Here is a 141,123-nt window from a genome sequence, read left to right on the forward strand (position 1 = left end):
TAATGACTGAGAGGCAGGGAGCAAGAGGGGGGAGCCCGGGAGGTGTGGGGGATGGACTGGCTCCCCGTCTTCTGGAAGGATGGGTTGCCTGGCCACAGCACAGTGAGAACAGGTAGGATCTTCAAGCCCCCCAGCTTGAAGCCCTGATGTCTGGAAACCCTGCCAGCCTGCTTTCCGGGTTACTCTACACGAATGGGGAGAAACTTGGAAGTTACTGATGGTGCCCACAATTTCTGTCCCTGGGAGACCACCAAAGGGGCCAGGAGACCCTGTGCATGGGGTGGGGGGAGCTAGGTGGGTTGGCTTTCGGGAGCTTGGCATCCCATCTACTGTTCATTTCCATGGCTGGGTGAGCCAAGCCCTGGGGCCCCTCACCGTGGCACAGCTGAGGCCTTCCACCATCAGACAGGAGGCAGGAGGAAGCAGCTAGGATTGGGAAGAAGCTAGCTTGGCACTGGACCTGATGGGGGAAAGGGACAGGCAGAACTTTTTGTCCTGCAATTTTTTTTTTTTTTTTTTTTTTTTGCGGTATGCGGGCTTCTCACTGTCGTGGCCTCTCCCATTGTGGAGCACAGGCTCCGGACGCGCAGGCTCAGTGGCCGTGGCTCCCGGGCCCAGCCGCTCCGCGGCATGTGGGATCTTCCTGGACCGGGGCACGAACCCGTGTCCCCTGTATCGGCAGGCAGACTCTCAACCACTGAGCCACCAGGGAAGCCCTGTCCTGCAATTTTAAGTGCAATCTTGAGAGGACCTCCTGGAGGCTCTGGGACAGCCCTGGTGGGGGTGTGCTGCTTCTCAGCTCCAGCCCTGGAGTGTGAAAGCCGCTGTGGACAGTACATAAACCGAGGGGTGTGGCCGTGTGCCAATAAAACTTTATTTATAAAAATAGGCGAGGGGCCGCGGGTCATCGTTTGCTGACCCCTGCCTTAGAGCAACACAAGAGGTGCCTGGCCCCGGGTGAGCCGCTAGAACAGGGTTCCTCCCTGGACGGCCGACCAGCTCTGGCTCCTGTGGGCGAGACATCAGGTCTGTACGGTTTGATCACTCTTTACTGGACTGAAGCAGTCACATCAGTCTCCTCGCACAAGCACTGCCGGGGGTTGTCTTTGAGGCCACGGCAGCTGCTGTCCCCATCCCCCCTCACCAGCCAGGGAGAGCCTAGCTCCGCTCCGTTTAGATGGAGGTGGTCACCGGGGCAGCCCCGCCCAAGGACGGAGAGGTCAGGAGCTCGGAGCTCACAGGGGGCTATTGCTGCCTGGGGGATGGACGGGAGCTTCAGCACATGCACGGAGGTGGCCACTGGCGGCTCGACAGGAATACCGTAGAAAAGGCACGTGATTCAGGTCTGGAGTTGGCGGTCAGCTGACGCGCTCAGGCAGAGCCGCCAGCTGCGGGGGGTCCGCGCTGCTGGAGGGGGAGAGGTCCCCATGTCCCCATGTCCCCAGGGCCCGCCGGCAGCTGAGAATAGGTCCCCCCCCCGAGGGGATGCGGGCACGGCCAGGGCCCTCTGGGTTCCAGTGGTGGGCTGAGTGGGAGGGGCCCCACGCCTGCCCCAGGTCCTCGGGGTCTGCGCTGGGGCGGGGGCACAGGGTGAGCCTGGGGGTCAGTGCCGCCCTGGCTTGATCCAGTTTCTGATGGTCCACTTCTGCCCTGAGCACCTCTGCACCACCAGCCGGAGCCCAAAGTTGGCGTCCTTGGACATCTCCACCTCCAGGCACCGGCCTGTGTCTCTGCTCACGATGGGACCGCCCTGCACGGGAGGGAGACCCAGTCAGCCCGGGGGTCCCATCGCAAGAGCTTCCAAGGAGTGGGGGTGATACCAAGGCCAAGCGGGTCACTGCACGGCCACCTGAGACTCGGGGTCCTGACTCTCCCAGTCCCTCTGTCCCCCATCCCTCGGTCCCTCCTGACCCCCTATCCCCCATCCCTCTGTCCCCCAATCCCTCTGTCCTCTCGCCCCCGCCCCCGTCAGCCATCTCCCTTCTCCTGGAGTCCCAGGAGTGATCAAGACAGTGGACCCCAGGGCCGCTGAGACGGGCTTCTCCCCCAGAATTGTCCCCCTGACCCCTGGCATGTCTGATTTGCCCATCGGTCACCTCTGCAGGCCCTCTGGTCCCCCAGACATCAAGGGCCCTGGCCCAAACCCAAGGACCCCCAAGCTCATGTCCTGTACGTCCTCTATCCTTCTCCAGACAGGTCCCTCCCATGCACGCTGGCCCTCAGCGTCCTGGCTCCAAACGCGGCCTCCTGGGGACCCGCTGGTCTTGTTGGGTCCACTTGAGACAGTGACAGCTCATCCCTGCAGCCTCTCCTGTAACCGGGAGCCCCCAGACAGGACCGTGCACGCATCTGTCCCAGGGTCTCCTGCGTGGGAGGAGTTGGGTCGATTTCAACAAATCTCTGGGGAGTCCAGTCTGGCCCCACTTGGCCAGCAGCTGGGGCGGGGCTTCCGGGGCAGTCAGACCCCATCCCTTCTTCCTAAAGCCCCTCCCCAGGAGGCCAGAAGAGGCAGCCACGGGGCTGCGAACAGCCCGGCCCTTCCCTGGCAGGTCCCCTAACGTCCGTGAGGGGGTCACGTGGGAGCAGCTGGTCCAGCCCCTGAGCCCTGCAGCCCCCGCTGCCCTCGGCTTCCCCACAGGCTGGTCCGGCGGCCCGGGGTCCCAGCAGCCCGCTGACCTGCGTGAAGTCCCACAGCCGCTGCGCTGGCCGGGCCACGTCCTCACACTTCCTCAGGGTGGGCGTGCGGCCCCTGCCGTCATCCACCAGGCACTTGGAGTCGGGCAGGAAGGCGGTGGAGCCCAGGGGGCCCAGCTGCAGCAGGCCCTCGGCGCTGTACCGCACCAGCTGGGGAGAGGCGGAGCGGGCGGTGGGCCGGGGCTGGCCTCACAGGGGCCACCCGAGGCCCTGGAGGGAATAGGTGGGGCATCGCGGGCGGGCCCAGCCCGGTCAGGGGCCAGCCTTGCTGGGGAGGGGCCGGGCCCCAAGGAGCCCCCTCGGCCCCAGGGCGCCTGAGAGGCCGAGGGCGGGGAGCCCACAGGGGATGCCTTCCGGTGGCCCTGCGGCCCCAGCCCCCTTTCTTCCACAAATTCCCCCAGCGGGATGCTCTCGGACTCCTTCCCCAGAGCTTTGCTCGGACCCCTCCCTCCATGGGGCCCAGAGCCTCGGCCTCAGACGAGGAGGAATTCACACATGCCCCGGGCCGCCCGTCTGCCCTCGAACCGGAGGCCGCCCCAAGTTCATGGTTCCAGGTCACGTCATTTGCCAAACACCAGCTCAGTAACGCCTGTGCACCCACGAGGAAACCAGTGCTCTAGGTTCCTCCGCTCCCCGGCTGTGTGGCTTTGGGCGAGTCACGCCACCTCTCTGTGCCTCGGTTTCCTCATCTGTGAGCGGGAGATGATGACAGTGCCGGCCGGGCAGGGCCACCGTGGGGAACCCACAGGCGTGTGGAGTGCAGGCTGAGCACAGCAGGTGCCGGGGTCGGTCAAGTGCTTCTCTCCTCTCCTTTCTCGCGTTTTCTCTCCCAGAAGAGTGGGCGCTCGCGCGCCCTCTGCTGTGTTTCCAGTACAACCTGGTGGCGCAGCACCTCCCCTGCACGTTCGCGCGGCCCTGCGACTCTGCCACCCCCACTTAGCATGGGGCCCACGTTCTCTCCTGCGTCCTCCTGGGGGCGGGGCGTAAACGCGCGTGGCACCTCCCACGTCTCCAGGGTGAGGAGGCCCGAGCAGCAGGGGGGGGCCGTGTGCGGAGGGGCCGAGGCCCCGGAGCGGCAGCTCACGGTGGCTCAGACGTGGCCTCACCAGCCTGCCGGGTGGCCTGGGCAGTGCCGTGCAGAGCGGGTCCTGCTGCAGATCTGTGAGTAAAATAAAGACTGTGGTCCTGGCGGGCCATTCTGCCTGGGGACAGGTGGTCACAGATATGCTCGTGTCCCTTCTCTGTAAACTTTCTGAAGCCACGGAGATTTGAATATGGGGTCCGCAGCCCCTGAAATGTCCAGCACAAGCTCCCAGCCGGAGCCCCTGCCACCTGTAGCTTCAGCCTTGGAGGTAAGCCCTGGCGGAGCTCGGAAGCGGGAGCCTCAGTGCCGGGAGCCGGCACGGCCCGTGCTCAGGGAGGTCTGTCCCAGACGCCGAGCGGGGCAGCGAGCCGGGCTGGGAAGGGCTTCGGTGACCACAGGCGTTGCCGCTGGCTTGTGGGGAAGCCGTGTGCTTTTAGAGATGCGTTCTGAAATACTCTGAGGTGAAAGGACCTGACGCCTGCAACGTGCTTTAAAATGACTCAGAAAAAAATAAATGATGCAAATACGGCCCGATCTGAACACCACTGTATCAGGATCGGGTGGAGACCCGTGTCTGTGAGGGGCAGGGACAAGCACGTGTGCTTCACGGTTACTGCTGCACGTGTTTTCCCTTCTTTTCCCTCCATAAACCTGTAAAAAGGTAAAAACTTTCCTTTGGCCGGCGGGCTGCTCTTTGCCGACCCCATGAGTGTGTGGTTGGTCATCTGAAGACTTTTCTACTTTTCTGGAAGCTTGAAAGTGGTCAGAATAAAACCTGACAGGTTAAAGGAAGGGCCTCCTAACGACCCCCAGGCTATGTCGAGTCCAGCCCAGGAGGGGTCCCATGCCCACACGGGGGTGGACGCGCCTGCCCCGTGTCCCTCTCACTCACACTGGTCAGGCCAGCGCAGTGACCAGAGGACAGAGGGCTGGGCCCCATCGTGAGGGGTCCATGCACTGGTCTGTGTCTGCTCCCTGAAGACTGTTTACTAACCATCTGTACGTGTGCAGATTTTGGTCCGAGACTGGCTTTCTTTATGTTGTAGGCTGAACTGCTTCCCCCCAGAAGTCATGTTGAAGTCCTAACTGGCACCTGTGAATGTGACCTTATCTGGAAATAGGATCGTTGCAGAAGTGCTCAAGGTAAGATGAGGTCATACTGGGTCAGGGCGGCCCTAATCCAACATGACTGGTATCCTGATAAGCAGAGAAAACAGAGACACAAGGAGAAGGCAGGGTGAAGACTCAGCCACAGGCCCGCCCAGGCCACGCGATGACGGAGGCAGAGCCTGGAGGGATGCGGCCACCAGACAAGAACTGTGGGACCACCGGGGCGGGAAGGGTGGGCCTAGAGCCTCAGGAGGGAGCACAGCCCTGCCCAGGCCGTGATTTCAGATTTCTGGTCTCCAGAGCTGAGAGGATAAACACCTGTCATTTAAACCAGTTCCCAGTTGGCCCCAGGACACTAACACAGCCGGGGATCGGGGTTTGGGGATGTAGCTTGTCCCCATGAACACCTCAGCAGCCTCCACTGAGACCAAACCGACTGAAGTCATTTGCAAAGGAGACACCACCACGGGCGTGTCCGGCCTGGTGGGCACATGGGTCCAACCGACCTCTCCGTGGGGCACGGTCCTGTGGACTGGCCTCCCCGTCCACCTGTGTCCACATCCACCCTGGTTCCAGCAGCGAGGCCGCTTCTGCCGGCCGCCCCAGGGTCCACTCGCAGGTGGAGGGGGGCGCTCCCCCAGGCGTCACGCGGCGTCCTTGGAACACCCACACCTCACTCAGCCACGCGATTCGCTGCCCCAGACACCTCCGCGGCTGGCCCCACACTGCTCGCTCCACAGCAGGGCTTGCTGGGAAAGGACCACCGTCTACCCAGCCACCTGGAGTCGAAGAGGAGCAGGGCATGTTCGGCGACGCCCCACAGACGTGGCCTCTCACCTCAGGCCTGTACCGGCCAGAGGATTCCCCTCCTGCAGCTGAGGGCCCAGCAAACTGGATTTCTCCCGGGAGCCCACGTTTGCACCTCGACGGGTGATTCCGCTTCGCTCTCTTAAGGCAAGGCCACGTGCCAGCAGGGGTCCTGTGAAGAGGCTGCAGGGGTGCCAGGGGAGCACGGTCTTCTCCGCCGCCACAGGCTTGGCACCCCCCACCCGCGATGGACCCCTGCGCAGCTGTGTGGATGTCCCCGAGCGGGAGCAGGTTCAGAGAGCTTCAAGGGGGCCGAGTGTCATTTCGGGGGTTAATTTAAATCCCACCCACTGAGAATAAGCATTGTCACTGCAAGCAGAAGGCGGGTCCTCTTGGGATTGGAAACATCAGGCTGCGTCGGGGTCCAGCACACCAGCCCCGTCACCTCTGGAAACACACCTGCCTGGGGTCTGGACACCCGAGTGGCTGGCTTTAAAGCCCTCCAGGTGATAAGAACTGGTGGCTAATGTGATACTTCCTGGGTTACGTCTACACTGTGGCTACCATTTACCCTCGTTTTCCACTTCAGTCCACACGGCAGCCCTGAGAAATAGGTACCGTGATCATCCCCTCGATGAATAGGGAAACTGAGGCACGGGTGTCAGGTGATTCGCCCAAAGCAAAGCCGTTGCTCTTAATTTACCCAGGGCCTGAGCTCACAGCCAGCGGCATCAGAATGCCCCGGCAGGCCTGCCTCTGCCCCCCGGGACCCACCTCCACCTGTGCTCTGGGCTGTGTCCCTCAGGAACGTCACCGCCACCCCTACCTGGGAGGACATCCCGTGGCAGGGGTACAGGATGGCACGGTCATCATCTTCTGCCCCCTGGTCCAAGCAGTAGCCGCTGGCTTTGCTGTTTCTCACCTACGACCAGAAATCAAAGCAGAGGCCCCGTCACAAGGGTGCTAAGTGCAGAGGCAGGCTAGAGGGAGCTTTACCGACCTGTCCCCTGCCCAGGACCCGTGGTCGCAGGAAGGGGTGGCCCTCCTGGGGTAAGAGGAGGGACGGGGGGAGGGGGGAGGAAAGGAAGTGGGAGGGCGAGAAGGGGAGGGGGAGGGGGGAGAGGAGGGGAAAGGGGGGAGGGGGAGGAGGGAGGGGGAGGGCGAGAAGAGGGAGGGGGGAGGAGGCCGAGGAGGGGAAAGGTGGGGGGGGAGGAGGGAGGGGACAGTGCCCTGGCCGGTGGGCTGGCTGCGGAGGGACTGGCTGGGCTCCTCGGAAGGGATGACCGGGCCTGGCTCTGGGGGCGATGTGGACTGATGTGCCGCGCGTGCGTGCGTGTGTGGACCCGGCCACCCTCCCCAGGTGAAGCTCACCACAGAAGCGGTAGCCTCGGAAAACAGCGAGGAGGGCCTGGCTGGCTCCCGGGAACAGCCTCCCCACACTCACGCCTTTTGCCGCGTGACTGCGGCTCGTCCCCTCACCGGGGGTCGGGGGGCTACTCCCACAGCCCCCGAGTCTGGTCTGGCCTGGAGGCTTGCTCAGCCAATAGACGCAACGGAGATGGCTGTGTGCAGCTCTGAGCCGCAGGACACCTGCAGCCCCCGCTCTGCCTTGACCCCTGACTCTACCCTGAGAACAAGCCAGCTGCCCGCTGGGGGTGACAGACATGTCACCTGCGCCCCAGTGCCCTGTTGACAGCCAGGCACCGTCCAGGTGTGCGGGTGAGCCTGTCCCCAGAGACCTGATGTCAGACTGGCCGAGGTCAGGGCTGCCCGGATGACCCCTAGACTTGCGAGCAGGCACAGGGGCGCTGCCCGAACCCTCTGTGTTCTGGGGATGTTTGTTTGGCAGCACTAACTAGCTGACACAGCACTCCCACCCCAACCTTGTCAGCTGGCGAAGTCCCTAACGTTACGGCTTCTGTGGGCGGGCGATGCATGAATTTCACTCATCATGGTCAGGAGCCGCAGGGCAGCCTGGGAGGGGCTGGGAGGACAGTGGCCTCCCGCCCACGCTGCTGATGTGCACCCGTGGAGCTCCCTGTCACGTGGGAAACCCCTGTGTCCAGAGGAGCGGGAATCTGGCTTGGGGGTGTACCAGGAGCTCCAGGAACAGACGGGCCTCCTGGGATTATCCCCCGCCCCCAGTATCACTTCTGCTTGGCCCACCTAAGTTCATGCATTCCTTCACCTTGGGGAGCCTGGGTCCCCGTGGAGGAGCTGAGGCCTGGGGTAGGGGGAGGCCTGTCCCCCAGCACAGACCAGGACGAGTGGGCAGGAACGCAGTGCCCTCCCCCGGCTTTAAGGAGAGGTGTGCGTGGCTGTGCACGTGGGGGCCAGTGCAGACACGTGGGTCTTCCACAGCTGGTGCCTGTACGGGTGTGAGTCTGTGTGTCCTGTCGTGCACTCGCATGCAGGCATTGTGGCACACAGACACGCTGTGTGTGTGAACGCATCCGTGTGCCGGGCTCTGCGCATATGTGCTTATGTGTTCACGTGCCATTTTGTCTCAGTAACAAGTATTTGCACCGTGCAGGGCAGGCAGCTTGGGTGGGGTCTGCATACACAGGTGAAGATGTACAGGTAGCTTTCTGTGTGTCTGTGAGCAGAACAGTGTGCAAATGTACACTTCTGTGTCTGTGTGCACTTACACCCATATGCATGTGCATGAGGGCATGTATAAACACACGTGTGCGACACAGATACGTATGCACACACGTGTCTCTGAATCTGCTTTGTGTACCTCGGTATGCAGGCACGAGTGTGTGTCCCTGCGGCTCTTACACTGGTGTGAGTGTGCCCGTGCGCTCTGCTGGCTGCTGTCCGTGCGCGTGCGCCCGGGGACAGGCCAGGATGCCGGGAGGCGGGGCGCGGCGCGGGTGCAGGGCGCAGCCATGCCGCGGAGGCGGTACCTCTCCGTACGTGAGCGTGTCGTTGTAGGTCCTCATCTCCGGGTACACGTTGTCCAGGTACCACTTGAAGCTGCGGCACTTCAGCCTCCGGCGCAGGGCCAGCCGCTCGGACACGTCCCCAAAGTCCACGCCGGGGTTCTGCGAAGCCGGAAGCGAGGCGGGATGGGCGCTGCGGTGTGCAGAGCCCGCACCAGCCAGGCCTCTGCCCGGGGGGTTGGGGAGCCCCAGGCCCCCCATCACAGGAGCGTGCCCGCGCTCAGGGCTTCCCAGCCCCGAGCCTCATCTGGGGGCCTTCTGCCCTCCCAGGCTCCTGGAAGGTCCAGGGCGGCGGGGCCGATGGGAAAGGCCAGGCATCTCCGGCCTGTTTGCAGCAGGACCAGCTGGAGAGCGGCCGGCCTGGACAGACAGCCACCGGCGGTGTGTGTGGGCCGGCTCGTAACACCCTGCACCCGCCGAAGGAAAGACCTGCCCGCAGCCAGCTCCCGGGAGGTGACTTCAAACACCCCGAGTATTGTTTACGGGGGCCGGGCCAGGTCGTCTGTGCTCCAGGGTGATCTCCGGGGGTCGCCGTGGGGCATCAGCTTGACCTCTGCAGGGGCCAGAGGCCAATGCCGGGCACGTGAGCCCCGGTAAATTCTGGAGGCCGAGGCTCGGGTGCGCTTCCCGGGTTGGTGATACGCTGTACATGTTGTCACACATCGCAGCTGGGAGAATTAAGCGCGATTTCTGTGACTCCCCGGGAGTCATATCCTTTCATTATAATAAACCACAGCCCCCACGTAACAGCTTTTCTGAGTTCTGAGTCCTTGTCGCCAAACACTGAACCTGAGGGTGGTCCTGGGGGCCCTGACACTCTGTGACAGGTGGGGGACGTGGGTGGGTTTGAGAAAGCCCCTCCCCAAGCCCAGGTCCCCGAGGCTCTGATACCAGCTAAGGAAGGACCGTGGGCCTGGTGTGAAGGGCAGACCCTGGGCTGGACGTGGGAGCAAATGACCTTGGGAGCCCCCCACCTACAAGGCGGCATCACCCAGACATGGGGCCGTGAATCCGACTCAGTTCAGGAGGTTGCAGTGAAGATGTTTAAAATACCAGGACGCTTTGCACGTAATGAAGATAATGTCTCTTAACTTTTTTGTTATATACACGCAGCTCTATCTGCTGACAGCTAGAAACCCATGCACACGCGTGCCTGTGTGTGTGTGCCCTAATAAAAGGTCAAGCCCCATGCACACGCGTGCCTGTGTGTGTGTGTCCTAATAAAAGGTCAAGCTCCATGCACACGCGTGCCTATGTGTGTGTGTCCTAATCCATGCACACGCGTGCCTGTGTGTGTCCTAATAAAAGGTCAAGCTCCTCCTGCGGGTGGGTGCTCCCAGGATGAGTCTACCCCAGAGACGCGAATCCTCCCGTGTCCAGGGGAGCAGAAGTGCGTGGGGCTGGGCCTGCCGCCAGTGGGGGTGAGCGGAATGGGCAGCCTGTCCTCAGCACTCCCATGCACACAGTGCACACACACGTGTATGCCCAAGCCCCTTCTCCGGGCTGCCCCGCCCCCCAGGCCCTGGTTAGGACCCTCTGGCTCACACCCAGATCCTTTTTCCCGCCGGCCACAGGCAGACCCCTCGAACAGACCCCTCCTGCCCCCGCTCCCTGCAGGGCAGGCAGATCTGGCTGCAGACATCACACGTGGGAGAAGCCGCCACCCCCACAGCAGGCGGGCCCTGAGAGCCTCGTGACAGGGTCCCGCGGGGGACCGAGTTACATTCCGGCTCTGCCTCTTTTCAGCTGCGCACCCTCGTGTGCCTCAGTTTCCCAATCTGCCGTGTGGAAGTGATGGGGTCATCATTACGGTCATCGTATCACCGTGGTCTCGTGCAGAACTACGGGGAGAGGCTTCTGCGTGGCAAGGGGTATGCTATGAGTCCCAGGAGGGGCTGTGGTCACCCTGGGGCAGCTCTCAGCGCAGCAGCAACTGCGACCCCGCAGTGCCACGTCTGCGGCCGCTCGGGGGCTCACACCATGGAGGGAAGGAGCTCTCGGGGCGGGAGGGAGGCGTGCCAACCAGCGTCGCAGCTGCTGGAAACGGGCTCTGCTTGGTGAAGGTCATGACGTCCCTGAGCCTCACCCTGGCTGAGCTGTCCAGGAGGCCCCACCTCGCGTGGCCGGGCTGTGCCTCGGATGACCACTGAGGCTGTCCCCGGGGGCAGCCCCGCCCCCAGCCCTCCTCCTCACCACCCGGTCCACCAGCTTACGCTCATGGGGATGTTCCAGGCCATGTACACGTGGGACTTGAAGCTGTCCATCCACACCTCGGCCGCCCGCAGGGCGTTGCGCTTTGCGTAGTAGTCAATGTCGTTGTTGTAGGGCTTCTTGGTACGCTCGATGTGGGCCACGCGGGAGCAGGGCAGAACCTCCATGCTGCCGCCGCACTGCCACACCTGTGGGGACCCGGGTCTGGATGGTGGGCCCACCCCTCCCAGCAGCCACCGGGGCCAAGGGCACCCTCCTCCCTCCCCGCATCCCCTGTTCTCAGATCCCCGGGACAGGCCTTCCAGAGGGCAAGGAGGCCCGGCCGCCTGGGCCGTTCCAGCGGAAGATGCCAAAGAGAAGCCGTGGCTTTGGGTTAAGCCCACCGAAGCCTGGGGGCAAGGCTGCCTCCCCTTCTGGATTTCCCACCGAATTGCATTTCTCTTGCACGTCCCACGATCTAAACAATGGAGGGGTTTTTTTCTGATATCCTGACAATTCATTATTATCCCTTTCCTATGGCCCCTGCCACCACTCAGTGTTTGCTCTGGGCCCAGAGCCTGGCCTGAGAGGGGTTACTTCCCACCAGCAGCTGTCCTCCCCCCGCAGCTGGAAGAACCAACCTACAGTCTAATTTTAAAAGAGTAGCTTGCGGGACTTCCCTGGTGGCGCAGTGGATAAGAATCCACCTGCCAACGCAGGGGACACGAGTTCGAGCCCTGGTCCGGGAAGATCCCACATGCCGCGGAGAAACTAAGCCTGTGCACCACAACTACTAAGCCTTCACGCCACAACTACTGAGGCTGTGCTCTAGAGCCCATGAGCCACAACTACTGAGCCTGTGTTCTAGAGTCTGCGCACCACAACTACTGAGCCCGCGTGCCACCACTACTGAAGCTCGTGTGCCTAGAGCCTGTGCTCCACAACAAGAGAAGCCACCGCAATGACAAGCCTGAGCACCGCAATGAAGAGTAGCCCCTGCTCGCTGCAACTAGAGAAGAGAGCCCCTGTGCAGCAATGAAGACCCAATGCAGCCAAAAATAAAATAAATAAATTTATATTTTAAAAAAAGAGCAGCTTGCTATGCAAACAGTGCTTCAAGCACCCCAGACACAGTCTCGGTCTAAAGGAAAAGTCTAAACAAACAGCTGTTTCTTCTGCAAATAAGGCTCCCCGAAGCCCCTAAGCGCTAGGACCCTCACTTGCGATAGAAACGTTGTCGCATCAGGAGCTCCTTTCATGCCTGCTTGCTTCTGCGCTGCCTCACCCGACACAACTCAGCCTCACTAGGCACGGGTCGTGTTCGTCTGTTCTACTCTACCCCAGCCTATGCGAGCCTACCTGTGCCATGAGGCGCCCAGATACTTGGTTCACACGGCTCTGGGTGTGTCCAGCTGAGATGAACACAGGTTGGTGGGCTGAGTAAAGCAGATTGCCCTCCTCAGTGTGGGTGGGCCCCAACCAATCAGTTGAAGGCCTGAACAGAACAGAAAGGCTGAGGGAGGGACAGTTCACTCTTTGCCTGACGGTCATCGAGCTGGGCTGCTGGTCTTCTCCTGCCTTCAGACTTGGTCTGGAACCACACCCTCAGCTCTCCTGGGCCTCCAGCTAGCCAACTGCAGGTCTTGGACTTCTGAGCCTCCGTAACTGTGTGGGCCAATTCCTTATCATCTCTGGATAACCCAGACTAATGTCCTACCCTATCTTATCCCACCCTACCCCATCCCACTGAAAAAATGCGGTGCAACCCACCAGGTCGACTTCACCATGAACAACTCAGTCTGATCAACTTGGCCCAAGCTCTCTTCGGTCAGATTCTTACCCCTAAGCCTCTTCTAATTCAGACATTTTGGAAATGCCAGGCATGTGCTTACTCGCCTCATCTCACTCAACCCACCAGGACCCGGGAAGGACGGGTACCACAGGCAATGTTCTCCTCACTGTACAGAAGAAGATACCGAGGGTCAGAGAGGTTAAGCCAGTCACACGAGCTCACGGGACCTGACCAGGCCTGACTGATCCCACAGCCTCTTAATGTCAATGCTGTGCTGGTCACACCTCCCCCACACGGCCACTGTCTTCTGGAAACTGTTGTATTTTATAGTTGAAACATAACATCAGTTCACAAACATTTGTCCATGCAGCCACACTTGAAAGTTGTCATTTCTTTTTTTTTTTTTTTTTTCTTTTTTTTGCGGTACGCGGGCCTCGCACTGCCGTGGCCTCTCCCGTTGCGGAGCACAGGCTCCGGATGCGCAGGCTCAGCGGCCATGGCTCACGGGCCCAGCTGCTCCGTGGCATGTGGGATCTTCCCGGACTGGGGCACGAACCCGTGTCCCCTGCATTGGCAGGCGGACTCTCAACCACTGCGCCACCAGGGAAGCCCTCTTTTTTTTTTTTAAATAATTTGTATTGCAATATAGTTGATTTACAATGTTGTGGGTTTTTTTTTTTTTTTTTTTTTTGGCTGCGTCGGGTCTTTGTTGCTGCGTGCAGGCTTCTCTCTAGTTGCGGCGAGAGGGGGCTACTCTTCATTGCCGTGCGTGGGCTTCTCATTGCGGTGGCTTCTCTTGTTGCAGAGCACAGGCTCTAGGCCCACAGGCCTCAGTAGTTGTGGCACGCGTGCTCATTAGTCGTGGCTCACGGGCTCTAGAGCGCAGGCTCTGTAGTTGTGGCGCACGGGCTTAGTTGCTCTGCGGTGGAAGGGGTCTTCCCGGACCAGGGATCAAACCCGTGCCCCCTGCATTAGCAGGCGGATTCTTAACCACTGCACCACCAGGGAAGTCCAAAAGTTGTCATTTCTTATCACAGAGAGGATGGGCCTTAATTCACTTCCCCATTGCCCCAGTTATTAGACATTTAGATTTTCCTCCTGTAGTTTCTTCACTATTAAAATCAAGGCTGCACTCCACATCAGAAACACTTGCTTGGGCTAAGTCATCGCGGTAAGCTGGCAGGCACGAGTACTTCCAGCTAAAGTCTTGTTGACAAATACAACTGGGTGTTTCTCAGTCTTGGGCATGGATTTCACTCCGTGGGTCCCTCTGGCCTCTTGTCTAGCCTTCTTCAGCCTAAACGTTCTGCCTTACGCCCAGTTTAAGTGGCGCTGGCTTCATCAAGGCCCATTCCTCCCAGACAGCGACCGCGCAGAGTGGCCTTGATGCCTCGGCGCTCCAGCCTGAATTTGCAGAACCCACTTTGGGGCCCATGAGGAGGGGCTTGAGAAGTGGGGCTGGCTTCACGGGAGGTGTGGAAGGCGGGGCCTGCTAGAGCTCACACCAACTAGAGGCCGCGCTCGTTTCCTGGGGCTGCGTAACGAGGACCGCAGACCAGGTGTAAACAACAGACACATTCTCTCACAGCCCTTGAGGCCCCGCTCCCTCTGGGGCTCCAGGGGAGGGTCCCACCTCCCTCTCCCAGCTTCTGGTGGCCCCAGGTGCCCTTGGCTTGTGGCCCCATCCCTCCTGCCACGCAGCCTCCCCCCCATGGGTCTGTGTCTCAAGTTCCCCTCTCCTCTCTCGGGTAAGGACAGCAGCCATCAGATTTAGGGCCCACCCTAATTCCAGGAGGATCTCATCTTGAGACCCCTCACAGCTTCCAGGCAGAGGTCTCCGGGGCTGCCATTCACCCACCACAGACGCCAAGCCCCCGTCTCGGGGAAGAGCACGGCCCAGCCCTGCCTGCTCCATCGGCCCTACTCTCTGCCCCGGGAAAGCAGAGGAAGACAGGAAAGTCTCACAGCAGGTAACGGGCGGCCCCTCCTGACACCACGCACGGCTGGGATAAGAAATCACCCGAGCGAGGGAGGAGAGGCTGCCCGCTCCTCGTGGCTCACTGAGCGCGTGCCCAGCACACTCTCCCCTGGCCCGGCTCAGGGCCACTCGGGACCACTGCTTGGCACCCTGCAGGCTCAGCAGGCAGCCTCCACGGCCTCCGCCCGATGGTGAGAACCGCGCACGCTCTGTATCAGAGACGCGGTGCATGTTTACGCCCAGGTCCCGAGCTGCAGACGCGGTCTTGCTTCCACGTGGCTTTGCTTCCACGTGGCTGGATGTGGGGCCGCAGGGGGAGGGCTGAGGGCCCTGCCCAACTCCCACCACTTCCGCTCACCACCTCTGTCAAACCCCGGCACGTGGCCCAGCTGCCCAGGAGGCTGGGAGCGCAGGTGGTCACCTGGTGAGCCGGGAACCTTCCAGGAGGCCAAACACTGAAACAAACAGAGGAAGCTCTGCACACCCGCAGGGCAAGCGCCCGGTCCCCCTGCCCATCCTCTGTGGCCACCGTCACCACACGTTCCCTGAGGGGCCTCCCTGCTGTCCGTGCCTGCCTAGTCTCCAGCCGGGGCCGGGGCTGCTGTCCAGCCGTCCAGGCCTCTGAACCTCCCCTCGCCCCTGCTCGTCTCAGCGCCCACCCCACACCCTGCCAGGGCCCCTGTGCCGGCTGCTCCCTCTGGCGGGAACGCCCTCCCCGAGCTCTGCCTGCCTGGCCGCCTCTCCACCTTCAACTGTGCTCGCATGTCACCTCCTCCGGGATTCCCTCCTTACCACCCCATTTAAAGCGCAGCCCCTCAAGCCTCATTCCCCGGCCAGCCCTGTCTACCTCTGTGGCTTTTGTGTCTTTCTAACATGTGACACTATTTACCTGCTGATTCCATGTTGTCTGTCTGCCCCACTAAAATGTAAGCCTCGGTCAGTGGGGTTTTCCATTGCCGCATTCCCAGCTGACAAAGCTGGACCAGGAGGTAGCAGTGGGATGATGATAAACCCCAACAATGCCATGCGGGGGCGAGCTGGGGATTAACCTCGCCCTCGCTGCAGATGAAAATAAGAACTGAGGCTCAGAGACGTTAAGAAACACATCCAGGCTCACAGCTGGTTCGTGGTGGGACAGGGATTCAGAACCCTTGCACGAAGACCCTGAAGTTTCTGCTTCACCCACAGCTGTGAAAGGCGTCACGGGGACGATTCACACGATCTAAGTGTTCCTGTCACACCCACCCTGTGTCTCAACCACTAATTATCTCAATCGACTTGGTTAATTGCCACCCAAACAGAAACAGCAAACACGAGGCAGAGGACCAGGTGTCAGGCCTTCAGGCAGCGGCTTGGAGGGAGGGCGAAGGGCACGGGGGGTGGGGGGGTGGGGGGGCGCCCACCCCGCCCAGAGGGAGCCCCGCCCCTCAGCCAGCAGATCTCAGCTCCCGGAGCCTTGCTGCCGGTTTCTGAGGCTGGGATTCCAGAGCAGCAGCCTTTATACACGAGCCCTTCTTACAAAGCCCGGAAATAACGGTCCGTCAGCAGCAACGCCTGTGAAGGTTTTTAACCCTCCAGCCGCCCGGCAACGCGCGCCCGACAGGGGCCCGACAGGAGCCGAGGGGCGGGGCCAGGACCCGGGGACGGGTCCGCGTGGGGCCTGGGGACGGCAGAGCGGGCGACGGGGCCTGAGCGCCTTCCCTCGAATCGACGCTCTTAGGACGTCCATCGTGAGTCAAGCTGCGTTTCTCGTGGTTTCTTCCCCATCTTCCTCCTGCACCACAATGGTCAACACGACATTTCTGGAGAGCCCTGCTACTAGAAAGCCAGTGCCTCCTGAAACCTGAGAGGAGAAGGAAAATGGTCCCGGCCCCTTGGCGGGAGAGGCCACGTGTCTGTGCATCCTTTGTACGGAGACGCCTCTCTGGACTCCGAGTTCATCCCCTTGGCCGCACAGCCCAGGAGCGTGGCACGCGGCCCCTCGCTGGCCCTGCCTCTCCGTGAGCCTTCCCGTGAGGGCCGAGGGACACAGAGGGGCACTGCCGTGCTGCCAGCGCAGGAGCTCCCAGTCTGCTCTGCGGTAGCATCTCCTGGTGGAGGTTAAAATTCTCACCCCTGCTGACCACATCAGAACTGATGGTCCGATGGTCGGGTCCCTGGGGCCCGAAGCTGCGCTCGGGGGAGGCCGTGCTGTCCCAGGGGCCTCCTGGGGAGGCGGAAGGAGCAAGCCCCGCGGTTCTGTTTGGATATAGCTGAACACGGAGGTCTCTGCTGCTGCAACCAGGGTTTCCAACTGGGTCCCCCAGAGAGGCGACGGGGCCCGCAGCTCAATCCTGCAGTGAGACCCGCAGGGCGGCCAGGTGGGTGGGAAAGGACACACACGTACGCGCATGCACACGCACACTCACACCTGCCGCTGGGGACAGCTCGCCCTGTGGGCGTGCAGCTGTTCTGTGGAGCAGCCCCTGCCCCGTGGGGGGACTTCAGGAGGGACATCCAGGAGCCCCCCGGGGCCTCTGCCGGAGCCCTAGGGCTCAGCGCGCCGGCCACTGGGACAGAAGGCCGCTGACACATCTTGGACCCGAAATAAAGAGCTCCGGGCCCAGAGCAGAGACCCAGCAAATCTCAGGTCCGTTGGAGCTGGCGGCCCAGCAAACAACTGCAGCTGCTTCTCCAGACGCAGCCCTGGTCCCCGAGGGGGATGGAGGAGGAATGGGGGTCGGGCGTCTGCTGCCTCAGGGCTGACCCCGAAGGCCTCAGGGGTCCCAGCGGCGAAGCTGGAGAGCGGCCGGGGCTGCTGCAGCTCCTCTCCCCTCAGAGTGGCCTGGGGGCCGGTCAGCAGTGCGGAAGCTCAGGCCCAGCCCACCCTCCCTGATCACAGCTGAGAGGCGCCTCTGGGAGACCTGGCGGGAGGTGCCCCGGTGGCCGAGCTCCTGGTCACGAATCTAATCCCTCCACAGGTGGGCGCTGGCTGGTGAAACAGTGCCGGATAACAGGTGAACGGGTAAACCACCAGGCTGCGGGGACTCCCTGGCAGCCCAGGGGTTAGGGTTCGGCACGTTCACTGCCACGGCCCAGGGTTCAATCCCTGGCTGGGGAACTAGGGTCCCATAAACCACGCAGCGTGGCCAAAACCACCCCGAAAAACAAAACAAACAAACAAAACAAAACCACGGGGCTGGTCCCTCAGCCTGGAAACGCAGGCAGTCTGAGCCTTGAGCCCCTCCCCAAACACCTGTCCATCCTTCCTGTACTTTCAGAGAACCTGGGCAGCACCGCTGGTGGCCCAGCCTGATGCACGCGGCCACTGCCAGGCTGGGTCAGGGCTGGGGACACCACCTCCTTCAGGATTATTCAGGGGAAGGATCACCCCAAAGGGCATTGGAAAAGAGGGCATTGATTCATGTGCCCAAATGCAAACGTCCATGACCTATAATGCTGGCTCATTACGAGACAGCTGGCCTGGGCTTGCACAGACTCGAGACAGGCCAGAGGGGAGCCACGCAGAGGGGAGAGGAGGGCTGGCCTGTGTAGTAACTGTGTCTTTTTTTTTTTTTTTTTTTTTGGCTCCAAGAGGCCGGTGGGATCTTAGTTCCCCGACCAGGGATCAAACCTGGGCCCTCGGCAGTGAAAGCTCGGAGTCCTAACCACTGGACTGCCAGGGAATTCCCTTAACTGTCTTAAATTTCTTTATTCTGATACTTTGACGTCTGGGGACTCGCTGACCCGGAGGGATGGCCTCTCCCAGGTTCCGGATTCCAGGAGGCTGTAAGCCACTCACCTGAGCGCCCCTGTCACGTGTAACCCAGCCAGCCCGAGCCCTCCCCGGCCCCCCCGCCGTGGGCTCTCACCCCCAGGGCAGGGCCAGCCCCACGCCCCAGAGCCCCGGGAATGGCTCAGCCAGCCACTGCTGGGCCCCCCTGAGGCATCCTTCCCTGGGAAGCCCAGTAAAGGCTCTGAGCCCGGTGCACCCCACCCTCTGCCTCCTGACCTCCCCGTGGCCCGTCCTCCTGGGAGCTGGGAGTAACCCCCTCCCGTCAGTGGACGTGGTCTCCTGATCCGCTGGCCGCTCTATACCTGAATAACAATAAAACAGCTGGCCAGGGCTGGCGGCTACCTGGGGGCTGGGACAGCAGGTGACAGCAGGGCCTTCGACCCCAATTCCCTCTCAGCTTTCATCTCACAGAGCAGGGTGCGCCTGGCCACTCCACAGAGGCCTGTCCCCATTATTATTCTCCAGCTGCCCTGGAGGAAGATTCTAGCTGCTGGGCAAACTCAGAGTGTGCGGCTGGGAGATCTGAGAAGCTGCTGGTTCCCATGTGCAGGCCTGGGAGAAACTTCTGCTGCTGTTGGTGGCCTTGCCAGCGTCCTCGTGACTGCTCTCTGGTCCAGCCTGTTTAAGGCCACTTGGGAGGGAATGATGCCCAGACTCTGGCTCTCAGGGGTGCACACCCCAGTCAGGCACCGTGGGCCCCGCCTGGGCCACTTAGGCATAACAGAAGTCGTCAGTTTCACAGGCAACCTGCTCGGGACCCTCAAGTCTTTCTCACATGATTTGCAGGTGACACAGGGAGGCTTTCAGTAACACAAACCATCCCTGGCACGCATCCTGAGCTGCAGCTGTATCAGCGCTCCCCGTGTGCGCAGAGATGCCTGGTGGCGTCGGAGTCACGGCTGTTCCGCGGACTCTGCTGTGCGTCCAGGCTGGAAGGGTTCTCTGAGCGTGGCCCTCGGTTCCTGGTGACGGCTGTTTCTTGGTAGCTGCCTCGGCTGCCACGTGGACAGGCTCACCCAAGCAGAGATCCTCTCCCACCGTCCGGGGAGCTCACGCCGCTGGGTTCCCTGAGGGCCCAGCCCAGGCCGGCACGTCCCACATCCACCCCGATGGCCCCAGCCTGCCGTTTCGTCTCTGAGCCCTAGACCTGAGGATGGAGAGACGACCCTTTGCGGTATCAGGATAGGCTGATCGCTCTAGTCAGCAACCGGATCTCGCTGCATGCGCGCAGGAGTTCACGCCTGGCTTCCGTCTCAGGCGCTGCAGGCAGCGGGGCACAGGCCGGGCGGCTCCACACGGCCCCTGGGGACCCGGCACTTCGTGGCGGATACGTGCTCTCCCAGCGCCTGTTGGATGGAGGAGCGTGGGCGCGGGCGCCGAGGACAGCGTGGGAGAATGTCCCTGCTCAGGCCTGAGGGTGGAGCTGCCGCCCCCTCCCCGCATTGCCCCATCTGGGAGTGGGGGGCGGGGTGGGAGGCCACACCTAATGGGGCGGGCTGGTGCTGGCCTCCAGGAAAGGGAGGCTTGCGGTCACACAGGGGAGATTTGCTGCAGGGGGAGGGGGAGGGGAGGGGAGGGGAGGGGGAGGGGAGGGGAGGGGAGGGGGAGGGGAGGGGAGGGGAGGGGAGGGGAGGGGAGGGGGAGGGGAGGGGAGGGGAGGGGGAGGGGAGGGGGAGGGGAGGGGGAGGGGAGGGGGAGGGGAGGGGGAGGGGAGGGGGAGGGGAGGGGGAGGGGAGGGAAGCAAAATGGAGGGGGGCGATCCGCCTGCGTGGGAGACCCCGTGGAAGAGAAGGAGCACGTGCTGAGCGAAGGCTGGAGAAGCAAATGAGAGGTCCAGAACGGCCCACCTCCATTCATCCCTTCTAAGGGGCGTCCGTGCCAGAGCTGGGGAGGGGCTGGCGTTTCCGAGGCTTCTCCCATGTGGGCTCATCCGCGTGAGTCAATTCCTTGGTTCCGAACAAGCAGTGTAACAGGGGAAGCAGAGTGGGGAAGCTGGAGGTGGGGTGTGGGAGCCCAGCCTGGCATCTCCTCGCTGCGCCACCCTGCAGCCCTGAAAGGGATTTTCTATGGCAGGAGGCTCATGGCAGATGTCGGTGGGTCCCCAGGCCTGCAGCACCCAATCCTGGCTTCCCGTCGATGTGTCCCTGGCATTCACTGGGCATCTTCCTCCTGAGATCCGTGTGCCCTCACCACCTCTCTGGGAAGGGGCGCCACAGTCTGTGGGGAGTGTGTTTTCTCTTTGGACCGGTGAGCAGGGGACTCACTGGCAGGGCCTGAGAGAGCCACAGGGGCGGAAGCTGACGTCTTTGCTGAGTGCTGTTCTGAGTTTAAAGCTGGCTTTGTCCAGGCTGTGTATTATGAGGAACATCTTCTTGAGTCTCTGGGCTTGTCGTCCTTGGGCTAGCCTGCGTTTGTAAACGGTGAGGACAACTTGGGGATAACTTAGTTCTTAACTCCTAGGTTTACATGTGATGAACACACACGTTTCCTTCTGGGTGTTGGGATCCACTGAACATGATAGAAGCTGGTTTTCACCTTGAAAATACTGAGGATGGGACTTTGCCTGTCAAGCTATGGCCAACATCTACTCAGGTTGGCCTCTCTCTTCTTTACCTTTGTAATAATCCATGGATCTAAAACCGATCAAATGGTCCATCCACCACCCATTCACTCATTGATAAACCCATTCATCCACCCATCTACTCGTCCATCCATCCATCCACCAACCACCAATCTATCCATCCACTCATCTATCCATCCATCCGCCCATCCATCCATCCACCACCTATCCACCAACCACCAATCTATCCATCCACTCATCTATCCATCCATCCGCCCATCCATCCATCCACCACCTATCCACCAACCACCGATCTATCCATCCACTCATCTATCCATCCAACCACCCATCCATCCATCCATCCACCCATTCATCCGCATTAGTGCATACAATCAACATGACTCTAGGCAATGTGCAAAGCTGTATTAAGATCAGGAAATCAAATTGAGCGGCGAAGCAAGCTCAGTGTTCCTAGCCCAGGTCTCAAGGAAAAAGGTCGGATGCACCAGTGGTCCAGGCTGAGGCTGACAGGAACCCAGGCATCCTGCCTCACACCTGGCACATACCCAAGAGGTACCAACCATCATCTTCCTTTTGGCCGTACAGAGTTTCCACCTTTAACAAAAAAACAGGGCTTTATATTCACCCTGAAGAAAACGATGTGCCTCATGTTTAGAGATTTCACATCGGAACCTAATTTTTAAAAAAGATTTACAATCTGCTCAATTGCCCCCTCCCCAGCCCAGGTCCAATTTCAGGAAATAATTCCTACAGGGCAGCCAAGGCTGATGCCTCCCTCTCGTCACACAGACTCCTCGCTCTGCGGGAATGATTCATCTCCAGGGGCAGAATTTGACTGGATTTAGCTTTGGAAAAGCAAGTCCCATCTCCCAGGGCTCAGTTGGGCTCGATTCATAAATTTTTGACAAGAACACATCTCTTCCCGGACTATCTGAGGTTATATATATATACACACACATATGCTATGAAAACTGCTGTTTCAGTGTTCTGTTCTTATGCCAGAAGCTTTCAAGCTGAGCTTTCATTCCAGATTCCTCCCACTTGTTTCACTGAATGCTTTGAACTTCTCAAAAAAAAAGAAAAGAAAAAACCAGTTTCCTTCCTTCTAAACAAGTGGTGCGCAAAGTGTGGTCCTTGGGGAATTCCCTGGCGGTCCAGTGGTTAGGACTTGGTGCTCTCACTGCCAGGGGTCCAGGTTCAATCCCTGGTTGGGGAAGGCGGCCAAAAAAAAAAAAAAAAGTGTGGTCCTTGGACCAGAAGCATCAGCACCCCCCAACACTCCTTAGAAATGCAGATTCTCAGGCTGCACTCCGGCTGCATTCCTGCTGAACCAGAAACTCTGGGAATGTTTTAATAAGGACTTTGGCGGGGGGGGGGGGGGTTCTGATGTTGGCTGCAATTTGAGAACAGCTGTGCTAAATGCTGAGGCTTCTCGTCCCTCCCCCCACCTTCTCATTAGTCCTTTGAGCACTTGGCGTAATCGTCTACTTCAGAAGCTGTGTCCCTTGAACACTACTTGAGGGTGGACCACGTCTTATTGAGTTTTCTGTCCTCAAACAGAAGTGAGGCTATACTTTTTAGGTCATGATTCCCATGGAACCAAGCCCACTGTAGCTGGCTGAAATGACAAAGAAGACATCTAGCTAATATCATGGATGTGAAAATCTCCCCTATCTGCCCCAAACATATAGAAATGAGAGACAAAATGATTTTAAAAGTTAAAAATATATACTAGAAAACAAGATGAAATTCCGCTTAGCTCAGAGAGAGCAGAAACGCGCTGATGTAAGTGTGGCGGAAGCTCTAAGGCAAATGCATGTAACCCTTACGAGGGGCGGGGCTGAACGTGTAGCCAGGATCCTGTGTGAAGCCTGGGGCTGAGACTAGGCTCCCTGTAGAGTAGAAGGCGAAACCAGCTCTGACTGATCCCTGGGGTTCAGCCAGAAATAATCTACCAGGAGAGGAAGCAGACATGTACACAGCACCTGGAATCAATCTGGTTCTCTGCATGAGAAATGAAACTGGAGATCTCAGGGTGAAAACTATCGCTAATCAACTATGGTTCAATAAAAAGAAAAAAAGGAAAAAAAACCCTAAGCCACTAAATTCTGAGCCATGGATCTGGGGACAAGATAACCTGAAACTTCCTCCCAGGAATGAGTGAGTGTGCTGTGAAGATACAGCACACAAGGAAACCGGATTCCAGGAGAGTCACCAACAAATCCAAAGATGGGTGGATTTAAACCCAAGGAAGGAGAGAGAGAAAAAGTGACTAAGCAGGTCTTAAGCAGACTATTAACATTTTCAAAGAGATGAGGAATGAGGGAAAAGCACTCCTCAGTACAGAACAGGAGGTATGAATCACAACAGGCAGTTATAAAAAAGAACAAGCAGATATGGAAAATACCACCGGAAGATCTCATAAATGTAAGATGCATTCATTAAAGTTGAAAGGCAACGCTAAGTAGGTGGCTCAAATAGTCATCTGGACCTGGCTGAAGGTAGAATTTGTTCACTGGAACATGGAGCTGAGGACATTACCCAGAACACATGGCAGGATGAGGAAGATGTGGTAAAGTGGATGAGATCTGAAGAGACCTGGAGGGTCGACGGTACAGCCTCACCAGGCATCCAACAGGATTTCCAGATCAGGTGAGGCCACATAGTAAGAACCCGAGCACTTTCTGGATCCGTAAAACAGAAGCCTCAGGTTGATGACGTACGCCAGCACTCGAGAAGAATACAAGGCAAAGGGTCATAGAACACGAGGGATTCAGGGCCCAGGACTATCTTCCCATCCATTCCTGTGTGACACTCTGTAAACTCAACTGATGTACAGGTGGACAGAGTCTGATAAAATGTTTCTAAGTTCATACAAAAGAGGAAAAGCAAGAGAGCAGCCAGGAAGATTCTAAAATGACAAGGAGGAAGCATTCACTTGCTAGACATTAGCATACTTTATAAAGCAGGAGATAATGGCTAAAAGTAAAAAGTTCAAAACAGACACAAGCGTATCTAGAAGCACTTAGAATATGGTAAAGGCCGCCTTTCTCATCGGGGGAAAGGATGGAATGCTTAGCGGACGGTGTGAAAAGAGATAGTCCATCATTTAAAACGGTATAAAGAAATATCACAACCTAACTTACATAAATAACATATTCCAAGTGGATTAAAGATTTTAATGTAAAAAAGGAACTAGAAAAGTGTCAGAAGGAAATGTGGTCAAATAGTCTTTCAAATAGGCCTTTCTAAGAAGGACAGCAAATACACAAGCCATTTAATAAAAAGTAGGTACTTACATTAAAAAATTCTCTCTATAAAAAGTCAACATCATAAAATTAAGAACAAGGAAAGCACTCGTGTCACACAGGAAAGAGTTAATATCCCTAATGTATGAAGTGCTCTTAAAATCTACTAGAAAATGAGGGACGTCATGAGAAAAAAATTAGCAAAGAAAGAAAAATATATGGTCAACAAATGTACAAAAATATTAACCTCCGGCTTCCCTGGTGGCGCAGCGGTTGAGAGTCCGCCTGCCGATACAGGGGACGCGGGTTCGAGCCCCAGTCCGGGAGGATCCCACGTGCCGCGGAGCGGCTGGGGCCGTGAGCCATGGCCGCTGAGCCTGCGCGTCTGGAGCCTGTGCTCCGCAACGGGAGAGGCCACAACAGTGAGAGGCCCGCGTACCGCAAAAAAAAAAAAAATTAACCTCATTAGTAATTGAAGAAAAGCAAGTTAAACAACAAGACGTTCCCTGTGTGTCTGTCATGTATGAAAAAAGGAAGATTATATTTAATCAGATCACATGTGTTATATGCCTGGGAAACTGCCTCCTCATGTACCATTTGAGAAAACACACACACACCACACACACCACACACACACACCACACACACACCACACACACACACCACACACACACCACATACACAGACACATACCACGTAATCAGACACACACACACCACACACAGACATGTAGACACACAGACACACACACCACACACACACACCAAGCACACACACCGCATACCACATACACAGACACACACACACACCACAGACACACACAGACTTTTGTGGGGGGCAGGGCGGGGGATTTGGCAAATTGTATCAAAAGCTGTAAAATTATGTGTTTCAGCTGATCTAGCAATTCCATTTCTAGAAGCTCATCCTGAGGAAATGCTGAGACATGAAGGAAGATCCAGACATGAGAACACGACTTCAGGGCTGTGCCGTGTGGAGGGGCGGCCGCATTACAGACAGAGACCCACCATCGAGTAACTGTCGGGGTCATGGCTTTCCAGAAATGTACACGTATATAAAACATAAGCGAAAATGGGCGCACATCACGTGCACGTGGAGAGAATCTTAGACACACGCAAGGCACCTCTGAGAGGATGTCCACCCTGGCGAAGACAGAGACAGAATCCTGGGTGACCTAATTTTGTTCCTGTTAGCTGACCTTGTGTTTTTCTAATAAAAGTCACTCTTATAAAGGGAAGAAAAATAGTATTCCAGAAATCCCTGCACAAACAATGAGTGCCGTCACATGCTGGCCACGTTTCATTTAATCCCCAGCCGGCCCCAGGAGTTGCGTCCTATACGCCCCTTGGGGACAGAAGTGGGAACTGAGGCTCAGAAAGGAGGTGGCCCAGGTGGCTGACGGGCAGGACCACCTCCAAAGGCAAGTCTCAAGGGGACATCTGAAGACCCCATGTAGCCACAGGGGCTTTTCCACAGAACACTCAAGTGGATGAGACTTTCCCTCCCCCGCGTTGCAGCTGCTTCCGCTGTCTGGAGGCCTGGGTCATCTGCTTGGGGGAGCGGAGGCTGGCTGGGCAGGCGAGGGGTCCCCCTGTGGGCTACTGGGGAGAGGACGCGCGTCCTCACCTTATCAGGCAGACAGACCCACTTGTGACTAGAACAAGCCCTTCCTGAAGCAGAACCAGATGGGACTTCACAGTCTACTCCCACTACCACCAAGAAAGGTCCAGGACCAGCCTGGGGGACACCCACAGCCCCTCTGGTGTGGCCCGTGGAGCAGCGTGGATTCCTCCACGAGTAACGAGGCCCCTTCCCTGCTCTGGCAGGACAAGAGCCTGTGACGATCGACTCCTGGGGAATAGGGAAAACCTACCACCCGGCCCCCAGATGTCTAGCGCTAAGACAGCCCCTCAGAGGCTCGGGAGTTGAAGGCCCTCCGTGCTGAGAGGTTTGCCTGTAACACCCTGGGAAGGCAGCGAGTCGGAACATTTTAAAATAGAGAAGCGAACGATTTCCAGTTTCTGTGTGGCAGAGCTTTGCCTAACCAGGCGCGTGCCTCTTGATTCTGTCTTGACCTTTATTAAACCTAACGGACGCGACGGATTCATTTCCCCCTAATTGGCTGGAGGACTTTCCTCATTACTGGATGAGCAGTTGGCATTTCGACAATCACAGAAATGTAAATTAGCCCCGAGACCACAGAATTACTCCTCTAATTGGACTGAATCTATCAGAAGGGCTGCGTGGCCATCTGTGTTAACGACGGATCGGATTCAGCGGTGGCTTCAAGGGCCATCTGGGCAGGAGCAGGGGTTCCAGGAAGGCGGGGGAGGAGCACGCGGGCCAGGGCCGCTCACGGGCTCCTGCCACAGGGCCTTTGCACTTGCTGTCCCCTCGCCGGGAACACTTCCCCGTAGCCACACAGCTCACTTCCTCTCCTTCATGCCTGCTCAGATGTCACATCTCTGTATTCCCTTCCCTGGTTACCCCTTTTAAAATGACAACCTCCCCCATCCCAGACACTGCTAGCCTGGGGATGAGGGGACGTGCGTACCCTGCCGAATCCCAGCACCTGGGACGGTGGTCGGCACCCGGACACTCGTTTTCATCAAAAGACACTTCAGCAAATGGACGGCTTGCCTCCCTTTGATGCCCCCCCACCGACCCAGCACTTAGCACAGCACAGAGGCCCCCTCTTTCCCAAATGACCCATCTGTTTATCCTGTAAGTAAACCTAAACGTCGACAGGCAGTCGCACGCAGCAGTGAAGGAGACCCAGCCCTGGGCACAAGGACTCACTCGCATCCCAACTGGTGACGGAGCGGGGAGACAGGCAGGAAAAAGTAAGCAAACCAGTGAGACAGTGATGGGTAGAGCCGCGTCGTGCGAGGAGACACAGCCAGGCTCTGGTGGGCTGTGGCTGGGCAGGGCCAAGACCAAGGGTCAGGAGCAGCCAGGCTGGGCGGGGCTCCTGGGCTGAGGGGCATGGAGCTCGGTTTGGACAAGGGAAGCTGAAGGTCAGGGGCTTGTGCGGGTGGGCGAGAGGGTGGGCACCAGGACACATGGTCAGCAGGATGGCGAGAGGGTCCTGCACACCATGGGAGGGAGTGTGGGATTAATTCTCAGGGTGGGGAAGCCCTAATGAGGTTGCAATAGCCCTCTCTTGGCTTCTACGTAGAGTAGATGAGAAGGCAGAAGGGTGCAGGCCGGAGATGAGCTGAATTCCAGGTGGGATTGACGCCGACCTGGGTTTTTTAAGCAGTAGACGTTGATAAGAGGCCAGGTGAGGAATCCAGGCGAGGCTTTATCAGGGCTGTGCTGAAGCACCAGGGAGTGAGAACTAGTAAGAGGTGGCCTTGCCGGCTCCCGGGGAAGGTGGGCTGGTCCCTTAAATGGGGAGCGGGTAGGGGTGGGTCCAGGGCTCAGGCCGGAGGGGTGCCTTAGGCGGTCTGCCCACCCACTCAGTGATGCTGTGTGCAGGGATCGTGGGCAGGACCCGGTTTTGCTCCCTGCACCTGAATGGCAGTTGGTTTGTGGCCTTTTTGTACCTTATTGTTCAAAATTTGCCCCAACTGAGCATGCGTGCAGTTATTTTTAGTCCCTTATACTTTCTTCGTATTCTGTTGTCCAGCTGCAAGCACTCCAGTAAAGGGTCCCAGGTCCCAGCCTGTCTCAAAACCACACTTTTGGGACTTCCCTGGTGGTGCAGTAGTTAGGAATCTGCCTTCCAATGCAGGGGACACCGGTTCTATCCCTGGTCTGGGAAGATCCCACATGCCACGGAGCAACTAAGCCCGTGCGCCACAACTACTGAGCCTGTGCTCTAGATCCCACGAACCACAACTACTGAGCCCACATGCTGCAGCTACTGAAGCCCGTGCACCTAGAGCCCGTGCTCTGCAACAAGAGAGCAATGAGAAGCCCAGGCACCGCAACGAAGAGTAGCCCCCACTCGCCGCAACTAGAGAAAGCCTGTGCACAGCGACGAAGACCCAACGCAGCCAAAAATAAATGAATTAAATAAATAAATTTTTAAAAAAGAGTCAATATAACTTATAAAACAAAAACAAAAAGTACCAATAAACAAAAGTCCAGGACCAGATGGCTTCACAGGCAAATTCTATTAAACACTTAAAGAGCTAACAGCTATTCTTCTGAAGCTCTTCCAAAAAATTGCAGAGGAAGGAAAACTCCCAAACTCATTCTACGAGGCCACCTGATATCACCCTGATACCAAAACCAGACAAAGATACCACAAAAAAGAAAACTACAGGCCAATATCACTGATGAACATAGATGCAAAAATCCTCAACAAAATACTAGCAAACAGAATCCAACAACACCTTAAAAGGATCACACACCATGATCAAGTGGGGTTTATCCCAGGGATGCAAGGATTCTTCAATATTCACAAATCAATCAACGCGATACACCATATTAACAAACTGAAGGAGAAAAACCATATGATCATCTCAATAGATGCAGAAAAAGCTTTTGACAAAATTCAACACCCATTAATGATAAAAACTCTCCAGAAAGTGGGCATAGAGTGAACCTACCTCAACATAATAAAGTCCATATACGACAAACCCACAGCCAACATCATACTCAACAGTGAAAAGCAAAAAGCATTTCCTCTAAGATCAGGAACGGGACAAGGATGTCCACTCTCGCCACTTTTATTCAACATAGTTTTGGAAGTCCTAGCCACGGCAATCAGAGAAGAAAAAGAAAAAAAAGGAATCCAGCTTGGAAAAGAAGAAGTTGTCACTGTTTGTAGGTGACATGATACTATGTAGAAATTCCTAAAGATGCTACCAGAGCTCATCAATGAATTTGGTAAAGTTGCAGGTTGCAAAATTAATACACAGAGATCTGTTGCATTCCTATACACTAACGACGAAAGATCAGAAAGAGAAATTCAAGGAACAATCCCATCTACCATCGCATCCACCCTCAGCGGGGATTCGCCGTCCAGCCTCCTTCCTGGGCTTTGGGCCCGCGTTCCATTCACTCCCTGTCCCTCTTCGTGTCCTGTGAGATGGAGGCCTTCTACCCAGGCCCCCCTCCTCCAGGGACAGGTGGCTTTTCTGGGAGGACACTGCCCAGGGCTGCGAGGCACCCCCGATCAGAACAGAAACTAATCCGGTCGTTTCAAACAGGGGATGCAACACAGGACTGGTCACCGGTAGGGCGGGCGGTGGGGAGGGCGGGGCTCAGGCAGCCAGCGACAGGCAACAGCCGGGCTGTGAGGGGCACGGGGTGCACAGCGCCCAGGCCTCTCCCTGGAAGCTGCCGGAAGCACCTAGGGACTGTCAGGGCAGGAGCTGGAGCCCCAGGCATGGGGGAGGGATGCCCAGCCCGGCCCCGCCAGAGCCTCTCCAGGACCTGGACGTGCAGCCTGCAGGGGACCCTGCGGGCACAGCCCCGAGGCCGGGAACATGGAGGACAGCGTGGCCCACCCCGCCCCCAGCGGTGGTGTGTGGAACTGCTCCAGTGCCCTGGGTCAGGGACGGCCACGGGGCCACATCGCTGTATGACGTTAAACAACTGTTCCACCGAGAACGACATTTAGGAAAGGTGGCTTAAAATGAATGTCGTCCCTGCTCTAAACGGGGGCGGGGCACACCTGCCCACTCCGACCCCCCCACGGCCCGGGCCTGCTGCCTCGCTCCTCTGCGCTCTGCTGTGGCCCACGGGCTGCTGGCCTTGTAAGGAGACCCTGCCCTGAACTCAGGGACTGAGCCGGAGCCCCCAGCCGGGGGACAGACAGTGGAGCTGCTGCCCTCGGGCCCATGGGTTTCCTGCCACTGGCTGTTAACAGCAGAGGGCAGCCTGCAAAGCACAGGGCGGGCATCACTGAGGCGTCCCGCGGCCTTCCCCACCCCCAGGCCTCTGCGAGAACAGCCTGCTGCCCCGGATGTGGGCCTGCCTTCACCCGACGCCAGAGGGGAGGTCCTGGGCTTCTGATCCCGGCCTCCGGGCTCGCCCGTGGAGGCCCCGCCTGCCTTCCATGTCTCTGTCTGATTTTTCTTTCTTCTTTCTTGCTATTTAGAATTTACTTTATCTTGCTGGGATTTTTCTGTTTCCTGGCAAGCTACCTTAAATCCGGTCAACAATAAAAGTTTATAAAAATAGAGTTGCCCTATGACCCAGCCACCCCCCTCCTGGGCATATTTCCAGACCAAACTCTAATGCAGAGAGATCCAGGCAGCCCCATGTTCACAGCAGCACTGTTCACAATGGCCAAGACACGGGAACAACCTGAATGTCCATCGACAGATGATGGATAAAGAAGATGTGGTGTATATATATATACAATGGAATAGTACTCAGCCATAAAGAGAATGAAATAAGGCCACTTGCAGTAACATGGATGCAACTAGAGATTATCATACTACGTGAAGTAAGTCAGACAAAGACAAACACCGTATGAGACCAATTACATGTGGAGTCTAAAACATGACTCAAATGAACCTATCTATGGAAGAGAATGGACTTGCGGTTGCCAAGGGGGAAAGGGGTGGGGGAGGGATGGAGTGGGAGTTTGGGTCTAGTAGCTGTAACCTATTATATATAGAATGGATAAACAACATGTCCTACTGTAGAGCACAGGGAACTATATTCAATATCCTGGGATAAACCATCATGGAAAAGAGTAGAAAAAAGAATGTATATATATCTATAACTGAAAAAAAAAGTTTAAAAACATATATACATATAGACACACCTCTGTACACTTAATGTACGTAAGTATGTGTGATTCTGTACGTGCATATCTATCTCTACAATCTGTACGGATTCTACACGCCTGTCTATCCATATCTATACCCAGATCTACAGCAACGTCTGTATCTACGCCTCCGTAGCCCCATCCATACCCATTTCCACGCCTCATCCGTATCTACACCTACACCTGCATCACCCCAGTCCGCAAACGTCCCCTGATGTCCCACAGGCAACGCCAACCCCAGACCCCTCCCCGACAGCTAGGGGGACCCTGCCCAGCTCAGAGCCCAGAGCCCCCTTTACAAAGTGGAGACCCAGACCAGGGGTGTTGGGGACCCACCTGTGGTCAAAGCACCAGGGCCAGACGGAGCCTGCTGCCGGGCCTCCTTTTGCTGGACGCCCCTTCTTCAACACCTCGCGGGGTTTCTGTCTTCCTTCCAATCCCTCGTCACTGTGACCACCGGCTAGAACTCACCCAGGGGAGCATCAACCTGGCCCTTCGTCGCTGTCTAATGGCCAAACCCGCAGTCACCGTGCGTTCACAGAGCTCAGGTCTCCCAGCTACAGCTGGGTGCAAGGGAGCTTCCACACCTGGACCCCTCCCTGCCTCACCAGCTGGGACCGGGGGCTTTGCCCAGCTCTGCCCTCCGCCTGCGCCGGTCAGCACCCCGTGACCCCCATGCGGCCTCGGCTGTCCCCCATGTGCACTGGGCACCTACCCCACTTCTGGACGCCCCCTCACTGCGGGCCGCGCACTGTACGTGGTGGGCGTGGGCACTGCTCGTGTTACGTTCGGGTCACCCCCCGCCCCGTCCCCTCTGTCTCCCCGACCACTGCGCAGGGTGCCCTCTCTTCCCAGTGAGGTGTCTCGTGCCCCCAGTTAGTTACCACGGCAACAGGCTCCTGCCTCTCCTTCAGGAGACGCTCCTTCGTGGAGGCTCACCTCCTTCCCCGTTCCCCATGCTGCAAAATCCTCCAGGATATTCCCACCCAGGTGCCACCAGGGGTGGAGACTGGCCCGTCTCTCCATCGCCCTCTCCCAGGCGCCTACGTGGTGACACCCAGGGCAGTGCCTCCCCCACCCCCATACCAAGTTCTCTTTCGCACAGATTGGGGTCTCAGATGGGCCCCGACCCTAACCTTACCCCGTACACAGGCTGCTTCCTGGATGCTGCTGGTGGCGTCCAGCCTCACTTCTCTCTCCCCGCCGGCATGTGGGGCGCGGCTGTCGCCCTCGTCCGGCCCCCCCGACACCTGGTGTCTTCTCACCTCGACCACACACACTGTTTCTCCCTCCCTGCTCGGTTCCCCATGCTGGCTTCTGCCTGGCCCTGCGCTGCCTCCGACTTGAGGCACTGCGAGCCCCTGGGGGTCCCCGCCCTCAAATGCCTCCTCCTGCCCTCACGGCCCACAACCCCTGGCCGGGCCCACCTGGCTGGGTTGGCAAGGCCCGGTCGCCCTTCCAGGCAGGCCCCTTCCTTCCCTCAGGCTCCCAGCTGGGTTTGGTTTGGAAGGAGACAGGGCGCAAGAGGTCTGTCGGGGCGCTTCTCCCCTGCCCCTCCCTGTGTGGGCGCCTTGCGTCTCCAGTGGTGGTTCATCCCCCCCAGGGCGGTCCCTCCACCCAGGCGCATGTCCACTGAGCCCCCTGCTACCCACACCCAGGCCAGGGGTCAGGGGCAGCCCCCAGGGGCTCTGCAGCTTCCTTGGGACTCTGACTGTGGTTCCCGAGCTGACATCCTCTAACACTGGGAAGGATTAGAATCCAGTGTCGAGGTGCAGGAATCAATCAGACACGGAGAGCGGGTACTTTCTGCCAGGTTCAGGAATCATCGGAAAGGATTTGTCTTTAATGACGAAAACAGCTGAGAAAAGTCAGCGTACTGAAGACTCTGCCGGCTAATCCTCTGATTCCATTTTAACGTGTATAACTGAGGATTGATTCTCAATTTGCGATTTAAAATTGGACCTTGTCAGAGAATTTTAAACATTTGCAAACAATACCGAAATGCTTCAGAGAGGTTGAGATTTGGTATAAGTTTAATATACTAGACACTCTAGAGTTTTTAAGCGCTTAGGGGAATTTCTGCCATGATATCAGGCATTCAATGTGCTTAAAGAGAAAAGAAAATATGCCACATTTGTGTCATTTTAAAAGTTCAAGGGAATTGAATTAACTAAAGGCAGAAATGGAACTGATCGTTGTTTAATAGCATCTAATCTGTTAAACTGAGTTAATCAAGCATTAATCAAAGAAAAGGGGAAGCTGAGTGTTCTTACTTTATTTATAACCACAATAATATGGTCTCTAGGTTTAACTGAAAAGCTTAAAGCACACAGGTTTGCAAAGGTGTAAGTTCAATAAACTGTACGTAAGTTAAAAACCAGCCTTAAATAATCTTTTCTGTGACCTAAGTCCCTACAGACAAACAAAAACCTAAATGAAACCCCAGAAAAAACCCACAAAATCCACAAGGACCCCAAACCAATCAGAGTTCAGCCCCACATCGGCAGAGCTCGGCCGCAGTGGACCCCGAGGCCTGGCCCCCGGCCGCTGCCCTTCCGTCCATCCATGGGTATTTACAGAGCGCTCAGTAGTGCTCCAGGCCCCGTGCAGAGCAAGCCTGGCCGGCTTACGGTCCGCAGAGTGGCGGCTGGGCGGAGGCTGGTTCTCAAAGTGGGTTCCCTGGACCAACAGAGTCAGTGGCCCTTGGGAATCTATTGGAAATTAAGATTCCTGGCTGGGCTTCCCTGGTGGCGCAGCGGTTAAGAATCCGCCTGCCAGTGCAGGGGACACAGGTTCGAGCCCTGGCCCGGGAAGATCCCACATGCCGCAGAGCTACTGAGCCCATGTGCCACAACCACTGAGCCTGCGCTCTAGAGCCCGTGAGCCATAACTACCGAGCCCGCGTGCCACAACTACTGAAGCCCGTGCCCCTACAGCCCATGCTCTGCAACAAGAGAAGCCACCGCAATGAGAGGCCCGTGCACCGCAACGAAGAGGGGCCTCCACTGGCTGCAACTAGAGAAAGCCCGCACGCAGCAACGAACACCCATCGCAGCCAAAAATAAACAAATAAATGAATTTTTAAAAAAAGATTCCCGGGCTCCACCCTGCCATACTGAATCCACATCTCTGGGTTGGGGCCCAGTGATCTATTTTAAGGAGACTCTAAGGGATTCTGGTGCAGCTGGAGTCTGAGAACCAGGCCCAGAGACCAGCCTCACCCTTCCGGTAGGTCTCCTGGCCCCTCCTGCTCTGCCTGTGAACGTGCTCTGCTCAGCGCTCTGAGTGGTGGAGCGGCTGTCACAGCACCCTGGGGCCTCAGTGAGACAGGCTGGGACCTGGAACCTGGGCCCCTTTGCGGCAGTGCTTGTACCTGGACACACGTCTCCTCCAGCAATAAATACAAAGAAACTATACGGGACTAATAAACGCACGCATGTGCAGCTGCTGCAAATTCTGGACAAAAGATACAAAAAGACCAAATAAAACCCAGCTGCCGCTTCTGAAGAGCCGGGAGCAAAAGCAGGGCACTGCACAGGCCCCCCGCACTCAGCACCACCTAGGCGCTGGGCAGACCACCTGAGCCACGCCTCCAGCCCGACCCCTGGACACACCCCTACCCTCACCCCGTGTAAGGGACCAGCCCCCTCTCAGGGAGCGGGCAAGCAAGGGAAGCTGTTGTTTGGTCTCCGCACCCCCCCCACCAGCTGCAGCAGGGGCCCCCGTAAAGCCTTGCCTGAATTTCCTGTCTGGCCTCAGGCCAATTTCTATGGACTGGGGAAGGCCAAGAACCCTGGTCGGTACATCAGGACTCAGCACCCCGGCTAACTGTGATTCTTGTCCCATATACTGTCCTAAAAATTGGGAAGTCACTGCACACGCTGGCTTCCTCTTGTTTCACATCCAGAAACAGCTCTGAACCTCAGGCTTGGCTGCTGGTGGCTGGGAGCTCGTGGCCCACCTGCTGCTGCAGGACTTGCTCAGTTCACTGGCCGTCCCCAAACCCTGAGCCTCGGCCTCTCTGAAGAGGGGCCGGAGGCCACGGCAGTGAGGTCAGAGGTGACAGCGTGGGAGTCACATCCCTGGCCTCTGGCTCTAGCTTCCCAGCTGCTGGCAGCCTCGCTCCCACACAGCCAGAGCCCCGTGGGCCACCGTCATTTCCAGGCCGTTGGAGCTGCCCTGCTTCACAGTTTGGACCCATGACCAAGCTCAGTCAGCTTCTCCTGGAGAGAGGACATCACCAACCGGGGCACCAACAGCTGCCTAAGTTACTCTGCCCCCGGATGGGACGCTCTTGGTGCTGGCAATGCTGATAATTAAGAATAATCAGGGGCTTCCCTGGTAGCACAGTGGTTGGGAGTCCGCCTGCCGATGCAGGGGACACGGGTTCGTGCCCCGGTCTGGGAGGATCCCACATGCCGTGGAGCGGCTGGGCCCGTGAGCCGTGGCCGCTGAGCCTGTGCGTCCGGAGCCTGTGCTCCGCAACGGGAGAGGCCACAACAGTGAGAGGCCCGCGTACCGCAAAAAAAAAAAAAAAAAAAAGGTCTAAAAAAAAAGAGAGAGGAAACTTAAAACAGTGTTTTTTAAAAAATAAATAAATAAATAAAGGGGTAATCAGGTTAAAACAAGGTCATTCAGGTGGGTCCTAATCCAGTGTGACTGGTGTCCTTCTAACGGGGAGCACACACAGAGGGAGGGGACGTAAAGACACAGGGAGAAGACGGCCATGTGATTGGAGAGTCGCATCTACAAGCACCAGGGTTAACAGCAAATACCGGGAGCTGGGAGAGGCAGGAAGGACCCTTCCTGGGAGCCCCCAGGGGGTGCAGCCCCGGAGACTTCAGACTCCAGCCTCAGCGCAGTAAGAGGAGGGGGCCGTGGCTTTAGGCCTCCCGGGTGACGGTACTCTGTCAAGGCTAACAGATCCAGTGTCAAAAACTCTTTGATTTGGGGGCTCTGGTGTCGCCACTGGGTAGACAGCTAACCAGCTGGTTAGTTAGGCTTGAGCTAGTGGGGATCTGCGCTCCAGCCCCTGGTACCAATGGCTAAGCTGCTTCCCCATCCTGGGCCTCTGAGCATTCTGTGTGGAGCGGGGTCACAGCACCTCAGAAGGAGCACTTGTGCGTGAAGGGCAAGGAATTGGTGACCTGGTGACCTGGTCGTAACCCACGACCTGGTGCTGAGGGCTCAAACCCGAACTCTCCTGGAAGCAGGGTCCTTTGACACCCCAGGTCCACAGTCCTTGAAAGCCCTGCCCATCCCTCTCTGGATGGGCTGTGTCATGTCACGTTAATCATGCTGTGACCGTCCCGCTGAGCCGTGAGCAGAGCCCAGGATACTAGCCTTTGACTGGGCTCCGAACCCAACCTGATTTTATCCTAAGAATACACTGAACCAAGGAGGTGAAAGGCCTGTACGCTGAAAACTACAAGACATTGATGAAAGAAGTTGAAGAAGACACAAATAAATGGAAAAGTATCCATGCTCATGGATCGGAAAAATGTTGTTAAAATGACCGTACTACCCAAAGCAATCTAAGATTGAGTACATCCCTATCAAAATGCCAATGACATTTTTCCTCAGAAATAGAACAACCAATCCTATAATTTGTGTGGAACCACAAAGACCCCAGAGCAATCTTGAGAAAGAAGAACAAAGCTGGAGGCATCACACTCCCTGATTTCAAACTACCTTGCAAAGCTACAAGAATCAAAACATATGGCATTGGCATAAAAACATTCCACAGATCAATGGAACAGAATACAGAACCCAGAAACAAACCCATGCACACATAGTCAATTAATTTATAACAAAGGAGCCAAGAATATACAACGAGGAAAAGATAGTCTCCTCAAAAAATGGTGCTGGGAAAACCGGACAGCTCCATGCAAAAGAGTAAAGCTGGACCACTATCTTACACCATACAGAAAAATTAACTCAAAATGGACTAAAGCTTTGAGCATAAGGCCTGGAGTCATAAAATTCCTAGAAGAAAACGTCCTCTCTGGAGCCTTCTCTACAAGCTGCCCCCCCAGGAGCAGCCGTGGGGAATTCAGACGCTCACAACCCCCATCTGCACCCTGCTTTACACACATCCACCAAGACAAGCCCACGAAACAGGGTGGGTCTCCTCGTCGCCATCGTGCAAACTCCCCAAGCCGAGGACCAGCCTTTACAATTTCCACCCCCCCACCGGCCCCCACTTTAGTGTAATGCAACGGAACGCGTGGCTTGAGAAAGAAAGTCACATCCAAAACACAACCTCTTGTCACCATATTCATAATGTTTCCCAGTCCCGCTGCCATCGAGGTTTCTTACATTGACCTAAGTTTTGGGGCCTTACGTCCCCCTTACTGGTAACACGCAGCTCACGGACCAGCCAGGCCAACAGGTCTGCTCGGCAGACGGTCCCCTCACGAGGCCTCGGTGGCCAGGCAGTGACGCTTACCCTCATGCCCAGCTCGATGTTCTCCCCACCGTACACCTCCATGCCCGGGTCCAGCAGGCCGATGTCCCCGAAGTACTCCCGGTCCACCACGAAGGAGCAGCCGATCATGGCCGGGGTTCTGCAGGGAAGCAGGCAGTGCATGAGCTGGTTGCTGGTGTGTGGCCCCGGATCTCCACAGCCTGGGTGGGCTCACCATCCTCTTTCCAAGTCCCCACACCTCATCCCTGCACTCCTCGCCTCCGCTTGGTCACTGTGCCCAGGGCTTGGGACACGGGCAGGGCTGCCTAGGACTTGCCTTTGCATCCCTCAGAGATGACAAAAACCAGTATTCAATTCAGGCAACTTAGTGGAAATTTTTAAAAATCTGTTTACCCAATGAGTTGTTTAGTTGCCCTGATCATCAGTCACTTGCCTACCTCCTTCGTTATTTTATCTGTGTATCAGTAGTCAGGGCTGTAATGGGCGGTTGCACAGGCTGTGCACTGCTCAACTCTATGGAAGCTCTTCAATATCAGACTCTCTCTGAATGACACACCTTGAAGTTGTACAGTACACAACCTGTGCAGCTGTCTGCACAAGACTGCCAACTGTACTCTTATTCCTGTAATAATTCTATTTACAGCTACATATTTTTAAAATGTCAGTAAATCTTGCCTTGTCCCAAGCAATTGTATCTGTAAAATCATGTGTCAATGTGCTGGTTATAGTTTTTTCTAAAATGCATTAACAATCTATCAGTGTTGAGACCTCCACTGGTCTCATGGAGCAGCGGTGGTCAAAGCAGGACAGGGTGAGACAGAGTGGCAGAGAAAAGTGGATGGTGTCACTGTGAATAGAATTGCATATTTGCTGACTCATTCATTCATTCATGATACATTCACATCATGAATGCAGGATATACTGATTGCCTATTAGTCGGAGGGGATAAAAAAGAGAAAGGAAAGAGAACGGAAAAATAGCTTGCTAGCAAGAAGTAGACACAGTCTCTGTTTTGTAAGAAAGCAGGACCTTCCAAGCTTTTGAAGGACGTGTTTCCCTCAAAACAAAGACACCTCCCTTGTAGGCTGAGGGCTTAGTTTCTTCCGAGCTCTGAGAGGACTAGTAAAGGCTCCCCGCTGGGGCTTCCCTGGTGGCACAGTGGTTAAGAATCTGCCTGCCAATGCAGGGGACACGGGTTCGAGCCCTGGTCTGGGAAGATCCCACATGCTGCGGAGCAACTAAGCCCGTGCGCCACAACTACCGAGCCTGCTCTCTAGAGCCCGCGAGCCACAACTACTGAAGTCCGCGTGCCTGTGCTCTGCAACAAGAGAAGCCACCGCAGTGAGAAGCCCGCACACCGCAAAGAAGATCCAACGCAGCCAAAAATAAAATAGAACAAATAAATTAAAAAACAAAAAGGCTCCCCACTGTCCCCGAAGGCCCCTGTGGTCCTGGCAAGGCTGAAGGTTAAGGCTGTTTCCTGCTCCGTTCCCCCCCGCTGTCCCGCTGCTCCCACAGGTATGAAGTCATTCATGATAACACCATGATAAATTGTTCTCAATCACAATTTAAAAGAAGCATTTCTTTTAAATGTGACTAGGACATCAGAAGCAAATGCGCATGAGTTGTCCAAGAATAACAGAGGCATTAAAAGGCGATTATCCTTTTATTTGCAAAAAGATCCAATTTGTTCAGTCATGACATTTGAGCCACAAATCTAACAGCAACGAAATTTTAATGTCATCTGTGACGTGTAATAGCAAGCGTTTGACTGGTTAAGTTATGGTTCACCAACCAAGAGAGATATTTCTCTCATTTTCTTAACGACACAAAAACCTCAGGCGATCTCTGGTGAATTTAACTACCAAATCCCTCCCAAGTCTGATGTAGCTAGTAAGAATTTTTTTATTACTGCTCAGAGTTCCAAAATAAACTTAAACTCAGAAGGCGATGGAAGCAGAATCAACTGGCACGGAATTTATCTGCATGAGAAATTCTTGCTGTGTTTACAGAAAACAGCCGGGGCCGAGGGGTTCTCAGGTTCGGCGGGCAGGGGGAGACGTGTCGTCCTGGGGGCATCCTTATATCAGGGCTGATGTGCACATGCCGGGATATAGCAAGCAGCATCTCTGCAAAGGGTCCTCACCCGGGCTCCTGCCTTGTAAAGGCAACAGACATGCGGACACACACAGATGCATGGATGCACACAACACACACGCATGCGTGCACAAATACACACATGCAACAGACGGGTACACGGACACACACGCAACACACCCCCTACAAGGCCAGACACACACCCAACAAACAGATGTACAGATATACAGACACATGTAATACACGTACATGGTCCCACAAACGTACCCACAGATAGAGACCCATACACACAGACGTACACACCCAGATGCACACAGGTAACACCCAGAGAAACACACATGTGCACCCCCGCACACATAAACACAGACCCACACCTGCAGTGAACACACACACAGATACACATACAACACATGCACACACAGAGACACACCCAGACACCCACGCATAGACAATCCACATCCTCGAGTCCATGGAATTCTGGAGTTCTGTATAAATGGTAGCGCATAGAATTAAGGTCACAAACGGGTCCTTCAGCCTTCAGGAGAGTGACAAGGGACAAGAGAGTCATTTGCTCTCGGCGTCTTGAGGAAGAACACGTGCTCGCAGGCAGGGCGTGGCCAGGCAATCGGCACAAGCACAGGGAAGGCGTGTGCAGAATCTTGCAGACTCGCTGCCGAACTGGGTGCAGGGGTCACGTGCACTGGTGGCGAGTTTGTGGAGAAACTGGGGTGGGTTGGCTCAACTGTCTTGGAAAAGTCCAAAGCTATGAATAGAGAGCCAACGATACCTGTGCAGTGATGCAACGACGACCCGGCTCGGTGCGCACCGGCTGTGTGACCTTGGGCAGGTCACTCAGCTTCTCTGTGCTCGCCTTCCCCGCCCATAAGGTGAGAGGCAGGACGGTGCCTCCTCCACAGGCTGCTGTGCAGATGAAAACTGCATAGAGGAGTGTCTGGAGCCTGGGAACCGTTTGCTGTTATTATTTTATCCCCTGATTCCACAGCTGGCATTTATCCTAGGAGACTAATCCAAAAGCTATTCGCACAAAGCTGTGCACTGCAGCGTGAGTTATAGCGGCCAAAGGGAAATCAACTTAGAGTCCATCAGTGTAGATGGTCGAATGAATTTCGAGCCATCCCTTTTATGGACTGTTACCCACCCAGCAGGCGAGGTGCTTACCAAGACCCCCAGCACCACGGGAAGTGACGGCTCAGGAGAGGGTAAGTGACAAGTCAGCAGGAAAATGTCACTATGCTACCACCGTGACCGGAGAAGCAATTATGTGTGAGTGTGCGTGTGCACGCGCGTCTATGTGTGGTCTTGAGCGTACGTGTGTGTGTGTGTGCGTGTGTGTCTGGGTGGGCGGGTCTGTGTGGTTTTGTGTGTGTGAGTGTGTACGTGTGTCTGTGTGCTTGCATTTGTATCTGTGTGTGCACCTCTATGCACGTGTGTGCATCTGTGTGTGATTTTGCGCATGTGTGTGTGAGTGTGCGTGTGTTACTTGGGGCCTCGTTCCACGCTCCCCTGCTTGGTGGGGGGGACTGGGTGCTGGGAGGGGGCCCCTCTGCCACCCCCGGAGCGTCCCCCTTTCCTCCGGGCTCCTCTGGCCCCACTGGTAGCGACTTACACCCGCGATCCCTCCGCGTCCACCAGACACACTGGCCCGGATCTGGACTCCCCTCGGGGGACGGGGTGCAAACCCTCGCACGAGCTCCACGGCCCCTGGAAGATGCGAGCCGCGTGCGCCAAGGGGCTGCACTGCCCTCCCCGAGGCGGGGGTCCGTACGACGCGGCCAAGTCTTTCCGCGCCTGCACCCTGCTGGCAGCTCGGAGCCACGCGGAGACGGGGACGAACACGCCACTGGTCACGGGTCCCGTTTTGACCTCCTTCAGACCCGGGAAATAGCTCCATTTCAGTGACATGGTTTGCGCGTGCGGCCAGCCGCCCCCAGCACGCAGGACCCCTGGGCCCACACCAGGCCTGCGGGCCCCTCACTCCCCTTTCCACGTGCGGGGGGAGCCGTCTTTCTCCTTCTGTCAAGGCTGAGATACTTCCTCCAGCCATCCAAGCCTTCTTCTCACGCCTTTTTCTTCCTTGAGCTTCAAGGATAATGAACGGTAGGGAAATTTCCTAAAGGAAATCTTCACACGCCAGCCTCTCCCGGGCTAATTTCCCACCCGGGCTCCAGGGCGGGTGTTTGAACTGCGTCCTTCAGGAGAAGGGCAGTGGCTCCGCGCCCAGGTCCGAGGGAAACGAGAAATCCCAGAGCGGTTTTCAGGAGAGACCCTTCCAGGCTCGCGCTGTCCCCGGGGATGCAGTTTCCCAGCCTGGGGTCCGGGGGTCGGGGTGTGCAGGGTGAGGGGCTCCATCAGAGGGTGGCCAGGGGCCTTTTCTGCAGGCACTGGGGTGCCAGGGCTTTTCCCACGGGGTCTGCTGTCGCGGGGAGGTTGTGTGAAGACCCTTCCCTGAGAAGGGGGAGAGGAGGGCCATCCTCTGGATAACAACCTTGGAAGGAAAGGACCTCGCGGCTGCCCCTGCGGTCCTGTTTCTCCTGAACCCCCAGCTCGAGGCCCGAGGGGAACAGGCTGCGGGGAGCGCTGGGGACTGTGGTGCTGCCCCTCCCGGGGGACCAGTGGCAGCTCAGCTCCAGTGGACCGTCACCAGGCAGGAATGGGGGCCTGGGTTTTCCAGAATCTTCTACTTTTCAAAGAGTAGATATCAATTTCATGTGAAATCTCTTAAGTGTAAACATTGGTTCCAATTCAAAACATACACGGTACAATCGAGGCAACACGCTGTAACTCAGAGACGGCCTTTTCTAGAACTTGAAGGACGCGGTTACGCCACCCTTGGCTCCCCGGGTGCTGTGCACACTGAGACGGGAGATTCAGAGTGACTTCTCTCCCCAGGAAGAGGGGCCGGGGGTCTGGGGGCAGGGCAGTGAGTCCCGGCACGGAGCCTGCTGAGGGCCAGGCGGGTCTGGGGAGGCTCCGGTCGGCCTCCTCTCTTCCCCGAGGGACACACCACATCTGATTCCCAGGGAGCCTTGGCTGGGCGCGGTCAAAGCCATCAGCCCCGCAGGCAGCCTTGAGAGGCCCTTGTCGGGACTCTGCTTCCCCGCGGGCTGCACTCATGCCCGTCGAGGACGCAGTTCGGGGACTGGCTGTGGTCGTGGCTCCGCGTGGAGCTGAGGAATGCTTGTGACTGTCACACGCAGCACCGGCTCCAGACTGCCACCATGGTCTCGCCTCAGCGTGGCTGTGTGCCGGCTCCATCCCCACGGGGACGCCCTCCTGGCAGATGCCCAGCAAGGCTTAGACCTTCCAGTCTCGGCGCAGGGCTCTGCAGAGGGCCTGTTCTGGACATTGGCCATTTTAGGTTACCCAGCGTGTTCACTTCCCGTGGCTGCGAAAAGAAGTACCATAAACGGGCTTCAGACCAGAGATGTGTGTCCTCTCCCAGCTCCTGACGCCGGAACTCCGAGGTCGAGGTGTCGGACTGGAGATGTGTGTCCTCTCCCAGCTCCTGGCGCTGGAAGTCCGAGGTCAGGTGTGTCGGACTGGAGATGTGTGTCCTCTCCCAGCTCCTGGCGCTGGAAGTCCGAGGTCGAGGTGTCCCAGGGCCGCGCTCTCTCTGGAGGCTCCAGGGGAGGGTCCTTCCTGCCTCTTCCAGCTGCTGGGGGCCCCAGGCGTCCCTTGGCTTCTGGCTGCGTCCCTCCCGTCTCTGACTCCAGAGTGGCGTGGCCTTTCCTCTTCTGTGTGTGTCTCTCCTAAGGACACTCATGACGGCATTCAGGGCCCAGCCTGGTGATCCAAGGTAATCTCCCCGTCACAAGATCCCAATTGCATCTGCAAAGATCCTTTCCCCAATGAGGTCGCCTTCATGGGCTCTGGGGGTCAGGATGTGGACACGCCTGTCTGCTGCGCCCAGCCTTCTTATAAACACCCCAACATCTTTTAGGGAGACAGCCTCTCTCCTTGCACATTCTCCCTGTGGGACGGTGAGTCCCCAGACCTTCCCCTCTGTGAAGGTCAGCGGGTCACTGGAGGACGCCTTCTCCCATCTGCTTCCAGGAAAGGTGGGGGCAGGGGTTTGCGGCCCAAGTTCAGCCACTGCCTCCTCTGTTCCGGGGACTGACTGGGGTGGAGGGACACCCGTCCGCAGTGTCGGGGAGACGTCTGGCTTTCCTGCTGCCTCCTCCCCAGAGCCGCTTCAGCTCACGTTAGCTGGCGCCCTTCTCTGTTGCTGGAATCCTCCTGGTCCCGGCTCAGAGATGCTAATTTAACTGGCATGGTAAGCAGCTTGGGCATTGGAATTATTGCTTTTTTGTATGTTTTGAAATTCATTTTAAAAATCAACTCAACAAAGTTAAATTTACACGCAACAGGACACATCCCTTGAAAGCGTGTTGTCCGAGTGGTCTGACGGAGGGAACGTCGGGTAACCCCGTCCCAGTCCAGACGGAGAATGTGCCCACACAGGGCTCCTCGGTCCTCCACCAGGGGACTGCGTTCTCTGGGCTTCTCTGTGCATCAGATCACACACTGCGCGCTCTCGTGTATCTGGCTCTTTCGCCTCTGTTTCACCATTTTGAGTTTCACCCGCATTGTTACGGGCATAACCGTTTATTCCCTTTTGGTTCTGAGAAGTCTCCCGTTACATAGATAGGTTATGCTTCGTTTATCTAGTCACCTGTTGGTGGACATTTGGGTCCAATTCGGGACTACTGTGAATAAAGCTGCCACCACAAACATTCGCAGGTGTCTTTTGTAGACGTGCGTTTTCATTTCTTTTGGGAAGATACCTGGGGTAGAGCGGCTGGTCATACAGGAAGTGTTTTTACCTCTTTGAGAAACTGCAAGTATTACAAAGTGGTCTTGCCGATGCCTTCTCGCACCGGCCATGCTGAGAGTTCCGACTACTCCGTGTCACCAGCCCCCGCTGCCACTGGTCTGTCTGTCCGTTCTAGCAGGCGTGCAGGGCCCCTCACTGGGACACTGTGTGACTCCGTGGGGGGCGTTTTTCTATGAGTGTGTTAGCACTTTGTCTACCTTCCTGTGTGCAGTATCTGTTCGAGGCCTTTGCCCATTTTTTGTTTGGGTTTTGGGCATCAGGGGTTTCAAATGCTCTCCAGGTAATAGTAATAAGGAGCAAAGTTTGAGACGATGCACAGTCTGTCCAGAGCGTCCCTCCTGCAGCTCGGGGCATCCAGGCTGCTCTGAGACTTAATTTCTCACTGGACGGCTCTTTGCTCATGGAGGGTAGGTGCCCGGAAGCCCCCGTAAGACACTCCTAGGGGAAGAGAGAGCTTTCAGAGGCGCAGTGAGGGATGGTCTTGGTCACTTGCGGGCAGAGCGGCTTGTTTCAGCAGGGACACATCAGTTTGTACAGATGAGGCAGGAGGGTCCCAGCCCGAGGCCCTAAGATCCAAACCTCTACAGGGGGGACCTGGCCAAGGCTGCAAGGGGTCAACAGATCCTGCAGATGCACGTTCACTCCAGGAAAAAAATACCTCCATCCTGCTGGGCCCCCAGGAGAAAGTGGTAGCCCCACTAGATTTTGAAACATAGATTTCCCAGGGGCTCAGCAGACTAGGGAAGTGGAAGGAAGGGCTGCAAACTACAGAAGCTCGGTCGGTGATGGAAACAAACAAAGCAGGCCAGGTGCAAGGAATGACAGCGCAGGTAGGAAGGCAGAGCGTCAGGGAGACAATGGGGAGGGGTGGGGATTTCGGGAACTGGAGACCACCACGCTGTTTAGACAGGGGACTGCTTCTCAGCCCCAGGGACTGCTGCCTTGGGAGAATGCACACCTTCCCATTTTTATAAAGATGCTGGGCTGTGGGTTTTTTTAAAAATTTATTTTATTTATTTATTTGTGGCTGCGTTGGGTCTTCACTGCTGCACACGGGCTTTCTTCTCTAGTTGCGGCGAGCGGGGGCTACTCTTCGTTGTGGTGCGCGGGCTTCTCATTGCGGTGGCTTCTCTTGTTGCTGAGCACAGGCTCTAGGCATACGGGCTTCAGTAGTTGTGGCACACGGGCTTCGTTGCTCTGCAGCATGTGGGATCTTCCCGGACCAGGGCTTGAACCTGTGTCCCCTGCATTGGCAGGTGGATTCCCAACCACTGTGCCACCAGAGAAGCCCTGGGTTGTGTATTCTTTTTTAATATTTTATTTATTTAGTTAGTTATTTGGTTGTGCCAGGTCTTAGTTGCAGCAGGCGGGCTCCTTAGTTGTGGCATGCAAACTCTTAGTTGTGGCATGCATGTGGGATCTAGTTCCCGGACCAGGGATTGAACTTGGGCTCCCTGCATTGGGAGCATGGAGTCTTAACCACTGCACCACAAGAGAAGTCTCTGGGTTGTGTATTTTTAACATGTGAAAATCTCTCCGTTTTCATGTTTGGGAACCGATTCAAAATAAAATAAATGCTTTGCAGGACAATCTCTGGGGTCTGCTGAAACGCCTGGGGTCTCTGTAGCACACACAGCATCTGTGGTCTCCGGGTCTCTGCTCTGCTCCCCGGCTCATGTTTTTGACTCTTGTGGTGCTGTCTCTGCCTCTGTCTGTCTCTCCCTCGTTCTCTCTAAGTCTCTGTCTCCTTTCCCTCCCTCTCTCCATCTGTGCACCTCTCGTCCTCTCTACTCCATGACGCCTTCCCAGTTTTGTCCCTTGGTCTCGCTGCCGCCTACCCTGACTCTGTCTTCCTCTGTTCGTCTCTCTTTCTTGTTCCCTCTCACTTTCCTTGGTGAGTCCCCTGTTCTGCTCTCTCCATGTCTGTGTCCCTTTTCTCAGTCTCTTTTACTGGCTCTTTCTCTTTGGGTGTTAGCTCTGTCTGTCTGTCTGTCTGTCTCCCTCCCTCTCCCTCCCTCTCCCCCCCCCCACCCGACCTCATCATCTCTCAGGTCACACACTGGAGCCGCTCCCAAGTTCCCCCATCACATCACCATGTCCCTCTGCACGTCTGGGCAGACGCTGCATCCCACCACATTTACTTGCCCACATGGCGCAGGCCCTGGCTTTCTGCAGGAGAGCACCCCCGTCCCTCCAGCCCCCAAGCCCCCTGCGGCAGCCCTGCCCCACCGCCACCTCACGCTGTCCTGGCTCCTTCCAGGGCAGGCCCTGCCCCGGGGGCCCCGGGGGTCGGCTCACCTGATGGGCGCTGCCTCGTCACCACGGTCCAGCCAGTCCTGGGGCGGGATGATGTACATGCACCAGAGGCCCCAGTTGTAGCCGTGGGCAGCGCTGGCGTACTGCTGCACCTCAAATGTGTCGTACTTGATGTTGTCAATGGCCGGCAGGACGATGCGCCGGCGGTCCTCCCGGATCCGCGAGAGGGCGGGCTCGGCCCTGCGGGGTGGTGCATGCCCATGGGGAAGGGCATGGATGCCGGGAGCCCCTGCCCCATTCCCCCAGGTGGGGGGCTGAAGCCGGGCCTCCTCCAGGGAGGCGGCCACACCTGGGTCTGATGGCGCCTGCGGATGGCGGATCCAAGAGCTTCACCTCTGGAAGCCCCAGGGTCGCCTGGGCTGCAGACCCGCCTGCCGAGGTCTTGCCCTTCCCGGGCCAGCCCGTGGCTAAGGACTGATGGACACCAGGGATACGGGCACACGGATTGGGCCCAATCTCTGACGCCTCTATGGGTCCGTCCTGGCTCCAGAGGCCCTGTGGGTCAGCTCAGTCTGTCCCTTCACAGCTCGGCCTCCCCCTCCAGCGCATCCCACTTCCCGGCCCTCCTTCCCCGCATGGGTGGCCGTACGTTCATTTACAAGCATGAACTGAGGACCTGTTATGTGCCACACCCTGTTTTAACACACCGGAGTACATTCAAGAACTAGAAAAGAAAAAAACATCCATGCCTCAGGGAACTTAGGATACACTGAAGGGACAGAAAGGCTACCAGGTACTGTTGTGCAGTGCACAACCTACACAACAGTATGTGGTAGCCCTGACTGGGTGGGGGTCAGGGGACAGAAAATAATGTATAAATAAATGATATAATATATTAGGAGGTGATAGCTGTTGTGGTGGAAAAAGAGAGCAAGTAAGGAGGATTTGGAATTGCACTTTTAAATAGGGTGCCTGGTGTATGTTGCCCTGGGTGGTGAACAGAAGGAGGTGTAGGATGTAGCAGGTGGTTGGGAGAGCTGGGGAGGGGGGGGCATTCCACGCAGAGGAAGCAGCCAGTGCTGAGCTCCTGGGATGTGCTGGTGCACTTGGGGAGTGGGCCAGGGGCCTGGAGTGGCGAGATGGGGGCAGTGTAGGCAATGAAGCCGGGGAGGAGCGAGACCAGAGGACATGGGCTGTCGGTTGCGGATTCTCCTTGCAGGAGTCCAAGAGGCAAGCAGGTGCAGCTTGACCCCAGAGACGGCCTTGTCTACCGCAAGGATGAGATGCTGCCCGAGGGCCTGTCACCGAACTGGAGTTCAACGTGGTCGTGAGCAGCCCACTGACGGGGCAGCCAGAGAGACGAACGCTACAGGGGGCCAGGGGGCCAAGCTCAGGCAGGGACAGCGGGGGCGGGTGGGGCTGGGGCAGTTCTCTGACCCTGGCGAGATGCGCCACGTGGCCCGCCTTCCTTCCTGTGCTTCCAAGCGACAGCCTGGTATTTACCTGCCTTTCAGCTTCATGAGGAGGCTTAATTAATTACTGTTAGCAGAGTGCTTCAGAAGTGAAAAGCTCTCTGCAAATGCCACATCTGCTAATCAGGCAGGATCTTTGTGGAGGCAATTCTTGGAGGGAAGGGCTATTTGCAGATGGATAACTGGGTTTTCAGTTGTGAAAATTAAAGTTGCATTTTGACGTGGTAGACTTGTGATTCTCCCAAACGCCCTCCAAATGCTCCAGGGAGTTTAACGTATGTTAGAGGGACAGAAAGGCCTCCGAGTACAGCTGTGCAGTGCACAACCTGCACAACAGTATGGAGTGACCCTGGTGGGGAGCGCAGACCATAACACGTCATTAACGATAGAACGTGACAGGTGTCATGGGAAAAGAAGACTCGCTTCATGAGGGTGGCAGAGGAGAGGGAAGTGGGGGCCAGCAGGGGAAGTCAAAGCAGAAAGAAGCCGAATCTCGGTCAGGAACGTACTGGGACAGACACAGCGCTGAGAACAAACTCGTGGTCCTGGGGTGACTGAGACGCCACAGCGAGAGTGGAGGGAACGTGGAGGAGAGGGCTCCACTCACCTGCCAACCAGGCACAAAAGCCCTGGTCCAACCAGCAGGAGCCATTAGGAAAACCAAGAACTTTGAGAGACACCGAAGGCCAGACCCTCGTGGTCCCCAGCTGGGGATGCCGGCCAGGCGCTGTGCGACTTGATCAGCACGTCCACCACGAGCACCTCCTTACGGCGTTCGCAGCTCTCGCGTTTCCCGCAGGGGAGTATCTCAGCGAACGTCTTAGTTTAGGCTTCACAGAGTTTGAAGGTGTAATGTGGGCGATTTGATATAAAAACGGTGAGGTTTAGTCTCTCTTGAAACAGGGCAAGCTGCCCACCCACCCCGGGACTGACTTTTCCCTGCAGCCCCTCTGATGGGTGCTCAGGCTGCCCCTGGGTGCAGGGCTCATACTCCCTGCCCAATGTGGGCCCCCTGCAGACCCTCCCACTGTGGGTCTAACTTAAGGATCTCGAGATGGGATCATCCTGGGTGACCTGGGTGGGCCCTAAACCCACTGGCAAGGGTACTTAGGAGCGAGAAGAGGAGAGACAGAGTCACACAGAGAGGAGAAGCCGTGTGAAGACGGAGGTAGAGATTGGAGGGACTCCTGGAGCCCCCAGAAGCTGGGAGAGGGTTGAGCGGTGTCTTCCCACAAAGATTTGTCCATCTGGAACCTGGGAGGGGACCTTATTTGGAAACAGAGTCTTTGCAGATGTAATTCAGTTAAAAAGCCCAAGATGAGATCAGCCTGGATTGGGCTGGGCCCTGAAAGCAAGACGTCCCAGCCTTCCTGCGGGGCGGGCCCCGGGGCACCTCTAGATCATCTCACGCAGATGCTCCTGCGTCACTGAGGTATCCCTGCCGCCCCCCTGGCCACATCCCCCTCCAGGTTTCTCACTAGAAGCCCACCTCACTCCTGCATGGATGGGTGAGAGAAAATGAGTGGACGCTTTGATCTAGAATTTTCCATAAGGATGAGAAATTGCTTCCACCTTGTGCCCTAGACTTAGGTCTCCATTAACTGAGACCCTACAGACCACGTGTTCATGCAGGAACTGCCCCCAACCTTTGTGTGTTCCCCTGGCCTGAGGTCACGTGAGCAGCCTCATTTGACTGTCACCTGCTGGAATGAGTGGCCAATACAAATTCCTTTGGGGACAAGGTGGGGATACAGGTCAGTCTTCATCTATATGCATCAGAAACAGGTTCTGGGTCCAGGAGCTGGACATGGAGCGGCCACGTGGCTGGACTCGGCTGCCCCCGGCCCTGCCAGGCTCATCCTCTTTGCGGGGGTCCTGCAGGTGCCAGCAGACCCCGCCGACCCCGCCCGGGGCCCAGCCCCGCCCTTACCAGCCCACGCTGAACTCCACGTGGGCGTCGAAGAAGCCCACGACAGGGGCCGTGGCGACCTTCCAGCCCTGCAGGCGAGCCCGGATCAGGCCTTCTCTCCTGCCGTTTCGGACGATTTTCACAAGGCCCGGGTACCTCTTGCTGACGTACTGGTCCAGGTGGAGCTTGAGTTCCACTGCGGGGGACACAGAGATGTTTCGGGCGTGACACCTCGGGAGGGCCTGAGGTCACCGAGACCCACGGTCGTTGTGTGCCCTGGATCTGTATTTCATAAACATTTAAGAGGACCCGCCGTTGCTGGACGTGGGGTCGGGGTGCTGGGGGGGACCTCGGAGAGATAAAAGCCCACCTCACGGAGCTGCATTCCAGCGGGAGAGACAATGAACAATCAAGCCAGACTGATTCAGACAGAGGCACGTGTTATAAAGACAGCAGAAAACGGGGCTGAATTACTCAGCTGTAGAAAGGAAGGCAGTCCGTGGACAGATGGATGGATAAACAAAGTGTGGTCCATCCATACAATGGAACAGGATCCAGCCTGAGAAAGGGGGAAATTCTCACACATGTTACTACGTGGAGAAACTCAAGGACGTTACGCTCAGTGAAATAACCCAGTAGCCAAATGACACGTCCTGTGATTCCGCTTATATGAGGCCCCTAGAGCAGACAGCTCCACAGAGACAGAAAGCAGGGTGCTGGGTGCCAGGGGCTGGGGAGGGTGGTGGGGAGTTAGTGGGGTTTTTTGGGGTTTTTTGGGGTTTTTTTTGCTGTATGTGGGCCTCTCACTGTTGTGGCCTCTCCCGTTGCGGAGCACAGGCTCTGGGGAGTTAGTGTTTAATGGGGACAGAGTTTCACTTTGGGAAAGTGAAAATGTTCTGGAGATGATGATGGTGATAGTTGCACAATGATGTGAATGTACTTAATACCCCTGAACTCTACACTTATTTTGTAAATGGTTAATTTTATGTTATGAGAATTTCAACTCAGTAAATTATTAAAAAACTGATGAGGGCGCAGGCGTCTACGTGAGGAAGCTCCCAATGGCCAAAAGTGCAAGCAACAAAGTAAGTCACCATAGTAACAGACTTTAGCCGGTAGGAAAAAGAAAAAGGGGAAAAGCGAGTGGACATCTGAGTGAGGCGGGAGCTTCTCCGGGTCGCCTGGGCATGTGCGGGGCAGCCTGTCTCCATCCCTCCCCGTCAATCACCAGGCTCCAGTGGACACTCCTGCGAGGGCAGCCGTGGCCCCAGGGGTGCCCCCAGCCGCAGCAGCCAGGGGCCCCGCAGGCCAGCCTTCCTGTGCTCTGTCCCCCCTCTCCAGGGCCCCGCAGGCCAGCGCCGGCCACCCGCTCCTGGCTCCCTTGACGGTGTTGGGCGGGGCTCCCCCCCCCCCCCCCCGCCCCGCGTAGACACAGAGCACACGCAGGGCTGGAGCTCCTTCAGGCCGTCCTGGAGGGCTCTGGGAGGCCTCGCCCAGCTCTCCTCCACCCGCCCCCCGACTCCCGAGGTTAGGAGGAGAGGCTGCTGTGATGGGAGAGACTGGGGATGAGGAGGGGCCGGCAGGCCCGGCTCAGCGCGCCAGGGGCTCGGTGTGGGAACCGCAGACGGGGGCAGGCGGGGCACCTCCGGACCCCTGTTAGGGGCTCGGAGCCCCTGTGCCTGCTGGGTGTGGACAGAGTGCTGGGCTGGACTGAGGCTGATGCAGGGCCACGCTAAGGGCCCGGGTTCTGGCCGTGAGCGCCAGTCCAGCTTCCCCACCAGCAAGGCTCCCACTGCAGCTTTGTCCAGGTGCCATTAGCATTTGGGAGAACTCAGCACGCTGGGGGCCTTCCTGGCTGGAGGAGTGATAGCACCCTGCCACAGCTCAGGTCCACCCAGGACCTCAGAATGAGACCTCAGGTGGAAGTAGGATCTTTGTGGATATAACTAGTTCAGGATCTTGAGGTGAAAAGCTTCTGGGTTAGGGTGGGCCCTAAATCCAAGGACAAGTGTCCTTAGAAGAAGAGGAGAGACACAGACACACCGGGAAGAGGCCTTGTGAAGGTGGAGTCAGAGGTGGGAGGGGTGTGGCCCCAAGCCCAGGACACCAGGGATGCCGGCAGCCGGGAGAAGCTGGGCGAGGCAGGAAGGACCCTCCCCTGGAGCCCCTGGAGGGAGTGTGGCCCGACTCCCAGCCCGAATTCAGACTTCTGACCTCCAGGCTCTGACATGCTTCCCTCGCGGGGGGCCGGGCTGGTCCCACTCACCGTTATCGCTGTTGTCGTCCACCAGGATGACCTCCCTGAGGAGCTGGGAGGGCGTGTGGTTGACCACGCTGTGGACGGAGCGCAGGATGACCGAGAGGGCTTCATTGACAAAGATGAACACCACGGAGATCTGGGGCAGGTCGTCCGAGTAGGTCATCTGTCTGCACCTGCGGGAGAGACGGGGTTGGGGGCAGTGGTCCGTGTCGGGATGTGACGGGGAGGTGGGAGCCTGGTGCCCCCGCGGGATGCCCGCTGGGACCAGTTCTCAGTCCTACTCCCAGTGGAAGGGCGACAGCAATGCCACAGATGGAAAAGGACCGAGCACGGTGAGAGGAACAGCACGATGACGTGTGTCTCAGAAGCTCTGGACTTCAAGGCTCTGAGCCTGACCTGCTGTCTCCTGCAGAAAGGCAGGGAACTTGCACTTTAAGGGGTTAAAGTCCCACTGGGATCACACAGAGCATTCTTCCTTGATGCCCTTGGAAGGCGTGGAAGAGAGATGAAAGGAATGGAAGTCATCTCGCGGTGCAGCCCAGTGGAGGGCCTGGGAGAGAGCCCAGCCCGGAGCCCACGTCAGCTCCCGAGGCCCAGCTCTACCTGAGCCCCGGGCGGTCACGGGGCAGGTGGCATCTACTGGGTGGGTCCTGCACTCAGCGGCCACTGTCCCCTGAAGTGGGGTCTAAGCAGACAGTGCTGGGCTGCCCAGGAGGGCGGAGCGCTAGTGCCAGACGAGGGCTGTTGAAGCGGGAGCGATGCCTGCACGGGACAGTCTAATCGTGGCCTCCGCCCCACCTTAGCATCGAGGGTGAAATGGAAGGATGAAGTATCTTCTTCCCAAGGTCTTATCTTCGCTGTAGGGCTGTGGGAGGGGAAAAGATGGGGGGCAGGGAAAGCAAAATATTCCACGTTGGGTGTGGGATGAGGCCGGTGACAGTGGAATAAGTTCACAAAGGGGCAAAGGGAGCTCTCAAAACTAGAGAAATGGGGAAAAAGGAACAAAAAATAAAGTAAGACAGAAGGCACCCAATCAAGTACGTTGGCTGCTACAATAAATGCAAACAAACTTACTCTCTCCTTAAAATGCCAGAGGCTTTTCTTTCTTTTTTTTTTTTAGAGGCTTTTCAATGAAGTTAGATACATGCACTAAAGCACACTTACACATGCACACACTCACGCAGTCACACGCAGCTCTGCTGTGTGCAGTTTACAGTAAACACAGTTCAGATAGAGTGATTTTTAATTAATTAATTAATCTATTTAATAAATTTATTTATTTATTTATTTTTGGCTGCGTTGGGTCTTCGTTGCTGCGCGCGGGCTTTCTCTAGTTGAGGCGAGCGGGGGCTACTCTTCATTGCGCTGCGCGGGCTTCACATTGTGGTGGCTTCTCTTGTTGCGGAGCACGGGCTCTAGGGGCACAGGCTTCAGTAGTTGTGGCTCGTGGGCTCTAGAGCTCAGGCTTCAGTAGTTGTGGCATGTGGGCTCAGTAGTTGTGGCTCGTGGGCTCTAGAGTGCAGGCTCAGTAGTTGTGGCGCACGGGCTTAGTTGCTCCGTGGCATGTGGGATCTTCCCGGACCAGGGCTCGAACCCGTGTCCCCTGCATCGGCAGGCGGATTCTCAACCACTGTGCCACCAGGGAAGCCCTCATCTCCTCTTCTAAGGACACCAGTCCTATGGGATGAGGACCCATCCTATGGCCTCATTTTGCCTCAGTCACCTCTGTAAAGGCCCGATCTCCACACACAGTCACATCCTGAGGTCCTGGGGTCAGGACTTCAACCTGTGCATTGGGGTCGGGGGACACAACTCAGACCCTAATGAGACCCAAAGGCTAAGGAGGGCCCAGCCAGGCTAGGACCGGGGCCGTCCGGTGCGGCAGGAGTGTGTGGGCACGTCTCCCATGGGGCGATGCGCTGTCTCACTTTATTGTGTTATAAACATGTGCAGCTTACAAAAGGTTGTTTAAATTAGAAATCGTGCAATATATATGGCTCATTTTTGTCCACCACAAATTTGCATAAAAATAATCTGTTTTCCTTATAATATAATCCCCTTCTCAGTTGAAAAAAAAATTGGTTGTGTTAAATATTGAGCAGAGGGAATTCCCTGGTGGTCCAGTGGTTAGAACTTGGTGCTTTCACTACTGTGGCCCGGGTTCAATCCCTGGTGGGGGAACTAAGACCCCGCAAGCTGAGTGGTGCAGGCCCAAAACTTAAAAATCAATCGGTAAATATTGAGCAGATCGAAGGGGACGTTCCTCACACACAGGGAGGTATGACGTCAGTGAGGAAGTAAGAACCCCACGCCTAAAACCCCGCTGAAGACAAGGAAGATTACCACCCTCCCCCTGAGCTTCTCTTTACAGCCTCTGACCCCAGGAACCTGGCCAGTAGCGCACGTGGACTTGACCTTAGGCCGGAGTCCTCCTGTCCTGCCTTTGCACCCACACAAGCTCCGGTGGCCACTGGGTGGGACGGTCCCACGATGCCCCTGCTTCCCTCCTCCAGGCAGGAGGTGCTGTGTTTCTGGGTTTCCTTCTGCACCTGAATCGGCCTCAGTTTCAGGGCTCAATGTCCTCCCACCCTGCAGGGACTGTCCCTGCGCTGAAGCCCGGGAGGCACTCGGTGGGGCGGGGGAAACAAAACGGGCCACCACACTGCAGCCCTGGAAGAAGTCGGTCTGAGCGGAGCCAGAAGGCCCTCCTCTGTAACTGAAAGCCCTGTTCCTGTCCGACAGAAAATAAACCACGTTTACGGTGATTGGAAAGAATCAGAGCTCAGCAAGGGGGCGGCTCTGAGAGCTTGTGAACCTGGTGACCCAGGGTGGGCCCCAGGAGTGGGGCAGAGGCCGGGACAGAGGGACTCGGGCCCTGGGGCAGGAGTACCCCATCGCCCCCTCCCAGAGCCTCCGGAGGCGGAGGGAGACGCAGAGCACTCCCACACGCCGAGGCTCTTGGTCACCGTAAAACTGAAGGAAGACGGGTGACACACTTTAAAGATTCCCACTTGACCGAGTAACATTTCTACGTTCAAACTTGAAGCTAACAGGTACAGGTCGGGAGAGAACCAGACATCGCCCTGAGCCCTCCCTCCTGCTGCCCCCACCTGCTCCCCTTAGTGATGAACACGGTCCATTTCTGGCCCACCTGCTCTGGCAAAGCCTTGGCCTTGACTGTGGTCTCCCCGCCTCTCCCTTGACCCTCTTCCTGGATGCGCTCACCGTCCGCTGAGAAAGGGCGTGGTCTCTAGGATGTGTGAGCTGGGCCCCCTCTGACCTGACCTCTTTGTCTGTTTCCTTTTGCTCACTCAATGGCCCCACGTGGCCCCAGTGCCTCCAGGAGCACGCCAGTCCTGCTCCTGCCTCAGGGCCTTTGCACGCCCTCCCCCACAGCCACGTCACTGACTGCTCTTCTGCTCTTTCTCCCCTGGGCTGGGAGCCCCCAGGCAGGGCCCCCTGTTTGTCTGGTCACTGCTTCACGGCATCTAAAACGGCAGACGCTCTGTGGGCTTTAATCCACAACATCTAAGAAGCTTCCATTCACAGCTCCTGGTGGAATCAAAGGTGGGGCATGAGGTGCACGTTTAAAGCTGCGACATGTGTCGGAGCTCTGAATGATTTTGTGTGAGGGAGACGTTAAAAGTCTACACTTGAGCCTCGAGCTGAATCTGAGGATACGTGTGCACGTACCACATGGGCGCATGCATGCCCACACTCACACACACACCCACGAGCCCTTGACAGGGCTGTGCCCCCGCCCCACTTGGGGCATCTGCCTTATTTGGGGGTCTCTCCAGTCCTGGCTGAGCCACGTCTAATCCATCCAGACCAGGGTCTCCCAGTCTCAGCCCTATGGACTTTGGGGCTGGATATTCGGAGAATTCTCTGTTGTGGCGGTCGTCCTGTGTGTGATACAGTGATTAGCAGCATCCTTGGCCCCCAGCCAGGTTGAGACACCCCAGAATGCCTCCAGACATCTCCAAATGTGCCCCGGGGTGAAATCGCCCGGTGAGAAGCCCTGGTCTAGGATCTGGGGTCTGGCCCTGGGGGGGCTGGGATTTGGCAACCGTTCCAGCATCGTGAGGCTCAAGGCACCCAGCCCAGCGTGCCCGGTGACTGATGTTAGCTGGAGTGCAACCCTCCCTAGGTCCCTTCCTCCCCCTGAAAATCGAACTCCAGCCGGAGTCCTGTCCATCCCGTCTCAGGCTGTGGATGTCTGCTGTGGTCCTGCTCAGTCTCTTCCTTGTCCCCCATAACATGTGTGGTTCACCCACCACTGTCACATTCTAAGTCACTGGGTGGAATCCCAGCCCCTGGATGAAGCGGGGGGACGTGACTGGGTCTGAACCAGGCAGCTCAGCAATAGGCTCAGGAACAGACACACAGAGACATGGAGAGGTTGGCTGGGGCCTTGGGGAGATAGGATGTGAGGCCGGAGCAGCTGCATCCATCTTGCGTCCAGTGGTCAGGATGAAGCCAATGAGGCCAATAGCAGAGCAGAGAGATGGTGAGATGCCAGGTCCAGATGACATCAGCTGAGCCTCAAATCCAAGTCTACACGAAGCCAGTGCTTCCTCCAGACTTTGTAGTTGCAGGAATAATACATTCTCTCCCCGTCTCTCCCTTTCTCTCTCTTTTTCCAGCTTAAGTCAATTTGAAATGGATCTTCTGTCAGTCCTGATCCTGCACAGGTCCTGCCATGTGTATGATGCAGGGACACACTTGTGAACGCCCCTCAGGAGGGGTCTGCCCAGTCAGCCGCACCCCAGAGTCCCAGACCAGGCCGAGAGGGGAAGACAGGGGACCAGTGGGTCCAGTGCTCACAGAGGTTAGTCTGGCCTTGGCCATTGCACACCCTGTCTCAGGACATCCCCGTCCAGGCGAGCTGGGGGCTTTCTCACATTGTTGGTAGAGATGACACCAGCTGCTTCATCCTAACCCTGTCCTTGTCTAGGACACAGACAGTCCCAGCTTGGGACCTCGGCTTCCTCGAGAGGAGGAGAGAGCCAACTGCCAACCTCCTCAGCTAAATTATCGGCAAACCCCATTCTTTGAGACTTGGGTGTCCCCGCCATCCTGAGAGGCAAAGACTGAGCAAACTAAACACTGGAGGGGCTCTGAGAAGGAGCAGGAAAGCATCCTTGCCTTACATGGTGCAAGGTGAGACACACAGACAGCCCAGGACACAGGAGGGGATGTCTGTAGGGGGCTCTGGGAACGATTCCTCTGTTCTTAAAGAGGGACAAGATGTAGGAAGATATTTATTCTAGCCCTTTGGAAATTTGGCCTGTGAAGACGTGACGCTGAGAGCTATGGCAACCATATTGTGACCATGAGGAGATAAGCCCAATGCACTGAGCGTGGCAGAGCAGAGAGGTGGGAAGAGCCCAGGTCCCTGATGATGTCGTTGAACAACTCTGCCCCCCCACCCCGAGCTGTGGACTTCTCACTATCTGAGGTCACACCAATGAACAACTCTGCCCGCACCCCCCGAGCCGTGGACTTCTTACTATCTGAGATCAGGAATCCCGGAATTGTTGTAGCCACTTCAGACTTGCTAGGTTTTTCATCTGAAAGCATTCTCGGTGACACAGAACATCCAGTCTTTTTAGGGGAATCCCATCCTCCCTCGGAACGTCATCTAGCCCTCGTGCCCTCAGACGTCACCTCACGACAGTCCGGGATGGGTGCTGTGGTAGGTCATGCTTTCCAAAGATGCTGCGACGACAGCCCCCAAGTCCCCTGGGACTTTGCCACCCTCCCTTTGCACGACAGTGGGCTCTGCCGCCTCTCACCAACAGGACACGGGAGGGGTGCTGCGTGCCTTCTGAGCTGAGTCGCGAAGAGCAGCGAGGCTTCGCGTGCTGGGACTTTGCTCTGGGGCCACTGGCACCAGAGAGGCAACTCTGCCCAGGCCGCCGCGCTGTGAGGAAGCCCAGGACACACAGAGGGTCCGCATGTGGGTGCGTGCGTGGACCGTTCATCTGCTGCCAGGCGTGTGCACGCTGCCCCCCCCAGATGCTTCCAGCCCCCACCGTTGAGCACCCCCATCACACCTTCCCAGCTGAGGTCTCAGGAAGTACTGCTCAGAGAGGCTATTCCCCCTGCACCCCGCCTGACCTCCTGCCCCCCAGTACATTAAAACGTGGTTTAACGCAGCTGACTAAGCAGCAGTCGTAACCAGGACAGGTACGTTCCCCAAAGTCCGGCGGCTCTGTCCTTTCCTTGGACACACGGTGTCCTGCGTGGTGCTGGGTACGCGCTGGACGCTTCCCGCATGGTGCTGGGTACAGGCTGGACGCCTCCTGCACGGTGCTGGGTACAGGCTGGACGCCTCCCGCAGGCTGGCCGGCTTCACGCCCGCCCCCTCAGGTCAAGGCCGGAGGAGGGGCTGGGCTGTGGGCCCCAGAGAGGCTCTGGCTCGGCTTCGCATGTCCCATCTGGAGCCAGAGAAGCAGGACATCCTCAACCACAGAGGATTTATGAGCCCACAGAGCACCAGGCGTGGTTACGGGCTCTCGAAGCCACTTCCGAGGTCGTGACTGGAATGCGTCGCACGCCGCGTCCCAGCTGGCCTCCGGGGAAACGGGGCCGTGGCAGCGACACTGATGGAAATTTATGGGGACGCCCTTTGTGCCGCTGGAGAAATAAATGCAGGATGGAGAGGGGATGAAGTGGCAGTGGCCTCCCGGGGGAGCAGCAAGCTTTGCCTGTGACAACAGGACACACACCCACCTCCTGCCAGAGGAGACGGGTCCGGGCTGAGCACAGACCCAGGAGCTGTGCCGTCGGAAGCCGAGAGGGACGTTCCTGGGAACAGCTGTCAGGAGGGTTCTTGGAAGCACGTCACCGGGGAGTGGGGATGCCTTCCGGGCAGCAGCTGCCTGCTGGCTTGACACGCTCCTGCCCTCTCGGGAACATCGGTGCGAGCCTGGAATCCCCGACCAGTGCATCCCACACCAACGCCTGGCCTTCCTGCCAGCCCAAGGCAGGATCCTGATGGGCACAGAGACAGCGCAGCCCCACGGAAAACCGGCACAAGAGGGGCTGCTTGGGAAGGTGGAGAGGAGGAAACCTGAGCAACGAGGAACGCCAGAGCCTCCTGCTTTGGGGTCTTGTCTTTCCCAGGCTGAGTGCACCCACCCGTCCAGGCAGCTGGCTGCGAGACCTCCCAGAAGGAATATGTGTGTGCACACACCCAGACGTGTGTAGACTACACACGTGCACACAAGTAAAACACTGCAAATACACATACATATCACTGCACTACGTGTTCAAGGAGAAATGAGCACACACGCCACCCTCAGAGCTCAGAGCAAAGGCCGGTCAGAAACAGAACACTGGCCCGTGCACAGGAAGGCCCCTCCTAGGAGCCCGGCGGGACAGTAACACGTGGGGTCGCGCGCTCACAGGCCCGGTCGCCGTCTGGCCGCCTGGAGGCCTGCTCGTGCCCAGGAGAGCGAGCGGACTGCAAGGGTGGCCAGACCACACAGCCCTGGGTGCAGTGCTGCAGAGGACCCCTGCGCCCACCTGGAGTGTCTCTGCCTGGGCAGTGAGGTCCATCGGGGCCCAAGTGTGCGACCTTCAGGGCCTGCGACCTCCAGCCCCTCCAGGCACTCCCTAGGGCAGTCCCTGCGGTCGCTGGGCCAGAGGCCGATGACCCGCCCCATGCCAGGGCCCAGCTCAGCGCAGGTGTCTTCTGTTGCCCCAGCAGCCCCAGCAGGGCCCAGGGGATCATCAGTGAGCCCTTAGGGTGGACAGTGGAAGGGAAGGGAGAGGTGGGACCCTGGTACTTGTTTGTCCGGCCCCCGACGGGATCTGGGGCAGCCCCACGTTGAGTGGACCCTCCACGGGGCCCTTGAGCGGGCTCCCCCTTCCCAGCAAATCCCCAGCTGAGACGGAGCCACGGGGCAGGTGGCCTCCGATTTTCCTGTCTGGCTTTGTTAGCCTCCAACCCTGCTGCAGGGGGACCAGCTGGCTCTAAGGAAGAGCCCGGCACACAGGAGGGTGAGCGGGTGGGGCCTGTTCCCCTCGGCGAGCATCCCAGGCGGAGGAGCAGCCTCAGCTGAGGGGCCCCCGCCCTCCCCAAGCATCTCCTTCCCTGGGCTCCTGGGCCTGGTGGGAAGGGAAGGGGGTCTACTGGCTGCAGCAGGAGGAAAGAAACCAGCCCGTTTCCCTGACAGCACCGTGCTTTCCATCCCGTCATCTGGGACCCTTGCCTCCACTTGCAGACCCTCAATGCCAGTGGCATCAGAGCCCCCATGTGGAGCCGGATTGGCGCGTGGCATGCGGTGTCTGTTTCCAGTGTCTCGCGATCACCATCCACACCCATTACCCTTGACTGCCGAGCCACGCGCAGCAGAGACGATTCACAGCACTAAGACTTCTCCAGCCCTAACGAGGCGGGGGAGGCGGGCATCACTGCACGGGAAGGCAGGACGGAGCCTCGGACGAGGCCGCTCATTTTTGCGATGCCGTTTAATTTGGGTTTGCCAGTCTTCCTTCCATTATCCCGTGGGCCAGTCTTAATAATCAAGATCTTTGTTATGTGCTTTGCGGCATAATTAAAGCCACCACTTAATCAGAAAAGCTATCTGCCTCCAGACAAAGGGAAATCAATAATGTATCTAATGGAGAAAGGTAGAGAGAACTTTGGTTTGAGAGTGGATGGAATTGCCAGTTGAGGTGGGAACACATGCCCACACACGTGTGCCGGCACACACACGCACACGCTCCTCCACCCGCGTGTGTTCTGATGACTGCACCTGCCAGATTGGATGGATGGGCTCCAGGGGCTAAAGGCTGTTCAGGAAACCAAACTGAAAGTTTCAAACGGTTGTAGACAGAGCTTGCGTTTATGTATTGATTCATTTAATCCTCCACGCATATTTCCTGAGGGCCCCCTAAGCACCCGGCTCGGCCACCGATGTGTGACAACGCGCAGCGGCTGCTGTTTGCCGAGCGCAAGGCTCCCCCAGTGCCCGCGAGCGAGCCCGCTGCAGCGCCAGCCTCAGGCCTCCTCCCGCGGGCGCCAGGCATCCTCAGCGCGGGGTCGGCGTCATCTCGTTTCCTGCCGCGGCCCCCTGCCAGGTGTCGGCTGGCAGTGCCGGGTCAGGGACTGTGGAGCGGCTGCCGGGTGGGGCTGAGGCGGCACCGGCTGGCGGGTCTCTGAGCGCCGGCTCTCGGCGCCTGGCCGCATGGACGCTCTGCCGGAGCGCGCGGGGGCTTCCTCACAACGTGGCGGCCCCTGGTCCAGGGCGCCTGCCGGGCTGGCGGGGAGCCCTAGAGCTCCACAGCCTCACGTCCGCCCTCCTCGATGGAATGACCAGCCTCAAAAGCCCCCCGACTGCAAGGAGACGGACACTGTCTCCACCTCTTGATGCGGGCGAGGCAAGGCTCCAGACGAGGGGTTTGCGTCCACCTTTGGAAAATACGATCGGTCACACCGGGTGACGTGAGGAAGGTAAGACTGGGGGAAATCACGCCACACAACAGGCTGCCTCCTGGATTTGCAAATAAAGCTTTTTGGGGCCAGAGCCATGCCCGCTCATGTACCTACTGGCTGTGGCTGCTCTCGCGCGGCCCCAAAGCCTGGAACATGTACTGTCTGGCTCATGAAGTAACGAGAAACACGCACTGGTCTCTGCGCCCGTTTCTCAGACACAGAGCCGCACCCTCGGAACCTCCAGGGCGATGGGCGAGGTCGGAGTGTTCACACTGAGCTCCGAGTGCCTTGGGAGTCCCTGGCTGACGGGAGGGAGTTTTGTTCTAATGAGGCAACTCTGGGTGGGCTCCTGGCTGGGGGCTGGTCATCAGAAGGACCGAACCACGATTAGAAGTTGGGCTTCCCTGGTGGCGCAGTGGTTGAGAGTCTGCCTGCCGATGCAGGGGGACGCGGGTTCGTGCCCCGGTCCGGGAAGATCCCACGTGCCGCAGAGCGGCTGGGCCCGTGAGCCATGGCCGCTGAGCCTGCGCTCCGCAACGGGAGAGGCCACAGCAGTGCGAGGCCCGCGTACCTCAAAAAAAAAAAAAAAAAAAAAAAAAAGTTGGCGCTTTCAGCCCCTCCTCCCCACCCTCTGGGGAGGAGGGGCTGAAAGCGAAGCTAAAAATGGATCATGCCAACGTGATGAAGCCTCCATAAAAGCCTGTGAAGGACGGGATTTGGAGAGTTTCTGGGGCCCCAAACACATCCAGTGCCAGGAGCGTGGGACACCCCGGCTCCTCAGGGACAGACGCTCCTGTGCTCAGGACCCTCCCAGGCTTCCCGCTGCGCAGCGCTTCTTCCGGCTCCTCCCCCGTGTCCTTCATCGCGTCCTCATTCTAGAACACGCCAGTAAACACAAGTGTCCCTAAGTTCCGTGCGCAGTCCTAGCAAGTGTCTGAGGCCAAGCAGGGGTCACAAGTGCCGGGGCAGAGCCTGGAGCTGAGGTTGGCATCTAAGCCCTGCACCTGCGGGTCTGATGCCGACTGCAGGCAGAGAGTGTCAGAACTGAATTGAAGTGCAGGACACACAGCTGGTGTCAGAGAATTGGCTGGTGTGGGAAAGCCCCACACATCTGATGTCACAAGTGTTGTGAGTGTGGCAGTCTTGTGAGAGTAAAGAAAAACAGGGAGGTTTTTACACACGGCCTTTTTCAGGAAGAGTTTTCTGACGCCGCCCACTGCAGAACATCAGGCTCCAGGATATTGTATGTTACTGAGCAGCTTTCTCAGCCGCTGCTGCCCTCCCTGGGTGCCTCAACGTCCCTCGTGGGGTTCCTAGATTCTGCCCACATCCCTCCTGAGGATGTCGCCAATTTCCTTCCAGGATCCTGACTGACCCGACTTGAAGGCAGGCAGAGCTGATGTAACAGCGGCATCCCCTAAATCAAGCCGTGCCTGAAAGCCTACCCTTCAGCGCCTGAGCCAATACATTCCCTTTTTTTGCTTCAGCCGTTTCAAACTGGGTTTTAAGTCTTACCAACCCAGCCCCCAGAATGGTAGGCAATAAGGGGAATTCCTGTTGGAGGACTAAAGGTCAGGGCAGATCTCACTTCCAAATATAGAAGACTGGATGCCTGGTCATGCTCATGAGAAGACCCCAGCTCCTCGTCAGAAAGGCCCCTGGGGGACTGGAGCCCGTGTTTTAAGCGAGGCTCTCATGAAGGCTGTCACTGCTTTGAAAAATCCCCATGATGCAGAGGGAAGCTCTGGGTTGAGTAATCTCCAGAGGCCCCGGGCAGAGCCTGTGGGACAGGAGGGCACTGGGGGGAGGGGCGTGGGGGAGGGGCGTGGGAAGGCCCCTCTCCACTTCTGATTCTTCAGCCACATCGCCCATGGGGGCAGGAGGGGTGGTCTGCCCATGTGCCTGGCGCCAAAGCCTCCTCGCTTCTTTTTGGGGAAGAAATGGGATATAAACAACCAGGTAAGTAACTAGATAAAATCCACATTCTCTAATTCAGGGAGGCAGAGAGCTCCGCCCCTTCAAATCAGAGTTTCTGTAAAGCAGGTTTCTATCAATTAAGGCAGACTGTAAAGGTCAGCTCTTTCAAAGTTCGCCCTGATGTCTTCCTTTGTGACGTGAGTGACAACTGGGATTGATCACTCTGTCAGCTTTTATTTCGGCAGGCTGAGGTTTCTTACGGGGGATCTGAATCCTCAAAGGGAAAGCCAGAATCGCTCCTGCTGCTTGAGCAAATCCCAGGCCCAGCAAGACATGGGAGGACAGTGCTCCCGAGGACAGGAGAGTGTGCAGTGACACACCACACACATCGGGTGGAGCCCTTTCAGCTTAAAAAGCAGAAAATCCAGTGCAAATTTGCTTAAGCAAAAAATTTAAAGTATATATGTGTATGTGTGTATACTAATTTACTGCAGAGTCTAGCGGACTTATTTTTAAAATTTATTTGTAATTTATTGCAAGTGGCTTCAGGGACAGCTGGATCCAGGTGCTCATAGCACTGGAACCCAGTTCCTCCCCACATCCCAGCTCTGCCATGCCCTGCAACCGGATTTTTTTCTTCGGTTTCACAAGTGCACCCTGGGAGCTCAAGCTCTCCCCTCATGATGATAAGATAGTGCAGATCCCCAGGCTCCTAAACTTGCACTTTTACTTTTGGGGAAAATCTTGATTTTCCCCCCCATGGCCTCAGGTAATTCCGAGGTTCAGCTGGACTGGCCCAGACCATGTGATCTCCTTGAGCCAATCACTGTGGCTGGTGGACCGTGAGCTCTGATTGGCTTAGCCCTGGTCATGTGACCCACCCTGCAGCAGGGGTGGGAAGTTTCCATGGGTCCCCACATGGAAACAGGGAGCTACTGCCCGAAGAAAGAGAACTGGATTTTGAGGAGGCGACCGACAAGCGTCTGCTGCACGCAGACGCACATCTGTTCTGTAAGCACCACTGCTCTGATGTTGGGAGATGCGGCAGGACCGTTGGGAGACCCCTGCCCTTGGCCCAGGGCTGGGGGTGGTGGGCTGGACCCCTGTGGGCTGGGACTGCTCTGAAAGCGGGCCCTGGGGGCATTCAGGGGGTCACAGAGAGGCTTCCGCTTCATCATTACTTGGGCATGACTGGACTCAAGCCCAATGCCCACTGGGCAAGGGGTCCAGCCATGCAGAGGCGGCGTGGAGGGGTTCCAGAGGGTTCCGCAGAGCCACCAAAAGAAGACGATCTCTGGGAAACAGGGCAAGAAGGGGCTGTCTTCAGTTATGACAACAAGTGCCATGAGGTGAAGGAGGAGACGCAGCAGGAGAACGCCCCCCACTGCCTCCGACCCAAGTCCAGGGGCTGCAAGCCCCCAGAGTCACAGGGACGGGGTGCAGTGACCCGATGTGCCGCGTGGCTTAGGAAGGTGGAGCACGGGGCCACTTCCGTACCAAGTCAGCTGAGGTGTCCCCACGAGGACCACGTGCACAGGAAGGGGCCAAGGCAACAGGTCTGGCTCGTCCATGCCCTGCACCTCCTGGGAGGTGACCTCTGAGCCCTTGGAATGTCCTGCCTGAGAAGAGCGTCACCTTCACCTGGAGGCCTGGGGCCTTGCCAGGGGGTCTTTGCTACAGTGGGATTCATGTGGGGTCTCGACTTGACCTCTGCAGGGGCTGGAGACTGAGGTCAGCCAGTAAAAACCCAGACGCCAAGGCTCAAGGGAAAAAACATACAAACAAAAGGCTCGAGGGAGCCCCGCGGCTGGCAATATGTCATAGCGTGCTCACACCTCATTGCTGGGGTAATCAGGCACCGTCCCTGTGAGCCCCACCATGAGGGCCAGCTGGAAACTCCTGCCTGGTGTCCTTCAGCGATAGCAAACTGCACCACGCGTGTAACAGATTTGCTGAGCCTTATGACTCATTTTAATGAGTTATTGAACTTGAGGTTGGCCTTGGGGGGTCCCCCGAACCGCACCTGGGCTGCCCAGGCGCTCAGAGCTAAACGCCAGCAGCTGTGCTGACCCTGCTGGTGGGCAACTTAGTTCATCCTCCAAAAGTCAGGACACAACGGGGGCTTTCAGAAAGCGACTCACACTCAAACACATGCGCACGCACACGCGTGCACACACACTCACACACACCCTCAGAGCCCCTGACTCATTCAGGTCCGCGTCCGTGACTGCCGTCACATCTCGGCACCACCTGCGTTACTATTTACTTTGTATGTTTCTCCAAATTGGCCTGTTTTACACCTAAATGCATTTTTTAAATTCAAAACGGCACCTTTATTTCATCGCTGCAAAGGCTAAGCAGCACCACTTATGCTAAATCAACGGTAACCATGAAAATAAATGCGATGAAAATAAAATAGCGCCATCACGAGCCGCGGTGGTCAAGGCGGGGGGGGGGGGGGCCTCCTGCTCCAGGCCCTCTGGGTATAACGCGACAGGAATGGAGGGCCTAACCTCCCACTCTGCAGCTCACGCATCCCGGCTGCGGCTAGAGCACGGAACCTGGGCAGACGCGCTGGTCCCCGCGCCCCAGGCCCCAGCACTCCCTGGGGCGGCCACGCACTCACTGCCGGCCCTGCCCCAGCGCCCTAGAAACTCATTTCTGGGCATCTCACCTCACTCCTCGCACAGCAAGCCCTCAAGCTTGGAGGAACAGGGAGTCTGTGAGAACCGCTCCCTGGTCCTCCCTGGGCTGGGGTAGCCCCGAGGCCCTGTGTCCCCAGTGGAGCTGGTCCGCGGCCGACCACCTGTGCCCGCAACCATGATGCACCTTCTCACGCTCCGGGCCCTTCCCTGTCAGCCTTCCCACCCCCTCCCAGGGCTTCTGGGACCACTTCCCAAACCAGAGTCCTACCTCAGAAGCCACAACTGGAAGAGGGGCAAACCAAGACAGGCGCTAAAAGGAGACGCTCCCCCGCACCCCCCACCCACCTTTCCTTGAAGGCTGCTCCGCGGACTCAGGACTCAGAGCGGCAACTCTGACCACACGGCTGCCCGGCCCAGCCCAGCCCTGCACTGCGGCCCCTGCCAGGAAGAAGGTGCTGCTGAAAGTGCTGTCCTGTTCAACGCTGCGAGCGGCGGGCTGAGTTCCTGCGGCCAGGGCCACAGGAAGGAGCCTGGCTTCATGTCCAGGGTGCAGGCGCCCTGCTCGGCGGAAGTTAGTAAAGCAGTGAGGTCCACTCAACACGGAGTTTTGTTCTAGTCTCGCCTCTGCTTTACTACAGGAGGCGATGATCTGAGACCAGGAGTCCTGAGTGACCAGAAGGCAAGGCACAGCCATCGAGGGGTCCGACTTTTCTGACTAATCAACTGCTGTGGCTTTGGGGGTGGGGGGGACAGGGGTTTACAGGCAAGTGACAGAAATGGAACGTCTTTTAGTCACGGGCGACGCTCATTTCAAGCAGGACCTCCGCCCCCCATCGCGGCTCCTGCACCAAAGGCGGGAGGACAGACGCCTTTGGCAGAGACTGTGCTTCAAGCTGTGTCGCTTGTCACTTGTGTCATTTGTATAGGTCGCGGCACCTGGAGCATCGGCGATGGCGCTGCCCAGCTTCCTGGGCGGCGCCGTCCCTGAGCAGCCTCAGTCCTGTACTGGGCACCTGCAGAAGATGCCCATGGCCGAGAGCAGAGAAGACGTATGGGGGGTGCCCCACCTGCCAGGGCCCCCCTCCCTCCGCTCTGCCTGTCCAGCAGATCCTGTGAACATCTGGGTGCCAGGAGCCCAGGCCTGCGGGGCGCTGCCTGGAGGTGTCTGTGGGAGGGGCGGCGTACTCACTTTTTGGGCCTGTAGTCAGGGATGGTCCTGTCCAGGGAGATGCGGTCGCTGAGCTGTGCGTTGTACCCGTATTCCTCGAACTTGCCCTCTGTCTCCTGGCTGTCGTCACGCAGTGTGGCCGCCATGCCGCCCTGGCCCAGGCCGCCCGGCCCCTCCACCAGACCGATGGGCTTGGCGAGCCCTGGCGGAACGGAGAAAAGAGGGGGTCAGGCACGTCCCAGGACCGACCGTGTCCTTCCCCCGCCCTTCTCCCAGCCTCACCCTAAAAGGCCCTTTTTTCAGGTGCAAACTCAGCAAATTCCTCGCGCACTGCAGGATTCCAGCTCTAGGACACTGCAGGGAAGGCAAAGCTATGGAGACAGCGTAAAGATCAGTGTTGCCGGGGTTTGTGGGGAGGGCTGAGCAGGCAGAGCACAGAGGACGTCTAGGGCAGCGAAGCTACTCTGTATCATTCTGTAATGGTGGGTACATGTCCGAACCCAGAGCGTGTACGGCACCGAGAGTGAAGCCTCATGTAAACTGCGGACTTGCAGTGATTACGATGCGTCAGTGCAGGTTCACTAATTGTAACAAATGTACCACATCAATGCAAGGTGTTAAGAACAGGAGAAACTGGGCGGGGGCGAGGCGACATGGGAACCTTCTGTACCTGCCACTCAATGTTTCTATAAACCCAAAACTGTTCTAAAAAGCAAAAGCTATTTTTAAAAAATATTTACTTATTTATTTTGGCTGCCCCGGGTCTTCATTGCCGCGGGGTCTTTAGCTGTGGCATGCGAACTCTTAGTTGCGGCATGCATGAGGGATCTAGTTCCCTGACCAGGGATTGAACCCGGGCCCCCTGCATGGGGAGCAAGGAGTCTTAGCCACTGGACCACCAGGGAACTCTCATGGTTTTTTAAAAATATAAAATAAAAATAAATTAACTTTAAAAATGCAAAGCAGCTGCCCCCCTTGCTCACCAATCCTTGATATTGTTGGTCTTTATAATTTAAACTAATTGTACATCCACACAATGGAACGCTACTTTGGGATAAAAACAAAGGAACTACCAAATATGCAACAATCTGGATGAGTCTCAAAAGCATTATGTTGAGCGACAAGCCTCCAGAGACACAGAGGAAAACATATGTACGACTCTATTTACAAAACTGGAGGAACAGAGGAATGGTGACAGCAGCAAGAACAGGGACCACCGGGGTGGAAGGTGGCATTGGCTGAAAAGGCGCCCTCCCGGGATGACCAGGGTGTGTGTGCATGTGTGGGTGCCTGAGAAGGCCAGGCCAAGGGAGTGCTTTCTGGAATGTTCTATTTGGTCACTTGTGCCAGGAGAGGAGACATCACCCCCCTGACGCCAGGGACCAGAGCAGTGCCAGTCAAGCAAGGACAACACCCCTTGCTCTCTCTGGGATGGGTGATTCTGGGGCATCTTGGTTTTGGGAGTGAGTTCTGGGGAGCAGAAGTTTAAGCCAGAAAGAGTTGGGATGAATTCCCATCCCAGAGATGCAGTTAATAGCTTCCATAGAGAAGTCTCTGGTCCTAGCTCAGGCCACTAGAAGTATAAACTCAGCGAAATATCTAACATTGATGTCACACGCTGCCCCACACTGGGTACCAGGATCTTCTTTTGTGACACCCACTCCCTCCTTAGGTTTTTAAATTAGTTAAACAAGGAGGCCACTTGGCTGGGGGGTCTAACACATGGCCTGTGTGCAAACAAACCCAAACCTACGCCTGTGAATGCCTCAAGGTTACGAAATGGAAACCCAACCACACACAGCCAATCACACACAGAGAATCACAGCCAATCACACACAGCCAATCACACAGAGCCAACCACACACAGCCAATGTCAGCCAATCACAGACAACCACACACAGCCAATCACACAGAGCCAACCACACAGAGCCAATCTCAGCCAATCACAGACAACCACACACAGCCACTCTCAGCCAATCACACACAGCCAATCTCAGCCAACCACTCACAGCTGGGCTTTCAGCCATACCGGTTAACGATCACTTTTGCTTTGCTTCAGCGCTTAATCTATACTTTCTCCAGCTGCTATGGGTGGGGCGCTCCTAACCACTTCCAGTTCTAGGTTGCCCCATTCCAATCAATTTTTGTCCAAATATAATCCTTTTTATCTTTTGGCTGGCAGTGCGCATGCGGGATCCCAATCAGGGACCAAACCCACGCCCGCCTGCAGTGGAAGCCCGGAGCCCTAACCTCTAGACCACCAGGGAATTCCCATGTCCAATATAATCTTAAAATTTGCAATATGCCTCAGTTTGTCTTTTAGCGGTTCCCAGCGAGGGCGGGGGTGGGGAGCCGACCTCCATCCTCCACACAGCCGGGGGCTCCTCTGATCACCAGAGCCAAGGTCGCAGGCTCCAGGGACACCCCCCCCTCCCCCAGTTCCCAGACCAGGGATCAAACCCGCGCCCCTGCATTGGGAGTGCAGAGTCTTAACCACTGGACCCCCAGGGAAGTCCTGGGAATACTCCATTGTAAATGACAAATGTAGCGTTGGTATCTATGTAGGACTGAAGGATACTCACTGGATGTAAAATTGAAAAATCACATGACACAAATCACTTCCGCTTATCTGAATACTGCTATATATATATATATAATCATGCTGTTTTTGAACGTCTGTACTGTACTTGCAGTTTCTTTGAAAGGTTTGTAAGTAGACGTCTCCCACAGGCAAATGTGCCTCCACACCTGAAGAGAGAGTCTCGCTGCTCATGGCAGCCCAGCCTCAGAGTGCGTTCAGGTGGCCGGAGGGAGGGGTTGCCCCGGGTGGGACCGCCTGCTGCAGTCGGGCCCCGGCGGCATGGCTGAGGCCATCACACCAGGTTCCGCTTACAAAAGCAAAATATGCACCTGTTGAGAAATTCAAACCATCCAGAAAAAGCTATAAAATGAAGAGCCAGCGCTTCCCGTGCTCTCTCCCTCTCTCCAAGGGAAATGACTTTTTCTGGTGTTAGGCCTTCTCATCTTGTCCACTGTGGACACGCAGAGTGATTTTATGGGTCTAGTTTTTGTCAGCCAGAGACTATTTCCCTTGACTTCCTGGCATGAAAGATGAGGATTTAGTCCATTTTCCCTACCGCCTACATCCTGCTCCTGCCTCCCTTGATTTTTCTTAGCTATGTTATTATTTTTAGTTGTTCTGGTGGTTACTTTTGTGACCTTAAAAGGAAACTTAAGGCTCTATTTCTGGAAGTATCAACTTTAGCTGCTGTCTATGGACTCCTTACCAGGTTACAGGAGAAATTAACATACTCCCGGGGTTGCTGTTCAATGGGTATAAAGTTTCAGTTATATATATTTGTTCCAGGGATACACACACACACACACACACACACACACACACACCTCTGAATAAACTTAGAGGTCTGCTGTACAACACTGTGCCTAGTTAACAATACTGTATTGTGCACTTAAAAATGTGTTAAGAGGTCAGATCTCCTGTTCAGTGTTCTTACCACAATATAAATAAATAAAATGTTGAATCGCAAAAGAAAAGACATTAACATACTTCCTTTGCGTCTCCCGCTTAGCTGCGCCATCCCTTTTATGGTGTCAAAGATCATTTGTAACATCTACATTTTGCTCTGTAACTGCGACTGGGCTTTCCACAGATTTGTCCATGGGTTGATTCCAAAACGAGAGAGGAGTCCACATTTGCCACATTGTGATTATGTTAATATTATTCACTGTGGAGACAAGCAATGAGGGCCCATGAGGACTGAAGTGGAATTCTATCACTAACTGAACCCGTGCACTTAGTGAAGAATTTCCAAATGTCAAGGCAGTATTGATTGCTTTTGTGATACTCTGTTAATTTCCCCGAAGTATGCATATTTTGGTTTGCTTTAGGTTTGCAGCTTGACTTTCTGTACAGCTTTTTAAGATGAACGTGTAAGAATGATAACAGTTAACATTCAGCTAGCATGTGTCCTTTAGATACCAGCACATTCATTCCCCACAACACCCCTGTGAGGTAGGGCTATAATTCACCCCATTTTGCAGATGAGCTAACTGAGGCACAGAGAGGTCCAATGACCTGCTCAAGGTCACGCAGTTTGCAAGCACCAGAACCTGTCTCTGTACGCAGGCGGTGTGGCGCCGAGGGAAGGTGCTTCACTGTTGTGCTGCTGACTCTCCCGGAGCTTCCGAATCACCTGCCTCGTGAGACAGGGTCCAGTTTCCTCTTGCAGACACTCCTCACGGCAGAGCTGGGACTAGAGTGAGGTGCCTGGGATGCAAGATTCAAGGAGACGCCCGCCTTCAGGGTCCCCGTCTCTTAAAGTCCTCCACGACTTTGCTCCTTGAATCAGCCACTTGCCAGGTGCCCACGTCCGCAAATAACCACAAAACACCGCTGCGGACGTGCTGGTGGGACCAGCTGGACACTGGCCATCGCTGGAACCAAAGCCCCGGGAGCCTTGTCCCCGTGCTCTTCATTGCTGATCTCCCAGCAGCCACAGAGCCCGGAGGGACGTGAGCTGGGAGAGTGGATGGAGAATGAATGACTGAGCCCGACGGACAGAGAGGGTGGGCAGGGAGCCAGCACGCCAACCCCAAGGGGCTGTACCCCCGAGACACTCTCCTGCTGGGCCCTGGAGGCGGGGGCTCCGCGGAGCAACAGCTGCCCTTAGATGGCTGTTCTCAAACGTGGGCAGCGACCCCTGGAGGACACAGACTGCAGGGGCCCACCCGGAGCATCTGATTCCGCAGGTCCGGGGTGGGCCGGAGGCAGAATTGGCACCTCTGAGAAGCCCCCAGGGCATGCTGATGCTGCCGGCTGGGGACCCCACTCGGAGGACCTCTGCCGTGGAACAGGCGCTCACCGCCTTTCACCCCGCCACAGGTACAAGACGCACTGCAGGCGAGAACGTGGTGCACACCCGGCCTTTGGGCTCCAGTGGGGCTGGAAGCAAGGGGAGGATCCTGGGTCGGCACCTTCTGGGCCTCACCCTGGGCCTTCTTGGCTCTGCGGAGACGGCCGACCCAGAGGAGGCTGCAGCGGCTCTCAGAGGCTGGCCCCCCAGAGCACCCTTGCGGGGAGGCAAGGGGTCAGAGCTGCCCGCCGCGGGTCTCTGATAGCCCCCGTCGTAGTCTCCAGAGCAGTAAAGACCTGTAACCGCTCGCCTGCTTGAGAACCCACGGATCCCGTTTCGTTTTCAAGGAAAGTCGCGCACATCGGTGCTTCCCCGCAGGGCTCCCGGAGCGCTCATCCCACCTTTTTTCTCGTGTCCCAGCGTTGACTCACATCTCTTCTCCCGAAGAATTCCTTCTAAGAGGCGGGATTGATTGGTACCCCCGGGAAACGAGGGCAAACGGAGAGAGAAGAAAATTGTCAAGATTAAAGATGGCTCGGCCGTTACTGCAGGGTCTGAGGCCCACTGAACCGATGGCCAGGTAGGGCCTGCCGAGGCCTGCTGGAGCCACGCCTGCAACTGGGCTTTTGTCCTCACATCTCTCAGCTCCTGGCATCACCAAGCAGCCCGCAGGGGGTGGGGCCGGGGGTGGGGGCCGGGATGGGGCCTGGGGCGGGGGTGGGGCTGGGGTGGGCCGGAGGGGCGGGGCTGGGGCCAGGGGGGGCGCCAGAGGTGGGGCCGGGGGGGTGGGGCGGGGCCGGGGCCGGGGTGGGGCAGGGGCGGGGCTGGGACCGGAGGGCTGGGGTTGGGGGGGTGGGGAGGCAGCAAAGTGCCCTCGTTCCTGCCCTGCCTCTTGGGGCTCCTGCTCCAATTAGTCAGCCTCGGTGCGAGGGCCCCTGAAAGAGCAAGAAACCAGATTCTCCAGACGGTTCTGGGTTGAACTGTGGCCCCCAGAGATACACCCAAGTCCTGACGCTTGGGACCCGTGGTTGCAAACTTATTTGGATATAGGCCTTTGCAGATGTAGTCATTTACAATGAGGGCATCCTGACTTGGGGTGGGTTCTAACCCAATGACTTGAGCCCCTTAAAAGAAGAAGGAATTTTGGACACAGACACACACAGAGAAGATGGCCATGAGACCATAGAGGCGGTGTTGGGAGTGATGTGGCCGCGAGCGCAGGACACCTGGGGCCACCAGGAGCTGGAAGAGGCAGGAAGGACTCTCCCGTGGAGCCTCCAGAGGGAGCGTGGCCCTGCACACACGTTGGCTGCAGATTTCTGCCTCCAGAACCGTGAGGGAACGCATGACTCTTGTTTCAGCCATCCGCTTGTGGAAACGAACACACAGACCCACCACTCACGCCGCCCGCTGGGACGTGACCTGCAGCCGGTGGATCCTGAGAACGGCACGTGCCCAGGTGCAGCGTCCCTCACATCCGACGGACGCTCAGGCCGTTGTCAGGCTGACCTGCGCGGATGCGGGTGCAGATTCCAGAGGCACCGGCTTCCTTAACAGGAGCAGAGGGATTGTTTTTCCTGTTTGAAACCCTCCACCTCCTCCTCCAGTGGAGGGTGCCGCAAACTTGTCATTTCGTCCTTGAATAGCCGTGATTTTGAGAACAATGGGAAAATTGCATTCATTAGCTCGGAAACCTCTGTCGGACAGCTTTTCTGACAAAAGAAACAAAAGCCAGCATCCTCAACGCAGTTCTGGGACTGGAGGTCAGAGCTGGCGTTTGCCGCACTGGCCCGCCAGGCACTGCCCACACCTGCTTCCGCTACTCCCCACGGACCCTTCTATGCCAGGCGCCTTCATCCCCCCACTTCACGGAGGAGACCACCGAGGCTCGCCATGGCCCCAGAGCCAGCAGGTGGCGAGCCCAGCCTCTTAGCCACGTGCTGTAAACTTCAAAGCATCTCAAAAAAGCTTCTTAGAGGGGACTCAGAAAGGTCACCAGCTTTTCACTTTGACATCAAGGACATTTTAATTACAATTACTTGTCACTATTACTACCATCTCATGAAAGGAAGGTCCTGCACTACACCCTGGGCAGGAAGGATGCACCCTCCTGGTAGCATTTTAGTGAAATACACCTGGCTTTCATTTTGCCCAGGCAGGTGGGGGCGCGGGGGTGAGCTTCAGGCCCACACTACAGGTGAGCCACGGGAGGCTCTCCCAGCACCTGCTGGTCCATGGTGCTCTGGTCGCACACTTCCCCTCCAGCCAGGTAAGGGGCTCCCTCTGTGGGTAGGGGGGGAATGCCAGTCAAGGTTAGAGGCAGGGATGGTGCCGGGAACACCCACAGTCAGCATGGCACGGGGACCGACCAGGTGACGGTGGGTAACAGGTGCAGCCACGTCACAGCATCCAGACTGAACACAAGCCCTGCTCGGGAGATCTATGGACCCCTCTGCACACCCACAGGGGCCTCACCTCTCTCCCAAAAGATGAGCTGCCCACTGGCATTCAGGGAGCTTCTCCAGCTCAGTGGGAATCGGACGGCCCAGGCTTCCCTGGCGCCCGCTGGCTCCCCGCTCCTGCATTGCCCTTGGGGAGGGGCCAGGGGGGCACCAAGGGGCAAGTCTGCATCCCTCTTTTGCTGCCACTTAAAGTTATTGTCAGTGTCTCCTGTGCTGTTATATGTGACTCGATAATAACTATAATTAATGATCACCTTTTAAAGCACCAAGATATTAAACATTTACTTCACAGTTTCTGTGTCCTGTACATTGACTTATTTATTTATTTTATGCATTCAGGTCTGTTTCCTTATTCAGATATTGAACCGCCGGGTCAAGGATAAAATATTTTTGTGGATCTTGGCGCCAAGTTACTTTCCAGAAAGTTTAGATTTGTTTTATGTTGTTGCCAGCGATATACGTTCTTACTTCTCTAATTAGAAAGTGCGTTTCTGCTGATTGAAAAGATCATAAATACTGATTGCAGAAAATTCTGAAGCCCCCCCCCACACACACACGCCCACACACACACACACACACACACACACACACACACGCCCACAGGGCTACCCAGGGTCTCACTCCACAGGGAAAACCAGTATCAGTATTTCAGTGCTCTAGATTGTTTTTATAAGATTGTATATAATAGTTTCAACTAAGTTTAATAAATACACATGACGTATATACACGCCTGCATTCTGCTCTTGTCACTACATCCTAAGCATTTTCTCATGTCACAGAAATTCTGCGTAAGCATCACTTTTTACGACTGCGAACATAAAATCTCATCTTGTGGCTGTACCGTTTATCCCTTCAACCATTCACCAAAAATGCATGAAGCATCTCAAATGCCAGGATCCGTGCCAGGTGCTGTGCGTAGGTTCCCGGCGGAACACGCGCAATGCCTGCCCTCAAGGGGCTCACTGTCCGGGCAGGAGACAGTCACACAAACGCAATCGTGGGCCAGTGTGCTGAGGTCAGCCACGCTCACGGGAAGACACAGGGCAGCTGCCCCCGCAGGCTGGGGTTGGGGGTTCAGACACGGCCTCCTGGAGCCTCCGGGGAGCTTTCTGAACCTGCAGGAAAGGGGCCCACAGAAGGGCCAGGAACACTAACCATCGGGTGGAGGGGGCTCGGAGGGGCCTGTGCTGAGTCTGACGGTCTGGCGGTGGCGTCCAGGTGGGAGGGGGTGAGGGCTCCCTGCGGGCAAGGTGGCCTGTAGGCACGGGTGACCCAGTGCCTTCCCTCCCTCTCTCTCCCCCCGACCTCAGCAGACCCTCTAGTTCTTTCAGGAACCGGCCCTCTCCATGGCTGTCACCCATGTGGCCTGCCTTCTCCGCCACAGGGTTCCAATCAGACACTTCAACCCCTGGACACTGGCCAACGGTGGGCATGTGCCCCAGGAAGATTAATAACCAGGAGAACAGCCCCCTCCTCTGGTATCTTGAGCACCAAGAATAAGGGCTTTGAGGGCCATCCTGGTCTCCACAGAGGGAGGCTGCCCGTTCAGGTGTTCTCCATCCCAGCCCGGATGGGTGGCCCACTCAGGTGCAGCCCAGCCCAGGTAAACAGGAGCTGAGCTGGCCAAGGCAGAACAGGGCCTGAGGCCCCAGCACAGAGGCCTGGTGGGTGGGTGGCTCTCCCAGGGGCCCAGATAGCTGGGAGCCCAGGCGGAGGGGGCAGAGGTGGGTCCCGAGCTGTAGGAAGCAACTCATCAAGGTCGGGTGGAAAGCAAGGCTCCCTTTCCAGATCCAAAGTCCCAGCATGCTCCTACTGATGGAGTGCCCGTCGGGGTGCCCACTGCTTCCAGAACATTCTCTGCTCTGCTGCTCTGGCCCAGAGCCCGAGGGGACACCTCTGGTGAAATGCATTTGGCTTCAGAGGCAACAATTTGACTTTCCAGAGGTAAAGTGTCTTCCGTTTGAGGGCCTCGGTGAACCGTCTCAAATTCATCATCTCTGCAGTAACTGGCAGGGATCGTGCACTAATGTGAAAGACCGCCGGTCGCCCACAGCAGTTCTACTTTTATGGAATAATCATTTGAAGTTCCTTTCCCACGACCTGAGGGAGCGCACTTTTCTAATTACAAGAGATAATTTGGAAGACGCAGTGGCGAGATGTCTCTATCCGAGCGCGGGTGGGAGACCCTATTCACGCGGGGGGAAGGGGACTGACTCTGGGTTGGAAGGCAGGACAGCAGGAAGGTGCAACTGAGGAGATGACTCAGGAGCCGAGGGGAGGAGTTTGGAGCCCGTTTCCCAGACGCTTTCTCTTGTTGTGCCCCGAGAAAAGTGACAAAGGCATTTCATGATAAATAGGGACTGTCGTTCGGCATGTGTCATAGGGCAATAGGGAGGGGTGGGGACTGCGGTGAGTGGGTGCACACGTCCCACCTGCGGGGACCACTGCTCCGGATCTAACAGGTCCAAAGCCACCAGATCTTCTAGACTTTCGAGAGAAGGCAGCAGTACAGATTCATCTCTCTACATATCAGCAGCTCATTCATATTTTGGAAAAAAATCTCATAAGTTAAGTAACAAATAGGGTCTCTATCTGTTAGTTAGCCAGGACCGACCGGTGTGGTGGGCTAAGTAATAGCTCCCTAAGATACCAGGTTCTAATCCCCAGAACCTGTGGACACGTTGCCTTAAATGGTAAACGGGACTTTGCAGGTGGGATTAAGTTAAGACCCCTGAGATGGGCAGAGGTGGGTGACCCAGGAGGGCCCTAAACGCCATCACAAGTAGCCCTGAATGGAGAGGGTTGGGGGAGGTTTGACAGAGACAGAGAGGGAGCCCTGTGACGTGGAGGCTCAGCGGGCAGCGAAGGCGGGAAGGATCCTCCCCCGGAGGCTTCGGAGAGCATGGCTCTGCCCACACACCGACCGCAGCCCAGGGAAACCCATTTTGGGCTCCTGACCTCCGGAACTGTGAGAGAACACATCTGCGTGGTGTTAAGTCCCCAACACGTGGGCTGTCACCGCAGCTCCAGGAAACGAACTCGACAGACAGACCTGCTGCAACAGCAGGGGAAGCTAATGTCCTGGGCGGTTCCTCTCTCGCTCCTCTGCCCTGGGGCCCTGATGTCCCCAGGATGTGGCAGGGGACCAGGCAGAGCGCTTGCTGGAGACCTGCCCGCCTAGGTGGGGAGGCCCCCAGAGCTGGGGTCTTGGGATGGTCTGCTCTCACCAGCCCTTGCCAGTAGCCCTGGGCTGGGCAGTCGAAGCCCTTTCATCTGCCGTCAGCACACGTGAGCCGTGGCGCCCCAGGGATGGCGGGAGCACAGACTGTCAGACCCGGAGGTTTGGGGGGTGGAGAGGCGGAAGGCGTCTGCTGAGGGGCCACATGAGCTGGTGGAGTCCAGGCGCCCGGGTACACTGGCCCAGGAGTCCAGGTGCTCTGGAGATGAGCCCTGGCCCGGGGATTCTCCAGCTGCTGGGCACCTCAGAACCTCAGGGCAGCCGGCTAGAGCGAAGGTGCCTGGGTTCTGAGGTGCCCGGCAGCTGGACACGCCTCGGGACCCTCGGGCGCTGACCCTCAGCTAATGCGGACGGTCCGGACCCTGCAGAGGACCAGCCAACAGGAGGAACCAGCGGGGCTAGAGCAGGGAAGAAGCCCCAGAGGTGCTGCTGTGGGTCCTGGTGTTTTCCCCACGTGGTGCTCTTGGAAATCAGCCCATGCGGGTTGCACGTGGAAGCCTGACTCCAGCTCTTTGGAAGGATCTGGCATGCTGGCCGCAGGGGCCTGCTTCTCCACAGGGCAGCGATGGGCTCCACCCCCGCCCCAGGCAGGCCTCTGCTCTCTCGCCGTCCCTGCAGGTTTTGCACGGTGCCCTGGAGGTCGAGAGGTTGTGCCCCGGGTTTAGATGGTTGGAGAGGGGTGCTGGGTCGCATGGTGGCCCCTGAGGCGCTGTCCAGCAGAAACCTGTGAAAGTGGCCTCATTTGGGAAAAGGGTCTTTGCAGGTGTAACTAAGGTAAGGACTTCGGATGAAACCTCTGGATGAGGGTGGGTCTTAAACGCAACGACCTGCGTCCTTACGATTTAGAGAGACACTTACAGAAGGAGACGCCACACGGTGAGGGAGAGAGAGGTTGGAATTAGGCGTCTACAGGCCAAGGACTGCCGAGGATTGCCCGGGGCACGAGAAGCTGGGGAGAGGCCTGGAACAGACGTCCTCAGAGCCTCCAGGAGGGATCAGCCTGCCAACACTGATTTCACACTTCCGGCCTCCAGGACTGTGAAAGAAGAAATTCCTGTTGTTTAAAGCTACGCTGTTTGTGGTCATTTGTTACAGCGGCCCCAGGAAGCTCATAGGAGAGGGAAGGAGGAGGGGGAGGGGGAGAGGGAGGGGTGGGTAGGAGGGGGAAAAGGGCCAGCTGCACACCCTGTGGTTGCTTGGCCAGCATCTATTCTCTCCATCCTTTTTATTAGTAGAACCTCAATTTATTTTGGAGAGAAATGCCTTCAGCTAAAAGGCTCGCCTCCCTGGGCTGACCTCGCAGCTAGGAGTGGCATGTGACCAAAACCTGGTCAATAAAATTTAAATGGTATTCGCTGGGTGGAATTTCTGGGAAACGTGTCTAAAAGGGGCAGAGACTCAGCTGGTATATGTGGGGTCTGTTTTTGGTTTTTCCCTTTTATCTACAGCCCTTCCCCCTTTCTCCTACCTGGAACTAGGACTCAATGTCCGGGGCTGGAGCAGCCGTCGTGTGACCATGAGGTGGAATGCCACACGAGAGGAAGGGGGGAGCTGCGATTCAAATGGGGTTGGGCTCTTGAGGACATCTACCAGCCTCGGGATTTCATGTTCACAAGAAAAACAAAGCACAGTGCAGTTAGGTCATGTCAGTTGGGGTTTTGTCAGGACTCTGAATTCTTCACCCCGAGAGGCAAGGGGGCTCAAGTTAGGAATAAGAGGACACTGCAACAAGAAAGGCCAAGCCGCCTCCCCCAGCCAGTGGCCTCCCACCCAAGGAGGACTTGGCTGCCCACCCTGAGCCGAGAGCCTTCCCGGGACGTGGATGGAGCCGCCAGGACCACCCCCTGGAACATCCTCTCCCCAGAAGAGTCATTTCACACTTGGCCAACCCACTCCTTCCAGCACAGAAACCTGGGCTACGTGGGCGACTGCAATTTTTCAACTTGGAAGGAAGCGTGGCTTTCAAGCTTCCAGCTTCTCTTTGAATCACTGATTTCCATCTGTCATAGCGACTTAAGCCAATATTCTGAGAGAGGAGACAGCCCAAATGGAGAGGCTGCCGGTCACAAGATAATCTGAGAGGAAGAAGCAGAATGAAGACACCTTTGGGAACCCGGTTGGACAGGCCCGTGAGGTACGGCCTCGGTGTTGGGACACCCCTGGGGACACACGGCCGCTGGCGGCCTAGAGAAGGGGACTCCGTCAGCAGAGTCCCCATAAGGACAGGACAGGACAGTCGGACTGACCCGCCGCCCTAAAACCACTAAGATTTAAAACAAAGTAACAAAATCAATTGTGAAAAAGCACTAAGTATCTGACAAGACGGGAAGAAATTACTGGGATGAGCGTGAAGAACAGTGGAGATCTGGGAGATGAATCCAGGACTTGCTTTTTCCCCGGAGGATGTTCTGAACTCTGTGGACTTGGGGGCACAGGGGGAAGGAAGTCAGAGGGCCAGACGGACCCCCGTGTGGGGCATACAGCCTCTGGGAGGCCTGGGGAACGGCGCAGATACAGATCCTGCCCGTCCAGGCCTCCAATGAGGCCACAACTCCGTGTTTCCTGACGATGACCAGCACGAAGCAAACACACCAGGACACTCGAGAGAACAGAGACAGGCTTCAGACGGGCACTGCCGGGTTGTGGGTCCTCACGCTGCCCTCGGATCAAAGAGGCCCTCAGTCCCCTCTCCTAACATCACCCAGCAAGCGGGACTCCACAGTGCGCAGTGGAGAAATCCCCCGTCACCTGCCCGTCACCTGCCCGTCACCTGCCGGGCTCTAGGTGGTGTCCTTCCAGTGCCCGTGACCTTGGGGTTGGGGGGATGAGAGGTGGCAACGGTGGCCCCGGCTTCCCTCTTTTCTTCCCCTATGAGAACTTAGGCTGATTTAACGTGCCTGATTATTAATTTTGATGATTACAAAGAGGAGATTAAAGCGAGAGCCCCTGGTTCGCCTTCTAAGATAACGTCCCTCCCAGCTTCAGTTTTAGCCACTCTCTCCAAACACAACGGCTAATTTCATTACAGACAGGTCTTTTAAGATTCACTGGGGACCCAAACCAATAACATATTGTCAATAGTGGGAAGGCGGACTGCCCTTCTGAAACTATGAAGCCATGAATATTTCGCAGGACGTGGCAATACCTGTAAAATATATTCTCACTGAGACTAATCTGGTATTTGATGAATCTTCATACATGATACTCCTGTTCAACTAATATGAATATTTATGGGGCCAAAGCCTGGGAGATAAGGGATGACTGGAAACATCTGGTGAACTGCCTTTCCTAGCTCCTTCACTTTGTAAAGCACATGGGCCGTGGAATGTCCCTCGGCCAGCTCTTGGGCCAACCTGCCCCAAATTTGGGCCTGATCACTGCTGGGGAGTGGGTACGGGGGACATTTGGGCATCCTGTCCCTTCAGTGGTGACCTGGCTCTGAGCGAAGCTGCCCAAGGATGTCAGGGTGGCTGGGGCCCGACCTTCCCCACGCCCACTGCACCGGGCTCCGGTCCCGATGGCAGAATCTCCCGGGAAATGCTTGTCCCGTAGGCCAGCCCCGCTCTGGGGGTCACAGGCAGGAGGAGACCTCAGAGCCCACACTCAGGTCCCCAGGGAGCCGAGAGTCCGGGCAGCCCAGAGAGTGAGGCTGGCTCTGTGCCCCTAGCCCCACTGGACAGGTACAGAGGGCCCGGCCCCACCCTGGGCCTAGCTGCTGACATCCTGGGGCAGGGGCTGCCCGCCTTACTCAGGCCAGAGCCCCAGGACCTTGTGCATCGTAGGTGCGAATGAATGAATGAATGAAGGCACATATGCATGAATGAAGGGGCCACTGCTGGGCGCCCACCGAAGGAAACGGAACTGGAGCCAGGGGTGTTGCCCCCACACTCCGTCTGCAGAGAGTGTCCTTCCAGACAAAGAATGATGGATGAGCGTAAGAGCTCACGCTGACCCTGAGGATGCAGAGCGCCCCACGGCGTGGAACCCCCGGCTCAGTCAGCTTGGGCTTCGTAACCAGCACCACGGACAGGGGGCCTAACAGCAGACACCTGTTTCTCACGGTTCTGGAGGCTGGAAGTCCAGATCAAGACAGCGATTTGGTTCCTGATGAGAACCCTCTCCCTGCCCTGCGGATGGCGGCCCCCCTGCTATGTCCTCAGGGGTCCCTTCCTCGGCGTGTGCACGCAGAGAGAATGAGATCCTCGACCTCCTCTTCTTACAAGGCCACTAATCCCATCATGGGGGCCACGCTTATGACCTCATCTCTCCCAACCACATCCCAGAGGCCCCACCTCCTGACACCAGCCCACTGGGATTAGGGCTCCAACGTAGGAATTTGGGGGACACAGACATTTAGTCCATTGCATTCCACCACTGGCCCCCCAGATTCATATCCTTCTCTCACGCAAAATACTCTCAGTCCTTCCCAACACCCCCAAAGCCTTAATCCGTGCTGGCGTCAACTAGGAAGCCTCAGCTCAAGGGCTTCCCTAAATGTATATCAGCCACTCGCGTCCCCTCAGACCCGAGCCCCTGGACAGCTGTGGCGCCGGCTCTCCAGGACCCAGAGCCGGGCCGGGGCCGAGTCCGACGCCTCGTTTTGCTCCTGGTCTAACCCCCCCTCCCCCCCAAATCAAGCTGGAATGTGTTTGAGTTGGAGGCTGGAGCGAAGCCACCAAGATTCAGACCCCACCTTCGCCCACGTCCTAACTTCAGGCGAGACGCTCAGCCTTCGTGTGCCTCCCTCGGGGTGACGGGGGCAGAGCCCCCATCCCAGGGCTGCTGTGGGGCTGGACGAGGTGGCGCGCGTGACACTCAGCACGACGGGCGCTCGGGTCGTTTGTCCTCCTGGCGACACACGGTCGAACGGCTCCTGACACAGGGGCTGTTCGCATTTCCCCGCCCTTTGGGTTTCTCTTCCCCACGTTTAGCATCCCAGCCACTCCCACCGAGACAGGAGAGTCATGGGCCCACCGTCAAGTGCCTTTGAGAAGACCCGCGGGCAGAGCGGCACAGGCGCAGCCAGGCGTGGGCAGGTACAGCGACCACGGTTACGCGGCGCGGGCGGAGGCGGGAACGGAGGGCTGGGCGAGGCTGCGGTAGGCAGACCAGCTCCTGCTGGGGGATGGTCTGCAGGCTCCAATCTGCAGAACCGCTGCGAGCCGGGCTGGCTGCCGAGTCAGGACAGATCAGACCGGCAGTGGCTGTCCCTGACTCACCCTCAGAATCGCCCTCGACGGCTCCAAGTTCACTGAACACAGCTCTGTGGCCTCCTGGCTCCTCGCTAGCGCTGGGATGAAGTGAGACCAGGAAGAGGGCTGGGGACCTGTGGTACCCACCGGCCCGAGGGGTTCCCTCTAATCCCCAGAGGCCACTCCAGCCGCAGGGCCCCAGGTCGGGGGCAGAGTCCTAGGCCCGGAAGAGCTGCCTTTCTGGAGGGAGGTGGGGTGCAGCGTGAAGACACCTGCCCTAAGTGGCGCTGACTGAGGACCAGCAGGTCCCTGCTTCTTGGGTCCTTCTGACCCCACAGGCCACCAGGTCAGGAACAGAGATGCTAGCCCTTCCAGCAGCGGAGGGACCTTGGAGGCGAGGAGGTGAAGGCCTAGAGCTTAGCAGTTGACTTCCGCGGGTCTCAGAGCCACGTGAATTTTCTCTGGGTAGCTCTCTGGACACACTCACTCCCAGCTGCCAGGAGACTGCTCTGATATCTGCAGCCCCGGAGGGAGCACGTGCCTCACAGCCCTGTTCGCGGGGGCAGCAAGGGCTTCCTGCAGCCCCAGGCAGTGCCCAGCGCCCTTTGACTGTGCCACAGGGCGGGGCCGCCCTTACACCAGGGCCACGCCGGATACGAGGCTGTCTTCCTCACACCTGCGCCAGGCCAGCTGTTCATCTCCACAAGGGCGCGCGGGGCTCCCGCCTTCCTGGCCCTCTGTCCTCCTCCAGCCATGCCAGATGCCTGTCCCCCTTCCTCACTGCTTGGCTTTGCACCCTCTATGGGGTCTCCTCCCATATTCATTCATCCATAATCCATCCACCTCCCCACCCATCCCCCTGTCCACTCAAACATCCTCCCTCCCTCCCTCCCTCCCCCCAACCATAAATGCATCCACCCATCCAGGGAACATTTATTGAGAAACTCTATGTCAGGCACCATGCTAGCCATCTGTCCAAATTCCGCCTCATTTCAATTCTTTTCCCTCCATTGTCTTTGCTCACTTTTCTGAGGACCTGTTATGTGTCAGGCACTTTCACATGCATCATCTTGTCTAATCGCCTCAAAATCCTTTCATGGGGCTTCCCTGGTGGCGCAGTGGTTGGGAGTCCGCCTGCCGATGCAGGGGACGCGGGTTCGTGCCCTGGTCCGGGAAGATCCCACATGCCGCGGAGCGGCTGGGCCCGTGAGCCATGGCCGCTGAGCCTGCGCGTCCGGAGCCTGTGCTCCGCAGCGGGAGAGGCCACAGCAGTGAGAGGCCCGCGCACCGCAAAAACAAAAACAAAAACAAAAAAAATCCTTTCATGGAAGGATGATCACCCTCCCCATTTCACAGATGGGAAAACCGTGGCTCAGCGAGGGGAACTGACCTGCCACGGTCTCCCAGTTGGGGTTTGGGTCATCTATCCAACTCCAGTGTGCAGCTCCAAACTCCTCTCCTTCCAGGAAGCCCTCCTGACCTTCAACACAGCCCATCAACACCCTGCTTTCTTGTCACTCACACTCACTGCCTTAGAGAACAGAGAATGCCAGGCAGTTGCCTCCCCGCTACCTGGCTGTAAACTCTCAGAGGAAGGCACCCAGGCTCTGAGCTGTGGGCACCCCATCCTGTGCTCTGCAAGCAGCCAGCGTTGGTTCTGTGAATAAAGTGTGAACTGGATGAAACCACCTCCCTGATCCCCACTCCCCAACTTCCCGTGGATGCCTGGGGGCCAGGCGTTTTTCTGCAGGGGTGGGGCTGCATCAGAAAGGGATCCACAGGGCTGGCGGAGTTGGTGGGGGGAAGGTCAGGGGACTGTGGACAAGTGGAAAAGAGAGCTGGAGCTCAGCCAAGTCAGCTGAGCGAGACCCACGCGCCAGGCGTCGCCCAAGAGCTCACGTGCTTCCCTCACTTACTTCTCACGGTGACACCGGGAGATAAATAGTATTTCATCCCATTTTACAGGTGAAGAAACTGAGAGCAAGGCCGTGAAGGAAGCTGCCCGAGGCTGCAGGGAGCAGGGCTGCTTACCCGGGTGGTCTGGCTCTGCAGCCACATTTCAGCTGCAAAACTCTGCCCCACCGAGGAAGATAAGATTTCCTCCTTCCCTGTGTCCACTGCTAAGAGCTCAAGCACATGGAATATTAACACATTTTCCACAGTCCGCTCACGTGGTGTGAAAATAGTCCCTTGCATAACCCAGGCACTTTCTGTTACTTTCTTTCTCTGAAATGGAATCGAGGCTTGCTGGGTCTCAGATGCAGGCAGCGCCCAGAGCTGGCTTTGACTGGACTACATCCTGTTAAAAGTACAAGCAGTCCTTTTCGCTCTAGCCGGAGGCATAAGCCCTCACCACCGAGCTGACCGGGCTGATGTCTTTCCCAGTCCATCCCCAGGGAGGCGGTCCAGGGCAGGGACCCTGGCGCCAGTGTGCCGGGGTCCAAATCCCAGCACTACTCTCCCCCCTGGGACGTCAGCCCCGAGAGGCAGGAACCCGTGGCTCAGTCACTCCTGACTCGGCATCAGGGACACGTGAGGAGTGAACAACACACGGATGAAAGAGCTTTTCCATCATTCCAGAGAGGGAGAGCTTCCGCCTGCAGGGGAGTTTCCGAGGACCCCTCTCGCCGTGAATCGGCCTTGCCCCTCCCTCCTTTGACACCTGGCCAGCCTCCCTTCAAGGGTACCTGTGCTTTTTGAGAGCAGAACAGAGAAGCTGACCAAACTGTTCCAAGACCTGGATCCCATCTGGGAATGTCCTCAGTGGGACATCGGACATGGAAATGGATAGAGACTTTTTTTTGTCGAGTTTCCAGCCAACGAAGGATAAGCTGTCCTTTCAGAATACGGTGCCGAAACTTTGAAATATGCAGATTGCTGAGCTGAACCGTAAATGCAATCACTTAGCCCCGGCACACTCCCGAGGCGGGGATCCCCGCCTGCATGAATTATTCCTAGAAGCGCTGCCCCGCTGGATCTGCAGACAGAAGTCTGCGGATAGAGCCAGCCCGGGTGAGGTCCGCTCCTCCCAAGGGAACTACGTGCGGGGTGTTTATCTCAGGGTGAAGCACCCCTGCCTCTCGTCCCCTGAAAATGCCGAGGCCCAGGTCTGCACAGCGCTAACCTCTGTGACCGGAAGTGGCCTCGGTCGTCCTGACTCACCAGTGGTCAGTTGGGGTCAGAGCCAGACCAGCAGGCAGAGGATCACAGGCAAAGAAGAGGAAAAAAAGCAAAACCGACGCGCTCTTAATCTTCTCAGGGTGAGTGAAATGTAATTGCAGGCAGCTCCGGCGGAGGAGAAGGGAAGAGGTGATTCTCGTCAAGCACCCCGCCGGCCGCGGCTGTGGGAGGCCTGGGTTCCGGGTGGGCGCACCGGTATTTTCTCACTTTCTGTAGTAAATCAGCAACAGTGGGGGAGATGTGAGACGGATGCAGGGGGATAAGGCCACTCCATTAATGGCCCGGAGGGGGGGAAGGGCCAGCCAGTTAAATGCTGCCACTTCGAAGCAAGACCTGCCAGGACCCGTGATTAAACCCCGAACAGACTGCAGCTGTTCCTGCAGCCGCGGTGGCTCTGACTGCTGGGATGGGCGAGGCAGGACATTTTAGCTCGTAAAGCAGGTTCAGGGAGGATGGAGGTGGACGAACTCAAGCTGGAAAGGCCCCGGAGCCAGCGGGGAGCTCCTCCTGGAATTAAAAGTCACGATGAACAGGGGAAGCTTTGTGATGAAATGTACGTGCCCTGCAGGTGGAGTGTGGTCTTCAGAACGGAGCTACTCACGCACAGAAGGGCTCGGAACCCCTCCTGAGAAGCCGGCTCTCAGGGGTGGGCGGGCCGGCACAGGAGTGCCACGGGGGCCAGGGGTGGTCCAGTGAGGCGGCCGGCCCCCCCGGCCTCAAGAACCTTCCATGCGCTTCTCAGACTCCCACCCAGCCCCTTCTCCACCACGCTCTCCTGCAGGCTCCACCCAAGGGTGTCATTCATGCTTTGGTCGCGTAAACGGTGCGACGAGGCGCCTCCTCCTCCTGGTGCCACAGTCTGAGGCACCTGCTGCCCTCATGTGGCTTGTGCTCTCGTGTGACGTCTGAATCCCCGTCGCAGGTGGGGAAACCTCGGACGCCTCCCCAGATTCGGCTTCTCAGCTGTGGCATCTGCCTACCGCCGAAGCAGGCACGGGGAAGACGGCTGCACGAGGAGACACTTGCTCCCTCTGTGGCCCGAGAGTCCAAGGGGAACGCACTCTCTCCACCCTTCTGCTTCTCCCCTTCCCCCGGGGGCCTCCCGGCCCCAGCTCCTACAGACTTCGATTATTAAAACTCACGGCGCTCAGACTCTTGGTAGGATTTCAGCTTCCCGATCTGAAACCTGGGCCCCGCCACAGCGGAGGCAGCCTCGGGGACACACGTCCCTTGGCAACATGACAGCCCAGCTCCGCACTCTTCCCACCCCCTTCCTCCATGCCCGCACCCCCCGTACCATCCCCTCTGCTGCTCTGATGCAGACCCGGGCTTCCCAAAGTGTGGGGTCGGAACCCTGGCAGGACCGGCACGCAGGATAGGATCGTTGGCAGAAAATGAACGCGGTGTTAAGCAGCATCGACTCGCGCCGTGCGACTTATCGCCTTTTAAAGTCTGTCTCGATCTTCCGATTTCTTCGAGGAGAAAGTCTTGGTTTCATGCCAATATATCCCTCATACGCGAGAATCTCCCTTTTAACAAGGAGAGGGCAGGCCTCTGGCTCAGCGCCTCTGGTGACAGCTGCGTCACGCTGGAATTAAAGGGCGTGATTTTGTTTTCATCGCATTCATTCACGCAGTCCCCTCCTGCTTATGGGTACAGTGGTGATTTGCAAGTGTCTTTTCAAATAAATTTATTCTAAACAAAAACAATTGTTTAGAGAAAGATCCGCTCACTCGCTCATCCAACAGATATTTATGGGGCGCTAACTATAGGCAGGGTGCCTCCCTAGACCCTGGGCATGTAGAGTTGTGAATAAAACAGACAAAAATTCCCGCCCTGAGATGAATAGCAGAACAGGTGTTGTGCACAAGTCTGGTAAAACAGTACCAGTCTTACGTGAATGTGTCTAGTTTGAGAGACAGCAGGGCCAGCAAGTACCTCTTCCCAGTGGAGGGGAAGTGACGTTGGCAGGGCTGGCGGGAGGGGACCTGCACCTGAGATGTCCAAGGCCATTGCCCGGTAGAGCACAATTGGACCTTCTGTTATTTTAACTTGAACTTTTAGTAAGTGCAGAAATGTAGATAATTCTGAAGCAATTATGCTTTTAGCAGCTGCCATCACTAACTTTCTAAACAACCTGGGGCAAGTCCTGCTGTCTCACTGGCCCTCAGCTTTTCCATCTGTACAATGGGCCCATGGCGTTGACTTCTAACTGTAATGGCTTTGACCTCTGACTGTAAAGCACTTGGGCTGGGGTGGGTCTGGTTAGAGGGAATTAACGCACATGTGTCTGAATTTTTAAAACCAACCAGCCAACCCAAATGGAAACCCTCCCCTCCCATCCCCAGCTTGAATTCAGCCTCTGCTCCTAAGGGGTCATAAGAAGGCAGAAGGGCTTGAACATACGATCAACTGAATGGGACTCTCTTTCCCTTCTCACTGAGCTTAGAGGTTCTCCAATTCCACTTTGGAAAGACTCGCTGTGCCAGTTGCAGGCAACGGAACCAGGGATGCTGTATTTTATGTGCAATTTAAGATATTCAGAAGGATGATTTTTGTCTATAAACGTTTTTTCTTGCCTTGAGCACTGAATTTAGAAGCAAACTCTCGTGTACATACAGGATGTGACTCCACTGCATCTCCTTAAAGAATATGTTCCCCCGGGTCCTGTGAATTGGAATCTACACACACCACTTAATAAGCCTTTGCTGAGGTCGACAAGACATCTCGAGTAAAGGTCACTGGACCGGCTAAAGAAACGGTGTGGGGAGAGCTGGGGAGAATACCCTGCCTCTGGGCCCTGCTCCCAGGGACAGCCTTTCCTTCCCACCAGCTCCTTCAAGCCAGGAGAGGTATTTCTAGAAAGCAGTCAAAGCAAAGGAAAGATAAGCAATAAATCAATTTTGTTTGGGTTTCTCCCTCTCCTTTCTAAACTCAGCTGAATTAGTGTCGAGTAGGAACTCCAGGAATCCATTTCATATTTCTTGGATCTAAAACACAACAGACACTAGTGCAAAGGGCAGCGGCTCGCCTCTTCCAGGAAGCACTCTCTTTGCCGTGCTTCAACACCCTTAACACGGGAGTCGGTGCCGGTTTGAAGGCGTGAGCACTGCTCTCACACAGCTTCCTGTGGACCAAGGTCAGCCCCACGCCTGCACTGTCCTATCCTTAGGGACCGACCTGGGGTGAGGGCTGGATTGGGGCTCTCTTGTCATTTCCAGGAACAAATACTGGATGACCCCTGGGTAAGATGCTATGCTAGGCACATGGCCTAAGAGAGGGATGCAAGACGGATTCATCAAAGAGAGTGGGGTTGGGGGGAGTGGACAGAGGGACAGAACAGTTGGAGGAAGGGGTGGGTAAAGAAAGGAGAAGGAGGGCTTCCCTGGTGGCGCAGTGGTTGAGAGTCCGCCTGCCGATGCAGGGGACACAGGTTCGTGCCCCGGTCCGGGAAGATCCCACGTGCCGCGGAGTGGCTGGGCCCGTGAGCCATGGCCGCTGAGCCTGCGCGTCCGGAGCCTGTGCTCCGCAACGGGAGAGGCCACAACAGTGAGAGGCCCGCGTACCGCAAAAAAAAAAGAGAAAAAAAGAAAGGAGAAGGAGAGAGGGACATTGATGACGAGGAAGAGACTTGCTGAAGGGAAGAGGGAGGAAAGATTTTAAAAAGAAGAAAGGAGAAAGGGTGGGAGGAGGGGGAAGAGGGAAGCGAGGGGAAGGGAGAGAGGAAGGAGGGAGAAGCCGGGAGACAGGAGAGGGAGAGGCTGGGGTGGGCCTGGGGATAACACTCCACTTTCCCGAAACCCTTCATCATCTCCCATCAGTGTCGGGAAAGTCTGTCAAAGGTCTTGGCTTTTTCTGCCTCCAAGAATCCTGGTCCCTTCTCACCCTGAAGGGTGGGGAGGTGGCTCTCGGTGCTGAGCTGGCCGTCATGATGTGACAACCCGACACGCTGCCAGTGTTTTTATAGAATCCTCTGGTTTCCCCATAAAACAGACCATAACACCCTGGCAAGTACACTTCGATAAAGCTGTGTGCTATCACTGGGGCGCGCCGCCTTCCCGGAGATGAATCACTCCCGGGATGGTCAAATGGCGGTGGAACCAAACTGTTCTGCCCTCGCGGCTTCAGCTGAGCAGGAGAGATCAGTAAAGCCACGGAGCCCACCAAAAGTACCTCCAGAAAAAACCAGGAGTTCGGGGGTGGTGAGAAGGTGCTTGGGAAGCCAGAGGACGCTCTGCCTTCCCCGAGCAGGTGGGCACGGCTGCGGACAACTCCTGCGTCCCTGGCGTCACCCAGCCTCAGGTTCAGAGCCGGTGCTCCGAGGCCAGCTGGGCCTCCAGAAGCAAATCCTGAGATGACCCTCACGTCGGGCGGGCGCCACGCAGAACAGGCCCTGCCTGTGCAAGCTGGCTCCCAGACAGCTCCTGCCGGAGCCTGTCACTGACGCTGCCTGAGGGGTGTTGCTGGGTCTGCTGATGCAGAAACCGGAATAGCACAGGACAGAGGGGAGCTCGCGAGTGAGGTAAGCACTAACTTTCCTCCTTCCTCCTCGTACCTCGGCACCGAGTGAACCGACGGGGGAGCAGTCGCTTTCTTCTGCTCCGCTGCATATCCCCAAGTGGAAAAGTACTCCCCCCCCTCCCCTCACCCTCCTTGACTCCCACTCTGACTCTCAGGGTGACCCACACCTGCTTGGGATGAAACAAGGCGCCCACCTCCAGGAGCTGGGCTTCCTGGAGAAGCTTCCTGGACTCCAGGGTCCATCTGGGTAACTAACACCTGCCAAGCCCCTGCTAGGCCCTGGAGTCTCTCCATCCACGAGCCACAGGCTCACGGCCTCAGGCGTGGCCCACGACTCTTTGTGGAGGGAGCCCCCAGCATCCCCAGGACAGGAGGCTGAACGGGCCCAGTGGCCGGGGGTACCTTTCTCCACCAACATTTAAAGGACACCTCTGAAGGGCAGTGTCACCACCCCACCTCTCTGCACTTCCTCCCCGAGGGAGGGGAGTGAGTCCGGGCTAAGCCCTGATGCGCCACATCTCCCGGGGCATCACAGCTCTTGTCCTGGGCACCGCCTGCTCTTAACGCAGGTCCTACAACCTCTGGAAGTTCTCTCACATCCCCTCGGGGGACAAGGCGGATTCCCCTCATGTGTGCTGGGGGGAGGGGGGACGGTACGCAAGGGTCCACTGGGTGAGTGAATGCGTGAGTGGCCAAGCAGGCCAGTGCCCTCTGCCACACGGAGCCTTCATCGCTTTTGGCCTCCTGCCTAATTCCCTGCCAAGAAACAGGAGTTCGACCCCAGCCCTAGTTGGCCATCGGGCCCCTGGGGTCCTCAGAGGTTTTAGCGGTCGTGCGCAGTGCAGCGTCCCAAGCACGGGGACGCGTCCCCCCTGCCCAGCGCCTCTGTCCCGAGCGGGGCGCTGGCTCGGCTCACCGTTCAGCTGGGTGTAGACCACCTCCTCCAGGTGGTCGAGGCGTTGCAGGATGGCCTCGCGCTCCGCCAGCGCGCCCACCGTGGCGTGCCGGCTGCGCACCCGGCGGTCGGCGCTGCGCACGATCTGCACCGGCCCCTCTGAGCGGTCCTGCAGGCGGCAGTACACCGAGAAGAGGATGATGCCCACGAACACCAGGATGTTGACCGTCAGCAAAGTTTTGATCTTCCTGGCCACCGCCATGAACGCGGCTGGAAGCTGGGGGCTGCCTCACCCGCGGGGCATCCCCGTGGGCCCGGCGGCCGCAGGAGCCTCCGTCTGGCCCGCTGCTTCGGGGACCATGAGCCAGCCCGGCTTGCCGCGGGCTGGGGGCTGCGGACCCGCTGCGCGCTCTGCCGCCTGTCCCCGGGAGCTGTCCCTTCAGTACCGCCCGCGCCGGCTCAGCACGCCCCTCCGCCTCCCGGGTTCCCCACGCGCAGGGGCTGCCCGGGGCCGCGGATGCAGGGGCCACCCGGCATCCTCTGCAGAGGGGCGCGGCCCAGTCTCGGGGGCGGCGGGGCGGGCCTCGGGGCCCGGAGAAACGACGGAGGTGCGGGCCGGCAGGCGCTCGGCTGGCGTGCGGCTCCTGCCCGCCCCGCCGCCACGGCGCCGGTGCGGAGTGACGCGGCCGCCCAGCTCATCAGCATGCAAGCGGGGCCCGCACCCTCCCCCGCAGGCCCACCCTCCCGGGACGCCCCGTCCGGGACCACCCTCCCCTCCCCTCACCTCCCCGGCGGGGCGCAAGGTCCGGCGCGCGCTCCCGGCGCCTGAGCAGGGTGGGGCGGGGCCTCGCGCTCAGGGTACCCCGACCAAGGGCATCCGGGCGGGGGCGGGGGCGGGGGCGGGGGGGGGGCGGAGCACGCGCGCAGTCTCTCTCCACTCCCCTCCCCAGACTTGACCGACCGAAGCGGGGTCCTGGGGAGCGCCTGGTCAAGGCGGTGTAGTCCGCGCGGATGAGCAGGGGTAGGCGGGGGCGTCTTTATGAGGAGAAGGAGGGATAGTAGGGTCAAAGCCACCTCGGTGACTCGTCTCCCCCTTCCCTAGGCCAAACTGAATCTACTCCCGGCCTCCCTCCCCTTGCCCCTCTGTGGGGCTGAAGGCTGGGGAGAGCTGAGTCCAAGGACGGGTGGGCCGCGCTTGAGAGTCGGTGGTACCTAGGGGCACCTCCAGGCGGAACTGCGAAACCCACCAGGAGGGGGAAAAGGCGCAGACCCCTGGGCGTCGGGTACTCCAGGTCGGGGTCCTCAGACCTCAGGTGAGAGCAAACCCGGCTCACCGCGTCTCCACTCCCATCTCTAATCTAGCCCCAAGCCGGCGTTTTATAGATGAGACAGCCGGGCTCCGTTGGAAACTGAGCGGCCAGAGGCAAGGGGTTCTGTCGACTTCACGCTGTCTCGCCAGTGCCTCGTGTTTACTTGGTGCTCAGTAAATGCTTGTTGAGTGAATAATTGTAGGAACATGCATTAAGAGCTGGCTTTGTGGGGCTTCCCTGGTGGCGCAGTGGTTAAGAATCCGCCTGCCAATGCAGGGGACACGGGTTCGAGCCCTGGTCCGGGAAGATCCCACATGCCGTGGAGCAACTAAGCCCGTGCGCCACAACTATTGAGCCCGCAAGCCACAACTACTGAAGCCCGTGCATCTAGAGCCCGTGCTCCACAACAAGAGAAGCCCCCGCAATGAGAAGCCCGCTCACCACAACTAGAGAAAGCCCGCGTGCAGCAACGAAGACCCAACGCAGCCATAAATAAATAAATAATAATTTTTTTAAAAAAGAGCTGGCTTTGTGCTGGTCCCTCACTATACAGAGATGAATAAGATACTGACCCTTGGGCTTCAGGGAGCTCTTGGCGTGTGTGTGTGTGTGTGTGCACACGTCTGTATGCATGTGTGTCTCTGTGAGTGCATTTTGGTTTTTGGCCACATCACGTGGCATGTGGAACTTCCCTGACCAGGGATCGAACCTGTGTCCCCTGCAGTGGAAGCGCAAATTCTTAACCACTGGAGCTCCAAGGAAGTTCCTCTGTGTGTGTATTTGAGTGTGTGTGTTCATATGTGTGTCCACGTATGTTCATTTGTGTGTCCAAAGTGCATTTATGTGTGTACATGCGTGTATTTGTCCATGTGTGCATTTATGGGTGTGTCCGTGGGCGTGTGTGTTCGTGTGTGCGTGTGTGTATCCATGTGTGAGTGTTTAGGGGAACTTCGGGGTCTCTGGCTCTTGGTCCAGTGCTCTTCTTGCAAGCATACATTTCTAAACGTCAGACATACTAGCCTATCCAGCATGGAGGTTCTGTGCCTCTTGGTAGATCCTCCTGAGAAGCCGAAAGACCCCTTGCTCCTTTCCCTCGTCAAAACTTTCTTTTCTTTCTCAGGAAGTTTGTCCAAGAAAGGCAGAGAACCATCACCAGGAAGGGCCCAGCCGTTGGGACTTGAGGCCACAGCTGGCTACAGGGTGTTCGCCTGAGAGGAAGCTGAGATTCTGGTTTTCATCATCATTCTGGGAGCGTCTCACATGCAGCAAGTTTGATAAACACTGGTCTGTTCTTGGTAAATAGCCATTCCCCTGTCCCTCCTTAAGAAATACTGGATTTTTCTGTTTATAAAATGCCAAGTTGTAAGATGTTTCCCCATTTTACCAGGATGGCTTTTGGAATAAAAATACAAACGGCTAACATTTCCACGGTTGGTGAGATTGTACCAGACCCTGTTCTAGGTCCTTTACGGCCATTAGCCGATTAAGACCGACAGCAACTGGCATGATCTAATTAAACTACGAGGAAACTGAGGCAGTGAGAGGGCGAAAGCCTTGTTCAAGGTCACGTCAAGGGCAAAGCATGGATCTGGGCTTCAAGCCCAGACAATTTGGCTCCAGAATCAAATGTATTAGCCACTGTCACTCGAGAAAAGAAAAATCAAGCACTTTTCATTATGTGTCTATTGAACATGATGTTAGAGTGGTTTTGCAGAAGGAAGCATTATTTTGTTCATGTAAATACATTGGGCTGCATCCTAAGGTTTAGCAGGAAATGATACATCCCCAATACGCATTCATATTTGGCTGCATTTCATTTGAAGTACAAGCACATTGACCTGGGAAAGTTTGGGGGTACTTTGCACGGACGGAAACGCATCAGTCCCACCAACTGGTGTTCATTTGATTTCTTAAATAGACTGAATGCTCAGCAGTGAGTTGTGAGATGTGCTGCAGTAATGTGGCTCTAACGCAGGACCGTGCAAGGAGGAGAACCACCCCCCCTCCACCATGACCATCTTCCCTCTGACAGAGCTCTGGCTTCCCGGGGGCTTCCTCAGATGCCAGCCCTTCAGAAGCCACAAGGGAGCCTGCAGTCCACAGTGCTGATTGGCCAGCCTGGGAAAACCCTCACCGGAATTGCGGATACCAGGTGGGAAGGCATCCACGGGACTAAGGGAGTCTTGTGGTCACAGCCTTGAGGCGGGCAGGCGTCTGTGCTGGTGCAGGCCACGGGAAGGCGGAACCATGGAAACACAAAGTGGCCCCAGGAAGGGACGCGCTAGGTCCTCTGATGTCCTTGAAGCCAGCCTCCATCCCGAGGTTTGCCTTGAGGCAACACTCTTGTCTGAACAGAATTCACTCTGACTTGGGCCTTGTCTTTTGTGGACCACAAACTGAAACTCAAGATTCACTAGATGATTCTCTCCCAGCTCATGGAGAGGAGGGCGTTTCCTGTTCAGAATTCAGCCTGAGTATACGGCATGCGGTGTTTCATTATCTAAACGTATCAGTCAGGAGAGCCTGGGTGGTGCTGCAGAAGCAAACGGCCAAATCTCGGCAGCTCAGACAATGCGGGGCTATTTCTCGGACAAGCTGCACATCCACGGGGGTCAACAGGGGAGTTTGCTGACGACTCACCTCGGGACCCAGTCGTCCGAGAGCAGCCGCCTTGAGCGTTGCCTACGGCTGTGCCGAGGGGAGAGGAGAGGAGAGCTTAGGGGGGCCTCACGCTGGTCATGAAACTCCCAGCCTAGAAGTGACACCTGCTATTTCCACTCAAAACGTATCGTCCAGAGAGTGTCATGTGGGCCCCCCTGCACCGACGGCTGGGGTAGAAGTGAAATTCTACCGTGCACTTGGGAGAGGGCGATCTGGAGGTATGTGGGTGAATGACACTCAGGATCCGCACAGCAACCTTCCAGAAAATTAGGATTTTATTCCAAACTCCTCCCACACTCCCAAGTACCAGGCTCCCCAGGGTAGCAACACATGATTGTTGTCAAATTAAAAATTAATGCAACCATTTTATGGAAGACTAAAGCAAAAAAAAAAAACGTGCGGTGAATTTTGGTTTAGGCAGGATTCATTGACGAGGCTGGACCTCAGGCATCTGCACCTGAGCCGCCATCCGCTGAGAATTGCAAGCTGAGCTTCTGAATGACGGGGCTCCTCCCCATGGGGATTCCCAGCTGGCAGGGGCCCAAGACGAGGGCAGAGGTTGTGCGGGCCAAGTTCTCGCTGAGAGACTGACCCCCAGACACGGAGCTGCAGGAACGCTCCAACAGCTCCAGTTCAGACCAGAGACAAAGTGGGGAGCTAATGACACCCCAGGATCCCAACTCCAGTCTTGTCTCCCCCTGCCTCTGACTTAGGCCACCAGATCTGACGCTAAGCAGCTTTAAAGAGGCAACAGAGATGTTGGCGGGGTCCGTTCACTAACCACGGGCCCCTTTGGATGCCCCCCATGACAGCCGGTGGGCCTGCAGCCCGTTACCCCCCCAGATGGGCACATCAGTCCTCGGGCAGGTGATGCGGGTGCACAGTGGGTGGAGAGGCAGCGAGGGCTGAGATCTGCAGGCCAGACCACACCTTCCTTCTCCGGGCACAGAGGGCACCTTCCACTGAGCCAAGAGAGGAAAGCGCGTGCAAGGGGTGGGGAGGGGAGCAGGGGGGGTGAGAGAGAGATGGACAGGGAGAGAAAGACAGGAAGGACGGGGAGGGCGGAGGAGAAAGAGAATTTGGTGGGAGATGGGGTGGAAGGGAGCGTCCATCGCAATGGAAGACGCTGGGTGTCGCTTCCTGCTGTCATTTCTCCCCAAGACATTCGAAAACGGTGATCGAATTTGCGAGCGTCCTCACCGCCTGAGTCACGTCTGGCCCTTGGGTTCTGAAGCTATAACCCAGCTTCACAACTGCTCCGGCACAAGGGCATTGTCTACTTCCCGACAGTAATGGTTCAAAGGTCTGTTCCTCACTGGCCTCACGTAGAACAAAAACCTCATCTAGGAGGCCTTCCGTGTCTGACTCGTAATATATTTACCAGACACTTAAAGAGCGTTTACCACATGCCAGACACTCATCCAAGTGCTTTACAAAATGCATTCACGCAACCCTCAAAGGGAAGCCATTCTGCCCACTTTGTAGATGAGGAAATAGAGGCACAGAGAGCTTTAGTAACTGCCTAAAGTCGCACAGGTGTCGGAGATGGAGCTGGGATGCAACCCGGCCACCGGGCTCCAGCCTTTAAACTCTACGCTCAGGTGCCTCTGCTGCCAGTAAGCTATCTAAAATAGATTCTTCCTCTTATCATATTGAAGATCAGTCTCTCCTGTTTCCTACTCGCCCATAACGCTAACTTGTCCCTTCATCGCAGGTGCCTGGGCTGCTGAATCATTAACCCATCAGGGTGTTCAAAGCACCACCGAACAGCAGCTTAAATCAACAGCATTCGGTCATTCAGCAGGTGCGTCTACAACCAAGGCAGGGCTCACAGGTCAGGCTCATCTCTGCTCCATGACGGCTGGGGCCCCAGTCGGCATTAAGGAGTGGAAGGGGACCATCTGAAGGTTCATTCACTCGTGGCTGTCGTTGTGGCCCGTGGTTGGCTGGGACCTGGGCTGGGCTACCAGAACACCCATGCTGGCCCCTCCGCTCACACTGGCCCCTCCACGTGGCCAGGGCATCCTCACAACGTGACTGCCAATTCCAGGACCAAGCCTGCCTAGAGGGCCAGCCACACTGCCTCTTGTGACCCAGCCTCAGAAGTTACACAGTGTTGCTTCCGCCACCCAGATTGAGGGGAAGGACACAGACAACATCTCTTTGTGGGCATGTTTTGGAATCGCTCTACCTGGGGACCTCTTCCCTAACCAGTCTGATGAGATGTCTCTTGCTCTCACTTCCCAGCTGCTGGAAGGCTATGGCTCAAGCCTAGCTGCACGGAGGGCCACCCCCCCCCCCCGGTGGAGCCAGGGGTCTCGTTTGTGTGGGCATCATTCCTGACTGCAGTTAGGTTGTAACAGCTACACCACTTGAGCAGCTGAGTCTAATGTCATAAACCCTGGGCTGGAGCCCCAGCGGGGCAGATGCCATCAGTTGCTAACCCAACCTCCCTTCCTTCCCTGTTGCAAGAGCAACAACAAACGCCTCTTGGCCACAAACGCCTATTTCAGACCAAGAAGTAAATCTTGATTAGTTGAAACCAACCCACGATAGGTCTATGGAAGGTGCTATGGTCTGAACGTTTGTGTCCCCCCGCAAATTTCATATGTTGAAATCCTAACCCCAAAGGTGATGGTATTAGTAGAAGGTGGGGCCTTCGGGAGGTGATTAGGTCATGAGGTGGAGCCCTCAAGGGTGGGGTTGGTGCCCTTATTAAAGAGGCCCCAGAGAGCTCCCTCGCCCCTTCCGCCATGTAAGGACACAGCCGGAAGTTGGCAGCCTGCAGCCTGGAGACGACCCTCACCTGACAATGCTGGTGCCTTGATCTTGGACTTCCAGCCTCCAGAACTGTGAGAAATAAGTATCTGCTGTTTATACGCTACTCGGTCTGCGGCATCTTGTTATAGCAGCTCCAATGGACTAAGACAGGTGGTCATATTAGCCGGTTGTGGCCGAGAGTGTAGGCAGAAGTCTGCAGGGAAGAGCTTGTAGGAAAGGTTTTCTTCCTTGAGTAAAAGGCACTGATTCTACTGATCTGGCCAACTTTCCCTTTCCCCCTTCCATTTGTCCTCTCTGGAACTCAAATGTGATGCCTGGAGGGACAGCAGCCGTTTGGTAACCATGAAGCTACCAGCATATGGATGAAGGTCAACACCCATTAAGGATGACAAAACAGAAAAGTGAAGGAGGAAGGTCCCTGACAGCATCACTGAGCAGCTCTCCAGGACTGGGCTGCTGGCCTGTGGAATCCTGTTACATGAAACAAACGAACTGCTATCGCTTGAGCTGCCGTTAGCCAGGCTTTCGGCCCTGCATCCCTAGTTAATATACCTCATGAGCCGCTCCACGGTCTGGGGCCGGCTGAACCACTCAATCACCCACCACAAGCACAACTTCCATGGTCCCCTGACTCATGAACCCCCATAAATGTCTACCGTCCTATAGCTGGAGGACAAGGGTCATGTGTCTTCCCCGTCCTGTGTTCTGAGCAAGGAGCTTTTGGTGACGGCAACTAGCAAACTGTTGCCAAAGCAACACGTATAACCTGGATCTGCCCTGAGCACCCGGGGCCTCTGCTTGGGGCTCTGTGCATCCAGGGCTGTCACTGCACCCGGGCACCCAGGCTACTCCAAGGCAAGAGGCTGCAGGCTGCTTGGTACCCTTGCAGTGAAAGAGGCAGGGAGGGAGCTTCCCATGACCTTGGCTGTCCTCGCCCTCAGAGCCTTGTCATCAGCTGAATGCCTGCAGGTTGAGGAGGGTCGCCTGCACCCAGGTGGGAATGCTGCCGCAGGCTCTGCCAGCCCCACATGGCATCACCCCCATCCCACCTGTGCCCGCCTTGCCTGGGCGTGGCTCGGCCCACACCTGCTTCTCTCTGACGGGGCCCCTTCTGTGGTCCGTGCCGACCTGGAGTCTGGCCCCGTGGAGGAGATGGACCACCAGGGCCTCCTGAATCCCTGTCCCTCTGTCCTGCCCTCTGTGGCTAAGCTTCCTGGTGTGGCTGCCTTTACCTCCTGCTTGGATTCCCATCCTTGGTTCCCCCTTCAGTGGCACCCCTGCCTTCCCACCAGAAGGGCTCTCGTGAAGGTACTTGCCAGACTCAGGGACCTGCTCTCAATTCCTCCCTCACGCCCCTCCCATGCTGTGCTGGGACGTGTTTAACAATCAGCTCTGCAGGCGGAAGAGAGCAGTTGTGCAGGGTTTGCCAATTTCCGTGGTGTAAGTACTCCCGTCACGGCTGGTTTCAAGCTGGCAATGTGACACCACTGAACGTAGAGTTGGGGACACGCCCAGTCGGGCTTTGTGCGCTGGGCGGAGCCTCTCCGCCCGGCCAGCCCCTCTCTCGGCGGCCCTGACACCAGGTCACTCGCCTTTCTCGGAAACTGCTCTCCAGCTAGGGTGGTACCACCCTTCCTCGGATTCCCTCCTGCGCCTCTGGCCTCGCCTTCTGGGTCTCCTGTGGGGACTGGTCTTCCCTGCTCAGCCTTGAAGTGCGGCTCCGCTCAGCGCCCCGTCCTTAGACCTTCCTTCAACGCACTCCACCCGACTGCATCCACACCCGCTTCCACTTCTGTCCGAACGCCCCGAGTCAGCATCTTCTTCCCATGCTGTGGAGCGTAGGAGAAAAGCCTGCGGATACGAGACCAGAATGGCAGAGACCTCAGCGAGAGGGAGACGCCGACTCCCCGGGTCCGTCCAGGCGACTGGTCCCATCCCGGTCTCTGCCCGTCCTGTGGCTCGGTGGTCCCCATCCTGTGGCTCGGTGGTCCCCATCCTGTGGCTCGATGGTCCCCATCCTGTGGCTCGGTGGTCCCCGTCCTGTGGCTCGGTGGTCCGCATCCTGTGGCTCGGTGGTCCCCATCCTGTGGCTCGGTGGTCCCCATCCTGTGGCTCGGTGGTCCCCGTCCTGTGGCTCGGTGGTCCCCGTCCTGTGGCTCGGTGGTCCGCATCCTGTGGCTCGGTGGTCCCCATCCTGTGGCTCGGTGGTCCCCGTCCTGTGGCTCGGTGGTCCGCATCCTGTGGCTCGGTGGTCCCCATCCTGTGGCTCGGTGGTCCCCATCCTGTGGCTCGGTGGTCCGCATCCTGTGGCTCGGTGGTCCCCATCCTGTGGCTCGGTGGTCCCCGTCCTGTGGCTCGGTGGTCCACATCCTGTGGCTCGGTGGTCCCCATCCTGTGGCTCGGTGGTCCCCATCCTGTGGCTCGGTGGTCCGCACTTCGTAATCCTCATTCCACACCACATCTTTCTTTCCTTCCCAATCAGACCACACAGCGCAGGTCTTCATCACCTCTTCAAGTTGGTCCCCGTGGGCTTCCCTGGTGCACAGCGGTTAAGAATCCGCCTGCCAATGCAGGGGACACGGGTTTGAGCCCTGGTCCGGGAAGCTCCCACATGCCGCGGAGCAACTAAGCCCGTGCACCACAACTACTGAGCCTGCGCTCTAGAGCCCGCGAGCCACAACTACCGAGCCCACATGCTGCAACTACTGAAGTCCACACATCTAAAGCCCGTGCTCTGCAGCAAGAGAAGCCCGCACAGCACATAGAAGAGTGGCCCCTGCTCACCGCAACTAGAGAAAGCCCGTGTGCAGCAACGAAGACCCAGCACAGCCAAAAATAAATAAATTAAATAAATAAATTTTTAAAAAAAGTTGTTCCCTGTGACCCCCATCCCTCTTGCCATCCGTCAGATGGTGGCATGAGGATTCCTTCCAAAGCACAGCTCCAGCAGGGGTGCCACACTTCCTCACATGCTTCCATGACTCGCTAGTGCCTCCAGGATAAAGTCTGCCCCGGCAAGCCTCAGGCCTCTGCACGCTCGCTCTCCGCTATGTCCCCAGCATCATCTCCTGCTGCGCTCCATCTCCCCTCACCACTGGTCGATAAAATGGAAACCTGCGCTGTTTCCTCACCACCCTGCCCTGTGCCCCTGTGCTTGAGCTCAGCTGTCTCTTCCCAGGAATCCCCGGACACGGCTGGCTGGTAATGGTGTTATCACTACCAATTTGCAGACAAGGAAACTGAAGCTCAGAGACGTGAAGTGAGCAGCCAGGCCACACAGTGGGGAAGCTGCCCAGCCAGGATTGGCACGAGGGCAGTCGTGTGCCAGGTCCACACCCCGCCAGCAGGCTCTGCCTCGTTGGAAGCGAACTTGGATCTCAAGACATCCAGAGTGTGGGGCCCCAGTCATGTAGGCCCAGGGCTGCCACCTCCCCCTTACCTGGAGGACACGTTTCGAGGTGCCCGGTGTGCTGCCAGGATGGGATAAGGGGGCTCAGCAAGTTCCTGAGGCCCAGAAGACCACGACGAAGGCCCTTTGTCCAGGGTTCCTGCTGCTGTCATGCGGGGAAGTGATGTGACCTGGGTCAGTGCGTTATCAAAGAGAAACAGACATCTTTGCATGAGGAACATGAAATTACCATCATCTGCAGAGGGGCGTCTTTGATTCCCCTTCCTGCTGTAGGTAGAATTAGCTCAGAGCTCACAGAGAGCACTTCAGCTGGAAAAGGCCATTACTGGACACTCTTCCTTCTGCCAGAGGAGAAAATCTCCGTCTGAACGGTTTTCATTTCCATCGACTCCCAGGCCTGGAGTAGACCTGTAAGCTGGCCAGCCCGCCCTTATTGGGTCCCTTGAAAGGGTCTAATAACACAGGCTGACTTGAAAATACAGCATTCACAGTTTCCAGGGACCCACTGCCCAGCCTTCGCGGGGTCCTGCCCAAGCAGAGGGAGGCTGCAGCCTCTGGGGAGCAGCCCCAGCGCGGAGCTGTGGGCCGCCGATGACTGCGGTGTGCTACCCACGCAGTCGCCAAGGCCGGCCGGAGTCAAACCTTCGTGGGCCGAGGCTCCCAGAGCGGCATGGGGCGCGGGTGAGTGAGCGAAGGTGGCCCCGTGCCACACACGGCCCTGAGAGGCTGGGAGCGTCCAGCCTGGACTTCCGCGAGCTGACGGCGGGGCCTGTCCACAGAGGAAGCTGGGGGACACACAGTGGCTTGGGAGCGAGCAGAAGGCCCCCGGAAGGGGCCCCTGTCCCGGGGACACGCTCTGTGGCCCCACCTGACCTGGTAAGATATCAGCGTCGGGCGGAGTTGGAGGAGGTTGTAGACACAGAACAATCGCACGATAAGATCGGGGGTTTTCCCCAGCTTTACTGGGGTATAAATGACAAATAAAAATTGTAGATACTTAAGGTGTACAGTGTGATGATTTGATACGCGTGTACATTGTGAACCGATCGTCACGTTTAAGCTAATAGCACGTCCATCACCCCACTTAGGTACCATCCTGTGTGTGCGGTGAGAATAACATTTCCTCTCAGCAAATTTCAAGTACACAGTGCAGGCTGTTAAACACAGTCTCCACACTGTCCGTGAGGTCCCGCTTGCAACTGGGACTTTGTGCCCTTTGACCAACGTCTCCCCATCCCCCCCACAGCCCCTGGAAACCAGCATCTACTCTTTTCGCTTCTCTGATTTCAGCTTTTACACACATTCCACATGTGAGTGAGATCATGCGGTGTTTGTCTTTCTGTGTCTGGATCATCTCACTTGGGTCCATCCATGTTGTTGTGAATGGCAGGACTTCCTATTATTATTTTTTTTTTTTGCGGTACGCGGGCCTCTCACCGCCGTGGCCTCTCCCGCTGCGGAGCACAGGCTCCGGACGCGCAGGCTCAGCGGCCATGGCTCACGGGCCCAGACGCTCTGCGGAACGTGGGATCTTCCCGGACCGGGGCACGAACCTGCGTCCCCTGCATCGGCAGGCGGACTCCCAACCGCTGCGCCACCAGGGAAGCCCCATGGCCTTCTTTTTTTAAATATTTATTTATTTATTTGGAGTCTTAGCCACCGGACCACCAGGGAAGCCCCAACATGGTCTTCTTTTTAAGCTCCTTGTGGGAACGGAAGCTATCTGAGGGGCCCTCTGACTGCTCAGTCGGCAGCCTCGCAGGGGGAGGGGTGGGGCTGAGGCCTGGAGAGTGGCCGGCCCTGTGGAGGACCTCTGTTTTCTTGCCGCCCACCCATCACCGCTTCTTCTGGAATAATGTCTGTTTGGGGGCGCCACCCCTCATTCAGCCACAGTCCAGGGGCTTGCATGGCTCCCCTCCCACCCCGCACTCACCCCGTGGCAGGCAGGCATCAGGTGGGCGGATCAGACACTGCGTTGTGCTGGTGACCGTGATCGGCTCACAAAAGGACAGTGACCAGGCTGTGGATCTGGTCAGAGTTGACCCAAGACTTCTGCTTGAGTGACCAGGAAAGACAGATTTGGGGGCTGTGAGCTGTGACCCCGGTGCAGCCAGTGCCGCTGCAGGGAAGTAACCCAAAGGGCCATGTGGCCAAGCCCCGGGGAAACTACAGCCTTGGGACGGGAAGAGCTAAGACCCTGAGGCAGTGACCGAGCCTCTGGGTCAATCTGTGCCTGAAGCCGGTACACGACTGTGTCAGTTCAGTGCCGAGACCAGATGAGAGGCGCAGGAAACCTATGGGAAGAAAGGCCTGCAGAGGGAGCGAGGGAGGAAACCGGAGGGTGCAGGGACGTCTTCACACCGAGCAGGTCTGGCCCCTGCGGGGCGGCAGGAGGAAGGAGCATCAGGGCCGCGGAGCCCAGTCTGAGGTGTGGCTGGAAAGTCTCAGCCAGGCTGGCGGCGTCCTCCAGCCAGCGCTGCCCCACGTCCTGCAGGAAGGCCTGCGCCCACCCCAGAAAGAGAGTTCACAAAGGAGGAAAGACAAGTGGCCAGTACATTTACGGGGAAACAATCAACTTCTCTGGTGACCAAAGACCTCCAGATTAAAACATCCATAAATATCACTGTAACCGCTCGACCCCTGGGGCCGAAAGGACAGCATGACGTCATGGGGCGGGAGTGGGGCGGGGCTGCCTCTCCCGCTGCAGGGAGAGTAAATGGGCGCTTTCTGGGGGCGACCTAGCCCTACTGACCCAAGTCCCCACAGTCACAGACCACCTTTGACTGCAAAACCACGTCTAGTCATGTGTGCTTCCAAAACAGAGATGTGAACAGACAGGTGTGCAAGGAGATTGGAGTGCTGTTTCAGGAGGGGGTGGGGAACGCTTTTTTGCCAGGTGTGCACGTGAGTGTGTGTGCAGTGTGTGTACGTGGAGGTGACTTGCAAGTGGGCGTGTGCTGCGCGTGCTTGCACACAAGTGTGGTGTGTGTGACTGTGTGCGTGCACGTGCCCGTGTGTGCCCCCCACGGCGACAGGGCCTGACTGACTTGGCGGGAGTGGGTGGCATGCGGCCGGGCGGAGAGGGGAAATGCTGGTTTGCATAAGTCACCAAGGCTGCTTTGCAGAAAGGAAGGCCAGGGTCAGAGGCCGGGAGGCCGCAGCGCGTCGTCTCGGCGTGAAAGCCTGACGTCTGCGCGGACTTTGGTTCTTCTGGGCACGGACGATGGGCGCCACGCCTGGGCGGCAGGGACGGAAAGCGGGCTCGCCTCTCCCCGGCGACCGGGGTACAGGCGCGTCGCCCTTGTCTCAGGAATCCTGACCTCATGCAGTCAGGCTGCTGGCGCCTCTCAGGGCCCACACGCACAAGCATCGCCCCACCGCACACCCCCGGGGCTGCCGTCCTGCAGTCTGACGTCTGCCCCGTGGTGGCTGTGACCCCACACGGGCCCGTCCGAATACAGAGGCCCTGGCCCTGCCCGAGGAGCCGTGGAGGCCCCGGCGCGGCCCCTTCACTGAGCCAGACACACCCACACCCTCGGCAGCTCGGGCCCCAGCCTCACTCACGCGGCGCACGGGCGCTGTGCCCTGGGGAGGGCCCGCGGCTGCGCATAGCAGAGGGGGTCTGAGCAGCCGGCGGGGCGCCCGGCTCCTCAGAGGAAGCCGCCAAGCAGGAGGCCCCGACAGGTGAAGAAGGGAAGCGTCATCCCGCGAGAACCTGGTGAGGATGGGCTCCGCGCGGGGTCAGGGAACCTTCTGGAACCGGGAGCAGGCTGGAGTGGCTGAGCCGCGGCAAGAAAGAGGGAAAGGGCGGTTAGGACGAGACCGGGAGGCCAGAAGCGCGCAGCCCAAGGCACAGTTTGACCGTGTCCTGGAAGAGAGGGGAGGGTTCCAATCACGGAGGGCACCTCACGCTTCGTTAGAGAAGGTCAGGCTTTCTGTCCTGCGGTGGGCGGTCGGGGGACAGAGTGCGAGCTCGTGCAGCGTGGCTGGGAAGCAGCCAGCAGGCGGGTTGGATGTGCAGGAGAGCGAAGCGAGGGCGGAGATGCCACGGGATGGAGGGGCTTCGGCAGCCAGGAAGAGGCTCCCCGGGGGGGAGGGGGAGAGCTTCCCCCGTGGAGAAAGGAGCAAAGGCAGGCGCAGGCAGGGCTGGGGCTGGGCGGCAGGAACTTCAGGCTTTGTGGGGACCCCGAGCCGGGACCTCTGAAGTCTCTGCGCTGCCTTCCAGGGCCCTGGCTGAAGCTGTGAGCAGTCACCTGCGGGAGAACAGGTGAGGCAGGTGGGGCGCAGCGGCCTCCGACCGTCGTGGGCTGAATGGCAGCCCCCCAAACGCACGTCCATGTGCCAAGCCTGGGGCCTGTGGAGGAGACCTCGTTTGGAGACCGGGCCTTTGCAGGTTGAATTAAGGCGAGGATCTCGAGATGAATTACCCTGGGTGAGGGCGGGCCCGGCAGCCAGCGGCTGGCTCCCTAAGGGAGGGGAGAAAGGGGGATGGGGGCCCACGGGAGGGAGGGCGGGCGAGGCCAGAGCAGAGCCCAGAGTGCGTGGTCCACAGGGCTGGGGCCGCCACTCCAGGAGCGGGAGAAGCAGCAGCAGATCTGCCCTCAGATCCCCCAGGAGGAACTGGCCCTGCGACACCCAGGTCTCAGATTTCTGGCCTCCAGAACTGAGAGGACAAACTCCTGCGGTTTTCAGCACTCAGGGAACTCATAACAGGACTTTAAAACAAGCTTCAAATATAAACAGTGATAACAATGGACATCAGAATGCATGAGGGAAATCCCGTTTTCCTGTACAGTCTGTGGCGGACCCCGCAGGCATGAGGTTAGATGGGGGGTGTCTGCCAGTGGGGGAGGGGAGGGGACTTTATTCCATTTGATGTTTATGTGGTCCTCACTGTTGCCAGGGCTTCACAAATCTCATCTCCGGCCAACTGTGGCCCCAATGTTGTCAGAGGTTCCAAAATTTTCAAGAAAACTAGAAATTTCAAATTCCACGTGAAATTTCTCAGTATTTCAATGTTGGCAAGAGCGGCACGTGCTAAAACGCTGCGGATCAGCACCGCGTCCGAGACGCCTGGGGCAGCTTCTCTGGAGACGCACGGGGCTCACGCCCGCCCTTCACCCGGGAGCGACCGCCCGGTAAGCAGCGAGGGCTGCCGGGGGCTGGGTGACATCCCGCTGGGGCTTGAAACTGGCCATGGTGGGAGGTTCACACCACAGACCCCGGCAGAGGCTGCAGCTGCGCCGCCCCTCCACCTCCACCCCACGGTCTCGGCCCCTGGTTAACACCTTGCTCCCCAGCATGCCCTCCCCACCAGGGCCAGCTTGGCCCTCTCTTCCCCACAAGCGGGGCCCTTTTCCATGCAATGACCACAGGGAGGCGGGCTAATGCCAGGCTCTCCCCACCTCCAATCCACGGGCCCAGAACCCGCACAGCCCACCTGGGCTGACCCCGCTCTCTCTGCCTTGGGCGCGGTGGGCCGCCTGCTCGGCTGTGGCCGGGATGGCTGCCTGCACTTTCTCTCTCTGCTGGGGTCACTAAGGGGATGAGATACACACCTGGAGGTCCTGGTCGCAATTCTGGGAGGGAGCCTGCCTGAGAATACAGTCAACGCCCAGGGCAGCAGAAGTGAGGGAGGGAGGGAGGGCGGACGAGGGAGACGCACACACACACAGAACACACACAGTGCAGGGAATCCATGCGTAGTACATACGTACACACGTGTGCAGTCCCTCCCTGTCGTTGGAGGATTCCGTACTTGTGCGTGTGCCTGCCCACTGGAATCTGTGTGTAACCTCACGGTCGGTTCTCATGGCTCTTCCTGGTCACTCGGGGACGTGGCAGAGCAGGAGAGACGTGACTGGCCCGACACGCGTCTTCCTGGCAGGGGCGGAGCCAGGCGATGCTGCCGTCTTGTGTCAGCTCTGGGGCTGTAAGCAAGTGCACTTCGTGTCTGTTTAGGGCCATGTGTTTTGCATTTTTGTGCTTTTAGTGGGTGATTTCACTGTTTAAGACAGCCCTCAGCACAGAGCTGAAGCACCATCCAGCGTCCTAAGGACAAGAAGGCTGTGACGTGCCGCTGAGAAAGTGCGTGTCAGAGGGTTTTTCTGGTGTGGTCACAGCGCTGTGGACGTGAAGTCCACATTCCTGAATCAACAACATAGATGAATTGAGATTTCTTTAAACAGAAATGCACATAAAACAAGGTGATGTATTGATTATTTGATGAAAATGTTGTGACCAGAAGCTCACAGGAACGCAACTCTGTTTTACCCCTAAGAACAGCAGTTTAGTATCCACGGATTCAGTATTTGCAGTGACTTTATAGAACATAACTACTGAGAATAATTATAATAGACCAAATACACAAACACGTGTGTATATGTGTGTGTGTGTATATATGTGTGTGTGTGTGTGTAAATTGTAATGATATCATTTAAGCCCCTGGATCCAGCTAGTCTGAAGCCCTAGGTCCATCACACAACCCCTGGTTATATAAATCAGTACATTTCCTGTTTTGGTTAAACTTGTGTGGGCTGGGACTCTACTGCTTGCTAACAAAAGCTTTCTTTTTTTTTTTAAATTAATTTCTTTTATTTATTTATTTATTTTTGGCCGTGTTGGGTCTTCGTTGCTGTGTGCGGGCTTTCTCTAGTTGCGGCGAGCGGGGGCTACTCTTTGTTGCCGTGAGTGGGCTTCTCACTGCGGTGGCTTTCTTGTTGCAGAGCACGGGCTCTAGGCGCACAGGCTTCAGTAGTTGTGGCTTGCGGACTCGGTAGTTGTGGCACACGGGCTTTGTTGCTCTTCAGCCTGTGCAGTCTTCCCAACAAAAGCTTTCTTACTAACACATTACCCAGGATGTAATTTCTTAGCTCTAAGAAGGGGTCTCCCTGGGAATCCCAGAAAGATCTTTACTTGCCAAGCACTTTGTCCAAGCTGACAGCAGGAAAGCTCAGCACTTTCGGTGACATTTGGAAGCAGTGAGAGTCGGGGTAGGACACGGGCGCCCCTGTGGGCCATCTGACATTCCTCTCCCCTCCGGGCGGTCTCCCCAACTCTGGTTTTCCAGCTGAACCCCCCAAGATAGGCAACAAAGCAGAGCCGGCACGCAGGAAGATTTACAACAGCCTTTTGTACACGCGTGTGTGCCCGCGGACACGGTGCCCCAGCCGCTGCCTTTCCTTTCAGTTAGTGTGAAGGAGCAAGCGGGTCCCAAACTGCATGTACTCAGTCCTCGTAAATCAGGCATCTCTGAGCACCTGCCGGGACGGCCGGCTCTGGGCGGGGCGTCACTGCCCTGCTCCCGGCTTTCTTCTGGCCAACGGAACGGTCCTGAGAACCGGTGGGCGGGGAGACCCCTTCCGGAGTGCAGGGGTGGGTGTCAGTGATGCATCCATGGAGGTGGAATGCGTGGGTGGGCGTCCGCGAGTAGGAAGCTATTCTTCCCGCTTGTCTCAGAGTCCCAGCCCCGGACACCCGTGACCTGCTGGCCGCCGTACGCAGTGTTCACCCGACTCGCTCCTTCTCGCCTCTCAGGCCCGAGCTCTGGTGTCATCGCCCCCGAGCATGCCCCGACCCCCCACTGAGCCCCCGCAGTCACTGCGTCTGTCTCGCTGTGCTTCACGGTCCTCGTCACCACGGAGCAGGCATCCAGGGTCCTGGCTGTGTGCCTGCGCTGTGTCTCCAGTTCAGACTCCGGGCCTCAGGGACAGTGCCTGGCGCCTGGGGGGAGCCTGATAAACACTTGCTCCCCATTTCCTGGGACGGAGGAGAGGTGAACTGCACGGTCTGCCTCGGAGAAGCCAGGGACACAGACAGCTGGGGTGGGCAGTGGAGGTGCCAGGGAGCCCCAGACTAGCCCTCTTGTCAAGCAGCCAGGGGTCTCGGGGGGGGCCCTAACCAGCTCCTGTAAGAGTAGGAACCGAGTCCCGAGGCTGAGGACTCACCTCTGGGAAGCTGCCCAGCTCCACGCCCTGTTCCCAGCTGGAGGTTCGGGGTGTCTGCAAACACAGATCCAGAAAGGAAGGGAAGGCGCTGGCCGGGGGTTCTGGGGAAGGCGAGCCGGCAGTGAGCTCTAATCAAAACCTCAATTCCTCACCAAGCTAACAGAGGAGGGGGCGCCAGAGCAGATGGCAGAGAGGGCGTGTGGGTGGCTGGATCGTTCCAAGCTTCGGAGGACACCTGGCTTTCCGCCCTGTCGTAACTCCATGAGTTAATTTTTAGGGGAAATCAGCGCTCTTCTGTGCTGGCCGAGAAAACATTTCTGCAGCTCTTCCCATCTCTGACCCGATGGGATCGGATTTGGCCAGAGTGGCACCTGGGAGAGTGGCAGATGGACTCGCCCCCCCCGACCTCACCTGCCCTCTGCCCACACGCATGTGTCCCCCGCGGGCGCACCCATGACACTCCAGACAGCGGTCACTGGAACCCACCAAGACGGGTCCCAGGTCTGAGGCTGGAGGAGGTCACAGCCTCGGCCAGAGCTGGTCCCCTGGGGCCACCTGCATACAAAGTTACCGTCACGAGAAAGCTGCCTGCTCAGTGCTCCCCACGGCCACCTCTGGGCCTCCGGGGGCTCGGCCATCTCAAGGGTGTCCGGAGAAGGTGGGAAAATGGGAAGCCGGCAGGGAACGGTGGCAGTGACGCCCGGATGCTCTGTGCCGGGGGCGCGTCGCAGAGCAACTGCCAGTGCTGCTGCCGCGAGACTTGTCAGGTGTCCCCAGGACGTCCTGAGGCCGTTCAGGCACAGGAATGTCACCTGCCCTTTTTCTAAACAAACCGTCTAGAATAACCTGTAACAACCTCATTAGAAAAGCAATCCGTGCTGCTTCAAGGCTTCCGGAGCCAGAGCCCGGAGCGTGGGCTTCTCAGCTCTGTGAGCGCCGGCCTGGGCCTTTGCCAGCTATCACTACTATATAATTTAATCTAATTGATCAATTAAATCCAAATAATTTTTCAACAAGCTGTAATAACAGTTATATAATTTCAGTTCTACATATAATTTTCTTAACGACTTTATCAAAGGAAATTGCTCACTGGGACTTGCTTTGTGTGTGGGAGCTGTCATCGCCGCGACTCTGAGACCCACGCAGCTGCGGGCAGCAGCCCACGCGCAGAGCTCGCTGACGGGCTGGGGTCGCGTCCCCCCCACAGAGGAGGCAGCTTCCCGTCTACCTGACTGGTGGCCCTGCTGAGTCACGTCCGGGCGAAGCGTTCAGGTGGGCTGGTCATGAGACCTTGTGGAGATGCTGTGGCTCTCTCTGTCTCATCTGTTGAATGACGTTCCGTTACGCTGAGTCACAATCAGGCACTCAGAGCAGCAGATGCCGCACTGAACAGTTATGTTTGTCCACGGCGAGGTCGGCCGGTTCTCCTGGGCTGGCTCAGCTGTCGCGAGAGGACAGTTCTCCCCTCCACACATGTGGACCCTTGGCTGAGATGACCCGGCTCCCCCGCGGGCTGGCCCGGGCACCTTCTGGAAGTGCTCACGGAGAGGAAAGAGAGGGCCTGAAAATGCACAAGGGCTGTCTCAAGCCTCCGTCTGCATCTAGGCTGCTCTGCCCGTGGCCAAAGGAAGGCGTGCGTCACAGTGGGGGGCCCGCAACGTGGGAGGCAAAGGGCCGAAGGGCGGGGCCTGCTCCTGGGGTCACAGATGCCATCAATCTACCCAGAGCCCTTTGTTCGCTGGCCACAGACACTGATCCCGAATAACAAGTGCAGGAATAGGATCTACTGGGAAGATGTGAGCAACATAGGAGGCGAAGGGAACAGCCGAGCTCTGAGAAAGGCCAGCGCCCCCTGGACGGGAGTGGGTGGAGCCAGAGATTGGGGGCGGAGCTCCGTGGGCCTCTGGCTGGACCAGCATTAGCCCTTCTCTGCTCAGGAGCCAGATGCTGGGGAGACAGAGGCCAGCTGGCTTCTCTTTGGAGGGCAGGGAATGGCGTCTGGCCGGTCCCTCCAAGACTTCACACAGTGGGGCAGCAGCGACCCCAAACAGAAGAGGGCCGCAGTTTCCAGAAGTGGAAGGAGCGGGTGTGGGCTGCAGAGACAGCGCAAGCCCCCGTGCGAAGCTCCCTCGCGCAAACTTTCCCAGGATGCCCCCACGGTGCCCCCAACATGCAGCTTCGCCCCTGGAGCGGCTCTCGCCATCACCGGGCCCTGGAGGCTCTGCCTTGAGGTGCTGAACCGCTTCACTGGGGCGTCCCCGTCACAGCCGAGCCCGCGCTGTCAGCTCCCGGACTGACATGCGTGCTTGAATGTGTATGCACTCTGTGGCTGTGTGCATGTGTATGTGTATGCGAGTGTGTGCACACATATGTGTATACGTGTGTGCAAGCACTGTATATGTGTACACCTGTGTGTGCACATGTGTGGTGTTCAGGAATGTGCGTTGTGTAGTCGTGCGTGTGTGTGTTGTGGTGTGCCTTATGCGTCAGCGTTTGTGTGGTGTGTGCGTACACATGTGTATTGTCATGTGCCGCGTGTGTGTGCATGTGTGTATTGTGTGGTTGTGTATAAGTATGTGTGTGCGTGTGTATGTGTGAATGTGTGTGCAAGCATGTGTGTATGTGTGCTGTGTATTGTATACATTGTGCACATGTGTGCCTGGTGTTTGTGTGTGTGTGTGCACACGTGTGGTGTGCGCATGAATGTGTGTTGTGTGCTGGTGGGTACTGGGATGTGTATGTATTTGTGTATTATGTGTGGCGTGTGTGCCGATGTATGTGTGTGCACACGGGTATGTGTCGTGTCATGTGTGCCCCTTTGTGTATGTTCCCGTGTGATGGTGTGTGTGTTGTGTCATGTGTGCCCCTTTGTGTGTGTGTGTGTTCCCATGTGATGGTGTGTGTGTTGTGTCATGTGTGCCCCTTTGTGTGTGTGTGTGCTCCCATGTGACGATGTATGTGTCATGTTATGTGTGCCCCTTTGTGTGTGTGTGTGCTCCCATGTGTTGAGGGCTGTCCCTGAGCCTCTGCCTTCCTTCCAGCATTGGGGATCTGAGGGCTCTTGGGTGGCCTGGTGGTGCTGGGCAGGCCTCTGGTGTGTCCTTTGAGATGGGGGACATTTAGAGACTTCTGTGTCCTGGAGACCCCACATCGAGAGCCACTGAGGGACACACCTGAGTTCGAGCCTTGCTTCTGTGACCTCGGGCAAGTCCCCTCACCTGCCCGTGTCTCAGCCTTAACCTATTTCACCTGTGGAACACAGGGGTGAACGGCAACTGGAGGGTCACTTGGGGCGCATGTGCTCAGGGCTGACCAATCAGTGCGGGTTCTGCCCAGCCCCCAGCCTGCCTATGAGAGCGTGACAGCCCCCATTCTGGGGAGGCAGGGGTAGAGGAAGAGCCGGCTGGAACCGCCCTGCCTGGTTCCGGTCTAGACATGCCGCTGTGTTCGTCTGCCGGGCCACCCCACCGAGCACCTCGCACAGTGGCCCCTGCAGCACACATCTGTCCCCTCGTGTCCTGGATCTCAGGGCTGGTCCTCCGAGGCTCTCCCAGTGGCTGCTGGCAGTCCCGGTGTCCTCGGCTTGCTGCCTCACCCCCTCCACGTCCGTCTTTGTGTGGCCTTCTCCCTGGGTGCGTGTCTGTGTCCAAATCTCCCCTTTTAATGAGGACACCAGTCGCATGGTGGATGAGGGTCCACCCGCTCCAGTACGACCTCATCTTAACTTGACTAATTACATCTGCAAGGACCCTGTTTCCTAGTGGGGTCACGTTCTGAGCTACTGGGGGTTTGGGATGTCAGCGTGTGCATTGCCGGGGGGGACACAGTCTGACCCATGATAGCCAATGAGGGGCTTGTGGCCTTGAGCGGAGCACCTCAGCTCTCTTGACGGCCTTTCTGGTCTGAGAAACGGGGTGCTTTCCACCTAAGGCTGTGAGGATTTAAAGGATAAACGCCTGTAACATGTGAACAATGGGGCCTGGCGCTTTGGAGGCACCCGGTAGATATCAGCCATCCTGTTATTCATCAGGATGAGTGTGCAGCGCCCAGCTCCCGGCCTGCTGCGTCGGCCACTGCCAGAGACACACCAGCTCCTCTGGCCCTACCTTCCTGCTCCACACTTCCTTCCCTTACTGTGGCCTCGGCCCAGGGAAGGGGCGTTCCTCCGGGCCCGGCCCAGCAGGAGAAGATCGCCTGTTTCAGGCTCTGTCTCCACTTGAGGGGCTGGGTTGGAGGGCTCTCAGAGAGCCTTGTGGTGAAATTACCAGAATTTCTCCTGAAACCAGCAAGAGAGCTTTCCATTACCTCTCCAGAAGAGTAAGCACTCCCCCAGGCTCCAATCCCAGGCTGCTGTGGAACTGAGTTTTCCCAGAGAAGCCCCGTCTCAATCTGAACACCAGACTCCTCACACAGCAGACTGCTGAGATTCCCACCCAGCCAGGGAGAACAGGGTGCCCTGGGAACCCTGGGATCTGGACCCCCAGGCCTTGGAAATGAGGGGGATGGATCTGGAGCTCCGGGAGAGACCTTGCCCCCTACACCTGGACCGGGGCTGCGGAGGTTCAGGGTCTTGCTCCAAGCCCCTCTGGCTCTACTCTGTATCTCCTCCAGTGCAAAGTCATTTCAAAGAAGGCCTTCACATGTTCCCAGTAGACCTGTTTTCTTTTGTCCACCAACACTTCTTCAAAAATTCGAGTTATTTGCCAATATCTGCAAACCAGAATATTTCACATTTAAAAGGATTTCTGGTGTCTCTAGAAGTACTGAGAGATGTGGCCACCTAGGGCTTCTATTTCCTCATGGAAAAAGTAGATGGAGCTGAGCAAGTACCACTCCTTTTAGAAAAACATGCAAATCCAGTCTGCCACACTCCCGTCTGGCCCACTTCGGCCATTTACTTTACCTTTCTGGTCTGTGGATTTTTAAGTTTGGGATCAATTTTATAGAATGCTGATCCCTCTTCAAATCTCCTGTGCTAGGAGCAAAAGTGCTACCACCATCACCACCACCATCACCACCACCATCATCATCACCATCACCATCACCATCACCATCACCACCACCACCATCACCACCATCATCATCACCATCATCACCACCATCACCACCACCATCATCACCACCATCACCATCACCACCACCATCACCATCATCACCATCATCACCATCACCATCACCATCACCATCTCACCATCATCATCACCATCACCATCATCACCATCACCATCATCACCATCATCATCATCACCATCATCACCATCACCATCACCCTCATCATCATCACCATCATCACCCTCATCATCGTCACCATCACCATCACCATCAACATCTCAACCATCATCATCACCATCACCATCATCACCACCATCATCATCATCACCATCATCACCATCATCACCCTCATCATCATCATCACCATCATCACCCTCATCATCACCATCACCATCATCATCATCATCACCATCATCATCATCACTATCCCATTATCACCATCATCACCATCATTACCATCGTCATCATCATCACCATCATCATCTCCACCTCCTCCACCACTGTCCATACGCATATCCCTATATACTCACACAGAGACTCTCTGTGTCTCTCTATCTCTTTCACCAGATTCATTTCTTTACCTCTGACCTCTTTCAGAGCTCTCTCAACGTATCCAAGTGTTGGCAGCTCATGCAAGTACAAGTTAACGCAACTGGGTCAGAGCTGGTGGGGGTGAGAGTGGTGGTTGGTGGAGGTGGGATTGGAACCCTGTGTTAAGAATACCCATCTTGGGACTTCCCTGGTGGTGCAGTGGTTAAGAATCCGCCTGCCAGTGCACGGAACACGGGTTCGAGTCCTGGTCCAGGAGGATCCCACATGCCACAGAACAACTAAGCCTGTGCACCACAACTACTGAGCCCACGTGCCACAACTACTGAAGCCTGCCCGTGCCTAGAGCCCGTGCTCCACAACAAGAGAAGCCACTGCAATGAGAAGCCCGCACACCGCAACGAAGAGCAGCCCCCGCTGGCCGCAACTAGAGAAAGCCTGCACAGCAATGAAGACCCAACGCAGCCAAAAATAAATAAATAAATTTATTTGTTCTAAGAAAAGAACGCCCATCTAGCCGAGACCTCCTGGGGAAGACGTCCTGTGAACCCTGCTCATACAGTGCATCTCTCTTTGGCTCCGTGTCCAGCTGAGGAAGGATACCCATGCCATTATTTTCTGTTAACAGCTGTCTGGTATTGACTGAGCGTCCAAGATTTCTTCAAGGAGCCGCCTATTCTCAATCCGTTGGTTGAGGTGAGGAAGACCCCACTTCTAGCTCTGAAGCAGTCCAGGGTTCCTCAGGTCAGTGAGCATATTCCATGCCCGTGGCCCAAGGACTGCTATGGAGGTGGACACGTGGCCCAAGACAGGTCAACACGACCCAATTCTTGGACTTTTTTGTGGAAGACTGGCGAATGGTGCTTTTTCCCATGGGCTTTGCACATCTGATGGGATATGGGTGAGGAGCTGCCGGGGATCATCTTCACAGCGACTGGGGAGCCCCGCTGAGAGTGAAGAGCTCAGCAGAGAAGCAGAAGATGGGTGGAGCCGGAGGCCCCGGGGGCACTTGTTTATCTATTTATTTTTGGCTGCGTTGGGTCTTCGTTGCGGTGCGCAGGCTTCTCATTGCGGTGGCTTCTCTTGTTGCGGAGCGTGGGCTCTAGGTGTGTGGGTTTCAGTAGCTGTGGAACACGGGCTCAGTAGTTGTGGTGCATGGGCTTCATTGCTCTGTGGCATGTGGGATCTTCCGGGAACAGGGATCAAACCCATGTCCCCTGCATTGGCAGGGGGATTCTCAACCACTGCACTGCCAGGGAAGTCCCGGCCCTGGGAGCACTTGAACCCCTGCACCCAGCTGTGCCTGAATCCACTCTCATGACCAATAAACCTGCTCTTCTGCCATTTTGAGTTGGGTTTCTGTCACTTACAATCAAAATAGCCTTGGAATATTCGGCTCCTTTCCCAGAAGACATTTCTGGAAATGTTCCAGCCCAGGGCTCGAAGGTCACTTTATCCTCTCAGCTTCAATTTCCTTCCTGGAGAAATGGGATAATTGTACCGGCCTCGATGAAATAATGCACACACTGTGACCCAAGTTGCTTCCCCAGAACCAGCAAGAGGTGGACACTCCAGGGTCTAGGTTCTGCCCTGACCCCACCCCGCCCAGCTCTAGTTGGAACTCCTGGGCAACAGGGACCAGCATGTTCTCGCAACCCTGGGGACTGCTTCACCGTGGTGGTCTGGCCGCGAAGGTTTCCAGCTAAGCCAGCTGTGCCCTTTGGGGATGAGCGCTGCTTCCTTGGGAGGGAGTTATGGCTGGGAAAGGTTGGTGGCCCCCCAGACACCCTGATACATCCCTAGAGGCAGCACGGGACCACGTCCGTGCCTCTGCCCCAGGGAGTCGTGCTGAGACCCAAGACCCCAGACTCACAGCCCCGGGCGAGTGGAGCTTTCGGGCAGGACACCTGTGCCTTCACCTCCTGACTCCCCTGCTTGGCCACCCTCCACTCAGCTCAAGCTGACCAAGTTACCGTGTCAGATGGCCGTGGTCCCCCAGGTACTATTTTTCTTGTTGTTTCAGAAGTACTGGTCCCAGAGACAAGTGTCAGATTTTCTCATCTGTAAAATCTGAAGGCGAAAGGATGAAAGAGAGTCTGGACCTTCTTCCCACACACAGTCCACACGCACTGGCCACAACAGCCATCACCTGAGACACACGTGTGCAGGACAAGATGTGTTATGGGGGCTTTCACTGCAGAGCTTGTTTCCTTGCAGGCTCCCAATTGCCCCAGTGGATAAATAAGGTGGAGATTCCAATAATCATAGGCGAAACTGGCACCAAGAGACTGACCGACCTACAGACGCGGCAAATAATTAAAAACAGACGTGAAAGCACAGGTGGACTGACCCTCTCGTTGCACCATAAGTCAGACCCCCCAGACCCCTAGCTGCCACGCCCTGAGTCCCCAGGCCAAGAACCAAGGGTCCCCATCCTTTCCCCCAGCCCGTCAAACGCCCAGGACCCCCTCTCCTTCCCTCCTCTCTCCTCCACACGCCTCCCCACGGCCCCCAGTACTAGACTCTGTGTCCTGGCGGGAGAGAGGCCAGAGGGGATCAGGGACAGTGACTGAACGAGCACCGCAATTCCTTCCCAAAGAAACCCTTCCTCAAGCAGATGAACTTAAGTCTCCTCTCCTCCTGCCAGTACCCCCACGCCTAGCAGTTCCGACGATGCCGTGGGTCTAAATGCTTCCTTCCCTGCCTCTCCCCAAGCGAGCTCAGGAAGGAAGAAGGAAGTGAGCAGGAATAAAAATACGTAAACAGATAGATGTGACGAGCGGGTCTAGGAGTGGGCTTGGGACTCACTGAGAATTCTGTGTGACTCTGACTATTATCCTTTCACGTTTTCCAGACCAGTCCAGAGAAAGACAATTGCTGCACACTGGCTTCTAAAGCTGGCTTCCCCCGGGGGCGGGGAGTCTGGGCCCCGCTGGACAAGCAATGATTAAAACAGGAATCCCGACTTGTCATCAGGAAGCAGTCCAGGCTCTGAAATGACTTTGCTAAGCTTCTCTCCCTCCCCAGGCAGCCCTGAACGTCCTCGATAATGCAGACAGGGCTGCCTCTGCTGCTGCGCTTAGAAATAGTTGATCTATTAGCTTATCAGTGGGGACAGCTTCCCTTTGCTACGTGCCTCGAATGTTTCCACAAAAACGTGACCAGATTTTCTCAGAACCTTCCACGTGCCTCTGTCAATCTAACAAGGGTCCCAGGTGAGGCATGCTACATAACACGGGCTGAATAGTGAGGAATTTGGGGCCGGTCAGCTCGACATCCAGGCTGGAGAGGGAGCAGGGGGTGTGGCCCAGCTCTGAGCATCAGTTCGGCATATGGCAAGGAGCAAACCCACAGACGGGCAGATCAGCAGCAAAGCTGGGCGGAGCCTGCCTTCTCTCCTCGTCTACCTGGACATACAGCTGGACTACATTTCCCAGACTCCCCTGCTGCCAGGTGTAGCCATGTGACAGAGTTCTGACCAATGATGTGTGAGCGGAGATGATGGGCTTCCCTTCCAGGCCTGGACCTGATGATCTCGGCTCTGTCCCCACCGCTGGCTGAATGGAGAGGATTCAGAGGGCCAGAGGAGGACAGAGCTGCAAGACACAAGAGGAGCCTGGGTCACTGACCCTGATGACCTACACTGAATAACGACATGAGCTTTTTTGGGTTTTTTTACTTTTTTTTTTTTTTTAATTGAAGTAGAGTTGATTTACAATGTTGTGTTCGTTTCTGGTATTCAACAAAGCGATTCAGATACAGATATAGATACAGATATACCCGCATGTATATATTCTTTGTCGTATTCTTGCCCATTATGTTTTAGTACAGGATATTGAATACAGTTCCCTGTGCTCTACAGTAGGACCTTGTTGTTTATCTATTTTATGTACAGTAGTGTGTACTGCTAATCCCAAACTCCTAACTTATCCCTCCCCTATCCCCTTTCCCCTTTGGTAACCATAAGTTTGTTTTGTATGTCTGTGAGTCTGTTTCTGTTTCATAGATAAGTTCATTTGTGTCATCTTTTAGATTCCACACATAAGTGATATCACACGGTATTTGTCTTTCTCTGTCTGACTTACTTCACTTAGTATGATAATCTCTAGGTCTATCCATGTTGATGCAAATGGTATTATTTCATTCTTTTTTATGGCTGAGTGATATTCCATTGTACATATAGAGACATGAGCTTTTTAATGCAGAAAGTAAATATTTTTCTGAGATTTTGAAATTTCATAGTGCATCTCTACCAGCAGCTAGCGTATTTTACATTTGCTGATATAATGCTCTGAGGCAGTATGTGGTGGGTTGGTCAGGACTTTATGTGTGGCAAATAACAGAAAACCCAACTCAGAGGGGCTTGAGCAGAGTAGATGGAATTTATGAGCTCCTGTAACTGTGAAGTGAGAGACAGGCGGGGTTCAGGCACAGCTTGATCAGGGATCCAAAAACCAGCACCAGGAACGCATGTCTCTCCCAGCACAGCCCCTCTACACTGGCTCCGGTTCGGCCAAGCTCACCTCTGTGGGGACGGAAGTGTCTGGCCAAGCCTGGCAGGGGTCGTCACCCCAGAGTCCTTGTCTCTGGAGGGGTCACATGTGCAGGGAGACATGAGCTCTATTTGTCCAGGCTGAGGCATACTGACCCTTCAGCTCAATCAGAGTCGTGAGTGGAGAAAGGGCACCTGCACGCCAACAGGGAGGCTGTCGTTGGAGAAACCTGGGGGCACTCTTGGCTGGTTCCAGGAAAGACCGTGGTGCCTGAGCCAGGGGATGCAGGCACAGGGGAGGGTCGTGGGGCAGAGCAGATGTTGGACACAAGCATAGTCCACCCACCCGCTTCCCTTGGGGACCTCCCTCCATCCCACCAAAGGGCTCCAAGGGCGGCCTCCACTTCCACACATAATCCATGCAGATTGATCCAACCCAGCCCAAGTCCTGCCCTTGGAGGTTTTTATTCCACAGGGGGAACAGAGTGAGGCTTCAGACCCTGAGGGCGCTGGGACTGGGGCTGTTAGCCCATCCTTCCTGGGAGGGAGACCCCGGTGTGATGGAGCTGAGCTGAAAGCCCAAGACTCGAGACTCAGGCACGGGAGAGCCAAGCCCTGCCATCTGCCCCTGCTTTGCGTCCCCGAGACTGCCTTCAACACATCCCTCCTTTGCCAAAGTTAGTTCAAGTCGATTTTCCATCACTCAAAGCCAAAGGAACCTGAAAACACAGACTTCTTCTACAGACGGAGTTCTTTCTTCTCTATTGTGTGTGATGAAACTTCAGATTTACCTGAAGTCCTTTCAGTTAGTCTGGTGGCCTGAAGTGAGACCTACACACGCTCAGGGATGGACCCCTTCATGCCGTTTGAGGCCAGGCCCATCCCCCAGAATTCCTGAAGTCTGGCCTGGCGATGCTGCCGTGCCGAGGGTCCTCAGATCCCTCCCACCACCCCCTCAGTGCTTTGAATCTGCCACCAGTAAAAATAACAATGGGAACAATCCTCGACGTGCACCATTGACATTTCATCGCCTTAAATACTCTCGATCTTATATAAAAGTAGCTTTAGAACACACGGCGGGTTCCGTCGGTCTGTAACGTACAACGACCATGTGATCTCCCCACGTGTTTAAAAGCAGACGGAGACCCCACGCCCTACTGTCGACCGAAAAAACTCACAGCCTAAAAGTTGAGGGTATGTTTTATTTAGCAGACAGCCCTGAGGACTCAAGCCCAAGACACAGCATGTCAGGTAACTGTGAGAGGCTGCTCCGCAGAGGCGAGGGGGGCGCCAGGATACGTAGGAGTTTATGCAACAAAGACCAGGTCGTTGGAACATCAAAAGGTTACTGTTGATTAAAGAAAACCAGATACCTCAAGTTAAGGGATTTAGTGCTTTTCTGTGTATGGGAAGATGCAGGAGTCTGGGCTCACTGAAGTCATTCCTTTGATGTGCACCTCAGCTCTCTGGGGCCAGCGTCCTGTGTTTTCCCATCCTGAGTCCCCTCAGGGTGCACTGTCAGGGGTGGGGGGTGGCTGCAGCAGGTGACTGCTAGATGGGGGGCATCCTGTTTCTAGCCTGAGTTCCCTCAGGGCTCACAGTCGGGGCAGCTGCAGTGTGATGGCTTGATGGCCGCAACGTCCCTTGTTTACTGTTACGGCAGGCAATATCCTTCATTTACCCCACCCTTTGGGTGCCCTGGAGCCACCAGAACTCCGAGGACTTTGGAACCATCTCAGCTGTGGTCACAGGAAAACTAGATGGGCTGGAAGAAGTTAGTGGGTCAACGGTTCCCACCAACAGAGCGGCCCCTGGACGGATGGAATTTTGGAAACTTGGTCTGTCCCTGATGGTCATTCATGGGTCTGCCTGGTGGGAATCCAGCCGGGAGCCCTCTGTGGCCCACCTGCTCTCAATCTCACGTCCTCCATAGGAAGAACCGCCCTGTCCCAGGCACCCATATTTCACTTCTGCCCCCAGGAGACAGAAATACTGGTGGCTGGACTTGAGTCTCATGGTCCTTCCCCGCTTTGGTTGGACTCCTGGGGAGACGTCTGGAGAAGAGGAAGAAGAGAAGCGGCAGTTTCCCAGCCACTGCAGAGAGTGACTCAGGCGGCTTCTGTTCCGCGGGGAACGGTCCAGCTTCCGAGGGAGCCCGTTCCACCAACTCAGCCCTGCCATCTGGAACGTTCTGTCTCGCTGCTGTTTACTTTCTGAAACTTTGCATTCCTGAGGCCTGAGATTGGGAGCAACTGTGTGCTTCCTTTCATATGTTCCAGTGACACATAACAGCTTGCTTTCAGCCCTTTAAAACAGAAACCGAAAAAGAAGGAAAGAAAGAAAGAAAAGCCTTTGCCAAACACTCTCCCCACAGAGGAGAAACCCTGGGGATTCTAGAACAGAAGGTGCTCTGAGAGGTGGGGCACCGCCAGCTGTGTGGCCTCGAGTGCCCGGTTGGTGCAGAGGAAGGTACCGGGTGAGGGCCATGTAAAGGGCCTTTTGTGAGGGGTGAGCGTGGCACAGGCCGGCAGGAGCCACCCTGGGGGTCCCACGCAGCAGCCCGGGTGGAGCCCAAGCTTCTCAGAGACATCAGGCTGGGGGAGGGGGAGGGGGGAGGTTGCAGGGTCACGGGGAGGGTGTGGAGCCTCAGCTCCAGGCTGACCCTCTGGCCCACATGCCATCCAGACTCTTGCTGGTAAGAGGTGGAAACCCAACCTGAACTCACTAATTGGAAGCAGCATGTGTTACCTCGTGAAGTCTAACTCAGGGAAGAGTGGCATGGAGCTCTTGGGCAATGGAGACCAGAGCTTCGGGGCCTGGGTTCTCTGGTTTCCTTTGCCAGCTGTCTCCTCCCCCTGGCTTCCTCCATGCCAAGCCCCCAGACCCACACTCCATAGGGCTGGGCTCTGTAACAAAGTCTGAGAGCTGTTCATTCTCCAAATGTCTCCTCAGACCGCAACCTGGTAACAGAACCCAGATAAAAACTACATTTCCCAGCCTCCCTTGCAGCAAGGTATGGCCGCATGACACATTCTGGCCAATCAGCTGTGATGATGGCGATGCTGGGCTCACCCAGGGAGATGTCCAGCACCACGTCCTCCCTTCCCAGGTGGGAGACACACCGGGTGGAGAGCCCTCCTTAGAACAACACGGGCAGAGACAGAGCAGACACATCTAACGAAGGAAGGAGAATGTGCTGGGAGACATGCCCGGCCCTTTCAGATCTTGGACAAGTCAGGGCCAGCCTGAGAAATGGCCCACTGGACACAGGTAAGCCAGACAACAGTCATCTCGGCACCGGTCACCCCCCAGGTGTGTGACAGCCCAGAGCTCGGGGCTCCAGAGGGCTTGGCGTGGAACACGGGTGCCCTCAGCCTGAGCTCTGTCCAGCTGCTGGTGGACAAAAACCTCTCTCCAGACCAAAGCTTCTCTTCCTGGGGTGCCCTCTCTGGGGCCCTGCTTCCCACTGGGTGATGAGTTGGGTCCATGAGAGCCTGTCAGGTTCTGTCTCCCTCCTCTCAGGTAACCCAGCGACCTGCTTCACGAGAAAGCACCTGTGTTTGTTTAGCAGGTGCCACGGGAGCCGTGGGTCGCTGGGTATTCAGGCAGGTAGTTCACTCAGGTGTGGCCACTGGGTGGGGAGTCTTCCCAGGCTCACACCTCCACTTCCCTCCCCACCAGCAGAATCGCTCAAGTCCAGCGGTTCCTGCTGTCACATCTTCCGGATGTCTCACATCCCTGTGGATGGAGAAGCAGCGGCGCTTCTGCGAGCCCAGTGTTCCTGAGAATTTACCTTGAGGCGCAGCTGAGTGCATCTCCCACGCTCTGGCCTCCCCCGCCCCTCTGTCCTCCCGGGACCTCGGCTTGGCGTGTTTGCTTCTGCTCCCACAGTCCCAGTAGCCCCTATTGCTTTAAGGATAATACTCAAGTCCTTGATGTTGTCTCCAAGGCCCCGGGGGTCCAGGCCTGCTGCCCCCACCTCACCTCTCGTCTCTTCTCCCTTCTCACTGTGTTCTAACCACCTGGTCCTCGTGTGATTCCTTGGATGTGCCAGGCCCTCTCCTGCCTCAGGGCCTTTGCATGTGCTGTTCCCTCTGCCTCATCTGTTTCCCTTCCATCAACTTAGCTGCTGCTCAGCTTTCCAATCTTAGCCTCCCTCCCAGAATGTCAGGATCTCCTGCTTTTCTCTTTGTAGTCCCATATGCTTTCTTTCAGAGCACTTACCAAAGTTTATAGAAATGTAATCATGTGGTTACTTGATTAGTGTCTGTCTCTCCTGCTAGACTAGAAGGCCCCCTGAAAACCAAAATATCCATCCCTACTCATCACTGTATCTTCTGAATACAAGTGTTTGTTGAATGAGTGAATGAATGATAAAAAGGCAGACACAGGCCACACAGACATACATGACACAGACAGGCTCTCTGTGGTTCCCTCCTTAGGGGTTGGTCCCCGAACAAGGGATTCACACCCAAATCAGGGAGATTGTGAGAGTGGGCATGTTACCCTTCCTGAAGCTTCTGTCTGTGGTCTTGACACTGCACTGCACATATGATCATTTTTAATTCAACCCACATTGTCCGTATGGAAGAGCCAGGAAGCTTGGCTTCAAGGAAGCATTCATTAGATGGATGTATCCTTTTATGTTAACTATAGGACAAAGCGGTTTAACTGTTTCCATTATCTTTGAGCTTTTATTACCCTGGTTACTGATCTTCCCTTTTAATGAAGCCCATCATTAAGCAACTAGGAGGCTGTGCCTGGTCTTCATGAATACGCTGCCGGGCATAGCTCAGCCACGGAGCCCCCGCGGCCGTGAAGCAGAATCACCACCTCCTCCATCTCCTGACCTCTTCTGTTCCTTGGCTGGCGCGAAGGGCAAAGGAGGAGGGGGGAGCCCAAGGGCTTTCCTGGGGACACTGTCATCAGTAGTATAAGCCGGAGCCCCCGGCAGACACGCAGGAGGGCCTGGTCCCACCGCAACGGGGCCAAAGCGTGGGGAAGGAGAAGAGATGGGCAGAGAGGTCGGGCACTCTCCTGCATCTGACACGCGGAGTCAGGAAGCCCCGTTTCCAGACACAGGTAACAGCGATGACCGTCTATCAGCCTAGGGCACAGAAAATTACACATCTTCCCTTTGTTTCCAGCTAACCATCAGTCACACACCTGACTCACTCCCTGTGTAATAAACACCTGTGCTTTGCCCGCTCAGAAGCCAGTGCCCCTCCTGTGGGGCACCAGCAGCACAGCTTCCCTTGGGGGAGTCCCCGCAGCTCTCGGTACCCAAGCTGTGGGTGAGGTTGACTCCATGACCTGCTTCCAGGATCGGGTCCTGGCCAATCAGCACATTCCACCCCCTGGCCCAGGGACTGGTTCAGGAAAGAAGACATGACCCAGTCAGGCAAGGTCAGACGCAACCCTAGGATCCCTGCTGCAGCTATTGAGAGAGAGCGAGCATGGGAGAGAGAGAGAAAGGGAGAGAGACCTCCAGGGGCCACCTCACGGCGAGAGCCTGCCTGGAGATGAAGCCCACCCAAAAGAGGACAGAGCTGGGAGCTGGGGACGGAAGACTCCCGACAGCATGGATTCAGCGCCTGGATAAAGCTATGCCTGAAGCTCTGTGTGTCCTTAAACCTTCAGTTACACGAGCCCTTTGCGGCTGGATCCAGGTTGAACTGAGTTTCTGTCAGTTAGGATTGATGTATGATTCACTGTGGTCACAGTAAGTCCAGCGCGTCTCCCTGGAGGCTTTCCCCGCCACCTGAAACCATAGTGATGGGGGTGTCCGTTCAAAGGAAAGCCCTGTTTCCAAGGGCTGGACGGGCAGAGAAGTGAGTGGGATGCGTGCCTAGTGCCACGAGGTGGCGCTGTTGATCGCTGGTCCTGCACAGTCCTATGGACGCCGTGGGCTGCTGGTCCAGACCCGCAGAGGCTCTGACGGGGCCTCACCTGGGCTCTGTACTGTGTGGCTCAGCCAGTTGGCCCCAAACCATGGTGCCGTGCTAGTTTGGAAGGAAGCTAAGGAGACTCCCACTCTGGCCAGCCAGTGTGCTGGAAGGAACCCTGTCCCCTGTCTTCCAAGCTCCAGGTCCCGCCCCCATACTCCCCACCTGAGGCCTCCCTGGGGGTTTGGAATCACTTACTCGGGGTTGCATCTGCTGCTGCATAACTAGCAAATATTAATGACATGAAGCAACAGCAACCATCTATTTTGCTCACAAACATACATGTGGGTGCAGATCGGCAGGGAAGGGTCATCTCTGTCCCACGAGGCACCAGCCGGGGCGGCTCGGCGTGGACGGGGGGCCCTGAGTTGCTGCCAGCTGTTGGCTCAGTTTGCCCCCATGTGGCCTCTCTGCGGGCCGTCTGGGCTTCCTCACAGCATGGAGGTCAGGTTCCGAGATCAGAGACAAGCATCACCTTTATGACCTAACCCCGAAGTCATGTGACATCACTTCCACCCAGGGAGGGGACAGGGACCCCACCGCTCAATGGGAGCATGGGAAATGGAGTGTCGTTGGTGTACGATGGAGTCCTACCCCAGGACGTCGGCTGTGACCTGATCTTTGTAGATGATCTAGTTGAGATGAAGGTGGGCCCTAAGACAACATGATTTCTGTACACTTCTAAGAAGTGTCCTTATTAGAAGGGACTAGGACACGGGGAGAAGACGGCCGTCTACACGCCAAGGAGAGAGGCCTCAGGACACACCAGCCCTGCAGACACCTGCATGTCAGACCTCCAGCCTCCAGAACTGAGGGAGACTCTAAATGTCTGTCGTTGAAGCTTCTCAGTCTGTGGTACTCTGTTACAGCAGCCGCAGGGACTGACACAAGGAGATGCTGTTGCAGCCATCTTTGGAAAACACATCCCACCAGAGGATGCGTGATAACCTAGAGTCTCAAAGAAAGTGGGCAGAAGCAAACCGACATATACAAGGCATGGCTCTGCCCCCCTCCAGGGGGGCGGGGTCTGGGGGCAGGGCGGGGTGCGGTGGGGCGCATCTTTGGCTGGTGGGGAAGCAGCGACAGAAACACAATGAAGCCACCCGTGTCCGACCCCTGACGGACTCGCCTGCGCGTTTGTCCAGCAAGATGCGTTTGCTTTCACGTGCTTTCTCTACATCTTCTCATTCAGGTTATCTTAGCAAATTGCTAGAAAGATTCCAAGCCTGGAAAATGGGCCCATGGGTGCACGTTCTCCCTGAACAGCCCTCCACACTCCCGCGCACGCCCCTTCTTCGAGATCCTGGCTCCGTGCATCTGTTACCACTTCCCTGGAGGCGGTGCTGTCCTGCCCCCCTGCGCCTCGGGAGCCCGCGTACTTACATTCCCATCACAAGAGAGGCCCCCTAAGCGAGTCCTTCCCACACCACGAGGTAATGGTTCTGTCCACCTACAAAGGCAGGAACTCCTACTGCAAATAGGAGGTGCTGCTCCAGCAGGCGCCCACGGGATGTGCAGGCGAAGGCAGCCCCTGGGACGGGCACGGCAGGGTGCCCGGCCAGACCGGGGGGCGTGGTCTGACAGCGCCACAGAGCCCAGACCTGGGGCAGCCCCAGAAGGTCCAACAGGATGGAGCCGAGGGGTGCAGCTCCACCCCCCAACCCAGCACAGTACCTGCACGCGCCCCGGCCCCCCGAGCCTCCCCCCTCAACCCAGCACAGTACCTGCACGCGCCCCGGCCCCCCCCCGAGCCTCAACCCAGCACAGTACCTGCACGCGCCCCGGCCCCCCCGAGCCTCAACCCAGCACAGTACCTGCACGCGCCCCGCCCCCTCCCCGAGCCTCAACCCAGCACAGTACCTGCACGCGCCCCGCCCCCCCGAGCCTCCCCCCTCAACCCAGCACAGTACCTGCACGCGCTCCGGCCCCCCGAGCCTCCCCCCTCAACCCAGCACAGTACCTGCACGCGCCCCGGCCCCCCCGAGCCTCAACCCAGCACAGTACCTGCACGCGCCCCGCCCCCTCCCCGAGCCTCAACCCAGCACAGTACCTGCACGCGCCCCGCCCCCCCGAGCCTCCCCCCTCAACCCAGCACAGTACCTGCACGCGCCCCGGCCCCCCTGAGCCTCCCCCCTCAACCCAGCACAGTACCTGCACGCGCCCCGCCCCCCCGAGCCTCCCCCCTCAACCCAGCACAGTACCTGCACGCGCCCCGCCCCCCCGAGCCTCCCCCCTCAACCCAGCACAGTACCTGCACGCGCCCCGGCCCCCCGAGCCTCCCAGGTTCTTCGGGAGTCCCGGACCTTCCTGCAGTAAGAGACGGTGCATCTGTCTAAGTCGCAGCTGCAGACTGCAAGGCAAAAACGTGATTACTTCTCTCCTCAAATTATGGGTAATGACACCTGGACTACGTGTAGTAATTACGGACAAAGCGCTGTTGATGCAGCTGTCAGGTACGATGTTGACTCAGCCAGCCCTGCCCTGCCTTGGAGAATGAACAGGCAAGTTGGAGCAGCAGAAAAGAAGAATAAATTCACATCTGAACTATTTCTGTTCTCTGCCTCTGCAGGAGAAATAACGGAGAACAGAACAGAACAGTGGGACATCTCTCTGTTCGGAAGGGCTGGCTCCCTCTGCCTGGAGACTGCTTCCTGACAGGTGGGTGGGCAGGTGGGCGGTGGGATGGGGTCCGCCACCCCCCAGCAGCACTGGAGGTCGCAGAGACACCAGGAGGGGGCCGCCTGGGTCCAGCGCTTCGGGGCCCATCTCAGGCTCAGGGCACCTCCCCGCACCCCTGCACGGCCCACTCCCACCCCCACCTCCCCGCACCCCTGCGCGGTCTCACTCCTTTTGTTCTGCACAGGGCAGTGGCTCCAAATTCAGGCTCAGATCAGCCAGACTGAAATCTAATCCTGGGTAGCCAGGTGGCCCTGGGCTAATATAGTTCACATCTCAGTGCCTCAATTTCCTCTTCTGTGAAATGGGTGCAATAATACAACCTTCCTCGTGGGGTTTTATGAAGATTAAATAAACACAGAGTTAGCATTGGTCCAGGCAGGGCAGTGAAACTCTTCTGTATGACACTATGGTGGCGGAGACATGACACCATGCTTTTGTCAAAACCCATAGAATGTACCGTACAGGGTGAATCCTTGGACTACAGACTTCAGTTAATAATGACGTATTTGTTCAGCAGTTGTAACCGGTGTACCCACTAATGTAAGACGTTCATAAGAGGAGATATTGGCGCAGAGGGTCTATCTGGGAACTCTCTGTACTTTCTCCTCAACTTTCTGTAAACGTAAAGCTGCTCTAAAAATAAAGTCTCTTAACTTCTTTTAAGGAACCAAAAAATGTCAATTTTCATTTATTCACTACTGTTGCTCTCACGCCGGTCTGCTGACTTCAGGCCTCACACCCCCTCTTTCGACGGATTGCTTGGTTCCATGGTCTGTTCCATCCTGATGTGGTTTCTCCCCAAAGTGTGTGCGGCAGCAGCAGCCAACTGTCTACCTAGATCCGGTCTCCCCCTCCTAAGAGAACCCTAATTTGGTTTGGGTGGCAGTGGGACAGCTGTACAAAACTACATTTCCGGGCTTCCCTGGTGGCGCAGTGGTTGAGAATCTGCCTGCTAATGCAGGGAACACGGGTTCAAGCCCTGGTCTGGGAGGATCCCACATGCCACAGAGCAACTAGGCCCGTGAGCCACAACGACTGAGCCTGCACGTCTGGAGCCTGTGCTCCGCCATAGGAGAGGCCGCGATAGTGAGAGGCCCGTGCACTGCGATGAAGAGTGGCCCCAGCTTGCCACAACTAGAGAAAGCCCTCGCACAGAGACGAAGGCCCAACACAGCTAAAATAAATAAATAATTTTTAAAAAAACTACATTTCCCAGATGCCCTTATAGTGAGGCATGGCCATGTGACAGAGTTTGGCCCAATGAGTAGAGATCTCCTGGGGATTTCTGGGAAAGCTTTTTTCTGACTTAGGTGTGGCGCCTTTTCCTCCTTCCTGTTTTGAATGTAGATGTAATGCTTGGAGGGCAGCAGCCATTTTGTAGCCATGAGGTAAAAAAAGACACACACTAAGGGTGGTAGAGAAGGAAGTGAGTCTGAGTTCTCACTGACATCCTCAAGCCGTTGTTCGAGCCCTACGCTGTTTTTGTGTCCCTATTTGCTTAATCAGGTTTCTGTTAGGTGCAGCTGAACATAATCCCAAATGCTACGTGCTGCCTTTGAGACTAGCCCTCTCAGGTCTACACACTGTGACACATGGGCAGGTGACCCTGCACCCATGCCTTGGTCTCAGCATCCCAGCCCCCTGACCAGTGGCCATGTCAGTGCCAAGGAACCCTGATGACACAGGCTTCCAATCAGATTATGAGAAGGGCCAAGTAATCAGGACTCAACAGAAGAGAACGACAGGCTTCCTCTGGTGGGAGATCTCTGGAGAGCGGGGGCACAGAGGAGTACTGAGCTGGCCCTGGATTGGGCTCAGCCAGCATGGGAAGGGAGGGAGCTACTCATTCCAGCTTGACCCAGGAATTCCCTCGCTCAGCCTGGGACGAAAAGGGAACAGAGCTGAGGAGCCGGGCCACCACCTCCGGGCATCCGAGAAGGCACAAGGCAGAGCTGGGGAGGGGGTCTGCATCTGAGAGCAGCACGGATGCTGGCAGCCCGGGCAGCACAGGACACGCCCTTGTCTCGGGCGGTGCGGTGGAAAGGGAGGTGCTTCCGTGGGCACCAGCAGATGGGCCTCAGCCCCGCTTCCTCTTAATTTGTGTAATTCGAACAAAAGGAGCTTTCACATTTTCTCTGAACATTTGTGCCCCTCAGCCTCCCCTGCTGGGCCCAGAAGCCCGAAAACATCACAGGTTCTCAGCACAGCCTCTCACTTTCTTTCTCAGATGAAACCTCTTATTTCAGAGCAGCTCACTGGGGGTGGGGTGGGGGCCTTGAACTTGAGGCTTTGAGGCCAGTTCTGCAAAGATGACTTCAAGAAACTGTGACCGCCTTTGAAGGAGGCTCAGAAGGTGGGGTGTGGACTCCCACGTCCTTCCTGCAGCAGCCGGGGAACGGAGGAGGGGTCATCCAAGGTGACTCGTCAGCGGCGGCAGAACGCTCCTTCCTCACCACGGGACGGCCTGGCCTGGCCTCACACCAGCTGCGAGGAGAGGCTGTCCACAGCCGCGGTACATGCTCCCGGGGGGCACAGATGTGGGGAGAAGCCCCGGCCTCCGTGGGCTGGCAGGCCAGGAGCAGGGGCTCAGGGAGGAGGGATTCTCACCAATGGCTCAGCACGAGCCCCTGGGCAGTGGGCTTCTCTTCCCTGACGTTCAGTTCCTCATACTGAAATGATAAAAGAGCAGGGCCTTTTTTTTTTTTTTTTTTTACTTTTTAAATAAGTTTTATTGGAGTAGAGTTGATTTACAATGTTGTGGGTCTCTGTAAATGGCAGTCACCCCGACTGAAAGTGGCTTAAATCAGAGAAGGGCATGTATGGGCACGTGTGGCCGAAAGTTTCAGGCGTAGCAGGAACTTCAGGCACATCCTGATCCAGGCGCCCCACCAGTGTCATGGAGACCAAGTCTCTCTCCTGACTCTGATTCCACCGCGCTGGCTCCATTTCCACCCCAGCTCTCCCCTCCTGCTGACAAGATGCCAGCAGCAGAGTGTCCAAGCCCTTGAGACAAAGGAAGCCTCTTTCCCACCACTGAGGTAGAGCTCTGGGCGCACCTGGTTGGCTCAGCCTGGGTCACGTGGCTTTCCCTGAGCCGATTGGATGGTTAGAGGAAGGTGACACTCTGATTGACCAGGCCCGATCACATGCTCACCTGTGGGTTCACAGATGATGTCACCTGAAACACCAGACTGGAAGAGGGAGAGAGGGGGTCCTCACAGGAAATGCAGGGAGCGGTTAGCAGCAGGGGAAATGCTGGCCTTGGTCTCCTCCTCCCTGACCCTTTGTGACTGGACGGGCATGATGCCCTCAACCTTGAGGACCACACCTGGCAGCATCCCAAGGCATTATGGGTACAAATGCCTGCCCAGGTGAGTGAAGCTGGTCCCGCAGCCCCCTGCAGGCCGCCAATCTCGGACGCCTGTGCGGTGACTGCAGGGGAGGGAAGGGCAGGATCACGGGCCATTAAACCTCAGGAGCTCTTGAAAAAGTTGGGCTCAAGGGCCATAAACCCAGACGTGCCAGGCAGGTAAAGGAAGCTCTGGGGACCAGGCGTCTACGCTCCGTGTGTTTAGCCCCAGAGTGTGCCTGCCTGCAGCAGGTACTCAAGAAATAGTTGTTGGGCGAGTGAGGCAGTGAGTAGAAAAAGGCCAGGGGAGGGGAAGCCAGCACAGGTATTACAAACGCCAGCTATGCCCGGGCTGGTGGCAGGGCTGTGTGGAGCGGTGGGGACGGTGGCCTGACGGAGGGCACATGCCCCGCAGAAGGCAGTAGCCACCACCTAGTGGCAGCCAGCTCTCACCGGAGCTCCACTGGCCAGAACACAGGCTTTTAAAGAAAACCAGACGCCCTGCTTTTTATGAAAAATTTCATGATTTTAAAATCCTTTTTAACACACTATAGAGAGAAAAAAGAAAAACATATCCAGTGACCCAGATTGGACCCGTGACAGACATTTTGTAACGGCTGATCTGGTCCAACCTGTTTTCCAGGGAAATAAAATGAGAGCTGGACTAGCGCTCTTCTAAGCCAACACAGACAGAGGCTGGCTGAGGGCCCCCGCCGTCCTCTGCGGGAGAGGCCAGAGCACCTCCGGCCCCAGCTTGGGGTTGCATTCCAAAACTTTGACACCCAGGAGCAGTTCTGACTGAAAAAGGAATACACAGATGAATCTGTGGGGGTCCCAGGAAAGTGTCCAGCGCGGCACGAGATCCCCCCGAGGGTGCCTCCTTCCGCTGTGGGCAGCCAAAGCATCGCCTGTGAGGAAGGAGTTCTCATCTTATTCGAGCCGTTCCTGGAAATGGAGGAGGACGGAGGTCTCACCAACTCCTGTGATGAGGCCAGCGTGCCATCCGTAGAAAAGTGGACGAGGTAATATGCTGTCACGGTAACAAGCCTTGACTCTGGACCGAGTGTACAGATTCCACATGAGATGCTCCCTGTCCCTGGAACCACCTGAACGTCCTCAGCTGGAAAGCACCTGAAAAACGAGGGACTAATTCTCTCTTATCCGAGGGACTGTAAGAGCAGGCTGGTTGCAGGCGGGTCCATCTGTGGCTCAATGAAGATTTCTCCTCGCGATTTCAAGGCCGCCTCCAAGTTCCAGGCAGCCCATCTTCACGTGTCAGCATCTGAAATCCTCCGGGAGCCAGTCTTTGCCTTGTGTCCTTTATAAGAGGGGAGACAATTTCCCAGCAGCTCCTGGCAGACTTTCCCGGAGTCCCATTGGCCGGGTGGCCTGCCGGTTCCCTTCGGGGCTCTCCATTTCCGGCGCGGCCAATTGAATTGCAGGACTGGCTGCATCCCATGGAGGCCAAGCTGGGGAGGCACCACCTCCCCTGAGTGCATTGCTGCTGCCTGAAGCCTGAGCAAAGTCAGGGCTTGCTTAGCTGGGGGGAAGGTTGCCTGGCAACCAAGTGTCAGCCACCTTCTCACCAACTGCTGTCAGCTTGGCTGGACGCTGCCTCAAAGGTGCGAGGCCAGGCCCAGGGCAGCCCAGTGGCCCAAGGCCGCCGTTCACGACGGAGCCTTCCCGGGCACCCGGGGGCCCAAGCCCATCCAGCTTGGCACCATTACTACTCTACTCACTCCTTCTGGCCCAAAGAGCAGAATCTGCATGAGATCCCAAGGTGGGTCCCTGGGGATGACTTCCATCTTCCCTGATGCCAACATACCCACCTCTGCAGCCACGAAGAGTGAGGCCAGGCCCAGGGCCCCATCCAAACAGAGAGGCCTGTCCTGCTGGTTTACTCTGCTCTGCCCAGGAACAGGTGGAGGTAGAGTGAGAGGAGAGTTTCACTCAGTAAATACCTGCTGGACGGGTGCACACACACATGCGCGCGCACACACGTGTGTTAACATGCACGTAAACATGTGCACGTGCGTGCACGCGAACACGCACACACATACACGAACACGCATGCGCGCGCGCATGCATACGTGCAGAGACACATACACAGGACACATAGCCCCCGACCTTTGGATCCAGCTCCACAAAAGCAGCTAATTTATGTTTCCCACTAAAATTACATTTCTGAACCCATCAGCGTGACTATTCCACGAACACGTAACTCGCCGTGTGGCAGAGGCGAGCTCGTGACTGCAGGTGAGCCAGTGCTGGGAACTTCCATTTTTATGTTACTTGAAATTCAACACCAAGTGATAACAGCACCGCGTGGATGGAACACATTTGCACATTCCATGAAAACAGAAACGATCCTTCTTAGCAGAACCCCCGGGGCCGCAGGCGCCAAGGTTGCACAGCGGAGGCGTGGCCAGGAAAGGGGCTCAAGCCCGCCGTCAGGGAGAGATCTCTGAGGATGGGAGGGGTGTGGGCGCTGGGAGCGGAGCACAGCGTGTGGCCCGCAGTTGAGCCGTCGCTGGGACAGGTTTCTGGGCAGAGTCGTGTCCACCAGTGCCCTGCTTTTCAGTGCCACCCACTGGCCCGAGGAACAAAGGGCTGGCTTCGGGGACACTGCCCCCAGGAGGAAGCCAGGACAGCGATCCATGGCCCCCAGAGGGTCGGCTCCTGGAGTCGTGGTCGCTGGCCCTGCGGGCACACCCTCCGCAGGGGAAGGTGTGGCAGGCTCGCAGCCCACTGGGACCTGCCCTTCCTCCGTGCTCCCCACCCCTCTCTCACTGGGTCGCCTCCGGTCCCCTCAGGCTTTGTGGGGATGACAGGACCGGAGGGGATGCCTTGTTAAGGTGAGTCTTACCTAAACCCTCCCCAGAGCGAGTAGACACAGCCATCCAGGGCGTGGGATTCCAGCAACACCAACAAGAAGGCGAGCGCCAGCGCCACCTCCCACGTGGGGCTGGACCGCGCTCCAGGGGGGCTGTAGCTGCCTGCTCCCCCCTTGGGTTTGTCCGCTCAGCACCAACCTCTCCAGTTTTGGTAGCCGAACCCAATTTCCCTTCCAGGAATCTGGCCCTACTCCATCTCTGTGTACTCAGTTTTTGGTCAAAACCAGTCTAAATGTTGCTATGAAGGTATTTTTTCAGATGTGATTAACATTTTTTTAATTGTGGTAAAATACACATAGCATACAATTAACCATCTTTAAGTGTACACTTCAGGGGTGTTAAGTACATTCATACTGTGAAAGCACCACCACCATTATCTCCAGAACTTTCTCATCTTCCCAAACTGAAACTCTGTCCCCATGAAACACTAACTCCCCATCCCCACCTCCAGCCCCGGCACCCACCATCCTGCTTTCTGTCTCCATGGATTTGTCTGCTCTAGGGACCTCATATAAGTGGAATCATACAGGATTTGTCCTTTTGTGACTGAGTTATTTCACTGAGCATAATGTCCTCAAGGTTCACCCATGTTGCAGCATGTATCAGAATTTCCTTCCTTTTTAAGGCTGAATAATATTCTATTGTGTGTGTATATATCACATTGTGTTTATCCATTCATCTGTCCGTGGACACTTGGGTTGCTCCTATGTTTTAGCTATTGTGAATAATGCTGCTGTGAACATGGGTGTGCAAATATCTCTTCAACCCTGCTTTCAATTCTTTTGGGTGTTTACACAGAAGTGGAATTGCTGGATCATATGGTAGTTCTAGTTTTAATTTTTTGAGGAACTACCATATTGTTTTCCATAGTGGCTGCACCATTTTACATTCCCGCCAACACTGTCCAAGGATTCCAGTCTTTCCACATTCTCCCCAACATTTATTTTCTTTCTGAGGTAGCCATCTTAACGGGTATGAGGTGGTACCTCATTGCGGTTTTGATTTGCATTTCCCTAATTATTAGTGACGTTGAGCATCTTTTCATGTGCTTATTGGCCATTTGAATATCTTCTTTGGAAAAATATCTTTTCCAGTTCTTTGTCCATTTTTGAATGAGTTCGGGGTTTTTTTGGTTAAGTTTTAAGGAGTTCTTTCTACATTCTGGACACTAATCACTGATCAGATATGTAATTTACAAATAATTTCTCCCATTCTGTGGTTTGTTCTTTCACACTCTTGATAGTGTCCTATCATTCTCAAAATGCACGAAAGTGTTTTTATTTTTATGAAGTCCAATTCATCTCTTTTTTCCTTTTGGTATCATATCAAATAAATCTTTGCCAAATCCCGTGTCATGAAGATTTCCCCCTGTGTTTTCTCCTCAGAGTTGTATAACTTTAAGTCTTACATTTATGTCTTTGATCCATTTTGAGTTATTTTTGTATGTGGCATTAGGTAAGGGTCCAACGTCCTTCTTTTGCATGTGGGTATCCAGTTTCCCCAGCACCATTTGTTGAAAAGACTGTCCTTTCCCCATTGAATGGTCTTGCCACTCTTTCCAAAAATAATCTGACCATATATATGCGAGGGTTTATTTCTGGGCTCTCTGCTCTGTTCCACTGATCTATACCTCTGTCTCGATGGCACACCACTTGGATTACTGTAGCTTTGTAGTATGTTTTGAAATCAGGAAGTGTGAGACCTCCAGCTTTGTTTCTCTTTTTCAAGATTTTTCACTTTGGCTAGTCAGTGTCCCTTGAGATTCCACACGAATTGTAGGATAGAGTTTTCTATTTCTGGGGGAAAAGTGATTAACATTTAGATTGGTAGGCTTTGAGTAAAGCAGATGACCCTCCGTAGCATCAGTAGCTATGGCAAGACGGGAGCATCTCTCACTGCAGCCCATGAGTGGACAGGGAGGAAGGAGAGGGAAGAGGGGAGGGGTGGCGGGGGGAGATGGAGAAGGAGAGGAAGGAAGAAGAGAGGAAGGGTGGACACCAGCTGAGTTTACTACCTTGCCCGGCAAGAAAGAAGGAGCCGGTGAGGAAATCCTGAGCAGTCATTCGAGGGGAAAATTCGTGGGTTTGGGGTGTTAGAAAGAGGGGTTCATAGGTGCTATCCTGATGAGAGACTGAAAGCCAGCACTATAGGTGGATGAAGGAGGGAAGTTTGCACGTGATTGGACGAGGTGAGCACCTGCTCACTGGTCAGTCTTCAGTTACTCAGGGTCTGGAGTCCTGGGTCACTCAGCACTCATCATCCATCCCCTTCTCAGCTTCGGATGGTTGAACCACCTGGATGAAACTCAACCGTGGTGTCCAGCCTCCTGTGCGGCCCCAGTGATCCCCACTCCTGCCAGTCACACCCTGAGGAGCCCCTCCCACATTAAATCGGGCTGACGTGTGACACCAATAACATCTGGTGGAAGCTGTGGAGCGTGACTTCCAGAAGCAGATCATAAAGGACGTGTTGGCTTTCACCATATTCTATGTCCTCTGGCGTTGCTCACTCCCAGCGGAGGTGAGCAGCCCCAAGGAGCCCCGTGAGGATGCCATCTTGGAAGTGGACCAGCCTCGGTCAGGCCTTCAGATGATGCAGCCCCAGCTGCCGGCTGGGCTGCAACCTCAGGAGAGACGGTGGGCTTGGAGCCACCGTGCCAGGCCTCTCCTGAATTTCTGATGCAAAAAAAAAAAAAAAAAAAAAAAAGGAGAAAGAAATGTGCAAGATAGTAATTGTTCATTGTCATTTAGGCTGCTAGTTTGGGGGGTGGGGGTAATCTGTTACATTCAGTTGTGATGGTTCCCAAGAGGAAATATTTTCTTTTATATGTTTCTGAGTTACCCTCGGTCAGAGGGGCCCCAAGGCAGGCTGGCTCGCGCCCCAGTGCTTCACAGTCTGGGTGAGGAGAAGAAAACTTTCCTGTCCGTAGTCTTTTGTAGGTTGGATTGTGTCCCCTCAAAATTCATATGTTGAAGTCCTAGCCTGCAGCACCTCAGAAGGGGACCTTGTTTGGAAATAGGGTCATTGCAGATGTAATTGGTTAAGATGAGGTCATTCTGGTCATCCTAATCTAATACAGCTGAATTCTTATTAAAAGAGAGATTTGGACACAGAGACACACACAGGGAGAAACTGTGTGACCGCAGAGGCCGAGACGAGGGATGTGGCCACAAGCCAAGGGATGCCAAGGGCAGCCGGCCGCCCCAGAAGCTGGGAGGGTCAGGAAAGACCCTCCCCGAGAGCACAGCCCTGCAGACCCTTGATTTCAGATTTCCAGCCTCCAGAACTGTGGAAGAATAAATGTCTGTCGTGTGGCGGCCCCTCTGTGGGGCTGTGAAGCAGCAGCCTCAGGACGCTCGCACGTGGCACAATTATGCTGCACAAGGACGCTCAGCACAGTGGGTGCTCTTTCTAACAGGGTAGATTGCATGATTGTCCCCGGATAGCAGCGGGCCCTCTGAGAGGAGTTATGCGTCTCTGTCCCTTGATGGAAGGCTCTGGCACGGTCTCACCTGGGGCCAACAGGTGTGAACGGAAGCTTCCGGAGCCCTTGAGGGGCAGGGCCCCCTCCCCTCTGCAGTCAGGCCTTGCTGCTCAGCGTGCCGGGCCCAGAGACAAGTGTGAAATGGCCCTCTTCTGTTGTAACCGCTGATCTCGGGGGCAGCACCCCACAGGGGCGCCTCACCTAAGCAGACTCAGCGCTAACCCACCGGGGAGAGGAGAGTCTAGCAGCAAAGCAAGAGGCTGGCCAACCCAGCGGGACCATTTACAACACAGGAATATTCTCTGATCTTTAAAACCTTGTTATAAGAAACATGATATTCAGGATATGTTGCGTTTTTAAGAGAGTACGTCCTGTGGAATTAGGACTGGATTTTGTGAACTCAAGGAGCACAGTTTGACCGCGCTGAAATGCAAATGGGATCTCCACCGGGCTATAGCCTTACGGGCAACACTTATTCTCTTATTCACACTCCTATTCCTTTCACAGACTACACAATAAACCTAAGTTTATTGTAATGTGATCAGGGAAAAGTACGCTTTACTTCGATTCGCGCTAAAACACAAAGAATGATCAAAATGCCACCAGTAACGCAGCCTCACGCACCACACCTTTAAAAAGCAGACCTCTGGGCTTCCCTGGTGGCGCAGCGGTTGAGAGTCCGCCTGCCGATGCGGGGGACACGGGTTCGTGCCCCGGTCCGGGAAGATCCCACGTGCCGCGGAGCGGCTGGGCCCGTGAGCCATGGCCACTGAACCTGTGCGTCCGGAGCCTGTGCTCCGCAACGGGAGAGGCCGCAACAGTGAGAGGCCCGCGTACCGCAAAAACAAACAAAAACAACAACAACAAAAAAAGCAGACCCTGCAGCCTTTCTGCCACGCTCTCCAATGCTCTGCTCCTGAGCCAGGCCGCTCAGCAATTCCCGGGACCACATCTCAGCAAAGTCTTCAGTCCAGACAGGTTAAGTTTCGCTGTAAACCGAGAAGCTCACCTTTATTTCTAGGCAATTCACTTAAGAGCCTCCTAAAATCTGCTAACTTCCGTGACGAAAATCATTAAAAATCAAATGAGTTTTCCCACGGATAAAACCTAAGATCCTCCCTCAGTCCTGGAAGGACAGAACTGAGTGGTAACTTCTCCTCCTGCAGGGAGACGAGCAGTGGAGGGGCTGGCACTGTCTCCCGAAAAGGAACCTGAGACCTGCTCTCTGAAGGAAAAAGCAGAAGCAGACGCGGTGAGCCCGGCGGCTGTGCTGGTGGCCACGGAGAAGGCCGCCCCTGGAGATGCACCCTGCCTGGTAACCAAGCAGCAGGCACCTGCGTTCCCACTGGCAGATCCTCACGCCCGCTGCTTCCCCCATTTACGCGCAGCTAGACCACAACCTACGGGGTAGGGTCCCCTGAGTCCATCCTCATGCAAAGAGATGTTTTAGAACCACCTGCAGAGTGCAAAGTGCCCGGGCAAAGCAAAACTGACCACGTGGCCCCAGCCAGACTCCTCAGGGCCTCCCAAACCTCCCCGTGCATCACCACAGGCGGTGCGAGGTTGGCTCCCCTCCCAGCCCCCTTTGACTCTGCCTTGGGGAGTCCGTTATCTTCTGCCATAATCATGCTTCTTCACAAGTCACCCCAAAACGCAGAGGTTTTCAAGAAGTGTTCAGTTAGGTCACCAGTAGGCAGGTCCACAAGTAAACTGGGCTCTGTGGGGTGGTCTTCCTGGCCTAGCCTGGGTCCCTTCACTCGTCTGGGGGTAGGATGGATGCTGGCTGGTCTAGGCTGGTCTGGGCTGCTCTCAACCAGTCTGGGCCAGTCTAGACTGGTCTGGGCCAGTCTGAGCTGGTCTCAGTTGGTCTAATCCAGTCTTGGCCTTGGCCAGTTTTGGCCGGTCTAGTCCGGTCTCAGCTGGTCTAGACCAGGCTAGGCCGGTCTAGGCCTGTCTGGGTCGGTCTCGGCCCATCTAGGCCATTCTAGGCTGGCTTCTGCCAGTCTAGGCTGGTCTAGACTGGTCTAGGCTGGCCTTGGCTAGTCTAGGCTGACCTCGGGTGGTCTAGGCTGATCTAGGCTGATCTAGGCTAGTCTAGGCTGGTCCAGGCTGGTCCAGGCTTGTCTGCCATTGAAAATCGCATTTTGATGGATTTCGCCCCAATCCAGGAGTCTGCCTCAGCAGTGTGGGAATCACCCTCTCCAGAGAGACGGGCCATCTGAAGCTGCCCTTCCAGATGCTCCACCGACCTGGGAGGCCCGGGCAGAGTCGAGGAGGGTGAGCGAGGATGAGGGCGTCCTGCAGGGAGCTCTCAGCCTGGGGGTCACCACGGCCAGGCAGGGTGCGGGTTCTGTCTGGCAGGTGGACCTGAGGCTCAGCCACCCCGGGGCACCAGACCCCAGCTGGGGCTGGAGAGCATGAGGAGGGGGTGGACGGACGGAGGGAGGATGTCGGGGTAACAGGCAACGCTCCTGCTGCCCCCTCCCCCCACAACATGGAGCCTGGGCCCCAGGGAAAGCCTGTTTCTTCCTAGAGCCACGGCTGCTATCGACTTGCACCCCCTCCTTTCTCCCCATCCCCTCCTTCCTCCCCATCTGCCCGTTGCAGACAGGCCCCAGCAGGAGGAAACTGTGGGCGCTGTGGCGTGGAAACAAACCCACAGACGTGATTCCCAAAACTGGAAGAGCACAGGGGGCGCCGGCCTTGATCCCACGCAGCCTCTAAGTGAGACCAGAGACCTGGCGCCTGGGCCGGAGAGGACAGCAAAGGAAGCTCTCGAAGCCCCGCAGTAAACCTCAAGC

At 56.7% G+C, this 141,123-nt stretch overlaps 1 protein-coding gene and 1 long non-coding RNA gene across 8 annotated transcripts; one reads left to right on the forward strand and one right to left on the reverse strand.

Annotated features, from left to right (window-relative positions):
- Nucleotides 1-852: 852 nt before the first annotated feature.
- Nucleotides 853-92,662, reverse strand: GALNT9 (polypeptide N-acetylgalactosaminyltransferase 9). 5 transcript variants are annotated; one of them, XM_060311154.1, is made up of 12 exons: nt 92,556-92,634; nt 91,793-91,940; nt 67,431-67,611; nt 52,238-52,404; nt 49,993-50,167; nt 46,633-46,830; nt 37,404-37,521; nt 10,854-11,039; nt 8,605-8,742; nt 6,522-6,617; nt 2,677-2,844; nt 1,983-2,364 (listed from the first exon to the last, which is right to left on the reverse strand). In XM_060311154.1, exons 3-12 carry the CDS (start codon nt 67,553-67,555, stop codon nt 2,179-2,181), a joined length of 1,557 nt encoding a protein of 518 aa, XP_060167137.1. In that variant the 5' UTR covers nt 67,556-67,611; nt 91,793-91,940; nt 92,556-92,634; the 3' UTR covers nt 1,983-2,178. The 5 variants fall into 5 exon arrangements, with proteins under 5 accessions (XP_030715773.1, XP_060167137.1, XP_060167139.1 ...); XM_030859913.2 differs by lacking the exons at nt 1,983-2,364; nt 92,556-92,634 and adding an exon at nt 853-1,750 and having other exon boundaries at nt 91,793-92,431; XM_060311156.2 differs by lacking the exon at nt 91,793-91,940 and having other exon boundaries at nt 92,556-92,662.
- LOC132598393 (uncharacterized) lies at nt 90,388-94,490 on the forward strand. Of its 3 annotated transcripts, none has more exons than XR_009566526.1 (3): nt 90,388-90,877; nt 92,874-93,084; nt 94,202-94,490. It is a non-coding gene; the product is annotated as an uncharacterized lncRNA (long non-coding RNA). The 3 variants fall into 3 exon arrangements; XR_009566528.1 differs by lacking the exon at nt 90,388-90,877 and adding an exon at nt 92,450-92,605; XR_009566529.1 differs by lacking the exon at nt 90,388-90,877 and adding an exon at nt 92,680-92,792.
- The last annotated feature ends 46,633 nt before the right edge of the window (nt 94,491-141,123 follow it).

Source organism: Globicephala melas, chromosome 13, assembly GCF_963455315.2.
Source record: "Globicephala melas chromosome 13, mGloMel1.2, whole genome shotgun sequence".
Classification (NCBI taxonomy): domain Eukaryota; kingdom Metazoa; phylum Chordata; class Mammalia; order Artiodactyla; family Delphinidae; genus Globicephala; species Globicephala melas.

Excerpts from the sequence above, each read along its gene's own strand:
- GALNT9 (XM_060311153.1), bottom strand. The coding sequence starts at position 92,033 with ATGGCGGTGGCCAGGAAGATCAAAACTTTGCTGACGGTCAACATCCTG. Across the intron at positions 11,040-37,403 it reads ACATCGAGCTGGGCATGAGG|GTGTGGCAGTGCGGCGGCAG; the intron begins GTAAGCGTCACT and ends GGGTCCCCACAG. Across the intron at positions 6,618-8,604 it reads ACACGCTCACGTACGGAGAG|GTGAGAAACAGCAAAGCCAG; the intron begins GTACCGCCTCCG and ends TTCTGGTCGTAG.